This window comes from Homarus americanus, unplaced genomic scaffold (genome assembly GCF_018991925.1).
Source record: "Homarus americanus isolate GMGI-L3 unplaced genomic scaffold, GMGI_Hamer_2.0 scaffold45698, whole genome shotgun sequence".
In the NCBI taxonomy this organism is placed as follows: domain Eukaryota; kingdom Metazoa; phylum Arthropoda; class Malacostraca; order Decapoda; family Nephropidae; genus Homarus; species Homarus americanus.
The window spans coordinates 3,264,801-3,408,979 of NW_024735554.1; the positions used below are offsets into that span (position 1 = coordinate 3,264,801).

The window sequence follows — 144,179 nt, forward strand, 5'->3', positions numbered from 1 at the left end:
TGCGTCCTGGGTCTCACCATACCATGCCAACGATATGTCCCAGGTAAGTCACTGAGGCCCGGCCAAAAGCAGATTTAGCAGGTTTATGGTGAATCAGTCTTGCAGTCGTGCAAACAGTATCTCCAAACGCACCAGATGTTCGTCCCAGCTGTCCGACACCACCACCAGGTCATCCAGGTAGGCGAACGTCCACCTAAGTCTTGAATTAGGAAGTTGATGGCTCTTGAATGTGGCGAGCATTAGAAAAGCCAAACGCCATAACCAAATATTAAAGACCAATGGGTTATAAATGGCGACCGTGACAGGACCATCAGAGATTCAGGTTCGAATCTGCAGGTCGCTGGGCCTCACATTGGTTTGCTATTGGTTTGGATTGGGATCAGGAACTACTTTGCAATTGACACTTTGGGTGTTTACAATCTGGATCGTATGGCCTGGTTTACAGTAGAACAAGTAAGCTTATATCTGGGGGAGGTGGGACCTTTCGACCTCACTCACGCCCCAAGGTTATCATCAGAGGAGCTAACCACGCCCCAAAAGGTTATCATCAGAGGAGGACCTAATAACATGTCGGGAAGTACCACGTTCTCTGCTGCCCAGTGACTCCACCAACAAAGCGTACGCATCAGCCAGCTCAACAGCACGCCCTAAATTAACCTCCTCCACGCTCCTCCACATGCTTCAAGATGTGAAATGGTATCTCTTGCTCTTCCCACTCCTCCAGGACTACCAAATTTAACAAATCACCAAATGTGGAAGTCTCTGTAGCCTCTAACCACTAAAAGCACTGTGGCAAACTCAACAAAAGGTGTGGGAAAATGGTTTAGTTGGTTACAGAAACTCTGCCGGTATCCATCTGGCGTGGCATAAGAGGTGAGGGATAATTCTTTTTTACGTTATCATAGTCATCAGTCTAATTCTAAAACAGTTATAAACTCTCCCAGGCCTTACCATATAATTTAGGAACTAACACTGGCACCCACTGGTCCTTTGGCCTCATTCTTCAGCTATTTTTCTCAAAGTCCTAAATGACCGTCCATATCGAAAGTTCATCAAACCCGGGAACAAAGGGAAAACAGTAACGGGGTTAAAAAGCAGCTGGATTTTCTCTCTTAATGCCACTTCCTTTGATCTAAACTCCGATGTTAAGGTGACTTCTATCTCTCTTACCTGTAGTTCTTCCAGTCTAACCTCCTGCTCCAACCAGCCCCGTTCCATCATTTCCTCATGCTCCAACTTGGCCTGTTCCGCCCTTCCCTCATGCTCCAACTTGTGCTCCAACTTGGCCTGTTCCAACTTGGCCTGTTCCAACTTTTCTTCATGCTGCAACTTGGCCTGTTCCGACCTTTCTTCAGGCTCCAACTTGGCCTGCTGCTCCAACTTGGCCTGTTCCAACTCGAGTTCTTTCATTTTGATTTGGAACTCGAACCTAGCTCGTTCTAGTTCCAAGGCGTCTATTCGTTGTGTTTTTTCTTGAGGGCTAGCCAGACCTGAAGCAACTTCTGAGTGAGGAGGGGTGGTGGATAGTGGTTGAAGTTTCTTGGACATGGGCGTTAATCTGTCAACAGCGGATTCTTTTAAAACTTCATGTTGAACCAGCACTTCAATCACATGATTTTTAACATTTCCTTAGTCAGTTGCTGTGAAAATGGGATATTATAATAGTTGGCTATTTCTTTCCATTCTTTCTTCAGGATATTAACACGTAATTTAGCTACGGAAGGATTTTCAATAAAATCCTGGAATCAAAAACCTAATTGGCCATTGTTAAGAAAAATAGGATAAATTAACTAATGGTCCAAAGATAAAGATAAGTGGATAACCTAGAAATATCACGGCAGTGGATAACCAAAAGTCAGCTAACAGAACCTTCCTAGGAAATTACACTTATGATTATTGTTCTTCTGAGAAGATCCTTAGATAAGGATAAGAGACTTGAAAGAGGTAGGGCGTATTACGGCATAAATATAAAGATCCGGATTAACAAACCTGATATACTTGAAAGAGGTAGGGCGTATTACGGCATAAATATAAAGATCCGGATTAACAACCCTGATATACTTGAAAGAGGTAGGGCGTATTACGGCATTAATATAAAGATCCGGATTAACAACCCTGATAAATGGTATGATTGACCCTGAATGAGATAATGAGAAGAACAATAATTGAGGCTTTATAATTATGGGGTCCTGGTAGGGCGTGGCGTCCCAAGATATCACTTCACCGTAAACTAGTGACTATGGAACAACCTACTCTGGAGTGAGGGTACGGCATTAAACAGATCCGGATTCTTCCCAACACTCGATAAGACTTACTACACAACTGCCACGTGTAATAACAGGTAAGCCTTATGACACTTGGAACCTAATATCCTACGTCTGTCACTCTTACTATACGATAATACCAATATATGCACACACATATGTAGGAAACTTTAAACTACCGTAAAGCAATTGTGAACAGAAGTGACTGGGAGGAATAATTAACACCGAGTAACAAGGGAGGAAGGAATATGGTACTTAAGGTCGTGTCCTGTCACGGTCGCCATTTGTTACGAGTTGGGGATTTAGAATATAGTTATACGTCTACCCAGATCCCAACAGGTAACAACAATAAAAAAAAACAAAGACAATCGGACTATAAAAGGGTAGACAAAGGATGCGAGTTTTCGTTGTATATAATAGAGTACCATAAATCCCTTAACAAAATATTCAGCTTATAAATTACCCTTAACCAAACTTAACCTAAACATTAACAGTATATACATATTAATAAACATAAAACAATCTCGAAGCAAGTGGACGTGGGGGAGTTAATACAAGATAACAGTACTTAAGTGAGGAGCTGAGATGGCTGACGAGTAAGGCTGAGTATTGTAGAAGACGGTAGGTAGTCACTGCACGTAGGTTTAGAGGATAGATGATCCTGTGGTCACTTCCCAGAGCCAAGTGCTCTCTCCTCGAATTGGAGCTGACAAAGAAGACTTTGAGGAGGTGACGCTGGCCAGGATATGGAGAGGAAACCTCGGGTGGTAACTAAGACGAGTCCTCGTGTCTCGTCCTAGATGGCGTTGCTCGGGGTGCTGGGTAGGTAGATCAGGACAATAGATGGCGTGGTTCGTAGTGCTGGGTGGAGGGGTTCGTAACACTATAGACAGAAAGTTATATCGAGTGTAGAATCACATTCGTGTGGGTCGGAGTTGGGTGTAGTAGTGAAGAGATGCCGTGGCCTGGAGCGGGGTTCGAGACACGGGCGTGGGAGCACAAGATGGCGGGCGGCGCGGGGTGAATGGTGGAGGCGTGGCTGGCCGGGCCAAACAAACCAAATAAAAAACACATTCACATTGAATCCTCGCGGAAATCCGTGTGTGTCCAACAGTTTTGATTGTGATAAAGTTCATTAGCAGTTAATCTGTTAGTGGGCGGGACAATGCCTGGGTCGGGGCAGGGAGCTCCCGCAGCCCATGTTCAAAGCCCACCAGCTGCCAGTTCCCCTCCGCCTCCCGACGAGGTGCCACGGGGGGCGCTCGGCACTCACACTACATAATATGCACTTAAGATTCCACAACCACATCTAAGACGCCAACTTGCGCCACAAACAGCGCGGGACGGAGGAGTGTGGGTTATGGAGTCGTTAGCTTGGCAGGGGACGCCGCGTGGGGTCTTTCATGTCATCCTCTACCATTCAAACTTGACGTCGAACAAGTAAACAATTGCGGCCTTACAGCTTCACCGGCCGTATTATATCATTGTGTGTCAGTGCAGCAGAGGACGGCTATTCATCTGCATATTACGGTTGAGGGTTACCAAACATCAACACTACGAGATTAACATCACCTACTCCTAAGGAACGATGTACATGGCTCGTATTAAACACTGCATCCGTCCTTACAACTCGAACAAATAAAACATTAATATTAAATAAAAAACACCATACAGGAACAGAAGGCAGAGGGAGAGAAGTTATGTGAAAATATACTGCACAGTGTAGCATGTTAGTTGAATCACCTGTTGCTAGCTGCATGGGGCCATCGTGTGCGCGTGCGGGCCGACAGGTGTAGCAGCCAGGTATCAGCTCCCACACTGCGGCCTGCTGGCGGGGTCACACTGCCTCACTAACCATATTGTCACCTCTGAAATATGTTACACCTAGTGTTTAATATACAAATATGTTATGTATACCGTTTATAGGAGAGTGAGGCAATTTCTCTCTCTCCTTCATACTTTTACAGTTCATTTCAACTTTACTATTTAAGTATTTCATTCCCAGACGAAAAATGTCACAACAGTATTTCCGATTACGTTAACTCTTGCTACTTCTTTTATAATAGATTCCCATCACCCACATCCAAACAGATAAAAAGAAAAAGGAAATATTTTAAATTATTTACATCCTACTTCATGATCGAATGTTTTCAGACGCGAGAATTATAACACTGCCGCCACAACACATACACTACTGGCCACCTGGCGTGCTGGTGTTATCATGTATAACTACACTTCAACAACTCGAGACTTTAAGCGCATGCATATTGAAGGTCTAAAATCGTATTTAAGGTCTGTACTCGCATGTTTAAGATCTCTACGCGGGTACTTGAGGTCTCTACACGCGTATTTAAGGTCTGTACTCACATATTTAAGGTCTATACGCACATATTTAAGGTCTCTACGCGAGTACTTAAGGTCTTTAAGCGCCTATTTAAGGTCTTGACGTGCGTATTTAAGGTCTTGACGTGCGTATTTAAGGTCTTTAAGTGCGTATTTAAAGTCTCTAAGTGCGTATTTATGGTCTTTAAGTGTATTTAAGGTCTCTACGCGCGTATTTAAGGTCTCTACGCGCATATTTAAAGTATTTAAGCGCGTATTTATAAATCTTTCAAGTTTTAATTCTAAAATGTCTATTTATCTCTGTATCTAAATAAGCGTGAAAACGTCGTAGTCACGAGAGGAAAAATCTGACAGTTTAACAATAACAGAGCCGGGCAGCAGGCGGTAGCAGTTCCCCGTAACGGACTTTTAAATGTTTTAAGAATTGCTGGTGAGCGAGGCCTTTGTAGTCCCCCTGGCGGCCATTGTCCCAACCTTGTATTGTCGACTTCACTAACGACCTGGGAGTTGGTTCTTTTCGCTTATGGCTATTCACTTTTTCTGGATGTGTATATCGTGTTTGTCATTGATTGGGACGTAATCCTGGATATGTTAGGGATAATTGTTGGTTCCCGTCAGCCCCAATCCACTGGTCAAGCCAAGAATTCGATTTATTTACGTCAGACAGAGAAAGAATCCAATTTATTTTACTTCTCTTTTAGATAACATTGTGCTTTATTTGTGAATATACATGCTATATTTAGGGAATATTAATGTAATGCTTAAGGTCTGCTTACCTGGAGAGGAAGTTCCGTGTTCAGAAGTACCTCAGTGTGGCCGACAGATAGTAGGCCCTATATATTATTTTGGGGACGAAACTTAATTTAATCGACGTAGTTAACCATTGCTTGTATACCTGAACTGTTTATGTACTCGTTGAATCAATGTTAACTAGTATTACGATTTCAATCTATCTAATTATATATTTACCTATTACAGTCAGTGGGTGTTGACGTGTTCACAAAAGGTAGCACGTTTATGTACGTCTCACAAAGGAACATTATGAGTGGCTCACAACTCGTGGGAATTATGTGCCTGTTAGCTTTATGCCCTGTGTGTGTGTGTGTGTGTGTGTGTGTGTGTGTGTGTGTGTGTGTAGAGATTCAGCAATGGATCAGATGTGCATCTCAAGCCTTTGGCAGACTCCGTACCCGTGTCTTCAGCTGTAGGGAGCTGATATTGTCTACAAAGTTACACGTATATCGAGTAGTGGGTCCTCCCCACCCTGCTATATGGCAGCGAGACATGGGTCACATACAGGAGGCACATCAAGGCACTTGACAACTTTCACCAACATAGTCTACTGTACGTTCCATCCTCCGAGTTCACTGGGAAGACAAGAGAACAAATGCCAGCATCCATGCTGATGCCAACTGTAGGAGCATCGAGGCTACCATTATCCATGAACAACTACGCTGTACTGGCCATGTTACCCGCATGGACGACAGTAGACTGCCAAAGCAGCTACTTTACAGTTATCTAACGAATAGTAAACGTAACGCCGGCGGGCAACTGAAAAGGTATAAGGATAGTCTTAAGACAAACCTGAAAAAGTGCCAAATCGACCCCCTCACCTGGGAGACGATTACTCCACACCAACGCTTGGAGGAGCACCACACGAGAAGGTCTCAATACTTTCGAGTTAGCCCAACTATATACCGAGGCAGACAAGCGCCAACGCCGGAAAGACGCTGCCGCCGCCCCTCCCGCAGTCGATGTAGCCCTCCACATGTACAACATCTTTGAACAACTCTGCCGGTCCCGTATCGGCCTCTTTAGTCACCTCAAAACTCACCAATGAAGGTGACATCTTTAATAATTCATATTATTTTATCATAGCTGGATGATCGTCATACTCGATTCCGAGTGACAGCAAAGTAGTAGTAGCAATATAGTGTGTGTGTGTGTGTGTGTTTAAACTCTTAGAATCTTGCAAAATGAAACAAAATATATCCGTGTACAATACTGTATAGAATAAATAAATACAATACACTAAAAGATATGTATAATTAATTGAACGATAAGGTGCTACGAATAATAATCAATAATATACTTACTACGCTACCCCGAATGGCCTTCCACAAGACAAACTTTGTGAGCAGTAGAAAACGATGCCCTCACCTCCCTACACACAGCTTAGTCACAGTAAATTACAAACTACGGTACACGTAAATACAATAACTGAATACTGTACCGCCCTAAAGTCCCTAATAGTAAAGTAAGCTACCCATCCAAGATTTGGGTGAAATAGGGATGCCCTGAGTTCGAACCATGGACCCGTAGGACAAAAGGCGAGCACTGTATGAACTAAGCCGCCGCATATAACATACAGTACACAGCGGTAGTCAGTTATAGGTTAATGTGGGAGATCCTGCCTAAATTAACCTTAACATAGTTTTACTAATTCAATTTAACCTAATTCATCCTTTTACCTATCTGCCTAACTTAACCTAACTTTGACTTACTTAATATTAAAACCTAACCTAACTAAACCCAAAATAATTATCCTTCGTCCCCAAAGGGTTTAGGTCTTTATAGGATAAACCATCGTCCTCAAAGGGTCATAGATTGAACCATCGCCCTCAAAGGGTCATAGATTGAACCATCGCCCTCAAAGGGTCATAGATTGAACCATCGCCCTCAAAGGGTCATAGATTGAACCATCGCCCTCAAGGTCATAAATTGAACCATCGCCTCAAATGGGCGACCATCGCCTCAAAGGGTCATAGGTGAACCATCGCCTCAAAGGGTCATGGATTGAACCATCGCCCTCAAAGGTATAGATTCATAGATTGAATCGCCCTCAAAGGTCATAGGTGAACATCGCCTCAAAGGGTCATGGGCTAATAGCATCACCCTCCAAAGGGGTCATAGATTGAACCATCGCCCTCAAAGGGTCATGGAATTGAACCATCGCCTCAAAAGGGTCATAGATTGAACCATCTCGCCCTCAAAAAGAGGGTCATAGATTGAACCATCGCCCTCAAAAGGGTCATGGGTGAACCATCGCCCTCAAAGGGTCACCGTTGAACCATCGTCCTCAAAGGGTCATAGATTGAACCATCGTCCTCAAAGGGTCATAGATTGAACCATCGTCCTCAAAGGGTCATAGATTGAACCATCGTCCTCAAAGGGTCATAGATTGAACCATCGCCCTCAAAGGGTCATAGATTGAACCATCGTCCTCAAAGGGTCATAGATTGAACCATCGCCCTCAAAGGGTCATAGATTGAACCATCGCCCTCAAAGGGTCATAGATTGAACCATCGCCCTCAAAGGGTCATAGATTGAACCATCGCCCTCAAAGGGTCATAGATTGAACCATCGCCCTCAAAGGGTCATATAGATTGAACCATCGCCCCTCAAAGGGTCATAGATTGAACCACGCCCTCAAAGGGTCATGCAGATTGAACCATCGCCTCAAAGGGTCAGTAGATTAAACTCATCGCCCCAGCGTCATAGATTGAAACCATCGCCTCAAAGGGTCATAGATTGAACCATCGCCCTCAAAGGTTCATAGATTGAACCATCGCCCCCAAAGCGGGTCATAGATTGAACCATCGGCCCCAAAGGGTCAGATTTGAACCATCGCCCTCAAAGGGTCATATAGATTGAACCATCGCCCTCAGCGGGTCATAGTAGATTAAACCATCGCCCCAAAGCGGGTCATAGATTGAACTATCACCCTCAAAGGGTCATAGTGATTGAACCATCGCCCTCAAAGGGTCAGTAGATTGAAATCCATCGCCCTCGTGTCATATAGATTGAACCATCGCCCTCAAAGGGTCATAGATTGAACCATCGCCCTCAAAGGGTCATAGATTGAACCATCGCCCCTCAAAGGTCATAGATTGAACCATCGCCCTCAAAGGGTCAGATCGGCCCGGTCATAGATTGAACCATCGCCCTCAAAGGGCCGCAGATTGAACCATCGCCTCAGCGGTCAAGTAGATTGAACCAGGCCCTCAAAGGGTCATAGATTTTCGAACCATCGCGCCCTCAAAGGGTCATAGATTGAACCATCGTCCTCAAAGGGTCATAGATTGAACCATCGCCCTCAAAGGGTCATAGATTGAACCATCGCCCTCAAAGGGTCATAGATTGAACCATCGCCCTCAAAGGGTCATAGATTGAACCATCGCCCTCAAAGGGTCATAGATTGAACCATCGCCCTCAAAGAGTTAGACCGTTAGAAATTTAATCATCGTTCATTAAGGGTTACTTCTTAAACCAGCGTCTAAAAGATATTAATTATCTACTGTACACCATAGTTTCGTTCTACAGACGAAGCTACAACAGTTGCAGTTAATATGTATATGTGTGTTGCAGTAAATTTCCGAACTGTGTACTGACTATAATAATTGTACTTCAGGTAAAGTATTACTGCGTGTCTCGATAGTCAATATATTCCATAATTAATTACATCATCCTTAAACGACTGGATATATCTCCTATTATCAATACTACAGGGTGACTTAAGGAAGGTACACCACATACAGGATTACAGAGAAGTAACATCTATCACCTACAGTATCGTATTTTAACTCTGGATAATAACTCACACAGAAGTTGTATATTTTACGAATCAATTTATAAACACTGATGATAATGTACAAGATTATACTAAATAGATTAATAAATATTTTTCTCGGCAGATGATAATGGTGACGTCTCGCAAGACTGTCATGCCCACCCATCACCGCCCTCACCAAGCAGCATTACCACCTCCACCACCATACCCTCTCACACACTCACCTCACACGCCTCCACGCTCACCACACACACCTCAACGCTCACCTCACACGCCTCAACGCTCACCACCCTCACCGAATCACTACTCGCAGCCTCCACGCCAGCAGTGGTGAGGGCGCCAACGGCAACTATACTGACCACGCCCACCCTCACCAAACTCCCGTCCGGCACGCCCACCAGCCCGCCCATGCTGGACACCTCGAGGAGTCCGTCACCCGGGGGCGAGGACCCACCTGACGATGCTATGGGAGACCTGGTGAGATAAATGCCCACTTTTTATAGTGTGTGGTGTGTGTGTGTGTGTGTGTGTGTCTCCAAGCTTCTTTACACAATATATTTGGATTACCTCACTAGATTTTTTCAAGCTGTTTTCTTTTTCTTTAATAACGTTTCTGTAAGACCAGTAATTTTGTAAAAAAACAAAACAACTCAGTATCGTAACATTACATTAACCTATAGCCTAACCTAACCTAACCTGGTCTAATCTTAATCTAACCTATCATAACCATACCTAACATAACCTTAGTTACTGATGCGTAGTAATACATTATAACATTTAAGACCTTAGTTATTGAAGCGCAGTTAAACATCAACATCCTGGACGCAGGTGTGTGAGGTGGGTGACGGAACCAACAAGAGGGAGGAGGAGAAGAAGAAGCCTCGTCGCCGGAGGACAGCCTTCACCCACGCCCAGCTCGCTTACCTGGAGAGGAAGTTCCGTGTTCAGAAGTACCTCAGTGTGGCCGACAGATCCGACGTGGCCGAAGCTCTCAACCTGTCAGAGACCCAGGTGAAAACTTGGTATCAAAACCGCAGGTAAGAGAAGGTTATAGTTATGCACGGGTTTCTAAGATCCTGTAGTCTAACACTTACTGTTGTCTTATCTGGAGCTGGGGGGGGGGGCGTATTACGGACGGATCACATCCAGACATCGGATTTATTTGCACCTAGATGATTATATTCTAGTGTTTCAGAAAATGACCATAGGTTGTCAGTAGTGTTTGTAAATTAAACATTAAGGCTTAATTTTAAATGTTACGAAGATAAATTTCAGTTAATGACCTTATGAACCTATTAATTGTTTGGTTTATTACAGTCCTTGTTAGTTATGGTGTTACATTACTGTTATTATCATTAGTACCATAGTATAGTAGCAGTAATGTATGTAATATTTGTAATAGTAGTGGGAGAGCTGTGGCCGAGTACATAGTTTTCGCCTCCAGTCCTATAGCTCGCTGCCTGGGCACCCCCAGTCTACCCAGCTGAATATGGGTACCTACTTTATGTTGAGAAAGCGAAGGCGGTTGAGTGCAGCGACAGCCTGACTTCTTCCGTGTGTATCGAAGGGTTTAGTATATGTACTGTAGTGTGTTGTAGTCAGACTGCCCCTTATGGTTCGTCACACATGTGGAACCCGTTTTTCAGTAACAATAGTAATAGTGACATGTGTATTGCAGGACCAAGTGGAAACGCCAGAATCAGATGCGCTTAGAACAGCTGCGTCAGAGTGCAGGTGTCGGGGTGGACAAGGAGTTACTAGGGGGGTCTGGGGGCGATGCCAGCTCCCCCACCGACCATCTGGGTGTGGTGGCCCCTACGTGTTGCCCCCCGTACTTCTTGCCTCCCGTAGATCGTTCCTGTTTCATCACCACTGCTGGACTGTTTACTCGCCTGCCCTACACCCCCTCCTGCCACTTGTGACCCCAGCCTGACCCCTGACCTCTCTCCTACACCCCCTCCTGCCACTTGTGACCCCAGTCTGACTCCTGACCTCTCTCCTCCTCCCCTTCTTCTTCCTTTCATCTCCTTCCTCCTCCCCCACACCCCTCAACCCCCCACACTTTACTCTAAGAACTGAACTTTCCTCACCAAATGGTCAATATAAGCCTGGCTAACATGTCCCAAATACCCTGTATATAACCTGAGTGTTATTTGTACTACTGTGTATATGTATGTGTGCTCGAGCGACTTAATATTTGTGTGTAAAATATAAAATAGTTAAGTATTTAGATATTTCATATACATTCAGAAACATTTACTGTACACTAACCCTTAGTTTATATATACAAGAAAAATAATTTGTGTTGAACTTAGTGGAATGAATTAAATGTAAAATGAATGCTAAATGAATTATATCTTAAGGTTTTCATAGACACAAGTGCAAAGTATTCTGGTATGTCAACAGCTTACACCAGGACGGAAGTGTTCACTTTGTATAATAATTATCGTAATAAAACCAACAATGATAAACTATACTCACTTGTAAATAATAATATATTATTCTCAATTGTAAAATCTTTTAAAGAAAAAAGGCGGTACCAATAATCTACTAAACCTGCCTGGAAAATCTCTCTTTCTGTGCAAAATAATATCTACGTTCAATTTATTCATTCTTGTTTTCCTATTCACTAACAAATCCCATATTTAATTATCTATTCACAAACTCATCAAGTTCCACTAAGTTTATCACAGGTATTAACTTAATAAACTTAATTAACTAATAACACCTAAACAACTTTCTAAATGTTAAAATTACTTGATTATGAACATGTATTCAGCCAAGGAAGGTCATCATGGCATGGGCGAGGTGTTGTGGGGATGGTAGCCGATGTTTCTAATATATTTCTGATTTGTACGATATTTTAAACTGATTTATGTATATAAATGATTTGATGGTAAATTTAATATTGTTAAATGAGTAGTATCAGTAACAAACCTAACCTAACCTGACCTGATTTTTTTTACAAAACCACTTAACCTATAGCGCAACCTAACCAATTTACCGCAAATCTTAAAAATGTAATAATGTTAACAACAAAGGCCACTATAGAAGATATATATATATATATATATATATATATATATATATATATATATATATATATATATATATATATATATATATATATATATATATATATATATATATATGGAATTAAAATAATGAAAACGGAATGTCAACCCAATTTTGCAGACATTCCACGGCGTCCTAATGATTTAATCGACTAAATCTAAAAAGAAAAAATCAGCCCAACCCAAAAAGACATAATCGGTCCAGTTATCCTTAAAACACGTAACGTAAATACTAAGCTTTATTAATACAAAGGTTATGGTGTGCAAATGGACATTATTCCTGTATATCATTTTCTTTTGGTGATTTTTACATTAGGGTGCTTAAAAGTAAATACGATATATGTCGTCTTTAGTGTGTGTGTGTGTGTGTAAAGGTTGTCGTGTAGTTCACAGCCACAAACTCCGTCTGGTCACACACTATGCTGTTGTATAATGGAGCTGTGACCTTCCTGGCTACAGGGTGTGTTGAGATACCAGGTTACCATAGGTGGCCATGACGTCACTGTGAAGGTCAGCTAAGCACCACACTATCAACCAAGGAATATCGAACGAAGAAATATTATAACTCCCAAAGAATTGTGTGATGCTAATTAAGTCAATTCTAGTTACTCGCTCTGGCGTAGGGTGGCGCCACTACCATCAGCTGTCATCTGCTTTATTTACATCTTGGAATCTTTATAATAATAATTTCGCTTTTATTTTTCGAAAGGGGACGTAATTTTGAGAAATAGTAACACAAATCAATTTATAAATGCTTAAAGAGTTTAATGAGAAAATTTTAAGAACAAACCGTGTACTTGAAATTTTAGTATACTGTATTTTTAATCGAAATGATTACACATTATCGCTCAGGAAAGTTCAGGATTAATTTAAGTTTTTTAAATAGGACGTCAAAGTGAATAGCCATGCATTAATTGTGTTACGCTGAATAAAAAAATATGAATAGACGTAACATTCATACTCATCATATTTGTCATCTCTTTACTTAACATGCAGACAAATATTTTCCGTATCCACCGCTTGGGCGAGTCAGTCACGTCTCTGTTACGCACTGTTGGCAAGTACTGGGTATGTTCTGGCTTCAGAAAGTAACTATACCTGCGCCAGTGTTGTTAAAGTCTGTCTTGAATGAGCTCACACTCGGTGCCGTCACAACGCTCTCTTGGCAGATCGTCCTTTAAGTTCATAGCACAAGTTTGTCCTGAGTTCTTTAAGCTTAGATTGTGACCCCTGTTTTTTCCTAATATTTATAAGAAAAATTGTGATTTATGCTCTGAATGTATTGTACTTCATTTTTAGCATCAAGGAATAAAATGTAAACTATTTAATATTTCCATTTAATGTCCATTACTTATAATTGAAAGTTTCATAAAGCACCTATCAATATCTTCTTTAGTAAAGATTTATACAGTTAACTGAATCCAAGTAAATTACTTTCTACTGTACTGTTCCTATGATGTCCATGAGCACGTTTTCCATGAAGTTCAAAATATGTAGCTCAATAAACAGTAATAGTTTGCCCTCATTTTTATAAACGTTTTCTTCGGAAACTTGGTCGCTCTGCCATCCAGTGACGTCACGGTCTGAATGTGACAATTCATTAAATATACCCAGTAATGATTTTAAGGAAGAGGTATACGGTACTTCCTAATTGGATATTTCTTGCTATCACACTTATACATGTTACTGGCTGTTATTCACATGGTGTTAACTTCATCAACACTTTAGTGCTACATTATGGTTTAAAATTATCCATCTGTAATAACGTAATATTCTCATCATCCGATGTAAAAAGTAAGTGTAAAAAATAGTCATATGCTGAAAATACAGGGTGACGCATAAGTCGCTTTACCGAGATTTTATATACCTGGTACTTTTACTTTTATCCTCTTCGCCACTGATCGGCTTGCTTGGGCGGTCGGTCATTGTTGGCAAGTAGGCCTACGGGGCAGCACTGGTTCTTGAATGTACATTAATATATGTACCTGCGCCAGTGTTAGTAAAGTCTGGGTCTTGAAAGAGCTCACACTCGGTGACGTCACAACACTGTCTGACAGATTGTTCCAAGAGTTCACAATTTTCACTCCGAAAATGTTTGTCATTACAGTTTTTTGGACTTGCGGCGTCTTCAACTTTGAGCTGTAACCCCTTGTGAGGCGGGCGTCCCCCACCTCCAGGTCTGGGCACTCCACTAAGTGATGCCCTCTGGTTGACGTTTATCAACACCGCCACCCTGCATATTCCCGGGGTCACATTTATAAATATTAATATTTGTTCAAATGAGGTAAATTTTAGATACGTATTCAGCACTAATATCTTGATTATGGTGTTCCATAAGTCTCAAAATATATTTTTATAATTTTTTTTTGCTCAATTTAGGTAAATTTTATAATTTTGATGGAGTGATACATCAATATTTCACAAAAATTTTCTAATAAAGTGTACGGTTAACACCATTTTAATTAACAATAATATGGTACAGAATATCTAAATTTTTATTATATTTTTGTTAACGTATGATAGTAATAACTCATGATAATTGTTTACAGCCAAAAGCTTGTGAAAAAGACTATACTGTAGTAAAATAATATGGAAACAATGCTTCTGTTTACTAAGGCCTGACAAAATATCATCTGTTGGAAGACTATCATGATCATGGAGGTTGAATACCACCGCCAACATTATTTATATTTCTGACTAAACGAACTAACAAAAATCAAAATCACCCAATATCAACCTAAAAACTAATCAAAATTTTTTAACCAAACCCAAGATAAAGATTATAGGCTGGTTTTAGTAAGGTCAGATTAGTTTGAGTTAGACAACGTTAGGTTTGGTTCATAATATGAGGTATTATCTACTGGAATAAAATAGAGTAGTAGCAGTTTTCCCAAGAGTGTAGTTAATGACGTAATTACCCACCAGTGGTATAGTGTATAGATTGAAAATTACCAACAAGGAGTGGCGTTAGCTAGTTTAGTCAACGAGTTAGTTAGAGGGGATGCTAGTCAGGGGAGTTTAGTAATAAGTGCTGCTAGTGCCGTTGTGGCCTGGTAGTGTTGTGTACCGAATTGTAAACAAATAATAGTTTACCTTCTACATGGCGTTTCATTTTATAATCCTCAATATTTATAAATTTACACAGATGGCATTATTATTACTATATAGACTTACAGTGTCTGGAGGCCACCGTTCTTGATACACTTGAAAACTTCATCCTCTGGAAATGAGACCTGTCTGACTATTGATAAACAATTGATAGGGAAAAAGGCACAGCAGAACTATGACTACAAACATGATAATATAATGTTTGCAGTTAATAAATATTTATTGCTTTCCCGTGCGGCATCTTACATCTCCCTCCAATATTCAATTACAAAGTGTTCTTATCTAACGATAACGGTCACTTAAAAACTCGCGAATGAAGAAAATAAAACTGACACTTTCAAATGAAGTTGTGTATGTAAAGTATTTTGCGGATTCTTTGAAGTATATAAAAGCTATTCTAAATTGTTTTGGGGTAGGCTATATTATAACACTCCTATTTTTACAGTGTAGCTAAAATAACATAAGCCTACCTTTGAACTTGGCAGTTGTACAGGCAACAATGTGATCTAATATTGTCTATCATGTATTCTTTGGACAGGCGTGTTCACACAGGAATAGATGGAGAGGCCGTGAAGAAGCTCAACACGTGGCTCAAATGCAAACAATCATATCAGATGTACAGTATTTATGAATATCAACATCAATAGAAAAATTACACAAGTAATTCATTAAAATTATTAAAAATTTGATACTGAATACTTTTAAAATAAAATTTAATTATTTAACGTAGGATGATAATTACCCTGTAGTTTATATTGTAGTGGAATTCTCCCCTACAAACGCTGTTTGTCGCTGAGTAGTCGACCCCACCAATTCCCCAGTGTATGCCTCGTGGTCTAGGTCAACCAGCGCCGCCATACACCACGGAGCGGGGGTCAACTGCTAAGCCACGCCTACCCCCGCTATTTAAGACCTGACCTCGTGGTGATCTCCCTCTTTCTACCTACAGCCGCAGCCAGCAACACCTCATCCTCCGCCGCTGCCTGGCGGCCCTCGCTCCTCCTCCTCCTGCCTGGCGGTCCTCTCTCCCGCTGGCGAGCATGGCGACCCACAAGCTGTCCTTCTCTGAGCGTCCTCACCAACCAGCTCTCTCTACATCACGCTTGTAACCATGCTGCCTTCCCAGCACCAAGCTGCATTGTACATCCAATACAACATGTATATAGAGAGCACATTGTGAGTTTCCTTTCTCCATCCCATCCTGAGTGTGAACCAAACAACTCATACCCCACAATATAAATATCCTCATTGTCGAGTATAAATCCTGACTTGACCACATACATTGGCACAAGCCAATCAGGTTGAAACAATACATTTCATCTGAGCAAAACAGGCTGTAAAAATTGACATTTCGTGGGAAAAACAACAGAAGCTGGGAAAGTTGACAGAAAAAGTACCAGACAACAGTCAGGGTATGTAAGTTTGGAGACTCGTTCCAGTTTCACTAAATTCAAACAATTATTTTACCCTGACTGTACAGTACGAAGGTTCTATGAATTAAAGGTTCAATATATCTAAGGTTTATTGGTTCAAAGGTTAATTTTTAGCACCTCACTTCTAGCCTCAGCTATCTGGTACTGGTGCAGTAGTGCCAGTGAATTTATTTGATTCATGAATTTACTTATGAATCAAAAGTATTTGTTAATCAGTCCTGATTCATGAGTATTTATGATTAATGAGTACAGTATTAATAATAAGTGAATATTATAATACAGTATTGAGTATTCATGGTACAGTAAGATATATGGATATTGCATTTGTGCTTTAATTTGCTGGCTGTCAACTGATCAATGCAGCCAAAACAGACAGGGGGTGATGGAAATACAACACCAAGCCATGAGTTAGGAGAGAGGGGGGTGGAAGGAATGTGAAGGGATGGGGGGTACAGTTGAACTACTGTACAGTACGGTAAACCCTTGATAACTCAGCATATATGGGGCTCTGGCCTTGCCGAGTTATCCCAAATTCAGACTTATCAAGGCACTTCCCTCCTCATACAAAAATACAATAAAAAATTATCAATGTATATATGTTTACATGTACTTTAATTACTAAATGCAAAAAAGTAACACTTAATAGTACTGCAGGTGAAGAATGAAGCATCATAGTAGGCGACACAGATGCATGGTAGGTGATATAGAGGTACGGTAGGTGACAGAAAGGTATGGTAGGTGATGCAGGTGGCTAGATATGCCTTAATTTTCCCAGATACTGTAATTTTACATATCTCGGCATTCCCGAGTTATATTAATACATTCCGAGACCATATTCATGCCGAGTTATGTGATATTCCGAGTTATTGAGGGTTTACTGGATATCGTATGTCTGGACATGCAGTTGAACAGTGTTACCAGATCAAATAGGGTATACAGGTAGTAACCTTTAAGGTGTAATCGAACAAATGTGGGCGACTGTGCTTCAGTAGCAAATATAAGGTCAAATTTCTCTTAATACTGTCCAATGTTTTTGACTTCCAGCCATCAGTAAGCCACCACCTACTGGATCACCACTGACAGTGAGCCATATATATATTTTTTTTTCAATACTTTTGGCCATAGAAAATTTCCTTATTGAATCAAGACTATAATTTTTCATCTGGGAAGTCTTCAAACACTTATCTAACTATTTTTTTCCAATAAATAAGAATGAAAACAAAATACAGTACAGCATGCCCGGATAATTCACAGATTTTGATTTTGCAGTCCTCTATTATTTGTGGATGACACCCTGGATGTACCCAAGAATGTCTGTGGGTAGTTTTAAAGTTGGCGGCATTTTTGCGGCTGGGACAGGGAGCGCGCGAGTTTTGTGACGTCCCGCAAGGTGTCTCTCATGTCTTGGGAGGCTGGCCCATGCGCCTCAGTTCAGGTTCAACACTTGTCCATCTCGCGTGTGTGTTACTCTGCTCTCTTAACAACTGTGCTTCTTCTGCTTGTGATGGCTCCCAAACACCCTCAACCACCGTCATCCAGCTGCAGGAAGGTGTCCAAACAATTGAAGAGAGAAAAGAAGGTCATGACCTTCATGGAGAAGAAACAACTGCTGGACAAACTTAGGAGTGGCCAAAACTTTGCCGCGTTTGGCTGGGATTGTGGCATCAACAAATCAACTGTCCGTTACATTAAGAAGAAAGAGAAGGAAATACTACAGGACATTTCTACATAGTGACAGTGAAAAAGGTAAGATTGGCTGGGAGTGAATACATACACTGGTTGATTACGAGTTGTTGATAATTTTTATAATGGTTGGGGCTGGGCTGTTCTTATAGCATGTGTCTAAACACACACACACACATATACAATGCAGGTAAAAGAAATAATTGTCCTTAGGGCAAACACATAAAGGGATTAAACATTTCTTTGGACACAAGTAAAAAGATAACCCCCGGTCAGCAAATGTTATTTGCGGATTTTGCTATTTGTGGCCATCTTGAGAATCTAACCCCTGCGAATTTGAAGGGCATGCTGTATCTCTTTATATAATCATGAGTTGAAGATAAAACATACCCAGATAGGTCTGATATGGATAAATAAATGTTAATTTTTATTTTTTACATCATTTATAGAAAGTATTACATTTTTATAAACAAAATACTTAAAAAAAATACAATACAGAATATTTCAGAAAAATAACAGAAAATACAAGATAATGACTGAAACCCTTAAAAAAAAAAAAAAAAAAAAACAGTGTTATGTGGGGGAAATATTTTGTACACCACCAAGCAGAATGCAAAAGATTAATTAAATACACAACATGGTTTTTGTAGCATCTTCTTGACACAATTCTCATAAGAAATGGTTCATGTGGTAGAAGAGTTCCTGACACAAAATGCATAATTAGTAGTCCATGTGCTACCTCAATAAAGGTCATATTTTTACTTTGTATGAATACTATTATATTTAAACAAGTTCCAAAACCCTAAGCTTGGTTGAAGTTTATCTCTCTTTGTTTGAGTTTACATGATACAGTAGTCTTGGGTTACTTCATGATTTATTTACTATTACACAGCTATCCTAAATTACTACCATTTCTCTATGCAGTACACAGGTAGTCTCGGGTTACGAACGTCTGACTTACGAACATCAGAAGATATGAATGAGATTAAACTTTAAATTTACAGTATTCTATTTACCTGATGACTTATTTGTTACTTTAATTTACTGTATTTTGTCATTCTATTTCTTCTTTTCTCTTAAATTAAGTGACTTTAGATGTATATAAGGACTTAGGCTATGATATACAGTAGTGGGATTTTAACATTGTTCTGTAAGTAAGGTATGCACAATAGCATGTGCTTTGACTTAAGTATATTTTTGACTTAAGAACGTGCCCAGGAACAAACTAGTTCATAACCCGGGGACTGCCTGTACTTAAAGGGTCAGGAACCAAGTTGGTTGTATGCCAAATCCGCAATTACGGGTGATTGTTTGCACAACTTGAGTAAATTTTTCTGTACAATATACGATAAAAAATGCTTTCTTACCCCGTGAAAAGCCCCCAAACTGGGTAGGACTAAATTATTTCCATCCTGAACATATGCATTCTTGTTTACATCCAGGATGGCTTTTGTTTCATTCATGGAAAAAATTGTCTCTGTACAAACTGTTAGTAAGTGCCGAGCCAGTGTTGACCAAGTCAGGTAAAAAATGAACTTACACTTGGTCATATCACAAAACTCTCTGGCTGGTTATTACAAGAATTTACAACTCTTACTCTAAAAAAAGTTCACTCAGACAGTTTTCTGTAACTAAAATTTCTTTAACCTGAGGCTGTGACATCCCATGAGGTGGGCATCCACTAGCTTCCGAAATGGACACTCAACTGAGTAATGTTATCTGAGGTGCTTATAAATATCTACTGAATCATATATGTTTTTGTCCTCACATTATTTATTTCTTGAGATTAAATAAAAACATTAAAACTAAAGATGATCATGTTGTGAACTATAGACTCCCCCCCCTTCCCATTAATTTACGAGAATGTGTCGCATAACACTGCTGACACGCATTCACAACCTTGATTCCATCCGACCTCACCTCATTGCCTGCTTCCATTGCTGCATAAAATAAAATCTATTTTAACTAACTTTCTCAGACCTCGGAGTCGGAGCCCATGGTGATATCTGGCGTCAGTACTACATAGTTAGAGGTAGTCGCTTGATACCTCCAGTACTATTTACGGATCACACAAAGTAAAATTTAGTGTACTATTCTTATGCTCAAACTGGAAATAGAGTACTGTACTTTAATTATATTGTCTTTTATTAATTTATTTTGTAATACTGTACTATTGAAATATATTAAATATTACGGTTATGGCGGGCTAAGGTCGTTGTAGTTAGTATAGTCTATTGATATATACATGACTATGGTAAGTACCGATGCGACTCCCAGATGAGCCAGAGGTAGGCAGGCCTACAATTGTACATACTCGTATATGCCCTAATACACTCTTGTAAATACATTTGTGAATGCACAGACAAAATCCACAGGGTGCAATGACATATACTGTACTATATTTCTCGGGCTGGTAAATAAAAAGTAGAAAGGTCAATAACAGAAAATCCAATTTTATAAGGGTAGGGCTGCACTCCAAATCAGTTATTTTTCAGTGCTATAAGAGCCAGTGTCATCAATTCATTTAGGTGTGTAACCATAAGCCAAGATCCTGAGCCAAAGTCACTCAATAAATAAAAGATATGTGTGTGCAAGAAAGGAAAAGACAATATCAACATTAGCCCCCCCAACACCACAGTAAAAAAAAAAAAAAATAATAAAATAAATATATAAATAAATTGGTTACGGCCTTACATGGAGCTCATCTGATATCACAGAATAGCTTAGTTTAAAACATCTCTACAACTTCCTTTCAACAGTTAGAGCCACAGGCATATGGTCTGACAGTCCACCAATGACAGTGCTAAACCAAAAGGCAGTGGGCTTGACCATGTCACCATTTCTCAGTATCAGGTGATCTATTCTCCGTCGACCACCTTCTTTTATGGCTTCCACCATTCCTGATGGACCTGGCTTGGGGTTAACCCACATCAACTCCAAGGTCTGTTCCTGTTGAAGATACAACTTTCATTCATTAGCATGCTCTATATATGAATATCCCACAAGCAAGCAAGCAAGCAAGCACACGCACACACACACCAAAAAAAAAAAAAAAATCCTATACAGTAATTCTAAACATAATACTGTACAGTAATCAATAACAACTTTTGATACTACAAAGCATATTCATAAACACTTGGATCAATTGACCTGTCTCTATAGTCTGGTTCACTTTAATGGTGAATTTAATGTCTGTAAAGATAAATTTGCTTGAAAACATTAAGTTTCAAGTTATGAGTTAAATAAACGTTTTAAATAGAGAATATTTACCGTTGAAGTCACAAACAAATTCACACTTTCAGAGAACACATTCATCACTACCTCTTCTCTTTTCACTAATTATTATGTACATCAAGACAAATGACACCAAACATACAGTTTAAAGCAACAGATAATAATGACCATTTTATAAAGAGTAGAATCAAGTGTGAACACCACATATTCACATAACGTTATGGGGAGGTAGTGCGCTTGGTGGAAGAGCCACTTAGCTGAGCGGTAATTGAAATACAGGTATTGTTATTCAGACTGTTCACTTTATATGTATCAAAGGGTGGGGAGAAACTTTGTTGTCAGAAGTCTCATTGAGAATTTGTTTTATTATGTAAGTGAAACAGATCAAAGTGTGTGTTAACAATATTTTATAGGTCATTCTTTCTCTCAATTTTGTTAAGATGGGAAAATGTAAAACCAGAAAACATTCCTGTGGGAGAAATGTTTATGAAGAGAATTATTATTATTGTACAGTCAGGGTCAGGAATTTGTGATATAGTTGGGCCATAGGGCGAGCGGACCGTTCCATTCTCACTTGACAGCGAGTCACTGTGCCAAATCTCGCTGACGTCACAAACATGAATGGTCAAACAACCAATTCACAGGGATATACAGTTTAGGTTATTTCAACAAGTCAGAACTTTACCATTGCAAGAGGTATACCCAAGTTAATAATATTATTATTAATATAGCAACAAGTCAGAACTTTACCATTGCAAGAGGTATACCCAGGGTAATAATAATATTATTAATATAGTAACCTATCAAACTTCAGTAGACATTACTTTCCATATTTTATGGCATATAAGACACACTTGTTTGCCTGAAAAATGGCTAAAAGTAATCAGCCCGCATCCTATATGTGAAGCCGAGGTCTCCAGTAAGCTAATGAATCCCCCAGTTGCTGTCTCCAGTAGGCTAAATTCTACCTAACCCAACTCCAGAATTAAAAATATGTTATTGCTTACTAAAACACATTATTATTATTTTTTATTAATACAAAAATTATTGTAAATATAAGAGCTCCACTTATAACTACTGTACTGATGATGATATCCAGAATCAATTAACGTCCATACGGTAGACACCCAACTCTTCAGAGGTAACTGAGCAGTAACCATTTCTGAACTCTTACAATGCCATACCTGCAACATTTATTTTTAAATTTACAAATACCTGATACAAATGAAGATTTACATATAACTTTCTCTTTTCATATTTAAATCTGATAACATCGCCGGTGGCATTGTAGCCAGGTTAAACTCGTCACTATAACCACCAGGCTTCTGGTGTTATGGTGGAAAAATTTTATTTTGAGAGGGTCTAAGACTAAAATTACCCTATATCTGACTCTTTGCCCTGTGTGGTGTTTCCCGTTAATCACTGCCACCTGCTCTGTTTACTCCAGTCTGGTCACACAGCTGCATGTTAAGTGTATGTCCATCTGCCCACCTGGATTGCATTGTTAGACTCTCCAGATTGTTATGTGAAGGAGAGAGCACAGAAGGTTAAGACACTAACTGAGAAGATAGTGATTTTAGACTAGGTAAGTGGCACGATGAGTACGGCAGCTTTTGGCTAGTCATGATAGAGTACAGCTCCTCCCGACCTACGACGGGGTTAGGGACCCAAATCCAGGTCGTAAGTCGAAAATGCTTAAATAATACATAAAAAATCGAAAATGGGTGTCTTTTTTTCTTCACAGCACCACAAAACTCTCACTTTTAAGCTTGCCAGCCATTTTAAAGTGAATTACAAACAAAAATTTTGTCTGTGTACCGACGTTGGGACTTGAAAATACGTAATTTGACAAAATTACAACTGAGGCAGGTCGTAAGTGCGGGTGGTCGTAAGTCGGGGAGGAGCTGTATATTAAAAGCTTCTACTCCTGTAAGTGGTAAGGCATTGCAAGTTCTCTGGAAAAATCCTAACCTTGTAAAGAGTTGAAGAGCTTTTATATGTGTAGATCAATGACCAAGTGAACAAGAAAGAGACAGTTGTAGATGCTGCTGCCATAAGACAAGGGATTACATCTTTATGCAAACATTACAGTTACCGGTAGTCAGTAGTCAGGAGTACAGCAGTACAAATGATTTTCAGACAAGTAAAGGTACAACTGTTTCCTGTGACACAATTTTTTCTAATATTATATTTACTTTGCCAAATGCAAATTTGTCCAACCTGCCATTTTTAAGAAACTAAGCCATATGTTAGAAGAGTCTATTGTTAATTAAAAGGCCGATGGAAGGATAGAGTGAAGAATGAAGGGCATCCAGAAGTAGCAGTGTGTGTGTTGACAAGAGAGCCAGGTGATGAATGGTTGATTGGGATGTTGCAGCAGAAAGAAAGGTTGCATATCAGTGAATAAAGAGGGATTTGGTGTTTGTTACTGATCCCAGTTCCCAGACATGCCAAAGGTGTATAGCTAGAAAAGTTATAAGAGCGAGAGAAAAAATGCACGGGTGAAGAATAAGATCTGGGTCATAAGTATGAAAAACATAAACAATAAAGACTTTTTATATCATCATAGTGTTGAGTTTCTAAGATATATCAAGAACTTTAATCTCTAACTTGAATTATCATAAATGACAGACAGTAGTAAAGAATCATATTAACCTTGATGTTGGCATCAAGCATGAATATTCTACGTTGAACGTCATCAAGCAGAATATCTCTGAATATTTCTGGCTTCTCTAGGACTGGGTCATGAAGACGACGCTGGCGGTGTTCTGTGCCAACCGTCCAAGGCTTGTCTGTTCCCGCACACTCCCGGCAAGGGTCCTTGTACTCATCCCACAGAGGTAGGTCTTGAGTCCCAGCATCTCCTGATACAAAAATTTAGGTCAAGTTAGAATTTAAATGAGGCCTGACCAGGTTATATTATGTTAAGATACAGACAATGACTGTTATACAATGGGGTTAGGGACCTAAAAAACCATCGATTGTATATCGATGCTAATAACTTAAAGGGAAAAAGAGGTTCAGTTCCAGAGCCCACGAAGAGCCCAAGCAAGTTTTATATCCTGCTGCTATAATGATTCTATTTAACTGAAATAATTAATAAATACATAAAATCAATAATGTTTTATAAAATAAACACAAAAGCAATAAATTTATACAAATAAAGATTTTTCATTTACCTTACATGATATGTATATGTACAGTAGTAAGTTAGAATCCCCCAGCTGTCACTACAAGTAATTTTGGGTTGACATACACTATTTTCGTTTTTGTTTTTACTTTATTACATGCACACACAATCTTTCATATAGTACAGTACAGTAAACCCTCGTTATTCGTGGGTTTGCGATTCACAGTTTGGAATATTCACGGTAAGCAGATGGTGGCTAGCTTACGAGTCTCTCCCGCAGCACGAGTCACCCATACGACTCTTCCATGGAAAGGAACCTAAAAATCGTCCGAGAAACAACCAGACATTGGTTCCCTACCAGGAAATGGTTAGAGACCTCAAAGCTAAGAAGAAACAACTACCAATCACGATGTTTTTCAAGAAAGAACCAGCCGCTCACAGCTGATTTGTCTCCCTCATCTACTCGGTCAGCTGCTGCCGCCACTCCACCACCCACCTCCCCGCACCTCTCCGCCACGCACCTCTCCGCCACGCACCTCTCCGCCACGCACCTCTCCACCACGCACCTCTCCACCACCCGCCTCTCCACTAACCAACACTACATCACCCTCTTCCAACAGTGATCCTGATGATCTCTCTATGCTTCAGTAACAAGATTTCATCCTACTGTACAGTGCACTTCATCAAGCTCCTAACTTCCATATACGAAGGTAAGTAGTATATTGGCGACTTACAGTAAGATTCTCACACACAGTACAGTGGTCCCTCGATTAACGAACGGTCCAATTAACGAAATTTCGGTTCACGAATTAGCTCCCATAAGGATTTTCAGTTCCATGGACGAACAAAACTTTGATTAAAGACAGCCTCACGAGAAACACGCTTTGTTGTGCGCATCAGCTGATCGGTTAGTCCACCAATACAGTAATTGGTTCTATGTTTACATTCGTTTCCAGTTGAGTAAATATCAAGAAAGTTGTCTTCTTGAATATTTTTGCATTTTTTATTTTAAAATTATTGGTCATTCTGATATATATATGTGTGTGTGTGTGTGTGGGTGGGTGGGTGGGTGGGTGGAGTGGAGTGGGTGGAGTGGGTGGGTGGAGTGGGTGGGGGTGGGTGGGTGGGTGGAGTGTGTGTGTGTGTGTGTGTGTGTGTGTGTGTGTGTGTGTGTGTGTGTGTGTGTGTGTGTGTGTGTGTGTGTGTGGGTGTGTGTGTGTGTGTGTGGGTGTATATATATATATATATTGATAAAATCTGCGGGAAAATGGAAACAACAGTGCCTTAACTTTCTCTTTATTCAAGACATCTTCAAACTTCAGTTACATGGACAGAAACTTGGGTACCCTTCTGTGTTTGTTGATCGTTGCTTTAAAAGGGCTAAAAAATCCTTTCATTCCTCTGTAACCAGACAAGTTCCTACACTTAAGAATATTTTGACTCTGCCCTATCGTGATGAATTTGTCCCTTTAGTTCGGTCCCTCAAGCTTCTAAATATTAATGTTGTTTTCAAGTATGACTCAACCATTACCAATATGTTAATAAGGAATAGCCCAAGTTTGAATGTAAATGGAAGTGTTTATTGTATTCCATGTAGCCAATGTAATTGTAATTATGTAGGTCAGACAGGAAAAACACTGCAGCTCAGAATCAAACAACATAAGTATAATATCAGAACTGCATCTGAAAGCAGTGCCTTGTTCGTTCATGTTAGGAATAATAATCACCCCATTGCTTGGAAAAAAGCTTAGAAGTATTCAAATCATCTTGTGTCACAGAAAGACTTCTGGTTGAAGCTAGTTTGATTAAGGAATTAAAATCAATAAACCTTAGTGATGGTCAGTTCAAAACTGATAATATGTTACATAAATTTATTTGTCAGTGGCCCAAGGTTAAAACTGCTTTGAAAACCTTTGATCTTGATGTATGACAGTTATTTTGTGGGTCCCTTTTTTCTGACCTGACCTGTCTAGTCACGTCACCACCCTTCTCTTAAGCTCCTCTACGGTTGTGTTGGTGTGGGGATTAGTGGATGTCATCATTATGACATGACCTCATGTTTTTAGGTCACCCTGTATATTTAAGCCTCTCTCTGTCCATGTAATCAGTTGCCTCTGAAGATGTCTTGAATAAAGACGAAAGCTAAGGTACTCCGTTGTTTCCATTTTCCCGTGTGATTTTATCAAGATTTATCTTATCCACGTTTTCATTGTGGATTTACATGAAATATGGAACTTACACGTCTCTCTTACGCTGTGTCCTTAATCTGTCAACAACATCCTCATCTTCGCCCCATCTACCGCAACTACAAGAAGAGTTTGCTGAAGGCTCATAGTCTCAAAAACAAGTTGAAGTTTTTGAAAGATTGCAGAGATGATAAAATTGTTCCCAAGTCCTGTCTTCCAAGTAGACTAAGAAATCTGGACAATCAAGCATTCTCTGAGTTGGATAAGGTGTTGCTAGATTCCCTTATCAAGAGTTCAAGTGATAGTGTGAAATTAGCCTTCAAGCACAGTGCTCAGTGTAAAATACTTATGCAAAACAGTGTTTGTGTTGATAAGTGGCACACCGTTCGTGATTTTGTATATCAACTTCTTAGTGAAACTGACAAAGCCCAAAAAAGAAGGTTAAATGCTCTGTTTGACGAGAGTTACTGGACCATATTGAGTGATCCAAATTTGTTCATAAACTTATCATCTTATGATCTACAGACAAATGAGAAACTTGTTCTTGGTTTTGGTAGGAAGTTTTCTATCACTCAACGGTGCGTTAATCCGCTTACTATTGCTAAAGGTTTAATCAACCTGGAAAAGATGAAGTCGTCTGATGTTACAAATGAAGATATTTCCATAGCTAAAGGTTGTATACATAGTGTTTTAAATAAGAAATTTGCTTCAAACATTCCAAAAAGATTTGAAACAGCCTTGATAAACTTGAAAAGAAATAAGAATATCCATATTACCAAGGCTGATAAGTCTAATGCTATTGTTATCTTGGATAAAAGTGACTACAATGATAAGATGAATTCATTACTTAGTGATGAAAGCACGTATTGTGAGCTTACGAAAGATCCCCTGGAAAATATTAATAAGTTATCTAATTCCAAAATGAAGATGTTATTGAAAAAGAACCCCGATCTCACTAAACAGCTCTCTCAAATCAATCCCACTTTACCTTATATGTATGGATTGATCAAAACACACAAGCTTAATAATCCATTACGTCCTATCGTGAGTTCTGTGGGTTCTGTTACTTACAAATTATCCAAGTGGCTGGTAAAGATGATATCCCCTCTTACAGGCCAAATATCTAATTCACATATACGCAATAGCAGTGATTTAATTGATAAACTCAAGAAACACAACGAACCTTGTGAATTAATAAGTTTTGATGTAAATTCACTGTTCACTAGAGTACCTGTGAAAGACTTACTTTCATTTCTTAAAGATAAATTACAACTGCTAGATTTAACTATTGAACATGATACTTTCCTGAAATTGATAGAGTTATGCGTAACTGACAATGTGTTTAGTGCAAATGGGAAGTTCTACAAGCAAGTATTTGGCATGAGCATGGGTAATTGTCTTTCTGCTCCTCTAGCCTGTATTTATATGGAGTTCTTTGAGTCTAGATTACTCCCCAATGTAGTGGACTGTATTCCTCCTTGGTATAGATATGTAGATGATGTTCTTTGTCTTTGGCCTAAAAACAGTGACCCTTTGGAATTTTTAGACAAGCTTAATAATATTGTCCCTAGTATCACATTCAAAATTGAAAGAGAAATAAATGAATCCCTTCCATTTCTTGATATGCTTATCATGAGAAATGGCCAAAACTATAAATTTAAGGTATATAGAAAGCCCACACAGGTAGACAGTTTCATTCACTTTTTATCCAATCACCTTGAGTCTACCAAAATGTCAGTTTTTTCTGCTATGTTCCTAAGATGTCTGCGTATTTGTGACTCTGAATTTATTGACGACGAATTTAAACACATTCGTTCTATTGCACAGAAACTTGGGTACCCTTCTGTGTTTGTTGATCGTTGCTTTAAAAGGGCTAAAAAATCCCTTCATTCCTCTGTAACCAGACAAGTTCCTACACTTAAGAATATTTTGACTCTGCCCTATCGTGATGAATTTGTCCCTTTAGTTCGGTCCCTCAAGCTTCTAAATATTAATGTTGTTTTCAAGTATGACTCAGCCATTACCAATATGTTAATAAGGAATAGCCCAAGTTTGAATGTAAATGGAAGTGTTTATTGTATTCCATGTAGCCAATGTAATTGTAATTATGTAGGTCAGACAGGAAAAACACTGCAGCTCAGAATCAAACAACATAAGTATAATATCAGAACTGCATCTGAAAGCAGTGCCTTGTTCGTTCATGTTAGGAATAATAATCACCCCATTGCTTAGGAAAGAAGCTTAGAAGTATTCAAATCATCTTGTGTCACAGAAAGACTTCTGGTTGAAGCTAGTTTGATTAAGGAATTAAAATCAATAAACCTTAGTGATGGTCAGTTCAAAACTGATAATATGTTACATAAATTTATTTGTCAGTGGCCCAAGGTTAAAAATGCTTTGAAAACCTTTGATCTTGATGTATGACAGTTATTTTGTGGGTCCCTTTTTTCTGACCTGACCTGTCTAGTCACGTCACCACCCTTCTCTTAAGCTCCTCTATGGTTGTGTTGGTGTGGGGATTAGTGGATGTCATCATTATGACCTGACCTCATGTTTTTAGGTCACCCTGTATATTTAAGCCTCTCTCTGTCCATGTAATCTAGTTGCCTCTGAAGATGTCTTGAATAAAGACGAAAGCTAAGGTACTCCGTTGTTTCCATTTACCCGTGTGATTTTATCAAGATATATATATATATATATATATATATATATATATATATATATATATATATATATATATATATATATATATATATATATATATATATATATATATATATATATATATATATATATATATATATATATATATATATATATATATATATATATATATATATATATATATATATATATATATATATATATATATATATATATATATATATATATATATATATATATATATATATATATATATATATATTAGAACTCTTAAATCACTACTGTAATGTGATATAGGTGATGAATTTTTATCTCTTGTGCAAAATATATGACGTTTATATTCCAATTATTCAGTGTCTAGCAGGGATTCCAGAAATGCAAATTATATTCTCCTAACTTTAGTCTGTGATATTATATAAGATAAAAACTTAAAGCCTACTGTATAACCACCAAACCCTGGCCGGGAGGGAGGGAGGGAGGGAGGGGAGGTGACAGTGACATGTTTGACAGTTGGCGCCGAAGGTCTAGTGAAGTATTTATTTGTTTATTTATGTCCTTTAGATTGAGTTTTTGTTTTGTGCTTATAAAATGTCATAGAGGTGACCGGGGAGAATATAATTTACATTGCTGGAATTCTTATAAGATAGTGATTAATTTGAATATAAACACGCTATAGTTTGCACTAGACAAAAATTTTAGTAATCATTTTGTACATTATTTTGATTACATGTACAGTACAGCTTTGCCCTTAGGACAGTGTGTGCATGTAAATGAGTTTCAATAAATGAATAAAGTTACATATATCGAGCCAAAAATATTAGTTGAAAAACTTTATGTAGACAGAGCTTGGATGGCTAAATTTTAGAATGACCAATAATTCTAATATAAAAAATACAACAATATTCAAGAACACAACCTTCTTGATATTTAATCCACTGGAAACGAATGTAAAAACAGAACAGATTACTGTATTGGCGGACTAGCCAATCAGCTGATGCTCACAACAAAACGTGTTTGTCGTAAGGATTTCGTTAATTGAAGTTTTGTTCGTAAACCGATTTGAAGATCCTTATTGGAGCTAATTCGTCAACCAAAATTTCGTTAATTGAACCGTTCGTTAACCGAGGGACCACTGTACTTTAATATCTCTATTGTCCAGCACATGAAGACACACCACTGGCCAAGTATTATATCCAGAGTGAAGTGTATTTTGTTCGAGTCCACTAAAATCATATTAACAAAGATTATAGTACTGAAAAAGTTTGGTGAGTCAAGATACCTAAATAACAAACAACTATATACCAGTAATAGAGACATTTTTCTCTTATGTAGCCTGGTTGATCCTTTTTAATGTCTAGTATAGTTTTACTCTTTAGTCTTGCAAGAATTATCCCACTACATTCCTGGGTGACTGGAACAAAGTACAATACAAACACTTGGCACATATGTCATGTTCTAGTGAGCCACAAGTCAAGTATTTTATAGAGGTGTTACAGCAGCAGGTGTAAATGGATGACATTAAAATAAAAGAAAGTCTATAATACTGACAAAAAATAAATGTTTACATGCTAGGTTCATACAATACATCATGACAACAAACTTTAGTGATGTTCCTCTTAATGATGCTCAAAGAGATTGCCATCAAATAATATTAGATTCATTGTCAGTTCAAAAATATTACAACACTATGATGTGAACTTTATTGAAGATAGGAAAAGAAATTAATATAAAATCTACTTTATCTAGTCACTTACTTACATCTAGTATTGAAATCACCTCACCTGGGGACATGTTGTCACAGTTAAAGTCTCCACCTATAACAGAGAACACCACAACTTCATTCTGGGGATTGTGGGTGTTACTGATGTAACTCTTCACCCGTTGTCGCACCTCCTCCAGCTGATGCTTCAGAACTTGTTCTTTGCCTTGATATGCCTGTACAGTAAAAGAGTTGTGAACATGTACAGTCCCCTTCACTAGTGCATTTACAGGGACTCATCAGGCTTTGTGCAGTGTGGTAGCACTGTGTTTGTTTACACACGACAGAAGGAAACTCACAATAGTAAACATATTATGGAATCAAAGTAAAACAATATTAAAAACAAATATCTCAATGTAATGATTTGTGGAATGTTTATATGATGAGCCCCTGTAAACGCACTAGTGAAGGGGACTGTACATTTATAGTACATACAAGTTTAACCATTTAGAGAGCAAAGTACAATATTCCTTAGGTATTTTATTCTGGCCAATACCAAACGATTTTATTCAACTGCCTACTGAAGTAAGCATTTGACAATTTTGCTATTCCACATTTAAATAATCTGGTGAAAACATTAATATTACTGTAATTCAGTGTAATGAATTATTGCATGAAATGCTAAGGCAAATAGCCCTTCACAGTATGAATGTGTGTTAGGACAAACCACAGACAGTACAGTACAGTACAGTACAGTACAGTACAGTACAGTACAATTTGAATCCTCTCTCTCAGCAATTTTCTAATTTTGAAATACAAATTTCCATAGTAGTAGTAAACTTTACATTCCACAGATTGTAATTAATTCACCAATTTATAATTTATCACCGAGAATTTCCATAAACTGAGGTTCAGTAAACACAGGGGATGCCTGTACTGTATATCCTGTAACAGAAGCTAAAGGGAGAAGCTAATGAAAGATAGAAAGGGAGCTTTGTATTAGTGATGCAAGGGGTACCGCACAGGATGCACCCTGGGAGGTCACTGATCTCGTTGCAGTGTACGGTAATCCTGCCACTTGAAGCATGGTGCTGTACCTCTACGGGGTACAACACATCATCCAAGTAGAGACACGCTGTATAGCCAATGACAATATCCCACAATTCAGCTCCATAGTTTTATTGAAAAAATATATTTACATAGTATAGTACTGCATAATATTTATGCATTCAGTGTTATAATCATATTATTAGAAGAAAAAAATTATTTCTCAAAAAAACTGAGCACAAAATATTATTGTGCTTTGTGGACTTGGAGCGAGCTAAAAGTACCTGTACTGTACCTGCATTGGTAAAATAACCTATTTATTTCATAATTACCCCAATACATTCAGTAGCATATTTTTGCTTATCCTTCTCAAGAAATAATATAATGACTGAAAACACAGTACAGTACTGCACTGTACTGTACTGTACTATTATCTCTGAGTCAACCCAGATTGTATTAGACTAGTACAGGTTGACAATCCTTTATCCGAAATCCTTGGGGCCAGAGGCATTTCGGTTTTCGGAATTTTTCGGTTTTCAGAATGGTTAGATTTTTTTTTTTATGTGTATTAGCCCACCCGGGTATAGATCACTGACCCATATTGGGGCCTGGGGGTCTAAAATATAATAAAAATAATAATAATAATAATAATAATAATTCATAGGTCTAGGTCGTGTTTCTCACTTTTGATCTTTTTTTCATTCTTGTATTTCTTTACTGTATTATTATTTTATTATCAGTATTATTGTTATTATTATTATTATTAATTTTATTATTATATTTTATAATTATTATTATTATTATTATTATTGTAATAATTATTATTTCATTTTGGTGTATTTTTATTAAAATTTTTATTTACTATGAATAATTATTATTAATATAATTATTATTACTATTACATTTTCGCCCCCAGGCCCCGATGTGGGTCAGTGACCTGTGCCTGGCTGGGCTAATAATCCCTGGTAAAAAAAGCCCCACAAAAAACTTTCGGTTTTTAGAGCTTGTCGGTTTTCGGGTAAAGGGTTGTCAACCTGTACTTCACTGAAGCATTACTGTACATTCAAATATACTTATGCAATTGATGCTATTGCACTGTTAATATATAAATATGCCTCCAAATAATGTCAATCTAAATACAGTAGAGTATTATGTATCACTTCATAATAAAGTATTATGTATCACTTCATAATAAAGTATTATGTATCACTTCATAATAAAGTATTATGTATCACTTCATAATAAAGTATTATGCATCACTTCATAATAAAGTATAATGTATCACTTCATAATAAAGTATTATGCATCACTTCATAATAAAGTATTATGCATCACTTCATGATAAAGTATTATGTATCACTTCATAATAAAGTATTATGTATCACTTCATAATAAAGTATTATGTATCACTTCATAATAAAGTATTATGTATCACTTCATAATAAAGTATTATGCATCACTTCAATAATAAGTATTATGTATCACTTCATAATAAAGTATTATGTATCACTTCATAATAAAGTATTATGTATCACTTCATAATAAAGTATTATGTATCACTTCATAATAAAGTATTATGCATCACTTCATAATAAAGTATTATGTATCACTTCATAATAAAGTATTATGTATCACTTCATAATAAATATTATGTATCACTTCTTAACTAAAATATTATATCACTTCATAATAAAAGTATTATGTATCACTTCATAATAAATGTTATCATCACTTCATAATAAAGTATTATGCATCACTTCATAATAAAGTATTATATATCACTTCATAATAAAGTATTATGCATCACTTCATAATAAAGTATTATGTATCACTTCATAATAAAGTATTATGTATCACTTCATAATAAAGTATTATGCATCACTTCATAATAAAGTATTATGTATCACTTCATAATAAAGTATTATGCATCACTTCATAATAAAGTATTATGTATCACTTCATAATAAAGTATTATGCATCACTTCATAATAAAGTATTATGTATCACTTCATAATAAAGTATTATGTATCACTTCATAATAAAGTATTATGTATCACTTCATAATAAAGTATTATGTATCACTTCACAATAAAGTATTATGTATCACTTCACAATAAAGTATTATGCATCACTTCATAATAAAGTATTATGCATCACTTCATAATAAAGTATTATGCATCACTTCATAATAAAGTATTATGCATCACTTCATAATAAAGTATTATGTATCACTTCATAATAACGTATTATGCATCACTTCATAATAAAGTATTATGCATCACTTCATAATAAAGTATTATGCATCACTTCATAATAAAGTATTATGCATCACTTCATAATAACGTATTATGCATCACTTCATAATAAAGTATTATGCATCACTTCATAATAAAGTATTATGCATCACTTCATAATAAGTATTGTAAGCACTTCATAATAAGTATTATGCATCACTTCCTTAATAAGTATTATGTATCACTTCATAATAAAAGTGTATATCACTTCTATAATACTGAAGTATTATGTATCACTTCCTGTAAAGTAGTATGTATCACTTCATAATAAGTATTATGCATCATATAATAAATGTTATGCATCACTTCATAATAAAGTATTAGCGCATCCTCTTCATAATAAAGTATTATGTATCACTTCATAATAAAAGTAATACATACTTCATAATAAAGTATTGTAAAATCACTTCATAATAAAAGTATTATGCATCACTTCATAATAAAGTATTATGTATCACTTCATAATAAAGTATTATGCATCACTTCATAATAAAGTATTATGCATCACTTCATAATAAAGTATTATGCATCACTTCATAATAAAGTACTGTATTATGCATCACTTCATAATAAAGTATTATGCATCACTTCATAATAACGTATTATGCATCACTTCATAATAACGTATTATGCATCACTTCATAATAAAGTATTATGTATCACTTCATAATAAAGTATTATGTATCACTTCATAATAAAGTATTATGCATCACTTCATAATAAAGTATTATGCATCACTTCATAATAAAGTATTATGTATCACTTCATAATAAAGTATTATGTATCACTTCATAATAAAGTATTATGTATCACTTCATAATAAAGTATTATGTATCACTTCATAATAAAGTATTATGTATCACTTCATAATAAAGTATTATGTATCACTTCATAATAAAGTATTATGTATCACTTCATAATAAAGTATTATGTATCACTTCATAATAAAGTATTATGTATCACTTCATAATAAAGTATTATGTATCACTTCATAATAAAGTATTATGTATCACTTCATAATAAAGTATTATATATCACTTCATAATAAAGTATTATGTATCACTATAATAAAGCATTATGCATCACTATAATAAAGTATTAGTGCATCACTCATAATAAAGTACACTCTCATAACAAAGTATTATGCATCACTTCATAATAAAGTTGTACTACTCATAATAAAGCATTATGCATCACTTCATAATAAAGTATTATATCACTTTATAATAAAGTATTATAATACTATAATAAAGTATTTATGTATCACTTCATAATAAAGTATTATGTATCACTTCATAATAAAGTATTATGTATCACTTCATAATAAAGTATTATGTATCACTTCATAATAAAGTATTATGTATCACTTCATAATAAAGTATTATGTATCACTTCATAATAAAGTATTATGTATCACTTCATAATAAAGTATTATGTATCACTTCATAATAAAGTATTATGCATCACTTCAAAATAAAGTATTAGTATTATGTATCACTTCATAATAAAGTATTATGTATCACTTCATAATAAAGTATTATGTATCACTTCATAATAAAGTATTATGCATCACTTCATAATAAAGTATTATGCATCACTTCATAATAAAGTATTATGCATCACTTCATAATAAAGTATTATGTATCACTTCATAATAAAGTATTATGCATCACTTCATAATAAAGTATTATGCATCACTTCATAATAACGTATTATGCATCACTTCATAATAAAGTATTATGCATCACTTCATAATAAAGTATTATGCATCACTTCATAATAAAGTATTATGTATCACTTCATAATAAAGTATTATGCATCACTTCATAATAAAGTATTATGCATCACTTCATAATAAAGTATTATGTATCACTTCATAATAAAGTATTATGTATCACTTCATAATAAAGTATTATGTATCACTTCATAATAAAGTATTATGCATCACTTCATAATAAAGTATTATGTATCACTTCATAATAAAGTATTATGCATCACTTCATAATAAAGTATTATGTATCACTTCATAATAAAGTATTATGCATCACTTCATAATAAAGTATTATGTATCACTTCATAATAAAGTATTATGTATCACTTCATAATAAAGTATTATGTATCACTTCATAATAAAGTATTATGCATCACTTCATAATAAAGTATTATGTATCACTTCATAATAAAGTATTATGTATCACTTCATAATAAAGTATTATGTATCACTTCATAATAAAGTATTATGTATCACTTCATAATAAAGTATTATGCATCACTTCATAATAAAGTATTATGCATCACTTCATAATAAAGTATTATGCATCACTTCATAATAAAGTATTATGCATCACTTCATAATAAAGTATTATGTATCACTTCATAATAAAGTATTATGTATTATGCATCATCATAATAAAGACATTATGCATCACTATAATAAAGTATTATGTATCACTTCATAATAAAGTATTATGTATCACTTCATAATAAAGTATTATGTATCACTTCATAATAAAGTATTATGCATCACTCACACATAATAAAGTATTATGTATCACTTCATAATAAAGTATTATGCATCACTTCATAATAAAGTATTATGTATCACTTCATAATAAAGTATTATGCATCACTTCATAATAAAGTATTATGTATCATCACTTCATAATAAAGTATTATGTATCACTTCATAATAAAGTATTATGTATCACTTCATAATAAAGTATTATGCATCACTTCATAATAAAGTATTATGCATCACTTCATAATAAAGTATTATGTATCACTTCATAATAAAGTATTATGTATCACTTCATAATAAAGTATTATGTATCACTTCATAATAAAGTATTATGCATCACTTCATAATAAAGTATTATGTATCACTTCATAATAAAGTATTATGTATCACTTCATAATAAAGTATTATGTATCACTTCATAATAAAGTATTATGTATCACTTCATAATAAAGTATTATGTATCACTTCATAATAAAGTATTATGTATCACTTCATAATAAAGTATTATGTATCACTTCATAATAAAGTATTATGTATCACTTCATAATAAAGTATTATGTATCACTTCATAATAAAGTATTATGTATCACTTCATAATAAAGTATTATGTATCACTTCATAATAAAGTATTATGTATCACTTCATAATAAAGTATTATGTATCACTTCATAATAAAGTATTATGTATCACTTCATAATAGAATAATGACTAATACTGTACAAGCCAAAACATGTGGAGTATCTACTCTGCATACTACTTTGGACCGCTGACCACAGCTCATCACTCTGTGTTTCCTGTGACAAATTAATCCACATAACAGAAGAAAAAGGTGTGAAATGGCACACTGCACTGAAACACGGGCTACACGATTTACTAATAGACGCAATGTGAATACTTGTAATGTATGTATTTTTCTTGATTATGCACAGTAAGAGCTTACAGATGTGAAATAGTAAACATTTGACCCTTGTCCCAAAATATAGTACAGGTACTGTTTTGTATTTCTATTATAAGTTCAGAATTTTGTTATAGTGTATTTTCAATGCTCTGCAAAAACTGGAAAATTCCAGGATTTTTGGCATTTGTCCTGGGAAATAATATAATGGTTCACCCTCCAGGATCCTGGGATCCTGGTTGAGAAACTCCATCAATACTCCTGACAGTATACAACTACATTAAACAGCCATGGGGACATCACACAACCTTGCCTCACTCTCACTCCTACCTCAAAACTCTTACATTGTCCCTCATTTGCCCTCACACATACTTACTACAGTATTCATATACAGTATAATGTTTTCATAGGCAGAATTTGGTAAACAAAATGCTTCACTGGAAATTATAACTAAATAAGGTAACAATTTCTGAAAATATGATCATGACAGAATAAAAAAATTGAGGTTCTTTTTGACTTTGCATACCATATGAGATTAAAACAAAATACATACAAAGAGTCCATTTTAAATTATACTTTAAATCAAAACTCACCTGCGTGTGTATGTTGGTAACATAACCAACACCACGTACTGCCTCACTATTTTCTGTTAGTATGCCCAAGTCAAGCTGCAAATAACAAACAGGTAGGCTCAGATTTTTAAAACTGTGAGGTAAAAGGTTGAAATTTGTTAATATGAAGCAGGACCTTTACAATTAAGGAAAAAAGTTTATAATGCAGGTACTGTACTGTAATTCTTGATGGACCAAATACTAACAATGATCAACACTATGAATTTTTCTAAATGTTTTTCAGCTAACACAACTGAAAAAGTAAATGCATTTTTTAAAATGACAATTATCTGTTTTTCTTTCACATATTAACTCCAATTAATTTCTAATTATGGATATCCCATTATACTGCATCTCCCTAAATACTTGTTTGTCAGGAAACCACTACACAATGATGTGATTTATTATAGTCTTGTTAGTGATTCATTTGCAAAAAAACAACAGCACAATTCATCTAAGACATCTGACTTGCACATTGATTGCCAAAAGTAATGGCCAGTAGTGAAGCCAAATGCAAAGGTTCTCAAAAACTTATCAAGGACAACAATTGCCATGAGTAAGTCAGTCACCTCCATTTGATGTGATGATGTAGTTTTTATCAAGATAATGTATACGAACATGTCACTGTTCAAAAATAAATGCAGACAGCAAAAATGGTATATAGTAGACCCTCGCCAACTGAGTATCTGCGGATTAGTGTGGCGTCTTTATCCCTCGGAAGTCCAATGAATTTCTCCACAAATGTGGGGAATGAATAAAAATGCTATAAAAACCAAAGAAAAAATAGTGCATTGCCATTTGGCAATTGTTTCACTAAGGATCGTGGGCTAACATTCTGTATTAATGTTTGTGTGCATGTAACAGAATTAAAAAAAATTAATCAAGTGAATTTTTGTATCTTGAATAGAAGAACGTGGAAAATATAGGATTTGGTTCCCAGTGACAAAAATACCTAAATATCAAACCCCCAAAAACACAAAATTGGTTCACAAACAAGAACAACAACTACCTGAGTAGTGATAAACAGTACACAACTACAGTACTCCACTTTACTACTTAACACATGAAGAAAATATAAAATACTGTTTAACTTTGGCACATTATCTTAAGGGAGGGTGTAACACGTGCTACCCACGCACGGGATGTGTGGGAGGTTCTGCCCGTCCTTGGTGATTGTCAGGCTAAGCAATTGAATGTGTCACATCGCCCAAAGGATGGTTTGTGCGTGTTAAAACTTATTCTTTATACATGAAATAATATACTGTATACTGTACAGTAACACCCTAGTTAGCGCTACCCTGTAGAGCGCTGTTTCATTACAGCACCTTTGCTTGCATCTAGGAGCTCTAGGAAATAAAAAAAATTATATTCAAAATTGTCACGAGTCCGAACACACCAAGAGCAGCTCTCTTTTGTTTTTACTCACTCGGTCAATCAGTGCCAAGCGCTCTCTCTTTACCCCGAACACCACCAACAGAGCCCCAACACCACCCACACCCCCCATCACCCACACACCCCAACACCACCCACACCTTCCAACATCACCCACACACACCCCCTCCAGATACCCACAACACAAGAATTAACAGAGCAACACATCCAGAGTGAGGGTGACAACTCTGGTACAGAGAGCCAGAGACAACACTGCTCTTGTGATGTGTTGCTGACTTAGTGCATTTAGGTCTTATTGTATGATATAAAGTTCTGTGTTGTTAAGTGAAGCACAAGTGCATGGTGCCGGGTTAAAGATCAGTTGTTGAGGAGCACTTGGCAACACACCCAATGAATGTTACCACTCCTTTCCACTCCATCTCTCTAATCACCCACACCTTTCTGCTTTCTCACTCCATATTTTAAAGCGTTATGAAACGTAATGTTGAAGAGATATGATGTTGCTCACTTATACTTACACTTAATTTTGTGGGTAGATATCGGCTGTTCAATAGTGTCTGACAGTACTGCAGGTGCAATGTTACCAAAGAAACCAATAGGCACATCACCTCCTCACCACTTACCACCACCCCACCCCCATTACCACCTAAATCATAATTTCAGTGATGCAAAGATGGATTAGCTTCAGCCACTCACCCAGGCACTGTCCCACTGACATGCCACCTCTCACTCTCATTCTACCACAATCGTCACTACGATTCATCAAACGACTGTCATTCTTGATACAATATTGCTTTTTGTTTTTCATTAATTAGTAAAGATATGTTAATGTAATAATCTGTGTTTATTAATATCTGTACCCTTGACAAACAATATACTGTACTGTATATAACTCGTGGGCAAAAAAGAACTTCATCAGGAATGTATCTCTATACATACAATGGTATAACGACCTCTTAGAACGCTGTTTTGGATAGCGCTCACCTAGGAATGTATCCTGAGTGCTAAATGGGATATTACTGTACCAGTAAATGTGAGGAATAAATAAAAATACAGTATAGTAATAATAAATAAAAGAAAAAATGCTGCGTTGCCATTTAGCCATCTTGTCACTAGCACGAGCCGTGATGGAAGCTGCTCCCTCCCTCACTCTTGTGTGATAGCTCCCATACATATCCCTTTGTCTTTGACCTTATGATAATTTTTTGGGGCACATTCTATATAAAGAGTGTGTGCATAAAAAAAACTAAATAAATAAATAAATAAAAATAAATAAATTATGTATATCTACCCCAAAAAACAAGTTGAAAAATAACAGCAGGTCAACTCACAGCTTGAAAGGCTCAGATACCAACATAGGCAACACTGCACCCACCTGCCTTCCCACGAATACGTACTGCGGTTGTAAGAAATTTTTATTCCATTTATGTTTTTGACCTTATGATAATTTTTTTGGGTGGACATTCTGAATGTAGGATTGTGAGTGGATGTAAATGAATGAAAAAAATACAGAAAGTTATGTTTATATGCCTGAAATTATGAGTTAAGAAATAACCATAGCATAACTCCCACCTCAGCCTGGTAGGGAGAGTGGTAGGGGAATGTAGCTACAGAGACAGTCTAACTTGGCGACCTGCCAAGTCCACACACACACACACACATACACACTCATGCTTTTCATTTTTCTTATCTTATAGCAACATGCCAACTCCACAGAGATGTACAGTAAGTCCTCGCTTAACGTTGTTTCAGTACTACGTCCATGAATTTTTTAGACAAAAAATTCGTTGAACGCCCCGGTGATCCGATACTGTACTATGTCGTTTTGCGTCGTCATGGACTACTTTCTACGGCACATCACCCGCTCTTGTCTGGCCGCGCTACGCTCTCTCGGCTCGGCGAGCTGCCCTCACTCGCGGAACGTCACAGTGTCCCCAAGCGACGCCAAGCCAGTCTCTGTTACGATTTCACATTATTCGTGTGTGCTTAAGTGTTTTTGCTCTTAATACTGTACTCTAACCATTCAAAATGGCTTCCAAGCACCCATCAAGTGCTACTGATGTTAATGTAAGACCATTACCCTTGCTACGAAAATGGAAGTATTAACCCGATTTGAAAAAGGGAACGTGCTGTGGACGTAGCCGCTGTGCTTGGTTTAACCCCCACAACGGTGCGTACTATCTGGACCAACGCTGGCAAGATTAAGGTTAGTGCTGGAAGTGGTTCTTCTCTGAGTGCTACTAAGACGACTTGTTCTAGAAGCACTGTGAAAGAGAAGGTGGAAAAGATGCTGGCAATGTGGATGGAGGATCAGAATCAACGCAATGCCCCTGTGAGCTTTATGGTTATCCAGCATAAGGCCAGATCTTTGTTTGACGACTTAAAGGCAAAAGAGGGTGAAGGATCGAAGGAAGAGACCTTTACGGCCAGCCTAGGATGGTTTCAATGATTTAAGCATCTTTATAACTTCCACAACATAAAGATGACTGGTGAAGCTGCCAGTTCAGATACGGTTGCTGCAGAGACATTCCCGCCAGAATTAAAACGGATTATACAGCAAGGAAGCTACTCACCGAAGCAAGTCTTCAATGTGGATGAGACTGGTCTCTCTTGGAAGAGGATGCCTGAGAGGACCTATATCTCCAAGGAGGAGAAAAGAACGCCAGGTTTTAAAGAGGCAAAAGACCGCTTGATGCTGCTGCTTGGTGCAAACTCTGCCAGTGACTTCAAGTTGAATCCTATGCTGATTTCTCGCGCTGCCAACCCACGGGCCCTGAAAGGTTACTCTTAAGGATCACCTTCCTGTCATTTACAAGGCAAACAAAAAGGCATGGATAACCGGCACCATATTGAGCCAGTGGGTAAATGTGTGCGCCGTCCCTGCACTGAAGGAATACTGTGCCAAGGAGAACCTTAACTTCAAAATTCTTCTGATCCTTGACAATGCTCCAGCTCATCCTCCCAATCTCGACGACTTGCATGACAGTGTAAAAATTGTATTCCTGCCTCCCAACACTACAGCACTGATGCTGCCTATGGACCAAGGCGTCATCGCCGCATTCAAGGCGTATTATTTACGCCATACCATGGTACAGTTGCTCAAGGCTACAGACGGAGAAAATAAACCAACGATCCTAGAATATTGGCGCGGCTTCAACATTCTTCATGCAATTCACAACATTGGCAAGGCATGGGAAGAGGTTTAGAAAGTTGCCTGAATGGTGTGTGGCGTACATTGTGGCCCGAGTGCATCAACAGTTTTACGGGATTTACGGACTTAGTCCCAGCAGTGAATAGGGATATCCTCAGCTTGGCTAGACAGGCAGGCTTTGATGAGCTGGAATCAGAGGATATTGAGGACGTCCTGGCATCCCAAACAGAGGAGCTCACCAACGAAGATCTGCAACAATTAACAGAACAGTCCCATTGAAGACGATGACGACGACGACAAAGAACCTCAAAGAACGCTAACTTCAAGGAGGTTGGCAGAATCATTGAACACGTTCCAGCAAGCAATGCAAATGCTTCTAGATGACGACCCAAACAGAGAACGTAGCTCAAAGGTTCAACGCAGCATTGAGGACAGTCTTGGTTGTTACACCGAGATTTATAAGGAGAAGATGAGTAGCATCAAGCAGTCAACACTGGATTCATTTTTTCGTCACGGAACGGCAGAAGCAGCTTCTTCAAAACAGCCGGCAGCCGAGGAGGAGCAAACAGCGACGGAGGAACCCCAGTCACAGCAGGAGGAGGAGGAGGAGGCAGCCGCAGAGTCTCAGTGATTCACCCTCCTCCTCAGCTCCCGCCATCCTCTTCCTTCGCTCCACTACCCACCACACACTCGCTCTACCACCTCCGCCCATCGGTGAGTACCAATACAAACTTAGTACTGTAGTTCTATATACTATTTTCTATAGAAATGGCAATAATTTTCTGGATATGTAACTTTTTTCATAGGGCAAAGGGAGGCTCAGGAACGTAACTCCCATATTTTATCTATTTCTTATGGGGTAAATTGATCCGCTTAACGTTGTTTCGCATAATGTCGCATTTTGAGGAACGTAACCCCGACGTTAAGCGAGGACGCCCTGTACTGTACTGTAAAATTTATGTTATTCAATTTTATTAAGATAGTTTATATGTATTTGACACAAATTTAATTAAATGTACAATGCTGTACAGATATTGTTTAGTGAAGGAACAGGCAACTTATGCTTTGACGAATGTTATCCACGGCCATGGAACCTAACCCCCTATTTTCCATAAGCCTTTAATCTTACCAACTACAGATTTGCCAACCACAGGGTTTTTCAGGAACCTAACCCCTGCAGTTGGCGAGGGACAACTGTATTTTGTTTAATTATGAAAATTGCAAAACTACATAAAACCTTACCTTTGTCAACAAAATTCCATAACACACAAATATACCATAATGGGTTTTATAAGTGAAGGGATGGAAAGTTGCTTCTAAAACTGGGTATCGAGACGCTAGGAAGAGGCCGCTTCCTGAGGACAACATTATATAAAAGTTAATATAACACCAAGTTTATAAGAATAACAGTAATAAAAGTAATATTTTAAGTCTCTCTTTGTACAGTTTCACAATTGCATGCTTAATTTTGACCAAGAATTCACAATTGCACAGGTTGAATGGTTGAATTTCATGCTATGGCTCATGCTAAGTGGTGTATCATGGAGACAAAGTTACTACATATCCATTACAGTACATCATTCTGACCTACTTGTTTTTAATGGATCCATAAATACTGTACTATACTACATACATTCTTTTATTTTTAATCATTTTCTGAGCTGTGCACCTCCTCAAACCACCCCTTACTCACTTCTTAACTGTCAACTCTCATTCTTCACTTAAATTGTCCCTCTGACAGTGAACATTGTACACTGCTATATATACTTTTAATATAAATCAATGACAAATATCTTGGAAAAAAATGATCATTTACTCTGTTCATTAAAAGTAAAATAAGAGATGAAGGGGAACTCACTTTTAACATAAAATTGCTTGTCACTGAATCCTAAGTCTGCAGGGTCACACCTCTATAATAATGATGAAAAATACTTGTCAAAGACCTTGTAATATATCTAAACACTGAACTGGATAAAACCTTTTGTTATTCAAGTTATCATTTCTACAACCTTCTCCACAGGAGCAGTAGGGGATAAAAAAAATAAGAGTGTAACGACTCAAGAATAACTATACATTGTTCTCTAATTGTATTTAAACTACAGTATTATAAAGTACAGTGATCCCTCGGTTAACGAACACCTTGGTTAACGAAATTTCGGTTAACGAATTACCTTCCATAAGAATCTTCAATTCGGTTAACGAAATTCTTACGAAATCATGTCAACATGTTTTCGCTTGCTCACCAGCAGGAATATTAGTCCGCCAATACAGTAATCGGTTCTAGGGCTTAAATTCGTTCCCATTTGAGTAAATATCAAGAAGGTTGTACTATTCAATAATTTTCCAAGTTTTATATTAAATTTTTTAGTCATTTAAACACTTATTTAACATAATTGCAGTACAGGAAACTAGTTTTTGGTGCGCCATTCAGCCACTTGACTCACCCACCAAGGCGTCAGTTTGTATCTCTGGTCAGTGGAGGTAACATCTTCCTTGTGACTTTCTTGAACATGAACTATTTTTACGTTTTTACAGTACAATTATTGGTCACTCTGAAATTTATTTTACATATTGACAATATATAGTGCAGTGCAGTGTTGATTTAAAGAAAATAATCTTGAATTACACCTAGTGAGATTAAAATTTTTTGGGTGAAATGACGGCATGAAGCCTGGGGTGATTTCTCTTCCACCCCCACTTCCTTCTCTTCCCCCTTCTCCTCCACCCCCACTTCTAATTCCCATCATCATCAACCAGGAGCCTTCTACATACACACCTCAAAGTAAGTGTACTTAACTGCATTTATTTTTACTTTGTATGTAATCTTCGATGAGCTGGAACCAATTACCCAAAATCCCATTGAAACAATGGTTTCGGTTAATGAAATTTTCGATTAATGAACGACCTTCTGGAACGAATTGTGTTCATTAACCGAGAGACCACTGTAATGTAATGTAATATACAAGTATCTTAACAGATGCCTAAAACTTATTGTAACTAGTTGTTTTGCTCTTGTAACTGTTTTTGAGTCGGCTGGCTGATGTGGCTGAACTTGGTTCGAGACTTGAGCCAAGACAGCTTCGATGAGTCAGCAGGTATATACTGTACAGTACAGTAAACTGGTGGGTGGCCTTGGAACAGTCACTCACTCTCGCTCCGTGCTAAAGCACACTTCTCCTCGCCACACAAATAAACTGACAAACATAGTCTGAGTGTTCTTCTTGGATTCAGTGCTACATTGGTGACCCCGGAGTGACCGAAAAGACGACGATCTTGTTACCATGTCTCCACCAGTCCCAACCGGTGCTGCTCCAGCTGTCTCCCGTAGTCCATCCTGCTGCTCAGGCCTTCATTGGCTCTGACCCGGAGCTTTGGCTACTGCAGCTCAACAGCTACTTCACGACATGACGAATAGCTGTATGTGCCACGAAGTACCGCCATGCCATGTCGATGCTACCACCTACTGTCACCATGGAAAAACGCAACATCCTCAAGGCGCCCCTGGCAGAGGAGCCTTCTGAGAAATTGTGCTTGGCGTTATGGGCGTGGCTGGGCGCATCGTCTCAACAGCATATGCAGCAGTTGTTGAGGGACGAATCCCTCGGCGCCCGCAAGCCTTCCCAGCTCCTGCAAAGCCTCCGCCACTTACTCTCCACCACCGGCACCACGTCGGAAGACCTCATTCTCCGTCCGCTGTTCCTACAGTGTTTGCCGGCCAATGTTTGGGCAGCGCTCTCCATATTTCCTGAGAACACCTCATTGGACGGCATGGAGGAGCCTGCTGACCACTTCATGAAAGCGTCTAGTTCTATGACTGCCAGCACCTCATCCGTGACACCAGCACCACAAACCTCTCCTGCCTTGGCACCAGACCATTCAGTGCTGTCTCCGCAGCCCAAGGAAAACCGGCAGTCGGTCATAGTGCCAGCCTATCGGCTGGACGCTCTCATCGGTGCCCTTAATTCTGTCCAGATAGCGTCACGGCCTCCCTGTGAATGTCAACACCACCTACACAGCCACAGCGTTACCAGCAGCAAAGCCGATTGCCCTAGCCTGCAGGCAGCAGATCGTCAGGACAGTCCAACAACCTGTGCTTCTACCATCACCGCTTCGGTGACCGGGCCCTCCTTTGCCAGATGCCATGCTTCTGGTCGTGAGCGCGGCAACTGCATGGGAGCCGGAACCTGACCGCCTCTTCCACCTCACGGATCACTGTACAGGTATGCACTTCCTGATTGACAATGGCGCACAGTTCAGCGTCCTGCCGAAGTCCAGCTGCCAAGCAACACCCACATCAACCAACAAGCTATTGGCGGCAAACGGCACCAACACCTACGGCTCCAAGTCGGTCACGCTGGATCTCAACCTTGGCCAACGATACACGTGGAAGTTCTTAGTAGCTGATGTCGGTTTCTCCGTCATAGGCATGGATTTCCTGAACCATTACTGCTTCTCAATCGACATGCAGCACCATGTACCCAATCACCCAGGGCTGAGTCAGCGGGGGGCCAATCACCATTGTATCTCTGTGACTCACAGCCGACTACCCAGAAATATCTCCTTATATCAAGCTCTTGAGGGAGTTTCCATCTCTGACGCATTACAGTGACAGCCCTCTGCCGCTCAAACAAGAAGTGGTCCACCATAATGAGACCAAAGGCCTGCCAGTCTTCTCCCACTTTTGGTTCCGAGGACCCGACAGACTCCACATCGCTAAGAGGGAGTTCCATCAGATGCTCAGCCTGGGCATAATCCACCCATCAAACAGCACCTGGTCGTCGGCGCTGCACATGGTACCCAAAAAAGCAGCTTGGAAGCTGGCGCCCCTGTGTCGATTACCACGCTCTCAATGCGGTGATAGTTCCCGACCGCTATCCATTGCCGTGCATCCACAACTTTGCCGCCAATCTCGCTGGAGCTACCAGGTTCTCGAAGATAGACTTCATGAGGGCGTACAACCAGATACCCGTCAACCCAGCTGACGTTTGTAAAACTGCTGTAACTACTCCTTTCAACCTGTACGAGTTCGTCAGGCTTCCGTTCGGCCGGAAGAACGCCAGCCAGACATTCCAGCGTTTTATCGATAACGTGCTGAGAGAACTGCCATTCTTCTTCTCTTACGTCGATGACTGCCTCGTGGCCAGCCGTTCTGAGGAAGAGCATTTGCAACATCTTCGCCAGATCTTCGACCGCTTCTGCCTGTACAGGATCATCATCAACAAGGAAAAGTGCCAGTTTGGCATCCCCGAGCTCTCGTTCCTGGGATATCACATCTCACAGCACGGAACAAAACCCCTGCACGATAAGGTCGAAGCCATCACTACTTTCCCACTGCCTCAAAAGCAGAAGCTCAGGCGATTCTTGGGACTCATGGCATATTACCACCGTTTTGTTCCTCGCTGAGCTGCCTTACTTCGCCCGCTCTACGCTCTTGTACAGAAGAAAGACAAGACAGTAATGAGAGCCGTGTTCTGGACGACAGAGGAAACACAAGCTTTCGAGGAGGTGAAGAAAGCCTTGGCCAACGCCACACTACTGAGTCACCCTCACCCTGGTGCACTTCTCAGACTAATAGTTGACGCCTCTGATACCGGCGTCGGCGCCGTACTTCACCAGCACATTTACGGCCGCGCCGAACCACTGGCCTTCTACTCAAAAAGCCTGCAACCACAGGAAACGCGCTACTCTACACTTGGCCGTGAGCTGCCTACCTGGCTGTAAAGCACTTCCACTGCCTACTGGAGGGGCACGATTTCTGCCTCTACACCGACCACAAGCCCCTCGTGTTGGCTGCCATTTACTCCTCAGGTCGGCACCTACCAAGGGAGCAATGGCACCTGGATTTCATCCTCAAGTTTACGGCTAACATTCGTCACATCAAGGGTGAAAACAATGTCGTCAACGCCTTCTTGCGCGTTTTCACACTCTCGGCTGATGACTCTAATGCCTCCAAACTGGATTTCACGCTGCTTGATGACGCTCAACAACGCAACATCGACATGCAACAGCTACGGACCGTGGATACGGGGCTCCAGCTTAGAGATGTTCCTCTCCCCAACCTCAAGACGTTGATCAGTGATACGTTGACCAACCAGCTCCGTCTACTAGTTCCTCTGGATATGCACCAACAGTTGTTTCAGTTGCTGCACTCGTTCTCGCATCCTGGCATACGTGCAACGCAGAGACTCGTCACACAGCGCTATGTCTGGCCCTCCAGCAACAGTGATGTGCGACGCTGGACCAAGGCGTGCATGGTCTGCCAAAGCTCTAAAATCCAACGGCACACTAAGTCACCTGTTGGTACGTTTCTACCACCATCAGCTCACTTTGACATTGTTGGATCACTACCGCCCACAGAAGGTTTCCGATCCCTTCTAACAATTGTCGACCACTTTACTCTTTGGCCAGAAGTGGTACCCATCACCGAGATCACCGCACAAGCAGTCGCCAGGGCCTTCATCTCTGGTTGGGTTGCTCGCTTCGGGGTGCCCTCAACCGTCGCGTGACAACCAATAGAGGCTGGCAATTCGAATCTGGGCTTTGGGATCAACTGATGAAACTGCTTGGCTCTTCCCGCATCCGCACCACCGCTTACCACCCAGCAAGCAACGGGTTAGTTGAGAGGTTTCATCGCCAGTTGAAAGCAGCCATCATGGCCCAGTCGATACCAAGCAATTGGACCGGGCATCTGCCGCTCGTTCTCCTAGGGATCCGGTCAGCCCTTAAGACCGATTTGGGCTGATGAGTGGCTGAGCTCGTCTACGGCTCTGCCTTGTGCCTTCCCGGAGAATTTCTAGCCTCCACATCTACTTCATCATCGCAGACTGGTTCGTAAGTGGAGACACTCCGCGACTGTATCTGGTCCCTGCGTCTTACACCACCAAGGCAGAGCTCTCGGAAGCAGGTTTTCATCGACAAGGCACTGGACGAGGCAACACATGTTTTCGTATGCCGAATGACACCTGGAACGCCACTGCAACGTCCCTACGACGGTCCTTTCAGGGTACTCCGCCGGTCGTCTAAGTTTTTTACGATCGACTTCCATGAGGCTCGGCACACAGTCTCCCTCGACCGACTGAAGCCGGCTCACATCGAGGAGGACCCAGCCCCAGCATAAACAGGCAGACCAACGCTGCCCCCGCAAGCAACGCAGAACCTGTGACTATGCCACCACTACGCTCATGTTTGCGTACGAGGTCCGGCCGTGTGGTACGGCCGCCGCTTCGGTTTCGACGCGTCACTTTCCTTACAAGCGATCGTCGGGAGGGGGCTGATGTCGCGGCTGAAGAATAATATAATATAATGTAATTATGTAATGTAATGTAATATAGTTAACAAATGCCTATAACTGTTGTAACTAGCCATTCTGATCATGTAATTGTTGCTGAGTCGACTGGCTGATGTGGCTGAACTTGGTTCGAGACTTGAGCCAAGACAGCTTCGATCAGTCAGCAGGTATATACAGTACAGTAAACTGGTGGGTTGCCTCGGAACAGTCACTCACTCTCGCTCCCTGCTTAAGCACAGTTCTCCTCGCCACACAAATAAACTGACAAACATAGCCTGAGTTTTCTTCTTGGATCCAGTGCTACAAAAGGAAGGTACAAGACTTACCAACAGCACATAGGTTGGTTGTCATGCTGTGGACGCTAACATCATAAATGCAGTACGGGTATTTACTTTCAAAGTATTTTATCAGTTGCTTGGCACGAGATCTCTCAAGCACTTCCTGCAGGATGATCACATCAACCTCTGGAAGCTGAGGGAGAAAGACAAATATCACTGTCTACTATCAATGCCAAATATCACAAAGGTAAAGGACAGCTGTATTATGAGTGTTGTTTCAATGTTGTGTTGACACCAGATTGTGCAGCAGAAATAAGTGCAGAGTCATTCTGAATTTTATTAAGGCATTTTATTATATCAATGTCACTGACAGACTGATAGTTCCAGAAGAGGTACTGTACTGCAAGCCAAAAGGAGGAATTCTTTAATTTTGATATTCTGTACTAATCCTGTATAAACTTCACCTAAAATTAATTGAGCACACCAATGTACAACTTCTGATATAAGAATCCTACCTTACTCTGAACAATATTTTCCCTTTTAGTTGGAGGATGGAGATTCCTGGAGTCATTTAATGATGGATCTTGTTGAAGGAGGCCTCTAGCTATCTTGTGCACCCGCCCTGACCCACATCTTTTGATGGAAAATACAAAGCCAATGAATGATTTAACAAAGTCTTTTTGCAGAAGAAAAAGTAAAAGGTCACAATGTAAAATTTGATGGTCTTAATGTTTAATAAATTCATGGAGATACTGAGGAAACATTTCAAAGACTTTCAAAATATCATATACCAGAGAAATAAGGACAGGTATTTTGATGTGGAGGAAAAATTTGTATATGATTATAAAAGAAACTGAAGAGATACATAATAAAGTAGTGATAAATAAACTGGGAGGACACTCCTGCTTAACACAGTTACTCAAGGTCCTGGATGTTTGGACTCAAATTCTAGAACAAGGCAGAAATATCGACAAAATATAGAGGTCCTCCTGCTTTATACACCTCGGCTGGGATTCCATCAGGCTCTGAGTCTTTGTTATTTTTCATACAGTATGTTTGATGGCAGTAGCTACCTCATCCAAGGATGGAGGATAGCTGAGGTGGGTCAGCTCTTTATGCTGAAGGACCTGCTGGGTAGTCAGGACATCCACATCGGTGTTTCGGTTGAGCAGTGAATCGTAGTGCTCTTTCCAGCGCTGAAGGATGCCTTCTTCATATTTAATTAGGAAGTTACCGTCAGATGAGTGGAGGGGGGCTGCACCATGAGTGAGTGGTTCATAAAATGTTTTGGTGGAACTGAAAAATTTGCAGATCTTGTGTTGATCTGCAAGTTTTTGCATTTCACATTCTTTATTTTTAAACCAGTCATTCTTTAAAAAGCGAAGTTTGAGCTGAGCCGCCGCTTTCTTCTTGCGGAAGGTATCAGCTTTGGTCTGAGACTGAGGGTTGTTCTGCCAGTCAGTTAAACCAGCACGTTTATCATCGACGAGTGCATTGGTTTCTGGGCCATTTTTATCAAACCAGTCCTGGTGTATTCTTTCGATCTGACTGAGGGTCTCTCTGCAGGTTTTTGTCATGAGTGTCAAGAATATCCCTTCGGCACTGGGATTTGGGTTGTTTGTTGCCGGGTTATTTATCAGCCCATATTCGAGCTGCTCTCTGAAAGCATGTGCTACTGCCGGATCCGCCAGACTCTAAGTGTTAAAAACTCTTCTGGAGGCTTGCTCCTTTGCTGTTTTGGCGGCGACGTGAGATGAGAGGTTGGTTCTGATGAGCCGATGACCAGTGTCGCAGTGGTCTGAGCCATGCATGGCTCAGGTGATGAGGACATCTCGGCAATTTCTTTCTCTCACAATGATGTAGTCAATGAGATGCCAGTGTTTGGATCGTGGGTGTTGTCACGAACACCTTGAACTTGTCGGCCTGCCTAAACAAGGTACGTATTGGTGATAAGTTGTATGCAGCACACTTGCCGAGGAGGAGTAGGCCGTTGGGATTACACTTGCCTAGTCCATTTCTCCCTATGATTCCCTGCCAAATGTCAGCATCTCTACCAACTCTGGCATTGAAGTCAGCTGGGAGCACAACCTTATCTTCTCCAGGGATAGAGGTTAGCACACTGTCAAGGTTGGTGTAAATGGCCTCCTTGATGTCATCCTCTGCATCCAGTATTGGGGTATATGTACTGATGAATAAGGCATAACGTGAGTGATTCAGTGGGACTTGGAGCATCATGGGGCGCTCGTTGATCCCAACAGGCATTTCAGTTAGTCTACGCAGGATGCATTGGCGGATGGCATAGCCAGCTCCATAAATGCGGTTTCTCTTCACAGCAGGCCTACCCTTCCAGAAGAGGGTATAGCCAGACTCCCGTTCTGTGAATTGACCCTCATCTGGGAGCCAGGACTCACTAATGGCTGCTACGTTGATGTTATGCCTAGCCAGCTATTTTACCGCAAGAGTGGTTCTTCTTTCAGGATGCTCATTTGTGCCAGTATCCAAAAGGGTCCTGACATTCCCTGCAGTGACCTTAAGAGGTTGTATAGTTTGTTTTTGTTTTAATCTGTGATTATGACTGTTTACGACCACATAAGGATGACCTTACTGGGTGCGGTTGCCTAGTCAGGTTGGTTCTTTAGGCAGGCTATGTTTAGGGTACCTTTTCTAGCCCCCTCTCCATGTGAGGTCAGCAGAGTGGCTCCCCGAGAGGGCTGCTCAGTCGCACAGACAAGACCGGATTGCACTGCTGCATAGATCCCAGTGCATAAACGACCATCTTGTTTATGCTGCCCATGTGCAGAGTTGTGACTAGAGACTCCCGGCAGCCATCTCTGCCTTTCCCCATTGCCACTCGTCAGTCACCATAGGACTTTTGGGGTATAGAAGTTTTGATGATGGTGAGAAGTTTGATGAGGTGGATGATGGCTGCGTGCAATTTGATTTATATGGTGCGGCAGGAGCACAGACTGCAACCACACATCTTGGCTCTCCCTTTTCCTGATCCAGTGGTGCAAATGTTGCAATGACTGGGGAGAGGGAGAGTTGCAATGGACTGTCAATAGCCCAGTTTGTTGGGTTTCACCTAAGTAGTCTGTCCATCATGCATTGCCTTCATCCGCCGGTGTAGTTGCTGGGTTCCCATGGTGGTCACCTCTTTCGCCTACACTGCGCTTGGGGTCTTTTTGGAGCTCTGTAAGCATGTTTGCCTGATGCGGGGCTCCACCGAAGATTTTCCGTTCAGGGTTTACTCCCGTAGCCTTATACAGTACCTACCAACGTTAATCCATAGGCAGCAGGGCAGTCATTGGTAGGTTCCCAGAAACATTCTGAGGAAATTGGCTAGTGTCCGTCTGTGCAAGATATCTAGTTTAGACACTCGGAAACTTTTCCCAGTAATCGGAAAAGATTCCGGAGATAAGGAATTTTTCTGGGCTTGAGAAAGTCGTCTGGTTAGCCGGAAATCTTTCATCCCCGGAAGTGCTCTGCACCAATTGTTCCGGCTAACAGGATATCACTGCATTTATCAAATGTGGTACAAGATGATAATAGTTTATTTGGATCACCTGAAGAATCGTCAACCCAGAGTTTGGCAGGGTGACAATTCTTAAGGTGGGACAACCTGGGGTGACCATTCTTCAGGTGGGGTCAGGCTCTCCATTGTGGTTAATCTTCAGGCCTAACCTAACCTAACATACCCATTGTAATATGCATCATGTATTTTGGAATATTGAGTAAAGTATTTTGTATTAGTAGAGTGTATTTTGCAATATTATCTATATTATGGGGTGGGTTGATGATTCTTCAGATGATCTGTTTATTCTATCTTAATATTTTCTTAATAAGCAAGAGTTTCCTTAAAATCCATTTAAACTAAAAGCCCATCATTCAGATATATCCTTCGAAACCCAGCCACCAATCATCTCTATGTGCCATCACTCTACATATCAGAATATTCATCTGTAACAGTCCCCTACTGAACAGATAGTTAACAAGATAACGAGTGTTAGTGCCACATGGCCATACAGATAATATCACTAAACCGTATAACCTACTTATGGAGGAGAGAATGTCTCAACTTTGTGCCAAGTTTATATAAAATCCAATCTTGCATACAGCTTATCCTTCTAAAACCACACAACCTAAACAATGCAACATCCATACCCCATAATTTCCCTTATGCTTCTGATGTACAGTATTTCCAAAAAGTATCTGCCAGGATGGGTCCGATGACTTCCAAAATGATACATGCAACTAGTGATGTCCCGAGAGGGTTGGTATGCGGGGCTCTGTGGCATACTGATCCTAATACATTTGGTAATTGAACATCATATTAATTACACAGAAATAAATACACATTGCATTAGTGTACTATGTTAAACTACAGTACTGTATATACCAAAGGAAATTCATATCCCAATGTCTATCATGTGTGGTCTTGATGTTTCACGCAGTGTGGACAGATATTTTTTTTTGAGATACTGTACCTGAGTGGTGGAAAAAATTTTCACACTTCTTTATTATTTCAACTAGCTAAGGAAAATATGTCTCAAAGAGTATAATTTCACAACAGCCTCTGAAATATATGTATCGTTCTTACCTGACATTGTTGATGCACTCTACAATCTTTGAGCTCAGGAGGACATTAGCAGAACAGAAGGTAAACTTGGATGCACATTCTGACCCTTCCTTATACACACTGGGTTGCTGGCAACTTGGAGAAACATAGTAGAAAGGCTGAACATCGGCAAACTTGTTGAGAAGCACCCAGAGAACGTAGCCGATGAAAACGAGTGGAGCGAACACGAATGCTAACACAAGACTAATTGGACCCATAACGAGACACCTATGGAACGAAAATAAAATAATATCAATAACACTAATACTGTTACTTTTTTTATTTTATCAGGCACTCCCCTACATCCTTGTGTAAGGTGAAGCGCAGAAGCGTTTACAGTGCCCAACAGGGAAGCATGCTAAGTTCTTGCTTGCCTTTATGTCTCATGAGTTAAGGGCTTCCAATAACTTGATGACATAAACCATTGACTCTTCAGGCTCCTATGCCCTTGAATACTGTTACTATTACAGTGATCCCTCGGTTAACGAACGCCTTGGTTAACAAAATTTCGGTTAACGAATTACCTTCCATAAGAATCTTCAATTTGGTTAACGAACAACAATTCGGTTAACAAAATTTTTACGAAATCATGTCAACATGTTTTCGCTTGCTCACCAGCTGGAATATTAGTCCGCCAATACAGTAATCGGTTCTAGGGCTTAAATTCGTTCCCATTTGAGTAAATATCAAGAAGGTTGTACTAAATAATTTTCCAAGTTTTATATTAAATTTTTTAGTCATTTTAACACTTATTTAACATAATTGCAGTACAGGAAACTAGTTTTTGGTGCGCCATTCAGCCACTTGACTCACCCAGCAAGGCGTCAGTTTGTATCTCTGGTCAGTGGAGGTAACATCTTCCTTGTGACTCTCTTGAACATGAACTATTTTTACATTTTTACAGTACAATTATTGGTCACTCTGAAATTTATTTTACATATTGACAATATATAGTGCAGTGCAGTGTTGATTTAAAGAAAATAATCTTGAATTACACCTAGTGAGATTAAAATTTTTTGGGTGAAATGACGGCATGAAGCCTGGGGTGATTTCTCTTCCACCCCCACTTCCTTCTCCTCCACCCCCACTTCTAATTCCCATCATCATCAACCAGGAGCCTTCTACATACACACCTCAAAGTAAGTGTACTTTACTGCATTTATTTTTACTTTGTATGTAATTTTCGGTGAGCTGGAACCAATTACCCAAAATCCCATTGAAACAATGGTTTTGGTTAACGAACGACCTTCTGGAACGAATTGTGTTCTTTAACCGAGGGACCACTGTAATAAAACTTTTTCTATTGTTACTGTATCTATTAATGTCTTGCATGGAGAGAGAGAGAGTGAGAGGAGAGAGAGTGAGAGGAGAGAGTGTGTGAGAGGAGAGAGAGAGTGTGAGAGGAGAGAGAGTGTGTGTGTGAGGAGAGAGAGAGTGTGTGAGAGGAGAGAGAGTGTGTGAGAGGAGAGAGAGTGTGTGAGAGGAGAGAGAGTGTGTGAGAGGAGAGAGAGAGAGTGTGTGTGTGAGTGTGTGTGTGTGTGTGTGTGTGTGTGTGGTGTGTGTGTGTGTGTGTGTGTGTGTGTGTGTGTGTGTGTGTGGTGTGTGTGTGTGTGTGTGTGTGTGTGTGTGTGTGTGTGTGTGTGTGTGTGTGTGTGTGTGTGTGTGTGTGTGTGTGTGTGTGTGTGTGTGTGTGTGTGTGTGTGTGTGTGTGTGTGTGTGTGTGTGTGTGTGAGTGTGTGTGTGTGTGTGTGTGTGTGTGTGTGTGTGTGTGTGTGTGTGTGTGTGTGTGTGTGTGTGTGTGTGTGTGTGTGTGTGTGTGTGTGTGTGTGTGTGTGTGTGTGTGTGTGTGTGTGTGTGTGTGTGTGTGTGTGTGTGTGTGTGTGTGTGTGTGTGTGTGTGTGTGTGTGTGTGTGTGTGTGTGTGTGTGTGTGTGTGTGTGTGTGTGTGTGTGTGTGTGTGTGTGTGTGTGTGTGTGTGTGTGTGTGTGTGTGTGTGTGTGTGTGTGTGTGTGTGTGTGTGTGTGTGTGTGTGTGTGTGTGTGTGTGTGTGTGTGTGTGTGTGTGTGTGTGTGTGTGTGTGTGTGTGTGTGTGTGTGTGTGTGTGTGTGTGTGTGTGTGTGTGTGTGTGTGTGTGTGTGTGTGTGTGTGTGTGTGTGTGTGTGTGTTTTACACCATGAAGTAAAAAATGCACAGTACTGAACTTCTGTATAGTACAGATACATTTTGGAGCTAGTACTACCCAGTACATGCCAACAGTGCATAACACAGGTGTAACCAACTGCCCAACCAGCTAACGAGCTGATCAATGGCAAAGAGGATAAAGAAAAAGAATAAGTTAATATCTTTCACTTAATATTACACATGTTCAGACATCAATGCCATACCTGAGAATGTGATATGGTAATGAAGCATTGTCAGCTGTGATGAGCACGCAGTGTGAGGCCCCAAGGGAAGTAATTTGAAGGAACGGATACATCAAGATGCAGGTGACGGCATCAATGACCTCCAACACCCACGAGTCATAACGAGACGGGCGAGGAGGAGGCATCGTCAAGCACAGAACCTTGAAAGATAAACTACAAGTCAGAAAAAATTATTTTTAATCCAAAATAATGCTCATAGAGACTAATGATAGTGCACACTAAGAAAGAACTATCTATTAAACTATCTACTGTACTGATGATTTTATCTACAGTAAGCTCTGCACTCACAAGGGTTACATTCCTGGAAAACCTTCCAAACCATCTCAAGACTACCATACTACCTCTATACAAAACTTCACTAATATTCTCAATACCCAGCTGTCCTCTTAGCTCTCAACAGGGTTTCCTATCCTTTAGTTTCACACTATACATCCACCTCACCATTCTCATTTCAGTTCACTTACAGTAAGCCTCTTTAAGTGCCCATGTTCCATTGCCATATAACATCACATTTCTCACCCCAGTTGTATTCATCTTTTCTTTCATGTGAAGGGAAGGTCAATCTGCCATCAATAAAAACAGAAATTCCCTAACTTCTTCCAGCCACTTCTGACTCTTACAATTGAGCTGGCTTTTGCACCACCTCCAGCAATGATCATGTTACCCAAGTAGCAGAACTCATCGGCATGATGTTTCAGAGGAAATTGACGACTTTTATTCTTTAAAGCTGTTGTGGAAACTATGTCAAATATTGCTGAGGGCGGAGAATAATGGAACTTGAAGCAATTTTTAAGTAAAATCACTGCTCCTTGCACTTCATTAAATAAAACCTTCAGGGCATGTCATTGGCATATGCACAGATAAGTTAGAGATAAACATGTTATCTGTGTTATCAAACAGCTTAGTTGTGACAAGTGATCGTGGGCCCTTCGTGCCAGATGGCGAGTCCGGTGGTACAGTTTACCGAGGCGTGAATGTTCGAACGCTCGTGCTTGGCTAGCGCACAACCGCCGTCCGGCTGACAGCGACATCGTTTTCCAGCGTAAATAAAATTGTTAATTAATGCGTTGCTAAAGAAACCATCGACATGGGATCGGGTTTGTTCCACTCTACGAATTTTTTGCAATTTTTCCACCAAGTTTGATGATAAACGATTGTGCCTTTTCGGCTGCCCAGAGCGCGCGCGCGCACACACACACACACACACACACACACAAGCCTAGTCCTATAGTATATTAGATAATGATCCAGTTGGTGACAATATCTTATATAAACAGAAGGACAATAAATAGATCTAACAAGCTTGCACTTTCTCCCAAAGAATATTTATTGCACCATCACAATTCCCTTTGTTGAACATTTGCTCTCTGATCTCAAAACACATTTCTCGCCAGCTCAACAACATGTACTTCTGGGGCTCTTTCTCATTCCATACTGTATTTATTGATGAATAAACTTAGAAAGGAGTAAAAAGGTTCTGAAGTACAAAGAGTCAATGGTCATTGATCTTCCATCACCAGTGTCTTAAGAACATAACATAAGAAAATAAGTTGTCTGCAATAGGCCGGTTGGCCTGTGCATGGCAGCTCCTGTCGAGAGTTACTACCACTCTCTATCATCCATGAATCTATCTAGCCTCCTTTTAAAACTTTCCAGCGTTCCAGCACTTACTACAAAGTTGCTAAGCTTGTTCTACTCGTCCACCACCCTATTTGTGAACCAGTTCCTTCCTATCTCCCTCCTAAACCTAAACTTATCCAACTTAAATCCGTTGCTACGAGACCTATCCTGCTCGGATATTATAAGAACTTTATCTATATCGCCTTTATTGATTCCTTTCACCCACTTAAATACTTCTATCATATCTCCCTGCACTCTTCGTCTTTCTAGGGAATGCAAGTTTAGTTTCTTTAACCTATCTTGATATGGAAGGTTTCTAAGTCCCGGAATCATTTTCATCATTGAAACAACTGAAGTGCTGGCAACAGAAATGGAATGCTTGCAAGTCTGATCTGCCCAACTCCCTGACAGCTACATTCAAGCAAACCTCCCCTTTATTTTATCCAAACCTTACCTTACCAGTTGCCTTGTGCGAATGTGAGCGTTCCTTCAGGAATCTCAAAAGTTACCTGCGCTCTACAATGAAACAACCTTGTAAAAGATTGACAACACGGTTTTATGCCGGGGCGCTCTTGCTTGACACAATTGCTCAAGGTATTGGATATTTGGACCCATATTCTAGAACGGGGTGGTAATATCGACAATATTTACCTAGATTTTGCCAAGGCTTTCGACAGTGTACCCCACGAAAGGCTGAAAATCAAACTGGAAGGGTACGGAATTCGGGGAAATGTCCTAGCGTGGATAGAAGACTTTCTACATGACCGCAAGCAATGTGTGGTGATTAATGGCACGAAATCGTCATCTGTACCTGTAACAAGTGGGGTACCGCAGGGTAGTGTATTGGGCCCGCTGTTGTTTGTTTGTTTCATAAATGATATGCCTGACGTTGTACACTCCTCCATACAAATGTTTGCCGATGACGCCAAGTTATTTCGGGAAATTAAGAACCAAGCGGACTGTGAAGAGCTGCAGAAGGACCTCTGTGGGCTCCAGGAATGGTCGAAGGAATGGCTGCTGAGATTCAATGTCACGAAGTGTAAGAGGATGCACCTGGGGCGTACCAACGGTAAGGAGGCGTACCATATGTCCCAACGGGATGAAGAAAATGTACTAGTTGAGACTGTGTGTGAGAAGGACCTAGGTGTGTATGTTGACAATGAGCTGAAGTTCTCGGGCCATTGTGAGAAGAAGGTAAATCAGGCAAATAAATTATTGGGTCTTATAAGAAGGTCGTTCAGATATCTAGACGGTCCGTCCCTCGTGACGATCTTCAGGAGTGAAGTGCTTCCCCATCTGGAGTACTGTCACCCCATCTGGTCCCCGAGATATGCTAGGGACTGTCAGTTGGTTGAAAATGTTCAAAGGAGGGCCACCAAGCTGGTGCCTGCACTTCGGCATCTCAGCTACCCTGCGAGATTGGAGCGCCTGAACTTGCCTAGCTTATACTACAGACGGGCAAGGGGGGACCTAGTTGAGGTTTATAAGCATCTCAGGGGGCACTACTCAGTTGAGTGTCCTTACTTGGAGCTGGCGGACGCTCGCCCCACAAGGGGTCACAGCTCAAGATTGAAGAAGCCGCAAGTCCGGAAAACCGTGAGGGCAAACTTTTTCGGAGTGAGGGTTGTAAACTCTTGGAACAATCTACCAGAAAGTGTTGTGACGGCACCGAGTGTGAGCTCTTTCAAGAGAAGACTTGACCAACACTGGAGCGGGTTCAGGTACATTCAGGAGCCGGTGCATGCCCAGTATTTGCCAACAGTGCGTGACAGAGACGTGACCGATCGCCCGGGCGGCTAGCGAGCCGACCTTTTGGTGAAGAATATAAAGGAAAAGAGTCGTGACCGATCGCCCAAGCGGCTAACAAGCCGATCAGTGGCGAAGAGGATAAAAGTAAGACAGATTAAATGGCCTCACCTTGTTAAATGTTTATATAAACATAAACATTATTTAAAGTGATCACTAATTTTGCTCGAGCTTAACAAAGGCAGATGGAATCCATAGATACTGTATTTTGGATGTTATACAGTATTTATGAATATATATGATGCACATGTTGCCATGAGATGTGACCGCCTGCCTCAGTGTAAACAAGTATATGTGTGTCGGTCAGTTTACACGAGTCAGTCGTGGAGTGCACATCTATGGTCTATCACGCGAGCTTTTTCCACTTGTCTTTCCATCAATGCCCAGTGTTTGAGCCATTGTGTCTGATAACCCTAAATCTGATACATTACTTTACTTAGAAACGTTTAAATTTTGCTTGGGGAAGATAACGGAAAAATACCACTGTTTTGTTTGTTTTTCCCGAGGGAGATGTCCCTTATAATTCTTATTGACCACATAACCTCAGACAAAGTCAAGACGATTTTCATCTATAACACGTTTGGCTCATTTTACCCATAAACGAGATATCGTGAGTTGAAAATCAAAGAACTACGAGAAAAATTCCAAACATTTGTTGCCACCAACCAAATCTTGTAATTTTTCTTTGCAAACAATAGTGTAGACAATTCTAAGACCCTTTTCTACTATGACAATTCCCTTGGAAATGACCTAGAACCAAGATATTTATATGTGGGGGGGGGTGTTATGAAGTTAGGTTGGTTTGGCTGGTGCTATCAATAATGTATTACTAATAAGTTATCATAACCAACTAAACCAACCTAACTTCATAACCCCCCCCCCCCACATATAAATATCTTGGTTCTAGGTCATTTCCAAGGGAATCGTCATAGTAGAAAAGGGTCTTAGAATTTTCCGGTTAGGTTAGGATGAATTAGGATAAGTTAGGTTAGGTGAGGAAAGGTTAAGATTATGTTAGGATAGGTCATGATAGGATTAGGTTAGGTTAGGACCACAAAAATTATTTACAAATAAATACGAATTTATCAATTATCAAGAACATTAACCTATCCTAGCATAACTGGGGAAGGTTCACACTGCATATACAGATAAGATGTTAAGGTCTTATGTGCATGAAGAGGAGGACACCAGCCCTTATTAATATTATTATTATTATTATTATTATTATTATTGAGTCATTCTAAACATGTAACTGCATTATATAATCACATTTTGGAAATCGTTATGCAGTGCTAGTCACTCACCATATGTGCTAAAACAAATATTTGTCAAACAATTTCCTGGTTTATATGATGTACCTTTGGACGACGATTATTTAATTGGTGTAGTATCAATCACACAAGTTCTTAAGACACAACACGTGCTGATCATCACACTTGAACACTGACTGCCGGCTCTGTTCGATGTTATCTCGTCACATCAATGATCAAAGTCTATTTCCAGTACAGTACTGTAGTCACCCGCTCAGCTGATCTCTGTAGTATGTTGGCCTCACCGAGTCCGAGTCTTCTATCTATAATTTTCGCCACTTATCAGTTCATTAGCCGTTCGGCCTAGTAATTGTCAACAAAAAGTTAATACTGTTTAAATTTTATTAAAATCTTATCTTACTTCTATGAGAGAATTATTTTATTATTCTACGGTAGGCCCGGAGTACCGAGTACTGACAGGACTTCAGCCAAATGTTGACACAAACAGTACAGAGTACAGTAACTGTTAATAATAATTTAAATTTTTGATAAATTACGTCACACCCGTCAATCATAACATACCACACTGCGAATTCAGTCGTTGATAGCTATTTAGAGTTATGGTCAAGGAAGGTAGAGTACTTCTCTGGTTGTCCTGGAGTGAATAACATAGTAGCGTTATTCACTGCACCGCTCAGTGTTGCATCACCAGTAGTACTGTATAAGTCATTGATCTGATCAATTTAATAAATTAATCAATGTGGTACCAGTATCAGTGGTAGTTTCTTTTTATAATATAGCGTTGCCTCATCAAGAAAAAAAATATATATATACGCTAAATTATCTGAAAAACAATAGCATTGTCAAGTGCTATCTTCTTATTATTATAAGAACAGCACTAACATTTTCCATTCTCTTGTGAATGAAAACATTTTACATCATTTAAGATTTGAAAACCGTCTCCATATAAAAGATATAACAAAATATAAACAATATTTCTTATCAGTAAATTTTTACAATTTATAAATTGTGTTCCCAATGTTTAGTTCACTAGTGGAGGTCCCACACAACACTATTGGCGCCACAGACCCGGGAGCCGCTCCCTGCCCTCCCTCCTCTACTGGGTCTTATATTGGATTAATAAACGTATTGAATATTACATTCAAATATGTTACACGACCTTATATCAGCAGTTAAAGGGATTGGAGGGGATATGTTTGTAGGTAAAGAAGACTTTCGCTTTGAGGTAAGCTTTGACAGCTGAGTGTTAGTTGTGAGTGATGACATTCAGGTTGACTTAACACTTATGGGCAATACTTTACAAAGCTTCTTAGGTCAATTTAGGATAGTAGCCACGTTTTGGTTAGGTTAGGTTAGGGCGGTTAGCACCAGAAACAAAGGTCAGATTTATTCAAATCTACAAGAGCCATAGAAAAAAAAAATATGGAAAACATCGAAACCTGGCCAATATCATAAATTGACTGGCACTTAATTTCGACAATTATTGTGTTACAGACAGCTTATTCCATCCCTCGAGGAAATTGTAAATACCTGTACGTAATATTGAAGAATAACTTTTCAACGTTACTATGCTTTTTATGTGACACCAACAAGGTGCGGATTAACCAGTTATCATATGAAAAACATGTAAAGAAGAAAAAAAATCGTACTATAAGAATAAAGCAAAACAAGTGGAGGAAATGCACTTCAGGTATATTTTTCGTAGTTGCTACGAGTACGGCAGTCGTACACCAAATATCACAATGGCTATATAAGTACAGCAGCCGTATAATAGGACTGTGTTGTTAATGGTTAGGTTAGGCTAAGTTACATTAGTCAGAGAGAAGGCCATCTTAGTAACTATCATTGTATAGTCTGCCCACCACGCATGCTGTATGTGTGTCCTGTACCTATTTTTTCCCATTATCCCCACAGTTAATATTGCTCTGTGCCTGTGATGGAATTAACCTACCTAACTACTTATCCTTGGATGGAAGTACAATATATTAATTTAGGTTAGGTTTGGTAAGTTAATTTACATTAATTTAAGCAGGTTTAGTTAGGTGAGGTAAGGAAATGTTGCTGATGATGTTGGGATGGAGAGAAGAGAGCCATTTGCTCAGGAAGGTGAAAGACGATGTAGGAGGAAGGTAAAGTTAGGAAGTGGGAAATCAAGAGGGAAATTTGATAGCAGGTGGGCTATCCACCTTGCTGGGGTCATGTTGCTGGGAACATTCAGTTGTTCAGTGTTTAATTGCTCAGCATTTAGCTGGTTGTCAACAGAAGTGCAAATATGGCATCCTCTTATGCACGTACCATATTTGTTCATAACAAAAGCAAAGGAAAACTAAAATAACTAAATTGCAAATCCTCCATTTATCCCTAAAAGGTAAGAAGTTTGCTATAGAAATTAGGTCAAAGATCAAGGTAACAATGACCTAATACTGTGTGTGCAAATATTTTAAATCCTCATAATAGTGTGGCTGAGTGAGGTATTCCATATCCCATGAGGTGTTAAAGTCAGGATTTTTCTATAATTTATCAACTCAAGTTATTTTTTGGGTGATTTGAAACATTTAATTAGGCTTATGTATAAAAGTTGATGCTTAATACTGGAAGTTTTATGAAGTTAATAAATTACAAACCCTTTTTTTACAGGTGTCAAACGATCTGGGTTTCCTTCATCCAAGTGAGTTTGCCATTGTTCACCAAATATTGAACATTGGTACCCACTACAAGAAGATTACAAACTTCTGTAACACTTATGACATCGTACGAGTCAATACAGGCAAGTTTGAAATTTTTATCTGTTGAAATAATTTTCTTGACAGAATAAATATCAGTAATTAAGGCTAGAATGTGTAGCTAATGTACTGAAGATGTGTAATTAGAAGTTTCTTAACCCCTTGTGGATGGGGATTGCAACTTGTATTTTGACCACAACTGTTTCAGGATTTGTCTGTTATGGGTAAAAGAAATGACAGATTTATATGATAGGTGGTAAAGGTTGGGTGGCTGAAGTGGGGAATTTCATGGGTAGATCCCAAAACTTATATGTTAAGTGCTATAGTAGGAAGGGTATTTGGGATGTCACTCTCCCACACAAAAGAGATTTTTGAAACTTTGGTTGAAATTTTTAATTGTGAACAAGGTTTTTTAATCTCCCTTCTGTGCCCATGGATAGTGTCAGTTTGCTTCTATGTATTGCACACTCCTGAGGCAGTAGCAGGCACTTGCTGATTATTTATTTTATTCCTTCAACCATAAAATTGGATTTTGTGTCTCATTTTTTTCCAGATAAAAAACATCGTTGTGGATTATATCTGTCCTCCCTTGCTGCAGCTCTTCTCAAAACAGCACAGACTTTTCACACAACAGTAGTAGAGCTGGAATACAGACTGCTGAGTGATCCACACCTGCCTCTCAGTGAACTGTTACTCACTCTTCAGCCCACAGCTCCATTATTAGCTTCCCTCTCATCTTTGGTGACCCAGGTATGTTCTAGCATTGACTTCTCTCAAGTTGTGTTGTGACAACTCTTTTTTTTGTTTTGCATTCTTGCATTTGTTTGCAGACTCAACACATTGCAGTATTCATTTACACTCATATGATTCGTAGCACTGTAATGGTCATATGGAATTTTATGACCTGTAGCACTTCAGTGACTAAGCTGTGAGATCCTAGTGCTTAACTCCTCCTGGTAGAGCCCACCAGTGCCATGAGGCATAATACTGTAGTTCAATTGCAGAACATTATTCAAGAGAGTAATACAGTTGCTGCCAATGTAAATCCAGTTATTCTGACCAGTATTTTCATTTCTCAGATTGAAGAGAAAAATGCTCATGGATGCATGATACTGGAAGTTCTTCACAAGCACACAGCAAATTCTGTAGCACATGTGAAGCAGGTACTTATGCGGTGAGTTATACAGTACAGTAGTGTACTGTACTTTATTTAATGCATTACAGTATTAGACAAAAGAAATTGGAGTTAAGATGGCCTAATGTCCTTGGGGCATTAGTGAAATCGTCTCTTATTCTAAAATTGACTCTTGACCAGTGTGCATTAAGTCTTGTTTAATGTCTTACAAGTTTAAACAGGCCAAAGATTAAAGTGTTGAGGTTATTTTTTATTTACACTCTATCAAGTCAGATTTTAGTTAGTTTTGAGATAAGTGCAAAGTGGTATAAATATGTAGATACAGTACAATACTACAGCCAGTAGAAATTGAATATTGAGTGAAAACTTAAGTAAACTTTAGAGCTTTATTGTATTGTACGTCTCAGTTTAGACTACTTAATCAACACAGGATATAATATGTTTATAACATTTTTATCCCCAAACTCTTAGCTCTTAGGGTTTTACCTTTTTTCTGTGATATTTAACTTCTCTATGACTTAATGTTTATTTTCATTTAAAGTATGTTTTATAAAATCAAGAATGAACTGAGCAACTGCCATGCCTCTGGGGCCTGACTAAGATGTAAAAAAATATATTTGTTTTATCCTTTACTTTTATGCTGGAGCCCTGAAGGATAGGCACTTGATAAGAAGATGTCCTGAAAAGGCAAAAGGCTGATTTTGTTATTGACCACAAATGCAGAGGCTTCAATCTGTACTTTTGCTTGTTGATATTGGCAGTATAAGTGCTGTATCATTCCTGACACCGCCCACCCCTCCTTGCCTCTCAACCTTCTTATGTTCACTTTCTTGGCTAAGTTTAATATCTTTCAGATATTTTATTGATTATTCTTTTTATCTTTAAGTAAGTAAAATATTATAGTGTATTACAGAACATGTGTGCTTTTCTGAAATAGTGATCAGTGTAAAGTATTGTGCAAATGACATAGTGTATGAAACAGCTTCAAGCAGACTGTGTGATGCATGGTGTGGAATGGTATCTTGGCATATTTCATCACTGGGAATTTGTTTGTATAGTTTTTCTTCTGTAATTTGTACATTATGTGACTGGAAAATTACATCAAAAGGGTTTTTGTAAAAAGAGGCTAACTACAGTATAGTCTGCATTTACGCGGTCAATTGAACCCGTGGAGGCCCGCATAAAACGAGAAACGCGTAAATGAAATAACAGAATATATGGGATTAATTGAAATAGAGACTGAGCCGACCCCCAAACTCCACTTTTTCCTACACAATACGTACGTTGTAGTAAAAATAACATCTTAATTTTATGATGGTATGCACACACAATTAATAATTAAGAGAAATATCAATAATATTAGGTTTTTTAACACTTACATTAGTAGAAAAGCTGGGTCGGCACACGTGGATGGCGGCTGGTTCCGAGGCAGAGGGCAGATTAGTTGTCCTCCGGTGAATCACTTTCACTTTCACTACTCGCAGAGGTTTGCAGGGCCTCCCAGACAAACCTCTAAAAGCCCATATCCTCACTGTCAATATCACTATCACTGACTTGGGCTGGCTGTGGTTGTGGTGGGTTGTGGGCGAGGAAGTCCTCAATACTACTTTGACGACTAGCATTGATGTCGTCGAGATAGATCTGGATATACGGCTCCATAACTTTCGTCAGATGGTTATTAGACGCTTCATACCGATGCTTGTCTGGGTCGTTGTCAAGGATGAGCTTAAGTTTCTCCCCCAACTCGATGATTTCCTTCACATTATCATGGCTTGGTCCAGGTAATTCAATGCTTTTCTCTGGTGGTGGGGTTCCTGCGGAAGCCATTGTGAGTTGTGACGGGAATAGCGGGCACAAGAGGGAACTGTATACGCGGACTGAGAACAATGAGACAGGCCCTGCTAGGTCAGCGACTTCTACCCTCTGGTGGCAGGGCACATCATGTTACATTAGACCAATCACAGCTAGCGGCAGAGGGAATGCGTGGGTGGTAAGGATGCGTGGCCCAATCACAGTCCGATACGTCATATGACGTCAGCGATAACGTAAGAGCGGCCCAATGCACACCACTCACCGTGCCGCTTCCCACATATGGTCAAGAATGGACCGCGTGGGTAAAAATGGCGCGGCGGTCTTGACCTCTCCAGCCGCTCACCGCGTAAATGACTCAATTTACCGCGTAATTAAAGCATTTTCATTCTGGTAAGGCACTGCGTAAATGACCAAACGCGTAAACAAAAACCCCGTAAATGCAGACTATACTGTATTATAATTAGATTAAAGAAATTACTAGTATAAAAATTTATTCTTATCAGAAATGATAAGTGATGGCTGATACCAGCCTTTGTAGTACTGTTTATAACAATAAATATTTATTTAATTAATTTTAATAATTTTATGACATTTCAGGGTAGAGCAGGAAGTTCACTCAGTGCTCTTTGATCAGTTGACTCACTGGCTCTTGCATGGACTTTTGCTGGACCCACATCATGAACTTTTCATACACTTTTCCAGTAATGAGGCTCCCAGTGAGATACAACAAATGGATGCTCTTGTAAGTCATTTGCAGTATTACTATGTGTTCCATTCTTGATATACAGTCCTGTACAGTCTCTCCTCGACTTACGACGGGGTTCCGTCCCGACGACCAGGTCGTAAGTCGAAAAGGCAAAAATAATACATAGAAATTCTAAAATGGGTGTCTCTTTTTCTTCTCAGCACCACGAGAACTCTCACTTTTACTCTTGCCAGCCATTTTAAAGGGAATTAACAAAAAAAAATTGTCAGTTCACAGTGCGATCACTAACGTCGGGACTCGAAAATGCATACAATAATTTGAAAAATATTTAATAAGACCACGGCGGTCGTATGTCCGAGTTGTTTTAAGTCGAGCATGTTGTAAGTCGAGGGGTACCTGTATTTGTAAACAGTATTAATTTATGGCTGTTAACAACAGCTTCCTGATTCTTTTTCACCCTTATGTTTCTTAAATTTCTCCACTACCCCTTCATTACTATCTGCACACACATACAATAACTCCTGGGGCAGATTAGTCTTAAAATCTTGTGGTAGTGCCTCTAGTACCATAATAAACAGAGGATGGTTCAAGGTGGACCCTTGATGGACTTCTCAAATTCCACACTTTCCTTTCTATTTGCTTTCACACCAGTTCTTGAGCCCCCATGAACAGTAATGCCATAATTACTCATTCAAAACACTCCTCAGCCCCTAGCTTTATTACTGCCCACTACACTTCCTCTCATGGTAACCTGTCAAATGCCTTCCCTGAGTCTCCATATAAAAAATACAACTTTCTCTCCTTCCTTAGCTATTCTGTTGTAGATGCCTAGCATAATTGATTGCCTCTGTATTCCCCCCTGCCTGGCATGAACTCAAATTGCCTTTTATTAATATCCACAAATTTCTTGATCTTTTCCTCTTGTCATTGTCACATTGCCTAATGCTTTCAACCTTTCTGTACTATTCCAAAGCTAACAGCAGCCCTTTCATTCTTCATTTTGTCAATTACTTTCTTCGCCCAGTTTCTCTCAATCTTTGGACATGGTCCCTGTACCGGCTCTTCTGCTTCGAGGCTGTCAATCATAGTTGAACTCCTTGTTCAGCAGGCAACTGAAGTGATTTCTTCAAGCATCCTTACTTTCCTAATATTCAGTATCATTTCTCATGTATTGCTTACCAGCTACATCCTTGTTTCTACTGGCTATTTTCCTTATTATTTTGTATGCCGTAATTCACCTCTATTATCCGCACTATTCATCTTACCCTCAAATGCATCCTGTCCGTGCTCTTTAGCCTTATAAATTTCTCTTCTGGCCCTGCAATTGGCCTCCAAGTACTCTTCCAGTCCTCATATAATCTTCTTCTTTATCATTCTCTCGTCTTCATCATTCCATCACCGTGTTACTGCATGCCTGATTGTGTCCTTCATCCAGCCACAGACCTTATCAGCTGCACTTAACAGACCATCCTTTTACTGTATATGATCCAGCAATTCACTACACTTGCTGTCTCCCCACTCCTTAGCTCAACATACAGTATTATGCTTCCTTTACATTCTATTCTTTCAATTTCCACACTCCATTTCAAAATATACACCTGCTTCCTATTCCTGCTATTTTATGGCAACATTTCATACACAAGTAATGTGTGCTGCAAAGCATATTCTTCCCCTGTTATCACTTTTATGTCTCAATAAAGCATCCTGTCTGATTTCCTGACATGTACAGTATGTAGTACAGTAGTCAGTTTGGGTTTCTGTGTCACATGACTCATATGTAACCTGTCTATTTGCCCTCTTAAACAATGTGTTGTATTCAACCATATTCAGTGCATCTCCAAAATCATGTACAGGGTATACAGTATTCTTTTGCCTTCACTGTTCCTTGTTCCAAAGCCTTTTTCACCAAGCACACCTTTAGAACCTGATGTGATTTTACCAGCAGAGCCGTGTATGGTGCAAAAACAGTATTATATTGTGTAAACTCATGCTAGCTAGGAATACTAATGTATTTTGTAACACTTAATATAAGTATTGTTGTAGAGTATTGAGTGTTGATCATATTATTGAAGTTCTGAGATAAATAATTTAATAAGTGATACCTGTATTACATGCATGATAATGGTAACTGGAAAGGGATGGCTTAGGGTCAAGGATTCTATCTTATGAACTGACATCACTTAACCTTAGAAATAAAACAAATATCTTACTTTTTGGAAATCAACAGAGTCTTGAAGGAATGGAAAACCTCTCACTGAGCCCAGAGTGTATGTTAAGACTGGAGATGCTTCCTAGTCACATACCACTCTCTGTTGCTGAGAAGATTCTATTTATTGGTGAGGCCATCCTTGTGTTTGAGAGAGAAGCAAAAAAAGAGAATGGTAAGACAAGTTCTCAACAATACTTTTAATGTAAATGGTTTATAGTCTGTCATTCTCTTATTATTCTGGAGTAACACATTTACTTCATCTTAAAGACAGAGGGTCTCTGTAGAGTACATGTACTTTTTTTGCATTTTGACATTTTTATAGCTGCACAATGCACACCTTTAGGCATCCTTTCTTCTTTCAGGAAAGTAATCCACAACAGAATCCTTACAGCTCACATAGTACTTAGATTGATGGAGGCAAGAGGCAGCTGCTGCTCACATACAGAGCTGCTGAGAGCAGGCTATGGCCCCAGGAGAAAGATAAATTTATGGGTCCCCTTTTGGCCTTTGAACAGTTTTGAACCATTATCCCTCTTTTCCCAGGGCCCATAGAGTCCTGGGCCCCAGGGATTTATCTCATCTTCCCTGCCCTCTAGGCGGCCCTGCTCACATAATCACTTATTTAAGTTTCAAATTAATGACCCCCCCTCCCCCCACAAAAAAAAGTATATACCTATATGTACAGACAAATTGTATGCTGAAAGCTATTTTGAAATGTACATGATAATGATTTGAGCATTCTTTATATGAAATTTGAAAATACTGTATAGAATAAATTTATTTTCTTTAATTTTCCACATTGGAGTAATGAGGAAAAATTGGACAATCAGACAACTGGCTTAATGACCCCGTGTGTGGTGGTGTGAGTGACGAGTCTAATTTTCCTCATGTGAGTTTGAGGAGTAAGTTATATGGTGATTGTAGGAGAATGACAACACACTGAAAGCTTATTTGTAAAGTTAACAATAGTGTTAGAGAATAATGAAGTAAGTTTGGCAGTAGTTCTCTATAGTTTACATTTTACAAAACCCCATTTATTCCAAGGAGTGCTTTTTATATTTACCCTCTATTATACATGCATTTTAGTATTTTATTAAATTATTAACCATTAATTGAAAATTTTAAGGACATTAGAAATTGCAATGATTTTACTGAGATCGGGTTTTATCGCTAAATCTTAACAAATAAAACCAAATGATATAATGATTTAGTCATTAGTGAGAAGCCTGTGGTTGCATTTCATTGGCAGATTGTCAGTTCTTGAGGTAATGTCCTCTAGTAGTAAATGAGTACAGTAACACTTATACAGTAGTATGTAGTACAGGTATATGTATAAACAGCTAATTTCTTAATTTCAAATATAATTTTTATCAATTTTTTTATAGATTAAAAGCTATTAATTGGCACAAAAGACAGTGAAGCAATGGCTGTTTTTGGAATTCTTAACACGGTAATTATTTTTTTAACTGCATCCCACACCGATGACCTTCACAGTCCACTGGTTAAGAAACACTGTACAGATAGTGTACAGTTATTTGATGAAACTAATGAAATATAACCAAACTGACAAAAGGCCTTTGGTTTATTACATGCTTACCCTGGACACATGTTCATGATAATACCCACTTTACAGAAACCTCTAAGTCCCAAACAGATACTCTGCTGTACTTAAAAAAAAGTTAGTTTTATCTGTACATACAGTAAAAAAAGTAGCGAAACAATATGACACCACGGACGAGGGATAGTGGAATATGTGTGTTGGTCCTGTATTGTGGTGGTAGTCCTGTTGTCCTTGCCTGAGGCTGTCCTCACATATCTGTTGCTAATGACATATCCTGCTGTATATAGTTGATGGTATAACAATATGAACACATCAGGTGATACATGGATCATTACGGAAGTCAGCAAACCCCCCCCCCCCTTTTTTTTTACTGTGTTTACCGTATACAACAACTACACAGGGACACAGCACATAGTCATAAAGACATAAAGGCTTGGAGCTGTTCCAGGTTTACTTCATCACCCAGCATTCTCCGCCTCATACCTGCTGTTTATTTATAAATTTCACGTCACATTGAGAATTTTACTTGTGTTTTATGCTTAATTTGTAGACCAATTTTCTGGTCGAGTTATATGAAGGTCATTGACAAGTCCCTGATTTTTAGATCAAAATAAACCCAGCAACTTATAGTTAAATTGACCTTTGTTTGGTTAAGAGTCTTTATGGTTTGTTTTCCTTCCCTGCACATCATCCCTTAGTTTGAGTTACTATTTTGTCTGTGATCTATAAATTGCACACCTATTTACTTAACTAACATAGGTTTTCTTTGAGTATGTGAGTGTGTTGAGATACTGTACTAATATTCATGAATCAAAAATTCATCATTAAATCATATAGGTATTTAATACTTACAGTATATAGCATACTCACTGTACAATTAATGTGAACTTTATTTATGGTATTTTGTGAATGGTATATATACAGATATATCAAAATCACATCTAGGATTATTGATATGTCTGATTTGTTTTAGGTGTTGTGGACACTGCTGCTGTATCATCCCTTAGTGGCCAAGTATTGAAGAGCAGAGAAGAAGAGTTCAAAGCCCTCATTAATACACTGGGACAGGAACCAACATTTTCCATCATTCAATTCAGTCAAGTCATTGAGACAATCAGGCATTGTATCTCTCAGGTGGGTAAATAAGCTTATATACATTAAAAACTTACCATTTATAGCATCAAATTGGTCCAAGGAGCCTCGTGTATAGTTCTATAAATAAGTCTTGGGTCATGAGAGAGGTCTGTGTTAGGCAAAAGACATTTCTCAAGGGTGGGGAACTATATAATGTACAGTTTGAGTTTTGGTGCTATGGCAGATAATGCATCATAGCCCTGCCTTATCTGTCTCCTGACATCTTGGTTTTCTAAAAATAAGACAGTCTAGCCATCTCCTTGCTTGAAGCAGGTCATTCCCTGGATAACTCTGCTTCATAGAGCTGTGTTCCACCCCACCACAATAACAAATCATGGACTATGTTATAAGATTATGGTACCTAATTTAACAGCTACTGTACAGTACTTGTACTGTATTAAAATAAAGAATGTTGATTTACTAACTAAACTAGAAATTGTGAAAATGCCAGGAAGTATTTGATTTCCTCAATGTTCCTTTGTTTCACTTTATCATTTTATTTGCATTTAATGTTCCTATTTGACCCAGCGTTATTTGAGTCATTTCAATATTCATTTTCAGGAACTTTGGAAATTAGTAATGGGGGCAGGTTTAGTAGCAGAAGTGGGTGATTTGAAGGCTGTTTTCCTGCTTGGCCGTGGAGAGCTCTACCAGACACTCATCCCATCTGTCACACCATACCTCCTTAACAGTGCACCCAATGCCAGTGAGTGATCTTGCCATGGGTTTTACTCTAATAATGATATACAATGGATACTGTATATATCAATCCTGGAGTATATTTTGACTTTAAGTTGATAATTTGAGATATTCCACTTTTTTATTCTTCTTCAGATTTTGACGGGTTATTCCAGTTAGCAGGGCGACAGGTGTTATTGGAGGAGGGGATGCTTGAGAAGTTCACTCTCTCCCTCAAGACTCAGCTTACTCAGTCTTCCCAAACCAAAGAACAACCAGGTTAGAGGATGAAAATATTTTATAAGCTCTTTGTTCTTGAATGTTTTAATTTAAAATTTTTTCTGGTTATTAAAATTGGTGTGGGATTAATATTTCTTCACCCATGGAGAGTAAGAGAATAATTTGACTAAAAATGAAGGACTGAAGATTGAAATCCCAATTGATGACCTAATGTCTGGACCTAACATTTAGTGTACAGGTAACCCCTGATTTATGATAGGATTGCATTCCTAAAAACCATAAATTAAACCAAAATATCGTAAGTCAGGCCCCTTTTAACATGGGTTTCAATGGAATACGTTTCTCTCCTGTCCGACACAGACATGTAACGCAGAAAAAAGTTATCCTACTTTAATTAAATAAATAAAAAAAATTAAACAGCACTCACATGCATTAAATAAAATATAAAGATGAACAACACTCCCCCAAAATGGCAAACTATCACACTGATCATGTGGCTATGTAAGATATTTTGCACTAATCACTTTACAGTCACCAAAACAGAGAAAAATCTGGATGTTAATGTTCTCCTTTTACCAATAACTGCATAGTAACACAGCAATTACAAGGCTGCTCAGTGATAAATAATGATAAAGGTGGTCACATGATCCAGGGCAGGAACGATCACGTTGATATAAAGCGCAGGATTGTAGTATGCAGGGTGCCGGTGAAGCGGCAAACGGGTAGGTGACACTGAATTTGACAAGTGAAGAGAAAGATGCACTTCCCTGATGTTTACATTCTGTGACAGCAAGTTTGGCTTCACCGTAACTATCATTAACGTGGATTTTGCATAACGTAAATTGATCAAGGATGTTTAAACCTAATTATAGTTGTTAACGCGGAATATTGTAAAACAGATTATCTTAAGTCGGGGATACCTTTATTTACCCAGCAACCCAAGTCATGCTTGACATTAGTGACTGGGATTATTTCACTGATCAGTTATATAGACAGAGAAATTGAAATTTGTTCAGTAAAACTGTTATGCCTCCCTGTTGCAACTCATTAGGAGGATAATGAGTTGTGACATCACATTAGCAGTTCTCTGTGTCTGCCACTTCAGGCTCATCCATTACCTTTCAGTCAAGTCTACAATTCTCAGATATTGCCACTGCTTCAAGGTCACCAGGTGTCTAATAACTTGGCAACATTTATCAGTCGCTGAGTGAAACTTCCCTCAGTTTCTTGTCACTTGAATTTTGACACCTAACCTTTTCTTTGGGACACTGGGATGAGGAGTTGCTTGCAGCACATTGTCCATACATACTGTACAGTATAATGTATCCTGCTGTTAAACTTGTCCTACTCCTTTGGTAAGGACAAGCTCTACTTGGGGTTGTTATTAATAGTAAATCTTATACGTCACTCATCGAGAACCTGTTTGTCATAAAAACTTTAATTATTAGTGTCACTATGATGATGGTTATTCATTGTATATGTAAATAGCTAGAGTGCTCACTAGTGGGGATGGTCACATTGCATTTTTTTTTTTTTACATTACAGTATATTGTAAACTTTTGAATGGTCATTGGTTAGCTCCTGTTCTGTAGCTCTGGTGTGAAGGATCAAATTCAAAGTTTATCCATTTTTCTAGGAAAGATTCCTACTCACAGACAATATAAAGGATTTAATTCATCAGTTTTGAACTCTATCTAAGTGCGGAAATGTGATATTCTGCATTTCCCCAAAAGTAACAGAAAGCTAATGTATATATCTTTATAATTGGATTTAGACATTACAATAGAGGGATGTTAAGATAGGCTTCATGATGTGTACAGTATACGTACTGGAAGATGCTGTGTAGGCTAGCCTGCTGGATGGTAGAAATACTGTACCTGTGGTGTATTAGATAAATCTTTCAGATAAAAGTTGGCGAAGTCTAAGGTTGGACTACCATGCGAAGTGGCCGCTACACAAGCTGTTCACCTCAGCAGTTCAGGACAAGTACAATGCCATCTTCACATTTCTCTTGGATGTTCGTAGAGCTCAGTTTCGCCTGCAGCAGTTATGGATCACACAGATGCGAACTAAATTCCAGAGGTAAGATTTTTTCCAAAATGAAGTTTGCTCAGTACAGTATCTGTCTTAGAATTTTATGAAATAAGTTTTCTTCTGCAGGCAGTCCTGGGTTATGAATGGGATCCCTTCCTCAAGATGTTCATAAGTTTGAATTGTATGTACTGTAAGTCATAACACAACATATACATACATACACACACACACAATAATAGTAAATACAATATAGGAACACAATACAGTATCTAACATTAGTACTGTACACATATGTTACAGCATACAGGTACAGGGATACCTCGCTATTTGCAATCCCACTTATTTGTGATTGATATTTTAACACCCCTATTCAAGATTAAAATTTCATATACCCACTGTAGTTAGTATGCAATTGTGGGGGGGGAGGGGAGGGGGTGTGGTGTTGGGGATCTCAGCCTCTCCCTACCATGCCAAGTTGTGAGCTGCGTTATTATTGTTTTTCAACTCGTTGTTTTGGGTAGATACTGCAGTACTTGTAATTTTCTTCAATTTTGTTTTCTTTTTACTCCGTTACGTCTCGCACAATTTTTCATACAGAATGTGAAAAAAAAGAGACTATCATGAGGTCAAAAACATAAAGGGAATAAAAATTTCTTACATTGTTGGTAGTTAGTGCTCAGTGATGAGGCCCTCAGCCATTCCGGTCTCTCTGTCCAGCTTGTAGTGCAACTATTTCCAAAGGGCATTGTGGTATTTTTTCTTTTCTTATATTTATTAGTATAATATGTAGTGAAAGTTGCCAGCTGGGAACTCATATCCCTATATTTACATCAATTCTTATGGGGAAAATTGCCCCGATAGTCGCAAATTTGTTATTCACTATAACTTTTAGGAACACATCCTTTACCATAGCTGGGGCATTCCTGTATAAGAATCCGCAAAAACAGGAACACAATACAGTACTGTATGTAATTTCTAACACTTAGTTTTAATCCTGATGGAGGCTTGCATGTAGGAACAGGCATTTCTAGGAGAAGAAAGATAGGCTTAATCAGATGATAGTGAAGAAAATGATGATGGAGACATTGTTGGTTCTGGGGTTGCTGCTGAGTTAGAAGGGACTGGTTCTGTCTGCCTTCAACCTTCTTATAAAATTTGTCAAGGGAAGATTGAACTGAATTTTTTCTTTTTTTGATAAATTTCTTTGTTGCATCGTGGACAGTCACTGACAACTCTGTGGACCTTGGTGTATCTTGAGTTTGAGTCTTGCTCTTCAAACTTTGCCGTTCTTTTTTCAACTAGCAGGATAGCTTCTACCAGTTCTTTGATGATGAATCTCTTGGGCTCTGGAGTAACAACTTCTTCCTCTACGATCACCTGCTTTTCCAGTTCCATCAGGTCATTATTTGTTAACTGTAGTATGGGGATCAAGCAACTCCGTTACATCATCTGCATCGATTTCAAGCTCGAGTTGATTTCCAAGGGTCACCACTTTTTTCGTCACTGCCCCAACAGTCTCATCAAAACCATGGAAATCGTTAACAAACTGAGGGCAACTCTTCTTCCACACTCCATTTATAAAGTTTTGCTTTATCTTGTCCCATGCATCTGCTATATTCTTCACTGCATCATCAGTGATGTACAACCTTCAAAATTCCTTTACTTACCGTAATAGCTTGGGGAAATGTCCTACGGTGGTACTGTAGTGTTCTATAAAGGAAGCAATGATGCCCTGTTTCATAGGCTGGAGAACTGAGGTTGTTAGTTGGCAGATACACAACCTTAATATTTGAATGAAAATCAATAAAAAATGCAAAATGCCCAGGGGCATTACGGTATCAAGAGCCAATAAAATCTTGAATGGCAGATTCTTGAGGCACAGTATCTCTCCACCTCAGGCACAAAATTATTTGATAACCAGTCCTCAAAAAGGACATCACCCAAGCCTCTTTATTGGACTTGTAGATGAATGGGAGTGATGCCTTCCAGAGTCCCTTAAAAGCCAGAACGTACATAACACCTGTCTATGAAGCATACAATGCATCCAGCCAGCATGTGAGGTCTTCTTTCTTACCTGTGCCTCAAGTCCTGCATTTCCTTCCAACATTGACTAAGCTCTGTCAATGAACAGCTCAATCCATTTTTTATCCAATTTTTTGTCATTTTCACACATAGACACTACACATCTAATGATGAAATTCTACTATTGATTGACCTGCAAAACAACTTAACTCGTTAATTTCATTTTGTGTAACATAATTTACATAAATAATGAAATGGGCATCTTTACAACATTGGTTTTCTTACCTACTTACAACCCAAAGTGTGCAGTTTATAATACATTACATTGTTATTGTCTTTAACAGGATTCGTTTCCTAATTTTACTATACATTGTTTTAGTTTCCATTTTTTTTATCTTAATTCATGAAAATCCTTGCAAATTATTATATATGAACTGTGTTTAATTTACCCCCCCCCCACCCCTCCAGAAAGAGTGAGGCAGACCGTCTACAGTGGACACTTAGGCATCACATGAGTCTCTTGATTGATAACATCCAGTATTACTTACAGGTTAGTTCATTAAACATTTCCTTATAAACTCTTTGATGTATTAAGAAAAAATAGAAGTGTAACACCAGTATCTTCCTCCATATATGTAGTAAACAGCATGACAGGAAACTATGTAGAAGGTAGGTGTGGTTAGATTAGATTATATGCTTTTTACCTTTTATATACCATAGAGTTGAAGGTCATATGTGTCTGGAGTACATCTGTTAACTTTGTTCTCAGCTTAATTCCTCCCCTATTAAGGTAACTTACCTTAACCTCAGGATGCGGCACGTCACTCCAACAGTTTTGAACACTCCTCATGCTCGTGCTGCAGTAACTCTGTTTAAAAATTGTCTAAAAGGTGATACAGCAAATCCTTGGTGGTCTGAACTAGCCAGGTGGCCCATAACTGTGTGGTGACAATTGTTGTTTATCTGCCATTTTCTTATAACCCATATAAAATGTTTAAAATGGTTCTTCTTCTTCCTCTTTCTCCTTTTTTTTTTTACACTTCCTCTTACTGTTCTTCTTACTATTTTATTTTACCTTTTAAGATTGAATAAAGGGTTTGTTTTATCTCCCCCCACCACAAAAAAAAGTTTGAAAAAGTATAGCACAATATTACTTTTTCTTTATTCTTTGATAGGTATTGTTTGGTAATAAAGTTCATGAACTGGTATATAGCTCAAATGTTTTTTCTTTTATAATTAGTTTGTACCGAGTTTGCCCCCCCCCTCTCTCTCTCTCATTCTCAGTGCTGTATTGTATCACTTTTGTCAATATTAAATATTTTACATAAGAAATTTCATCCCACAACATATAGGATCGAACAGGACTTATATGCATGTAACTTGCCTTCTACCATTGTGGGGGGCAGGTATAGAATGAAATGTTGCTATTATCCACATGTACTATTTTTTTCCTCTTTTCAATAATTAGCTTGTAGAAACAATTGAGTTAATAGTTCATAGTTTTTTCAAAGGTTGATTTTTTTGTCTAGGTGTTTCAAGAGCAACTTTACCTAGATGACCTAATCAGAGGTAATTTAACAAATAAGTATTTATTTTAACCTTTAACCTGTGGCCCAGGAAATATTGGCTACTCTTTTTACGCAAAATAAAACTGGAATACTAAATCTTACAAAAATAGTAAATTTTCTTTAATTTTTTGTTGACAATCTTGCCAAATTACGGAATAAGAAAAAGTTTTAGTTACCTTACAATTTATCTTGTTGATGTTTTTCTCCATGTGCAATTGCAATTCCATTATAATAACACACAATAATAGCCAGGGACCCATGTGTTGTTGAGTGAAGTTCGGATGTTGGTGTTCAGTGTTTGGGCATTGGCCGGCATACCATGAAGTAGTCAGTGGGTTTTTACTTATTAACTGACTGCACTTATTTTACCCTTACATATATTTGTTCCTGTAATTATTTCCTTGCTTAGAAACTGCTACAAAGGCTTCAGTAGGGAAACAGGGTGTTTACCAGTGATGGTTGGCCTTAAACAAAGCACAGGAACACCATATACTGTACATTTAAATGTTTTGGCGGGAAATAGCAGTGTCTATTGACGGTCACGGTCGCCTATGTAAACATCGATAGACTTTGGCCGTAGTTTAAGGGTTAATGTGAAAAATTGCTTATATATGTATTAAAACCTCAGGTTGATGTTTTGGAGTCGCAGCACTGGCAGCTAATTGCAGAAATCGGGAAGACTCACGATTATCAACATTTGGTTCGAGCCCACCACAACTTCCTTGTCTCAGTCTCTGCCCAGTGTTTCCTTAATAACACCTTGGTTAGCAATTGTTTACAACACTTACTTAAGCTCATCCATAAATTTTGTTCCATTCTTGAATCTTTATTTAATAATGATTCTAAGGGTAAAAATGCTCTGCTTCTCCCAGTCTTGCCCCTTGGCACACAACCAGTTCTCCTAAATAGCACAGAGCAAATCAAGGAACTTAATGAAGCATTTGAGCGTGCAGCTGCTCGGCTCTTCTTTGTGCTGTCCAACTTAAGACTTCACCAGGGATCACAGTATACATCTCAACTCATTATGAGAATCGACTATAATAAATATTACAGTAAAAATACAGCTGTTAGACGGTTCAAACCTGCTCTGAATGACATCTAATTCTCATTTCTGGTGCTGTTATAATATATAGCTACATGCCATATAAAATGTTTCCTTCAGCTATAACATAACCAATTCCATTTAAAGTAAGAGGTTCCTTCAAGTAATGTAGTTGACACTAACTCCTTGCTGCTACAGTACCACAATTTATGAGGCGGTAACCCCCAGAAAGAAAGTTTGGCTTAAACTAAACATCACACTACCATCGCTGAGCACAGGCCTGAACTTGCACCTAATGAACTTTAAGTCCAGAGTGGTATCATCTGACCCATGGAGCTTCTGTTTAAAAAATTTAATTGTTAACACTTGAAGCATATTAATCTGTATACCTACAAAAAACATATTTTACCCTCATGTGATTAAAGAGCAGTGCACTTGAGCTTTTTTATGTTTTGCATCTTTCAACACATGGTTCTTATTCAAACTTAATATGGGTGTTCTTAATGATGATGTAATAAAGTGTTTGTTTGGAGGCTCTCTTAATGCTGTATGGTTTCTTGACATAAGTGGGCACACCTCATTCTTGGGGAGGGGGAGCTAAAAACTTGTTGAAGTACTTTATATTCATCATTATCTCTCTTGGCTTCATAGCAGTCTTGTGTCATAATGTCTTCTTGACTTTCTATGATCCAATTAGTCTCGGAAAGTGAGAGTATACACACCTTAGAATGTGCAGTGTATATTGGAAGATAAATCCTGTACTGTATGGAGCAGTTACATTGGGATATGTATTGTTGTTTTTATTGTATCAGTTAATAAACTTTCTTCTGCTTCCTTGTGGAGTATTGGTACCAAGTCTTTTAAACTTAATTAATTCATCTATAATACATCATGCTGAGATGTATTATCATCCTAGCAGATGGGAACATTTAATATATATTTTGTCGATATAAAGATACAGTAGTCCCCACCAACCACGGACTTCAGGGATCCATGATTTTTACCCTGTATTCCATTTCACCAACAACAACATTGAATTTCGAGTATCCACGGTTTAGTGCGCCGTGTAGATGTATTTTACTACTCCGTACACTGGATATTTATTATGTATTTTCTGCAGTAATAACATTGATTTTGCCTTTAGTGATAAAGGTGAGAAGAAAGTAAAGAGGTCAAGGAATGTATTGACTCTAGAAAAGAAAGTTGAAGTGATCGATAGCATGTGGCGAGACATAGCATCAGTGGGACACATCATGGGGGTAAACGAAGCCTTGTTTCTTACAATTAAGAAAAGTGAGGCTACAATAAGAGCTAGTGTTGCTTGTGGCACATTGAAAAGTGCAAAGGTACTAATATGCCACGTGACCATAATCTAGAAAAAATGGAAAAGGCACAGAAAATTTGCCTAAGTTCGGAGGTGATACGTGTGAAGGCCAGGCAGATATAGTCACCTTATTGAGGGTATGGCTGAGGAAAATTTTGCAGACATAATGTTTCAAGCCAGCAAAGGCTGGTTTGAAAACTTTAAGAAAAGTTATAGCCTGCACAATGTGAAACTGCATCAGCTGATCACCAGGCCGCTGCACTGTAACCTGGAGAATTTATGAAATTGATTCAGGAAAAGGTTGCCTGCCAAAAAGAACATTCATTTCGAAGGTTGAGAGGTCTGCTCCTGGGTTTAGAGCAGTGAAGGCCAGCTGATCCTTCTCCTTTGTAGTAATGCCTCAAGGGATGGTTTCATAAAGCCCAAGCTCTTCTACTGGTCTCTTGAACCCCCATGCCCTGAAGGCCAAGAATAAGAATCACCTCCCCGTCTTTTGGCAGTATAACCATAAGACCTGGGTTACTGCTGCGGTCTTCATGGACTGATTTAACAACTGTTTTGTGCATGGGGTTGACCAGTACCTTGCCAACAAAATCTGGGGTTCAAGGCAATGCACCCGGTTACAGGGATTAAAAAAAAATATAAAATTCAGCAGCCATTCATCCTGAGATTATTTAGCAAGACTAACCAAAACTGCTATAGCTGCCTCAAGCAGCCATCCACAACCCTCCACCAGCGGCCACACTCCAGTCTCCACCAGCAGCCACAGTCCAGTCTTCACCAGCAGCCACACTCCAGTCTTCACCAGCGGCCACACTCCAGTCTTCACCAGCGGCCACACTCCAGTCTCCACCAGCGGCCAATCTCCACCAGCAGCCACCCACCACATCATATATTGATGAACCTGAAGAGGTGCAGGAAGAAAATTGGCCTGTGTCCCCATCATCCTTATAATAACTACCTCTCCCTCCACATCATCCTCAATGAAGGTAAATACCTTTTCTTTTATTTTTTTTACGGGGAATAGCCAACCCGGGCACAGGTCACAGGTCATTGACCCACAGTGGGGCCTGGGGGGGAGGGGTGAAAAAATAAGAGTACTGCAATAAGAAATTAAAAATAGAAAGGAAAAAGATTATATTAATCTACACCACAAAGATGCCAGAAAACCAGCTTTTTAAAGTGAGACAGATTGTATGAGTATGGAAACACAAGAGAAGGCAGAGCATTCCACAGTTTGGCTGTGTGAGGAAAGAAGGAGGTACTATAATGGGTTATTCTAGTGTGACCAACAACGACAGAGAAACGGTGGGCACCGCGGGCAAGACGTGTGTTACGAGCCCACCGCCTTGCCGGCGGTACACAGGATGTCAAATCCACCGAACATTGCCCGTTAAAATACCTGTAAAAGCGAGAGAGTGAAGGAACATTGCGGCGAAGAGAAAGGGAAGCAAGATTATCAACTAAAGGAGGAGAGTTAATAAGACGAAATGCCTTTGATTCCACCCTATCTAACAGTTGGACAGAAGAAGAGCCACCCCAGATATGAGGGCAGTACTCCAAGTTAGGACGAATGAATCCCTTATAAATTTGAAGCAACTGCTCAGGAGTGAAGTAGCTACGGCATCTGTACAACATTTCCAGCTTTCGGAAGGCAGCTTTAGCAATGTTATGGATCTGTGGCTTCCATGACATATTAGGAGGAAATGGTGAGACCTAGTATATCTGTTTTAGAACTTGGCAGAATGATTGCGTCCTGAAATGTGATAGTACTGTGTACGGTTAAATTTAAATTACTATTTAATTTATATTATGCTACTTTATATGTACAGTGGTCCCTCGGTTAACGAACACAATTCGTTCCAGAAGGTCGTTCGTTAACCGAAACCATTGTTTCAATGGGATTTTCGGTAATTGGTTCCAGCTCACCGAAAATTACATAAAAACTAAAAATAAATGCAGTAAAGTACACTTACTTTGAGGTATGCATGTAGAAGGCTCTTAGTTGATGATGATGGGAATTAGAATGGGGGTGGAGGAGAAGGGAGAAGAGAAGGCATTGGGGTGGAAGAGAAGTCACCCCATGCTGCCATTTCACCCATAAAATGTTAGTTCACTTGGTGTAATTCAAGATTATTTTCTTTAAATCAACACTGCACTGCATTATATATTGTCAATATGTAAAATAAACTTCAGAATGAATGTACTGTAAAAACTTAAAAATAGTTTATGTTCAAGAGAGTCTCAAGCAAGAAGCTTCCTCCACTGAGCAGGGACACACACTGATGCCATTTTGGGTGTGTTGAGTGGCTGTTTGGCGTGCTAAAAGCTAGTTCCCTGTACTTCAATTATGTTAAATAATTGTTAAAATGACTAAAAACTTTAATATAAAACTTGGAAAATTATTGAATAGTACAACCTTCTTGATATTTACTCAAATGGTAACGAATTTAAGCCCTAAAACCGATTACTGTATTGGCGGACTAATACTACAGCTGGTGAGCAGGTGAAAACATGTTGGGAAAAATTTGTTAGGAATTCGTTAACCTAAATTTTTTCGTTAACCGAAGTGAAGAATCTTATGGAAGGTAATTCGTTAACCGAGGGATCACTGTACTGTATTTTACTTAAATTTAATGAAATGTACAGTACAATACTGTACATGTATTGTTTTATGAAGGAACAGGCAACTTAGGCTTTGATGAGTGCTATAGGTGGCCGTTGAACCTAACTCCCTATTTCCCATAAGCCTTTAGTCTTACCAACCGCAGGGTTTTCCATGAACCTAATGCCCGCAATTGTCGAGGGACTGCTGTATTTATTCTACTTAAAAGCATTTACCGCCATCTCAAGAAGCACCAAAGTACAGGTGTACCCCAATTTACAAATGTTTCCTTCCTGAAAAACCTTTCAGAAATCAATAATTCGTAAATCAAAGCACATTTTCCCATAGACTTCCATTAAAAAAACAACAACTTAGTTTCCCATGTTAATCCTTACACACACACACACACACATGCAGGAATAATCATACACCTGCTTAAATATATGAACTAATAATAAATTTATAACTAAGAAATAAAAATTTTGAAAATGAACTTCAATATGTACAGTACAATACATATTATAATCCTAATTTTAGTACAGTGCAGTCTCTTAAAAATGGCCTCCCTGACAAGTGAATCTGAGGACCATTGTGTCTCCTGTGTTGCAGGAACTTGCTTTTTAATTAATTATTTACTTTCAAACACTGGTTTGTCTCATTTACCTGCAGTAATGGTAGACTTAGGGACAATAAACACAGTTGAAAATTGGCAATAAAAATGTTTATCCACATACTGTATATACAATTACTGTATACCAAAACTATCAGGTCCTTCTGTCTGGGATAACTCAAAAGGAAGCTATCTGGGTCACAGGGTATTGTAGTTTATATATATATATATACGTACTGTATAGGTATATAAAATCACTGATTAGCAGTTTTGTGCTACAAATAGCCCTGATAAAGTTATAAAAACATTTTGAACATTTTGGTTTAACTTAAAGCTAGATAAACTAAAATACACACACACTTCAATAAATCAAATTAACTATATTATCTTACCTGGAAATAACCTTCCTCTTCAAATTTTGCAATACAGTGTACTAAAAATGAAAACCAGTAAAAAGATATTTTTAATATATTGTACTATACAGTTTAATCAGTGATTTTTCTCATACCCAATTATTTTCTTATTGTTAAGACTTCTCTGCTATAAGTGGTACAATATTACCATGATTTGTGAAATATGTAAGGAAAGAAGGCTCATATTTTGGGGAGCTCATATTTTGGGGACAATAATAATAATAAAACAATAAAATTAATAGTAGTAAGAATAACAATGACAGTAATAATAATAATAATAACACAGTACTTGTAATATCAACAATAGGAATAAAAAGAAAGAAAAAAGTACGAGTTATTTTGGAAACCCCATTTTATAACCTAGCATAGATGTGGGACTCACATGATGTCAACAATCTATAGGTATGACAACCCAGAGTTCCCCGGACCCCTACCTTGTGTGACAGAGACTAAATTCCAGAAACCTAAAAGGATTCTCTCTTTTTTTACTTCACCATAGGTCCTAATTGGAAGATTTTTCTTAAAATACTGTTTAATAAGAAGTTAAGATTATGCAACTCGGCATAGTCAGCAAACAGGATACAGGGCCCTTACCTGTGACTGGGATCTAAAAACTGAATAAGTCCAGTTGATGAGAAGGTACAGTACTGGACTCTAAAGAGAGAACACCGAAAAGTTTGTTGTAAGTAGAACAAGAGATTCTACAATCTGTTCACTCTTTAATACAGTACTGGTTATGAAACACTCAAACCTGTTCAACCACCCAAGATCCAGTTCACCTCGGCATCCCAAAGAGAGAGAGAGGAATAACATGTTACTCCATTGTGCCTTTTATAATTTTAAAAAGGGTTTCTAGAATCAATCTCCCTTTTATTACCTACAACAGGATCGTGCAACAATGTAAAACAAAACCAATTAAAAAGCGGCACAAAGGTACCCAAAGGTTAAAACTGCTATGCTTATGTCCTACTAAACTAATATAGTCTCTGATTAATAATAAGAGATAAAGGAACAAATTTTGAGTTCCCCTTGGCTACACAATCCTGAGTTTCTTCACCTCAGGATTGTAACTAATGTCCAGGCTCGGGGATGACTTGCCAAACTGTTTATATGAACTCTCTTGCTGACGTATTAAACCACATATCTCTAGTGCAACCAAGTAAAACAAATTATAATCACTGCATTATAACCTTAGCACCTTCAAGTCATAAAACCACTATTCACTAACCCATCACTATACTTCGTTCTTCTTAAAATATCTGTGTATGTAACTTATTGACTTGAGGACTGGGATATCAAATGTCATTCACTCCCCTTCTTTGACTAAGAATTTGGTCAGAAGTGGAACAGGATTTGGACAGAGTTGAGCCAGTTGAAGGAACATGTAGTACAGTACCTTATTGGGCTTGAAAGAAGGCACCAAACCAGTGACCTCTCTTGAACAGTCTTGGCTTTAAAATCACCTGGAAAATGCATTCGCCCACCCACTGAGCCCCCTTCTGGAAACATGAAATAAATACCAGAAATTGGTGTTCATCCAACATTGCAAAGAGTTCCACTATTGGACAAATGCCAAAAGGCATTGTTCTATTACTAGACAAAGCACCAGCATTTATATTCAGTGTCCAAGAAATATGTTTAGGCACAACTGTATGGTACAAGAATGTCTTGAAACTTGGATGAACAATTTCCTTCATATTTACCAATAAAGGGAGATGCCACAGCCAATGCATTATCAATAAAACAATAATTCTTGCCTGAAGCTTATGTCCCATATACATTATGTATTAGACAAGAATGGAGCAATATAAAACTTTTTATGAAGCAAAATATCAATGTCCCGTGATTTACGCCTGCAGAAGAATGAAAACTCTTACTCGACTTAAAGGCATCTGTTAAAACCAAATCAGAGTCCAAAGGGAGCACAGGGAGACAAATACATATATGACTTCCACCACTGGAATGCATTTTTATATTCTCCAGTAAAATGAACCATATCTCAAAATTTGTGTTTTAAAGACTGATTCACTCTGAGGAAAATGGTCTCAACCTTCCTACCTCAATTACTGTAATGTTTTCAGCCAAAAATTATGGTCGATTGTTGTTGGTATATATATACAGTGAGTTCTGCTATAACGCGTGTTTGCTGTAACGCGATTTTTGCTTGCTATTTCTCCAATTTTGTGGTATTAACTGTGAATATGGTAAAGAAGAATATCTCCAAGAAGCGTTCTGGTGATCGCATTCCCAGTGATGATCGTAAAAGAAAGGCTATAACCCTTGAAGAGAAGCTCGATGTTATCAGCCTCAAAATCACCCTTCTCCCCCATCAAGTTATATTCATATTTTTTCAAGGTAAAGTGTTACATTTACTGTATGATTTCATTATTAGATATAAATGTAACATTTATTTAGACTGTGCTAACCTTTGTGTTAGGCTAACTACTAAATTTTTTTTAGATTTCGAGTAGTAATCTGCACCTAACCCTATTTTCTCCATAAGCCCTGTTATTTCTATTACGTGAATTTCTATAACACGATGTTTTACAAGAACACAACTATCGCGTTATAGCAGAACTGACTGTATACAGTATATATATATATATATATATATATATACAGGGTGTCCCATAAATTTCCATACATAGGAAAAATAAATTTTATATGAAAATCCATTTTTATTTATATAATATGCTCTACATGACTACCATTCTGTTGAAAACACTCTTCAATGTGTGTCCTCCACTGCTAAAGAACACGTTCAAGCACAGCTGGAATCATGCTTGTAATGGCGTTGGTGATACGTTGTATGGAAACTTATGGGACACCCTATATATATATATATATATATATATATATATATATATATATATATATATATATATATATATATATATATATATATATATATATATATATATATATATATATATATATATATATATATATATCCTTTAAATAACAATAAAACATATAATGAAATTTAAATTATTCAAAACACACACACATAATGAAGCTGATAGCATTATTGTAGCTATCATCCGTCTGAATTCCATGGTTCATTTTCTCCCGCTAATTGTTCACAATTTCCTTATTTGAGAGGACACTGTATTTGACACCACATCTACATTCTGGCATGGTTGAGGATTGACCAAGAGTGGAGAGCTGTGGCTGCGGCTGCATGGGTAGTGCAGAAGCCCTCAGAGTCTCAGGGGGAATAAAATAGAAAGTGGGAAGTTTAAATGAATGGCACATAAATAAAAAATGCAAGCTGTACCCTGTAATATTCAATGGGTACTATTAAAACATGGACCCCATGGTACTCGAAGCCAAAGAGTTAGAAAGATAAAAAAAAAAAAAAAAGGCACTGAACAGCTGCTGCTCCTCCTAAATAATCCTATCATCCAGACAACAAAACCATCGCAATACCATTACTGAAATCTAGGGTTGGGTGGTAATGAAGTAAAAGTTGCCTTGATATTGCACTCATATATTTTGTTAACAAATAAGTTACGTGAGAGTAACTTTTCCTCTTGGTACGTTTATTTTTCCTTGAGTACAGTAACATTTCAGACAGTGATACAGTACTTTTAATTTACTAGTTATTTAGGGAGGCCAATGGTTATCTCACTACAGTACTTTAGTCTGTACGTCTCATCAGTGTGTAATATTAAAAAGTAGTTGTGGAACATCTATTAAAATGAAGTGCCTTTTGTATCTACCCAACGTTTAGTTGAATAAGTTTTTCTCAAAGTAACAATACTTTTACAAATAAGTAACTTTTTCCAGTTCAGTACGGCACTGTATTTTGTCCACCACAGCTCAAAACGAGCGAGCGTTACTCTCTCTCAGTTTGCACTTGTAGGTACAGTATCTTACTGAAGACTTCCCTCCCAGCAACTCTTAATGCAAGATCTCTAAGCCACTATCACAACACGCAGCAATCAACATTGATTTTAGCAAGTTAAATTCAGGTCTTTCGTGTATCATAGTTTATCATAGAATATTAAATTTTCATTTTAAAATGGGTTTATTTTCATTTGTAGCTGTATTGTATTATGTGTTTTGGCCTAAACAATGTCTATAAAAATGCATCTCCATTTATATAGTAATGGCTTTTGCTAGGAATTTTTTTTTTGGCATTACATGTTAGATATGTCTATATGTTTGATAAAGTTCATGCCTATCAAAAAATAGAATAAGCCTCAGTGCATCCCATTAGCAGGAATATACTATGGTTGGTCCTGTTACCGTGTGTAACCATGGCAACAGGTTGTGGAGTACGTGTTAGCATGGAAGAATGGTTAGTTATGTTTCCAAGTACTGTACAGTGCTCAGTTTTAGGTGCTATGGTTAAGTCAGGAGAGATACTACTTTCTGGATTTCATGAATTTAGTCCCAGTGTGGCAGTTGACTGGAGTGGATATAGTACAGTACTTGGCTCCTGCCCTATTGGTTGGTGGTTCATTCCTCAGGCACTCCTAGCACACCCAGATATAAATGGATACTTAACTTTACAAGTTGGGGAAGTGAAGGCAGTTGAGTCCAGTGCTGGACATGCTGCTTCCTTGCATGACTTATAAATAAAATAGCAGTCAGAGTCTGGATTAAATATGCCCAGATTAAGTTTCATATAAAATTTAAAAAAAAAAAAAAAAAAATCCAAAGGCAGTAAATGATCCATTTACAAAAATCTTAAAAACTAATTGCATCTAAAATTTCAACAACAATGCCATTCATATATAAACTTCTCTATGTCCTAGAGTTTCTTCATCACATACAGAAACTACAAATACTTTGGCCTGGACATTACTGGTCACTGATCTGGAGTGAAAGCAACAAGCTCAATGTACACTCGCTAAAAGATTATTCTGCACCTTTACGGAGTTATACAATATGACACACCAGACCAACAAATATGATAACACTCATCACGGCTTCTGCTGCAAATGGTTTCAGAGTCAAGGGTGCAGAATATTTTTTTAGTGAGTGTACACTTTCATTTACTACCTTAAATATAATATAATTTGAAATTCTATTATCTTTCTTCTCATCGATTTCTCTGTTGAAGCATTTTTTCATGAAGTTCTTCAGCTTTGCCCCTTAATCTCTTTAGTTCGTCTTGGATTCTGTCTGTGATTATTTTACGTGCTGTGGCGGGGTCCTCCTGTTTTTCCTTCATCTCTGAGACTAATTGCTTGAAATCCATGGGTTCCCCTACCACAACAGTTACTGTTTTTCCCACTCTGGGGATATAAGGACTTCGATTGGGTAAAATAGTGTCCATTCCAATATGGTAGAATGGTAAAACAATGGGGCATATTGATGATTCATACACTAGTCTTCCAACACCCCACTTGAGGCGCATGTGTTCCATACTCATGTTCACTTTCCCCTCAGGAAATATATGCACCCATTGACCTGCCTGGAGTCTCTCAATCAAGAAATCCATTGCTTCCTGGGGAAGAAAAATAAGTATTATCAATAACCATCTAGAGTAATTGACATTCCTCTCTTCTTTTTAAATAAGAGTAAGGAAATTTTATTTTATATTTATTAAATGTTTGAAAACTAACCTGTTATAAAAAAGAATGTCTTAAATCACAAGCACTCCAATTCCCTCATTAAAGTCGTTTCGTTATAACGTCGTTAAAAAAATGTATGAAAATGATAAATGTACAACAAATTAAAAAAATCAGTATGGAGGTGCTCAGTGCCTGGCTGTGTAAGCAACCAATGATGGTACCATATTTGTTTGTTATTGTTCGGTGGTTGGTTGATGCCCTTCCAACATTCACTTAAAATCCAATTATAAATTTATTTGGGCCCTAGAACAATGAGTGCTATACATACATTATGCACCACTGCTGAATGTGCTCACAGAAAAAGAGGAAAAGTGTTATATTAGAAGTTAAATTAGATGTGGCAAAGAGAATTTGAAAAGGGACAGTGAGCTGTGGATAATAGCAAGAGCTGTCAGTTTGCAGCCTACAACTGTAGTTTTTTTTAGTTTAACAAATGTATTGACAAACCTTGGAGTACAGTTTGCCTATTCTGAATAATTCAGTCTGGTCTTGACACTGAGGGTGGTATCACTTCTCACTGCCATGCAGGACAGAGGTTCATACACAAAGAAATACATCATATTCCTTAACAGTATATATACGTCAGATTCATGTGGGTGATGTCACTGTTCACTGCCATGCAGGAGAGGTTCGTACACAAAGAAATACATCATATTCATGAGCAGTATATACAGGTGAGAGTCATGTGGGTGATGTCACTGTTCACTGCCATGCAAGACAGTGGTTCATAGACACTGGACGTCATATTCTAATTGAAGATTAATCAGTGTGGGCTAGCAAATTTGGGATAAACAGCAAGAATGTCCTCAAGCACCCCCGATTCAATGTAGTAATTACAAAGTTCATTATACAATAAGCCAGGTGGCCTGAAGTCTTTGACAGTGTCACATTCAATAATATAGTGTTCAAGTGTATGCTTTAAAGGTTTATCACAAAGTTTACATGCTGAGTGTTCCGGTATGGGTACAGCGTTACTAACTTGCCAGATGTGTCTGTATCCTAGCCTAATTCTGGCCACGACTACATCACATTGTCTGGTTCTGTCCTTATGCTGGCCATACCGGTACCTCTTGTTACAAAATTTGTTATATTTACTGATGCTACAACTGCCAGGTCTCTCTGCATTTCTCACTTCTTCTAGATCAGAGTTCATGATTCTGACTTGAATATTTTTAAGTACAGCATTGGACAGGCCAAGGTCACGGTCAACATTTTCTTTCTTACATGCCTCATTGGCCAGTCTATCAGCACGGTCATGATACCTAATTCCAACATGGGACAGAATCCACACAAATTCGATATGAGAGTTGTTCTCATTGGCAGTCTTACACTTCTTTTAATATCACATACAACTTTAGACATAGAGCCTGATGGGCTGTTCATTGATTTCAAAGCACTTTGAGTCACAGAATATCACCCCACCTCCATTTTCTTTAAGGTGGTCTGTAGCTAAGTAGATTCCAGTTAGTTCAGTTTGTGTTGTGCTGGCCTAGTTATTCAGCCTTTGCTTGTTTGACACTATCATCTCTTTTTCTTTATATATTACAATTGCACAGCCTGTTCTACCTGTGTTTGTCTGCACAGAACCATCAGTAAAAGCATAACATTCACTTGATATAATACTCTCTATGTGTCTGTTAATAGTTTCTTGTGTGACACATCTCATCACATCGATGTTTAACATTTGCTTACTACCAACAGAAGTGTAATTGATAGGAACTGATATATCCAGCCAAGGAGGAATGGCATTACTGGGTTCGTCTAGGGTGATTGGGACATTCAGTTTCAAGAGATCTGCAGCACTTGTATGAAGCCGCTGTAGGTAAGAACAATTTGTGGAAATGCAGAAAATATCAAATCAGGTGCTAAAAATGTTAGCCCATTATCTGCTACAAAATTAACTCGTAACAGACGTGGCATTATGGAAAATATGGAAAGAATGCTGAACATGTGGATCAAAGATCAACATCAACAAAACTTTCCATGTTCATAACTCTCCATACAGGCAAAATCTCAAAGTTTATTTGAAACTTTAAAACAAGAAGGTGATGGTGTTGAAAGTTAGACATTTGTGGCAAGTTGTGAGAAATTTTTTACCATAAATGTACCCCTATTTATATCATTGTGTCTTTGGTAAAATTATTTTCACTTAACGTCGTTTCACTTAAGTCGTGGTTTTCAGGAACCTAACATGGAAGTTAATGGGGAAATTGGTGTACTGGACTTTTATGTTTACACTGAAGATGCAATGACTGATAAGTTACAGCCTTGTGGATATAAAGAAATACTAACTTAAAAGATAATGAAATTACAGGATGATGAAAAAAGAAGGATGCTGAATAAAATTATCAACCAATGCTAATAGAATAACTGAACTATGTACTGTATAGCAAAGGTAAAACAATTAGAAAAGTTGCACAGGGAAAGATAAAAAACAAAAAACATAGTGAATAAAACAAGAGCCATGTCATCAGCACAAGAAAACGGACTGAAGTACAAAATCTTGTTTTATGACTGAAGAAGAATCAAGTAGCCTGTGAGATTACCCCCTCCATAACACCCCTGAGAAGGGCCCTACCTTGCACAATAAGTTATTTATATTCTGAGGTAGGGACTCTGTCCTGTTAGTGTCAACTGTTTCATAAACAGCTATTTGCCCGGTCAAAACCTGAGTTTATGGAGTAAACTCAGTAGATGCTTGGTATCCAGTGAGCCAGTACACTGAGATGAACCCTGGAGATGAATTTACATGACTCAAATCCCTTGTCATAAACTGGGTCAAAAATTTTAATGCTTATAAGTGATATTTCCGTTAGCCAGAACAATTGGTGCAGAGCACTTCCAGGAATGAGAGATTTCCGGGTAACGAGACGACTCTCAAACCCGGAAAAAATCCCCCGTCCCCAGAATTCTTCCCGGTACCGGGAAAAGTTTCTCGTAATTTTCCGGAAATTGCATAATTATTTCATCCTTGGAATTTGCTCCCAGACCTGGAAAAAATTTGGAGGTTCCGGAATCTTCTTGGAATTTCCCAGATTGACATTATTTGATTCTCAGAATTTGCTCCCAGACCCGGAAAAAAAATTGGAGAGAGAGTTTCTAGAATTATTCTCAGGATTTTTAGAATGCGTCTAATTTTCATCCACGGAAAACTGCTCCAAAATGCTAAATTTTCCCGAATAATTCCAAAAAAATTTCAATTCCGGCTAAGAGGGACTCGCGCTAATTACTTATCTTCCTAAAGATAAGGATACCCACCAACTGAATATGAAGGGATTCTAGGCCACCTAGCTCTTCTACTTAACCATACAATCGGATTTCATAATGTAATCCTTTGTTTTAAGGCCTATGAGTCTTGACATGTGAAAAGCATGATTCCAAACCAGCTAAGAAAGGGATGGAAGAAGACATGTCAAAATAACAACTTAAGTATCCCAACAAGGGAATGCACACCTCCAGATAAATAAAATACCCTAGTGGACTCACCATAGGAACTCCACAGTGCCACTAAGTCTGGTCAATATTCATTATTCAGACGAGTCTTTAAAATCAAGTGTTTGAATAAATCATTTAAAATGAATGGTTCAAATATTACATAAAAAAAAAACTTATTTGTATAAAGATCTATGAGCAAGGGAGCATCCTGTTCTGGATTTACCCAACAGCTGCCATCAGATAACCTCGACGAACCCTCGCAAGCATGGAAAATTGCCATAAAACATTGATTATGATTCCACCAACAGGGGTGCAGAAAACTCATTAATGGTGAGTATACAAGTAACATTATATCCAGTCCACTACGGTACTGTGATCTGTGAGCCTTCAGCTCAGGTGAATTAATAAAAAGCTACAAACAATGAAAAAAACAATTATATCACTGCAAAAATGATATAAATCTCCTAATTTTTTTTCATTACTTTTAAGGTAGAAAAGAAAAATAATTGTAAAGGAGTGACAAAACTTATTAGAAGAAACATGATTTTACTAGCACACATCATTGGTTAATTAATACCAACCTGATACACTCCCAGTCCCCTGATAATAGGAACACATTTTCCAGAGCTGAAAAACCAATTGTAGAGACGACGAGTGAAAGCAATATCATGAGCAGCAGGGGACCAACGCATTGCTTGAGCACTCCAAAGTTCTCGCCATCTTAACAAACCTGCAAATTGCTAAATGGATTAGATCCAAAGATTTCTTACCGTAATTTTATGTTTACACACATAAACAGTACTTCCCAAGTTTTATTTTTTCCTTCACTGGTAAAGTGAGGGGTTGATCCTGAAATCCCATTTTATAAATGTGATGGTGCATAAACAAGCCAGAGTGATCTAAAATCCAATTAAATTTTATAATATTAGCCATTACTTTCACACTGGGATCCCAAAGGATATCTACTTCAGGAGATACCATAAAACAGGAAAAGTATTCAGAGTTTTGTCGTGAACAGTTGAACATAGCAAAAGACGCTTTAATCCATTCCTTCGTTTGTTGACTACAGTTACAAAGCATTGAAACCTTATCAATCACCCCAGATCCAGCTCACCTCAGCACCCCAGAGGAAGAGGGAGAGATAATTATTTACTTGCTCTTAACTTGTTATAAATGCGATTTTCTGGACCAATCCTCCATTGATTGAACAACTCTGTATACTGTAGTCACTAGAAAGGGAGGAGGTGATACTCAAAGGTTCACATGGACCCTCAAGGGGAACAAAACATTCCTGCCAAACTGACTCAAGAGCACTAAATAATTAAATAAATAAATAAACTTGAATGCCCCTGGCCACAAAATCCGGTAATGTGAACCTAGTAGTCCATGTTAAGAGTGTGGAAGTTGATTATTACATGTAAAGAGAGACTAATTTCTTACCCCAAAGTGTAGGATCATCAATGCAGGAGTAATGATTTGATACAGTCACAAGAGGCACACCTGCCGGCCTATTGCCAACCAATTCCTGTAGTTGCTCTATATTGTGACCGTTTATACTGTTACACCATTCTGAAAAAAATGAATGAACTTAGTTTGTTCTTTTAATTATTTTGAATAATTCTTATGCCTCCTCCATTATTCTACCAAAATCGAGTTATACATACGGTAATATTCAAACAGTTCACGTGTGCACTGTACTCAGTTGTTCCTATATAAGACAAAACAAAACCAGTGGTTATAATCCTAAATGCTTCACAAATAACCCCTTGTACAGTATATGGTCGTGACTGCAAGCCAAATAAAATTGTCTGGCGTTAGCCAAATCAAATATTAAAAATGGAGTCCCCTTAGTGAAGGGGTTAATAAGATCAAAGGCAAATGAGTATACACTATAGTATAATCTGAAGATTGTGGACAGCTCCTGTCCTAAGAACAACATTCAAAACTAACCAGATAAGCATACAATTACAGTACTGTACCTTTATAATGAATGAATTCTTCAAGCACGATAATGACTGAATTCACCATGTATCCCAATAAGTACAGCACTGTACTACTGAATTCATTGGTGTGACCTCTGTACTTTGACAATGACTTGATACAGCTGCTCCTTAATATCAAATGGATTCCGTAATTACTGTACCTTGATCATTCAATCTATTAAGGTGGTATCCCCATGTCCAAGAGTTGGTAACCACCCCAAATATTTTCAGGCAATCTGTGCACATCTCAAGGAAATTGTAAAATGTACAAGAAATATTATTTCTCTCTCATAGATTAAGGTCAAACAATGTACCGATCTCTTCAATAAAAAGTATCCCACATGCCAGTGCTTATGCAGCTCTGGCAAATAAAAACAAACCATCATTTATCTGATTTCAGCAGGAACTGACCGATGACTGCTGTTATAATTAGTACTACTGTTCACATTTAGGTTCAAATGAAAATACTTAATGGTTGAACCTTACTAAGAATCAAAGTTCAGTGATGGTATATCTCAGTTCAGCATAGCCACTTAGCACCACGGGTAGTGGCAGATGGGAAGGAAATTATTTCATACTCTTTCATAAATACAGTACTGCACTGTACTGTACTATTTCTTGTCCTAAACCTTTTAGTGAAAAACACTTAAATTTTTTCTTGGGTAATACTTTACATGACTGCCTCATGAGAAAACGTATTTCTAGCATCTTGTATATACAGGGTGTTCCATAAATACCTTTCATAAATCAGGGAGTGTATTCCTGAGATTTAAATAAAGATAAATGACTAAATGATCAAACTGTCATTTCTCAATAGTTTCGGAGTTACAGCACATGACAGGTTTGGTAGTAATGTGATGAAACCTACAGTTACCTGACATAAATCCCCTTGATTTCTACCTGTGGGGTCACATAGAAAGCAAGGTGTATGTTACAGAGGTTCACAAACCATGAGGAAGTGTGGCGCCGTGTACAGGACAGTGTGACAAGCATTCTCAACACCCCTGGGGTCTTTGAACACTTGCTGTAAATGTTAATACCAGCACAAATCAAATGGCATTATTATTGTTAATTGTCACTAGCAGCAGTGGATGGTTCATTTACACCCTATAGATTTCATCAAATTTCTACCAAACCAGTCATATATATATATATATATATATATATATATATATATATATATATATATATATATATATATATATATATATATATATATATATATATATATATATATATATATATATATATATATATATATATATATATATATAGTATGCTATAACAAAATTGAGTAATTTCAACTTTCTTACTTTTGTTTTTCCCAGACCCCCCCTTTTTTTTTGTTAAGAGTAAATACAGACCATGCACACAAGGCCACCATTACTATGCTTCTGTTGACAAATGGTTTCCAGTGACCGACTAAAAGTTGAGTGATCAAATGATTCCGAGTGACTTTTCCATATCTTACCTAACCAAACCTATGTAATGTGATATACCGAACCTAAAATAATACACTCTCATCCTAGGAAGTACTGTATCAGAGTACTACAATAATATTATAATTCATAAAACAAACCAAACTAACCTTATGTAAAGTAACTAACCTTACCTGAAATATATACTACAGTTATCCACTATATCCTAAAAAATATAAATCTCTTTTATGAAAGGAATCATCATGGAAATGGCCATGTGGATCAAAGAAACATGGAGGATGGACCAGTGCTGCCATAGTGTGCAGTCTACAAGATATTTAGTTTAAGTTAGGTTAGGTTAGGTAAGGCTAGGTTAGGTTAGGTTAGTCTGAAGATATCTTTGTAGACAGCATGTTATAGTAGCACTGATGGACCTTGCCACTGCATCCATAGATGTAAAGATGAAAAAAAATAAGATGATCATATGCAAAACATATTCATTGTCCACTTTTTTGTCTTTCTTATGAGGTAAGAAAGCTTTCATCTTCTTTGGAGAGATATCCTCAAGTTGGTGGTTCAAGCTTGCAACTGTTGTCATGTTTTACCAAGCTTTCTAGGACACAATTTTTTTCCTAAAGTTGCTCCTTCTCTTGAGCCTGTTTTCCAGACTATTACCCACTTTAAAAATTATCTTTGTTTTCAAGTGCTTAACTAGACCTTGAAAGCTCTCTCAAGTAGTATCTCATTTTCTTATTTTATTTTTACATTATATAAGACTGTACTCCTAGTACAGGTAAACAATAACATTAGTACCAAGCAATGAAATTTAACTCACCCTAAAGTTTGGTTAAGTTTCATTAGGTTGAAATATGAGTCTGTTTACTGTTTATTTCCGTAAGGGGTTCATGGCTCGGCGGTTGTGGTCGTCATACAGAACCGTGACCCTACTCTCACTTTAAGTATACAGTACTGGGCATCAAGGACAAAGTCAAAATTGGGTGAGCTAAAATATACCCAAGCTACTTACTTAAGAGAATCTTGCTGAAAGTTCCAACCAAAGGAATTATAATGCTACTCTTTACTTTAAATGAGAGAGGGGGATCCTTCATGTCCGGGAAGGGCCATCCATACTTGAGTTTTAAGTTCACTGTTAAAGGCATCCCGGTGCCGGGAGCTTCTTCCGGCGGTGCCATGGGCCCTCACTAGTCAGCTGACCATTGATGGTGCAGCTTCACGTAAACAAACACAACCATTCTAAATGGAACTACAAAGTTTATGTCCTCCATATTCCTGGAAAAAATGCACACGTCGCACTGATAGTGCAGCTAGTATTTTTAAAAATCAACAAATAATTTATCCATTAATATATATACAATAATCTGCAAAGGAACGGATCTCGTTAAGAAAATCGAGTGTTCGAATGAAGAAAGAGCGGCCAATTTGAAATTCATAATTGTTACTACCTATCAGGTTTGGTAGCCGTTCGAGCAGTTGGTCCATTCTTTTGTTACTTTGTTATAAACTTTTCTGTCCAATGTTAGTGCAGGAGGAAGCCGTGTTTTTATTCCAGAATTTCCTTCATCCTGCCCACTGCGGGTAGTTAATGATGGAAGATAGAGAAAACGAAAAAATCACCAGCATTTTCATCGGATATATATATATATATATATATATATATATATATATATATATATATATATATATATATATATATATATATATATATATATATATATATAATTTTAATTTTAATTTTATTTTTCGATATCGGGTTTGGTTCTTTAGATTCCTTTTGTGTTGCTGGGTAAGGTTAGGTACATACGGGATCCGTAGGGGTGGAGGAGGTTAGGTCAGAACTTCTATTTTTTGCTAGGCTAAGTTAGACATGTACTCTGATATTTGAGAGTCGTTAGGATAGGTTCTTCATGAACTTTTTGTATGGCAAAAATTTAGGTAATCCTGAAAGAGATGGCTAACACCAGAAGGCATTGTTCAATTTCGTTCATTTTTTCCACATTATCAATATAATAAGTATTTTCTAAGAGGCAACAGGGGCGGATCCAGGAATATCAAAGGGGATCCAAGAAGTCGTGGGTCGGGGAACATGGCGAGCTCAGCGAGCCCACCCAGCTTCTTTGGGGGGGTATTCCCCCCATTTTTTTTAAAATCTCTGACCAATATCATGGACATTTTGAGGCCATTTTGAAGCCATGTGCGCTTGATATTAGGAAGTATTCTGAGGTCAATAGTAATTACTTTTAACTATACAAAAACGCCTGAGTACAATACTGCTTTAAAGAAAGAGTATTGGAGTTTTCTGATGAAAGGGGGGGGGGGGGTCCGGAGCCCCAGGACCCCCCCTAGATCCGCCCCTGCCTCTAAAGCCTTTTCATTCAAAATTCTCAAACCAAATATAGTTCATTTCCCTTTCTAAATCCAATTTCTCTTCAGATAACTCACTTTCTTCTAAACTTTACTTAAAATTATACTCAATAAAACCTTGCAGGCATGACTTACAAGCTTATCGTTCTAAACTGGGTGCACCCTAAGAACACACATTGTCTGTTGGTAAACATTCTGTTTTCCGTCAGAGAAACGTCTTACACATCATGTTCTGCCATCAACTCTTTGCAGGAATTAGCCTTAGGTTTAAACAGAAGCTGATTGATTTTAGGATCAAAAGGTCAAATTCCGTAGACACTATAGGTGTATTAGTTACCATTTATTATTTTGAAAATGTTTAAAGGTTTTTCAATCAATTCAGAAGAACTTACCCTTTATTTTTTTTCACCAAATAGACGGCACAGACTTTATAAGAAATAAGGGAAGTAATTTACAAGGTTCCTAAATTCGGAGACTAACGTATGATGTAATTTTCTATATGAAATATTAAAAAAGTACAGTTTGTCACCTTCTATCACACGATACCATCAATAATGTCAAATATAGATTCAAAGTAATTACATGGTGTGGGGAGTGGAGGCGGTCGGGAATGGGTGCCAAGGAGAGTCGGTGAGTGGCCCCTGGGGTGGGCCTCAGTGGCACCCTCACGTTCAGTGGCACCCTGACCTGTGTCGCGCGCGGTGCCGCCCATACCTCACGCAGGTAAACAAAAGTGGGCACCCGCCACGTGAGGCGCCACCCTCCCTGCTCTCTCAACTCTGGTTGATAGTTTTCTCCACCAATTGTAAAGCTCACCTGTGTATTTACAAGGTTAATAACTGCAGTAATTAATAAATGTACTACAGTGTGTTTGGCAGACTGTGCTGCTTATTAAAACATTTGTAAATTCGGAAAATACAATAGTGTTCGCAGGTGACTTTAAGTCATTTGCTTCTACAGTGTTGTTGTGATTAGTGTACACACTTGTCTAACATACAGAAAAGTGACCACAAATTTTTGTGATGATCTTCTTAAGTAATCGGAAAATTGATTTAGTATACAGTGTTTACAAATTTATAATAGACCTTATCAGGTCCGGTAAGATGGACAATGAATGTTGTGGTGTTTTTTGCACAAAAATGTTGGTGTCTTATAAGTGGGCAAATTAATAAATCCAACATTCACACCACGTGTGTTGAAACGTTTAGTGGTCGAATTACACCAGTAACACTTTAGAATTTTCTTTTGCTGATTTAATGAAAGTTATAGGCGCTAAATGACACCATGAAAGCGTTAACTTCATCATAAAATACAAGTCAGCACGACGTAGGGGAGGTGAGATCCCCGAGCTGAGGTGAGGGATGATAGCGACTGTGAAAACATCTGCCGGTTATTGCTGTAGAGGTGGGGAGAGGAGACGGCCCTTCCTCGTAGTGTGGGAGGACTACGAGGGAGGGTGGAAAGTGACTAGGCGCGAAGTGTTGAGGTGGAGAAGTGTTGACGTGGATAGGTGAAGCGTTGAGGTGAAGTGTTGACGTGGATGGGTGAAGTGTTGACGTGGAGAGGTGGAAGTGTTGAGGTGGTGGTGCTGAGGTTAGGGTGAGAGAATTCTGAGAAGAATGTGTCGGGCGCCAGTAGGCAAGTGTTTGATTAAAGTACATTTTAAGAGGAGTAAATAAACACGACTGTACTAACACGATAACTGATACTAAAGAGAGAGAAAATTTTATTCGAAATTATACGTAGACAGACTGAAAGAAACGCGCCTGAGTAGTTTGAGACAATAATTATGTATCAATGGATAAAATAAAACATCTATTATGAGACCTTGATCTAAATTTTAAGTATTGTACGGATTAATTCACCAACTAGATGGGAAATAAAGTTAAAAATACCTAGAATATAAAGAGTGAGATTTATATATAGCAGTGGGAGTAGAAAGGCGTGCGGGACTGCGGGTGTTCCTTAGGTCGTGATCACAACAGCAGATAAGGGCAGTGTCTGTTAATTGCTTATTTGATTTAATTTAGTCCCTATTCTAGTCAATGAGGCGTGGTTGCGTATAAATAGTCTCGACCCTTGAACAAGCTATATACCATTCAGTGTCTTAAGTTTACTTGAACAGTATTAAGTATACATGGTAAGAACACTGGCTGTTATTCTTTTGTTTAGAAGTTCATAAATCATTCTAAGCAATTATTTACCCCCCCCCCCTAAAAGTGTTTAAAAACGTAACTAAGACTAGATAGATAATAATTCTGGGAACGTAGAGAGGAGAAATTGATGATCTGTGAATTCTCGTAAATGCAACAGTAGATTTTCACCAAAAATTTACTATTGCTACAAATTGGAGATTCACAGCTGCTACAAAAGAAAACAAAATTGTGGAATTTTATGACAGGTATTGAAGAAACACAACTCTTAAACTAATATTAGCCTTGTAACATATACTTAGGTTACCCCCCGTTCCCGCCAGAAAAAAAAAACATACTTACCTGACCAATCTTCTGAAAAGTTCAACAGACTGTTTCGGAAATAGTGTCGTGGGTGTTTGAAGAGACTGACATAAATAGTGAAAACACGTGAGTATTGTGTGTGGTGGACGATTCAGTGAAACAACAGGACAAGATAATGGCGTCTTCGCTTACGGTGAAGAGGGAGGCAGAGGAGGCCAGGAGAGAGAGGCAGGCGCTGGAGTTCTGTGCCTCGCCACGCACACAGAAGAAGATCATGGTAAGTGGTTGAGGCCTTAATTAAGATTTCTCTACCCTTACCTTGGTTTTGTGGTCCCTTGTAAATAAGTTGAGGTACAGTACATGTTGGAGTAAGCATGGATCATGCAGTGTTGCCATTAAAATTAAATACTGTATGTCTGTACTGTATGTATGTTCATATTATACAGTATTACGAAATAAAGTTAAATTAATGAACAAATATCAGTGATTTATGAAAATATTATAAATTAATGATAATATAAATTCCCACAAATTAAAACAAAATACACGAGGTATAGTACTTCATAATTGCTAAAAAATCGAAAATGTTCAAACTAGCTCATTGCCCATTACCAAAGACCATAATAAGAAAGACAGGAAAGAGTTCACCTCTACCGATAAAACAAACGTGAGCCGCCGAGCTCCTATCAGCGCCATCTGTTGGCTAACTAAAGCCCGGGCGCCTGAGGGTAGCGGTCCACGTCTCCATGGTAACCAGAGGCCGCGAGTGAGCTCGCGTTTAATGTTTTCTCGTTATATATCATATAGAATTTACAATGTGATATTGTAGGTGTATGTGTCAGTGTGTGTGTGTGTGTACACATTAAGAACGTCAAGGCAAAGACGTCAAAGTAATACTATTACGTGAGTATAGTGATCAAGGCAAAGACGTCAAGGTAATATTATCATCTTGACGTCTTTGCCTTAACGTTCTTAATGTGTACATATGCACACATACATACACATTGACACACATACAATATCACACAGTAAATTCTATATGATCAATGATTTATAACAACGTGAAAACGTTAAACACAAGCTCAGGGTGATCTGTGAGCAGACTCAGTAGTGTGGCACCCGGGTGATAGCGACGCCTCGCACCCTGACGCCATCTGTTGGTCCCGCGGCCAACTATATGTCTACGCGGCGCTGATCAAACGAAAGTAAAACAACTTTTTCTAAAATTAATGTCCCATTTTTACGAAACCTCTATGAGAGGTCGAATAATAGTACATCACGAGAACAATCCAATCAAACCACATCGATAGCAAGTAACCAACGGCACTGATTAGCTGATCAGGAAAGGTGACCACTGCCGCTGCGCACTTGTTTGCGCATGTCACTCGTCCCATTGGCGGCAATCGTCACACAGACGTCAATGGTGAGAGTTACAGGTGTACAAACTAACATTTTTCTCGAAATATTGAATATCATCTGTGAAAAAAGAGAAACAACAGGTGTGTTTGTGTGGGCGCGCGCGCATACAGACGAGAAAACAATGTGTTTAAAGGTCTGGTTCTTAAGACAGAAGACAGTGATGGATTGTTCAATTGACTCTATAAGAAGGATCAAACAACTGGATATCAAACGTACCAGGTTTAAAATTGTCACTGTTTGGATGGAGAACCAACTGTCAACAGGTAGGCAAACGTATTTTATATATTTGGTTACCAATTTGCCCATCTTGTAGCCATTCAACGATTGCCGTTGGTAAAGGTGGAGCAGACTAAGGACTAAACACTAGTCTTTTACCCTTGGAGCAGACGGCTAACACCACAAGGAATTCTTCGATTTCGTTCATCTTTGGTGCCAGGCTTGGCTATAAAAGGAGGGGAAGACGTACACCCCCCCCCCTACTAGCGCTCACTGACGTTAGTTTTGAATCGAATTCCATTTGGTTTATATTGTTTGTATCTTCATATTATATTTTTTTTCACAAGAAAATATTTATTACGCCAAATTCATGTTTTTATCAAAATAACCGAATAGAGATACTCCTATCAAATATTAGCCAATGGTGTGGAAGATAATTTTTGCCATATAATATGTAATTATTTTCTTCTTTTAGTAGCCTACACTTACATTAATTTATTAACAAATAAAGTTACAGTTTGAATATTACCCTGGAGGAGACAATCAGGTTGCAGAATTGGCCTAATGAAAGGAGTATTTCGTACGTCTGGCGGATCCACGATGCTCGTGGCGCCAAGTTTCAAATATATTGAGATTTTGAAGTTATGAATTAACAGCTAATATCAATTCTTTCGTTTTAGTCTTTTAAAATATTTGAAGAAATTATGTAGAATAGGTTGGTATACGAGTTTTTTATGAATAAAAATAATAATAATAATAATAATAATAATAATAATAATAATAATAATAATAAACGGTTTATTAATAGAGTTGCAGCCGGTGGCTGAAAATATAGACTTACATTTGATTTAGACATAATGATATAATATGCATTGAATACATTTAGAGGGCTGTACAGTACATAAATCAGGAGTTGTTTATTATTTTAACAATAGTTGGGATGGTGCTGTTCTTATATCTATCGGTGCGGGCTCTTATGGGCTGTATTTTGTTGTAGTGGCGAACTGCACGAGTTGGGTGGGAGGATATTGGAGAAGTGCCGCAATGAAAGGGCTATATGTAAATCCAGCGGGGGAGGGAATAACTGTAATAGTGTAGTGGTGTTATATTTGTGTGGGTTATGTGGTTAGCTTTTGACCATTTATAAAGGAGTTCAAGAAAAGTTTAACTTTCAATCACCAGAAGACTAGTATCGTTATTTTACTCTATTAACCTCAGCACCTAAAGTTATCATTCACCTATTGTGCATCAATGCTCCAGACAATCGTGTACAGATCTTTAGCTTCCGTTTCTCCAAAGACTTAAATTGAAAGCTTTTCCAGATTTTGAAATATTCGGAGATGAAATTTCATCCATTTTTTCTCAATACATTGTTAGTCATTTAGTGTGCAAAGTGACACACCAGGAATGGGGGGGAGAGCGATGTAGAACAATTAGTTTTCTCCTGCATGTATGTGTTTCGAGAACTTAAAAACGACAGCTTCACTGATTTGATATTTTAGTAGACTATCTCCACTAACCCCTTCATTAGGGCGACCTCAGGCACAAGGTGTTAATAACATATTTCAGAAACGTAATTGACTTTGGTCTTGTGATTATAGTGATAGAAGGATTGATGATTTACTCTAGGTCCGAGGATAACAAGATAGATACTGTGAATCCCGTAGTTTTACCGTTCACTTCATGTACACTTAACCGAATTGGTGTTGGCTTTTCTTCCGTCCTTAAGATTCCTGTAGCTATTCTGGGTCACCGTTGCTCCTTCCCACACCTCTTAGTCACCCTATTAACTGCCTTTTTCTTTTTCTTAACAATGTGTCATAAAATTTTTGTACACACACGCGTCACCTTCACAACACGCCTCGGGCACTGGGGACCTATACTGACACACACACACACACACACACACACACACACACACACACACACACACACTCTCACACTCCATATAATATAAAACTTAAAAAGATTATTAACTACAAGTGCCCGATGAAAATAAATAAATAAATAAATAATAAAAAATACTGTTTTGAAAATGTTTGTAGATATTCACTGAAAAATGATAGACCCAAAAACAACACAAAATTCACAAACCCAAAATAAAAAAATACAAATATAGTAAAAAGTAAAACGTTTTCAAAGAGTGAGTTCCCGGAGTTGTGGATTCACTCAGCAGGTCGAGGTCGTTCACTGGCGATATTGTGTTTAGACGTGTGGGGGCCTCTCGTTAAGGTATCAGCCGTGTTTACCTTGGCTGCCCCAACCTCGCCGCCGACACCTCATCTCCGTAAGATCTCACCCAGTTTCCCTCCAGGTCCAGTATTTTGAAGGAGAGAAGAAGTAGGTGGTGGGGGGGGTAAGTTGACGCGAGAGGAAAAATAAGAGATAGTGGAAGGGAATGGAGAGGCACAGGTGAGCATGGCAAGTGGAATGGCGAACATAACCATTGTAGCGGTGAGGGGAGGGAGGGAGGGAGGATATTGAAAGAGGACTCCTGTAAACCCCACAAATCTTCCTGTTTACTGAACTCCACAACTCCCTGGGGGGCGTTTTTTGTACTGTTATTTAGCGTAAATGATTTTCTAACTGATGTTTGTAATTTCGATGTTTGTGTTATGGAATGAGGTGTTATTGTGTGGTGCTATACGTGCAGTCAATGATAATTTGAACTTTTCTATGCAAGTATTATTTACATTAGGAGCCGCATGTATTTATATCCTATTTATATGTATGATAATTATTGCATTTTCTACGTGTAATTGCTAAGACTCGTCGTAAGTGTTACATATTCACTAAAACTTATCCTTAATATTGTAGAAAATATTTCCTTAACTAATTTGTCTACTACATACCTTAGCTAAGAATCAAAACGCGTCCTAAGTCCCTACAGCCATTCTCTTCAGTTTTTTCCCTACGTGCTTCTCACATGGTATAACTATTCGTCTTCAAGGAAAGCATCATATTCTAGGAACCAAGTGACAATGTCAGTACCTTATGTAGTTAGTTAATACATTTTAGTTTGTAAGTCAGCCGGTGCCTTGTTCGGGGAAACCAGATGATAACTCTTTTAATTCTCCCGACGTTCCTGATGTGTTTGTACTTAGTGGGTCCAGTGTTTACTACAGAAGGGAACCGAAGAGATGAGAAACTTCCCTCAGGTTCTGTCGGGTCGGTCTGGACACTTCCCGTCGACACTGACCCCAGGGACGAGAAGCAAACTCATTACTGTTAAGTTTGTCACTGCCTGTATGCATGTCTCTGAGGCACGTGTACAGCAGACCTCTACCCTCGGGGGGTTTCTTATGAAGAACCAGTGTTCCTGTTATAGAGCGTCTTCTTTTTATACTGTCCTGTTCCTCAACCGACAAAATCCCCTGGAGCAGTTGTTCCTACATTGCGCCGCGTCAGCACTTACCTCTTTTTTTCTAACAGCGACCTTTTTTACCCCGAGTTTCTGTGTGTTGACTTGTATATCGTTGGTTTTATTCTACATCTTCCGTTTTATTGATAGTTTACTTTTTAATGTCCGCTGTTAGTACCTTGGTCCGGGGGCCGCTGGTGAGGAGGGCTGAGGGATCCCCTGACCGCGCCCCAACACAACACCTCTCCAACTTGCCAACTGACTGCCCTCGGTAACACTGTGGGAGGGGCGGCTGTCTGCTCCACCTTCCCAGAGCAGTTTGGCCCCGGGGCTCTCGTGTAGTAAACCCACTATCTTCTGACTGTCGTTAAAGTCTCCCCGCGTTGCTAGGTTAGATGATTCACTAAGCTGCTTGTGGATTTGTGGAATGTTATCGTTTAGAAAGTAGGTCGTTTTAAATATTAATCGGTGTATATCCTATCACAATACTTTCCTTCCTCGTGGTACTCTGACCTCTACTGGACTGTGTGATCTTACCACTGGATGCTCATGGTGTAAAGATCCATTCTTATGCTTTACTCTGTTGTCCCCTGTGTAGTGATAAGGTCCAAGGTTTTAATATCCTCAGTTCTCTCATCCTGTGATCAGCCGTACCGTGAAAATGTATATGAATTGCTGTGAAGATCTGCCGACAAGATGTATGGGGTCTGTCTGTACCGGGTCTGTTATGGGATCTGTCTGTACCGGGTCTGTTGTGTGATCTGTCTGTACCGGGTCTGTTATGTGATCTGTCTGTACCGGGTCTGTTGTGTGATCTATCTGTACCGGGTCTGTTATGGGATCTGTCTGTACCGGGTCTGTTATGGGATCTGTCTGTACCGGGTCTGTTGTGTGATCTATCTGTACCGGGTCTGTTATGGGATCTGTCTGTACCGGGTCTGTTGTGTGATCTGTCTGTACCGGGTCTGTTATGGGATCTGTCTGTACCGGGTCTGTTATGGGATCTGTCTGTACCGGGTCTGTTGTGTGTGATCTGTCTGTACCGGGTCTGTTATAGGATCTGTCTGTACCGGGTCTGTTATGGGATCTGTCTGTACCGGGTCTGTTGTGTCCTCATCATTACTGTTCCAGACGTCGCCCACACTCGTGATGGTTGTAACTCCTTGGTTGTAACTCCTTGGTTGTAACTCCTTGGTTGTAACTCCTTGGTTGTAGTTCCGTAGTTGTAGTTCTCATCTCACACTCAGACCCAGCTGGTACTCGGGCTATGGTCTGTTTTCCACTAAAGAATATAGTTTGTGGTAATTATATTCTGTACTATTTTTTTTTAATCTTATTATGATGAACATTGTTATTACTTATAAGTAGCGTGTCATTATTTTAAGTTATAAGGCGTGATAACTAGCCAAGAAAACGAATCTTTATTATCGTTTATTGCCCGGGGTAATTATTATGTGCTTGAGGTGCGTGACGTAATCTATAATCTGTGTCATCTCTTGGCGGGTAATTTTTTTTCACTCTTGAAGCGGTAAAAACTTGTGTTACTGGCCGGCTAGAGGGCAGCAGAGATAACCCAGCCCGCGACACAGGAGGGAGACAGTGTAGGAATCTTACCTTGTTCAGTGTTGGACATTTGCTGGTATACTGTCGGATCTCTGGGAATTTATTTTTCTTCTTATTCTTCAATGTTTTTAGACTTGTGTATGTGGGTTAGGTCTGAGAATAAATAATTCGTACGTCAGGAAAGTTAATTAAAGAAAACAGATAGATAGATTGATAGATAAGAATAGACTTGACAAAAATACCAATAATAAAAACATTAATAGGTTCAAGAACATGTCTATAAAACTAGCAAGTCATTGTTTACGTTTTTCTGGTAGAGCATGACGAACCTAAAACAAAATTCCTCAACTCTTTTTAGCTTTTGTTATTGTGTGTTGTATATGCATTTTTCTTCCGGGGATGCAATTCGATTTCGTCAGTAATAATATGTAATTTTAATAGAAATATGGCCGCTCCACTTCACAAGGTTTGATTTATAATGATAGTAAATTGGTTCTACAGCGAGCAATAATTGTAGGCCGGCGGGGTGGTGCTAGTTACTCACTCTTGACAAATGATGACGTCTGCCCGCTCCGCTCTCACACTACACACACACACACACGGTTCTCATACACGGTCACGGTCACCCACACACGCACACACTACCATACAGTTCACGCACACATAACCGGATCACACTTCACAAACTCACGCCTCATGGTACTACTCTACACTCATTCACAACTCACACCCCAACACTTCACGCCAAAACTTCACACCTTTCAATTTTAGCACAAAACTCACACACAATCTCTTCACCCTGTCACACACTATCACACCTCACACACAATCTCTTCACCGTCACACACTATCACACCTCACACACAATCTCTTCACCGTCACACACTATCACACCTCACACACAATCTCTTCACCGTCACACACTATCACACCTCACACACAATCTCTTCACCCTGTCACACACTGTCACACCTCACACACAATCTCTTCACCCTGTCACACACTGTCACACCTCATATACAATCTCTTCACCCTGTCACACACTGTCACATCTCACACACAATCTCTTCACCCTGTCACACACTATCACACCTCACATACAATCTCTTCACCCTGTCACACACTGTTACATCTCATACACAATCTCTTCACCCTGTCACACACTATCACACCTCACATACAATCTCTTCACCCTGTCACACACTGTCACATCTCACACACAATCTCTTCACCCTGTCACACACTGTCACACCTCACACACAATCTCTTCACCCTGTCACACACTGTCACATCTCATACACAATCTCTTCACCCTGTCACACACTATCACACCTCACATACAATCTCTTCACCCTGTCACACACTGTCACACCTCACACACAATCTCTTCATCCTGTCACACACTGTCACACCTCACGCACACATGCTCGGTTGCTTCAATATTTTACCTCGATCATTAACCAAACTAACTAGATGAAGGTTAGGTTAGGTTAGGTTAGGTTAGGTTAGGTTAGGTGTGAAATATCTTGTGTTTACTCTTCGGAAGTTAATTACACTATCCTCCCAGGTGGTGCGTCAGAGAAGATGTCGGTCTTCTTTGTTCTAGTTGTAATTTAAACTCGCCTTCGTTGCCTAATACATATGTAGTGAGCTACGGGAGCCAGTTTAGTTTTAATTAAGTCTTTGGCTAGAGAAACGGTGATGTACAGTCCCCTTCACTAGTGCGTTTACAGGGACTCGTCAAGCTTTGTGCAGTGTGGCAGCTCTGTGTTTGTTTACATTCGACAGAAGGAAACTCACAATGGGAAACATATTATGGAATCAAATTAAAACAATATTAAAACAAATATCTCAATATAATGATTTGTGGAATGTTTATATGGCGAGTCCCTGTAAACGCACTAGTGAAGGGGACTGTACCTAGGCTATATGACCAGCCCCTGTAAACGCACTAGTGAAGGGGACTGTACCTAGGCTACATGACCAGCCCCTGTAAACGCACTAGTGAAGGGGACTGTACCTAGGCTATATGACGAGCCCCTGTAAAGGCGCTAGCGAAGGGGACTGTACAGTACATTGTTATGTTCTGTAACTACCTGTACTATAACGAACTGTTTAGCGAATTTCCCTAATTTGTTGATATTCATTCATTGGGTTAATTACACATTTGCTAATTTATTTTTCACTGTACATACTAATGCAACTTGAAATGTGATGACCATATTAACAATTTATCAACCAAGTGCAACCGAACTTTACTCAACAACCTCACGTAAAACTGATTCATTGTTGTTATACTTATGAAAGTGTCGTTATACTGTCCTTGTTCGTAGCATTATTTGATCTATCTCCAATTAGAACCGTAGATAGAGTTCGGTCAATTCTGTGAAATGCGGGCGCCATGTTGTTACTCAGCTGATGAAGAAGTTTGTGCTCGTACTGTAGATGATGATGATGATGATGATGATGATGATGATGATGATGATGATGATTATTATTCAGTAAAATTGTAATACATGTTTTAAATAAGCTAAAAATATTTATAAACTATGTGGGAGACAGCTTGAGAAGACTTCCCACCATCCGCTGAGTAACAACATGGCGCCTAGTTGGCCAAACTCCATTAATGGCTCTGACACCAATATAATCCACGCTAGAACTTTTATAAATTATTCCTTATTTTTCGCAAAGTTCATAGATACACGTAATTATAGAGCACTGATAAAACAGCGTAGAAAAGAAGAATTGGTGAAAGATTAACCCTACATCAACGTAAATTTTCACCTTGCATCAACCAAAGATACTTACTAACTAACTAACTAACTAACATGCCCTCTCATTCACCCTTACTGTATGTTAAGGTATAATTAACCTCATCATTATTTCATTATCAAGACCAATTTCTACAGATTTAGGAACGTCTCTGTAGTGTTTAAAACCACCACAAGTGTACTCCTGTTTGTGTCGTATGGCGTAAGCTTGCTACAGTAGGCTTCAGAATACAAAGTTTGTTATTCAAGGACAACTCAACATTTCGTATTTGGGTTTTTTTTACATATTTTTTCTTCTTCTGTGTATCGTTTAGTTGGTATATAATGCAATTGGTATTTTCTCTCGGTAGCCTCTTGGAGATGCGGGAGTGCTAAATACAGTATAGGCTATTGAGAGGGGATGTAGTAGGCTATTGAGAGGGAATGCAGTACAGGCTATTGAGAGAGGATGCAGTAGGCTATTGAGAGGGAATGCAGTGCAGGCTATTGAGAGAGGATGCAGTATGCTATTGAGAGAGGTTACAGTAGGCTATTGAGAGGGAATGCAGTGCAGGCTATTGGGAGAGGATGCAGTAGGCTATTGAGAGAGGTTACAGTAGGCTATTGAGAGGGAATGCAGTGCAGGCTATTGAGAGAGGATGCAGTAGGTTATTGAGAGAGGTTACAGTAGGCTATTGAGAGGGAATGCAGTACAGGCTATTGAGAGAGGATGCAGTAGGCTATTGAGAGAGGCTACAGTAGGCTATTGAGAGGGAATGCAGTACAGGCTATTGATGGGGCTGGCAGACAGTAAAAGCCAGCATTAAATCATTATAACTTAAGCGAATAATTCAACGTAATACAGATTGTCTTAGATGAGCCACAAGTGACCAGATTGATTCACTTGACGAAAAACACCGGTAATGTAAAAAAAACTATATCTTGTCTCTTATAATAATGAAGAAACAAATGCTCGTAATCACTCGCATTGGACCTTAAAAAAATAATCTGGTTTATTTGGGGGAATTTTTAGGGGTATAAACTAATCTTTTTTCCCCCGTATCAAGTTGGGTGGTAGGGAAATCATGCAGGAAGTTTTGATCAAGTTGTGATGGATAGAGTCTTGACGAGCTTCTTCTGACAGAGATGGATGCTCAGAGGTGTAAATTGTGGAGTGAGATGAGCCTCCACCGCTATCTTACACTGGATGACATTTCTGGCGGGGTGGGTGGATCTGGCTGGGTAGGAAGGGGAGCTCAGGGGAGGATCAGGGGGGGATCGGGGGTAAATCATCCACTCAACCGATCGGGGGTAAATCATCCACTCAACCGATCGGGGGTAAATCATCCACTCAACCGATCGGGGTAAAGAATATATGAGTAAATTAAGTTTGGTTGCTGAGTGGGAGCAGTGGGCCTTGTCTGTCTGTCTGTCTGTCTGTCTGTCTTTTTCCCTCTGTATTCGTTTTTTTTAACTGGTTGATGTCACAGTTTATTCTCTGATATGGTGACAAGTATGGATAAAATTTAGTTTAATTTTTTCTTCATTGTTTTGGTTATATTCCGGATAAATGTTTTTTTTTTAGTAACTTGATGTAGGGAAATAATGAAGTTGATTTGGGAATATTCTTGAGGTTAATGTCATAGGTCAATGTCATAAGTCAATATCATGAGTCAACGTCATAGGTCAACGTCATCACTCGGTCAAAAGCTGAATCTAAAACTGTACACTAACCATTGCTATAACCAGTCACAGGTAAATGCATCAAGGAAACAGGTTTTTAGTCAATATGTAAACGTTTGTGGCCGGTAGCTTGTCACCGGAGTAGAGAACGAGCCATCTATCTTGTCTGTTCACCCGCCTGTGCTAAGTTTGTTTAACTGTGTCTGCTCTAAACTTTTCTACCAGCTGACCTTCCACCTCGACATGGTGTGACAGGTCTTGACAATATAATGGTCAGGTTCTTCAAGGATGAGATCATTAGCCACAGTTTAGGAGTACAAGGTGTTTGAATGTCTTGGTCAATTTTCGGATTAGGTTTGGTTAGGTTAGGTTAGCTGTGTGTGTGTGTGTGTGTGTGTGTGTGTGTGTTAGGCTAATGGTTTAAGAGCCTGTTGACATTGTTATTATTGATCTCTCTTACGTAATTTACCTATTTTAATTACTAATATTACTTTCGCAATTAAATATTTTTGTCATTTTCATTTCCTCAATCCAGGAGAGGGAATGTAGCAATCATGGTATGTATATGTGTGTGTGTCTGTCTGTTATGATAAGTTGTCTGTAAACACAACCATACATCAGTAGTGTGTGTAATAATCAAACCGATCCAACAATTGTCATCGAAATCCACATAATGATACAAGTAGTGGATAATGTGGATATGCCAAGACGGTTCTAGTACGAGGATTTTAGGTAGAATTGTAGTCCTTTGTTGTGTAATGAGAGCACCAGAGGGATGTACTACAGTAGCCCGTCTTCAGGTAACTCTTGTTAATGTCTCCTGAAGATGTTATGTAAGTATCATATAAATCATAACATTGGAGTCCTGCTGTAGAAGATAACACCGAAAACTACTGAAGAAGGACCATAGGTTACCATCGAAATAAAGACGTGTTTTATATTCTCCTACGTTGGGACTTCGATGTCTTGAAACTCGTTATGTTTAATGTGTAGGTTATATACACGGTATCTATATGTTACCGTTCATTTTAGTGCTGCTCGCTGTGTTTGATCCTAATTACCCTCCTTGGTACAGTCCTCTGCTAGATTATATACGAGAACTTGATGTAAGAACAATGGTTAAGAAGGTACTGTTACTTACCACAGTGTAGTAATAGAAATAGTTAGAAAAGTCATTATAGTAACTTGATGTTATGTGCATTTGTGTTACACCTGCATTACTTAACACCCGAGTGGCAGAACACCCGAGTGGCAGAACACCCGAGTGGCAGAACACCCGAGTGACAGAAGAACAAGAGCGACAGAGAAGACTCGGGAGGGTGACGGGAGGAGGGGTGGATGTGTGGTGGGGAGGAGGGAGATAGTGTCAGGTGTGGTAAGTGATGATGCCCGGCTCACTGGCGCGTAAGAACACTTCCAATACCCACCTGGACCCCGAGTCGTGCATCCCCTGCCTGCAACACAACCAAGACTCTGATCGTCGTGGTCCGTAACGAAGGATATCACTGAGAATGATGTAGGGATGAAGAAATATGTTTTGCTGGATAGCGTCTGAAAAGAAACGAAAGGGGAGTTGATAAATTAGAAACGTGATGCAGTGTGGATCTAGTGGGGAGTATCGGCATCCAGCAAGTGGGCAGCGAGGCAGGTTGAGCAGGAGCAGCGGCAGCAGCAGCAGCAGCATGGAGGCGGTGGGCTTCCCACGGGCCTCCAGAGCCAGTGTTGCCTGGACCGTGTGAGGGCGAGGAGTGGCGATCGTTGCCGCGTGCCAGTCCTCCCCACCGCCAGAGGCCGCCCCGGCCACCCGACCAACACGCTGCCCTTGTGCCGCCCTGCCACGCTGGCTAATACTCCACTACCGCGGCTATAGTGGCTTACTACAGTGCCCAGGCTTGATTAATTATCCCGTATTACCGCACAACCTCGGCTTATTCTACCACCTTAGGGTACTGACTCGTGCTGCTACCTTATCGTTATGTGATGTGTCTTGTGTAGTGAGTGTTTATGGTCAGAGCTGTTGTTGAGTTTTGACGCCTATAATTACCTGTTTTAGAAGTTGTTAGCGATTGAAAATAAGTAGGTAGTGAGTTACACCAAGATGCCAGGTGATTGATAATGATCTTGTTGGATTTACCGCTTGTTGGTGAATACTCCCGGGAGGAACCATCCCGTAGATGACAACATATTGTATTGACATGAACCATCGTTAGGCCGCCAGGACCCTGTCGGCCCCTAACCATGACCAGCATCATGTTGAAGGTACAGTAACGCCTCTTGTCACTCCGTCAGGTGTAAACACTAACCATTTTAACATAAATTATCTTTTGATCCTCATAAATAGTGAAGATTTAAAGGTATAGCCCAGGTGACAAACTGTTTTCACGGTCGTTAACTTGCAATTACCTAAATTCGTCGTCATGCTCTCATTCGCAAACATGTAAATTGTACAAGAAATATTATCCGCACTTCAGAATTTTAACAATAACTTGGAACCCAGAAGAATTAATGTTAGATATTTAATGACCTCTTTAGCCACAATATTGGAGGAAAATGTTTGGTCTTGTGTGGTGAAGGCCGGGAGGTGGACGGTACAGGGTGTAGTGGAGGATGAAGCTTGCAGTCACACCTAAGGCCGGGTACCTGTTGCTCTCACAAGCACCTCATCACCATCTGCCTCCCGCTACCATGCTCCTCCCGCTACCATGCTCCTCCCGCTACCATGCTGATGCTGCTACCATGCTCCTCCCGCTACCATGCTGATGCTGCTACCATGCTCCTCCCGCTACCATGCTGCTGTTATCACTACCACCCTGCCGCCGCCACCACCATCACCACCACTAATAGCATCAATACCATAACCACTACCGCACCACTAAAGCCACTCCTGCGACCACCATCACCACCACTACTACCACTCAAACCACCACTGCAATCACAATCACTACCATTACTACAACCACCATCACCACCACTACTACACGAGAATCACCAACTGAATCATTGAAACACACACACACACACACACACACACACACACACACACACACACACACACACACACACACACACACACATATCTTAACAATAAAATGGGAAAAAAATAAACATCAGCGCTAGAGTGAATTTTTTTCTAGAGGTGTGGCTAATTAACACCATCTTGTGCAGGTAAATAGGCAGGTGTGATGAAATGTGTCCAGGTGTTTTGTGATGAGTTTAAAGTGATTTGCCTGGAAGGATTTTGTGGCAGTGTGTGAGCTGAGACTATAGTTGTGTGCTTCAGGAGTCCAGGCGAGAGATGTTTGAAGTCTATCCCTCACTTGTTGTTTCCTTCCATCCTGTCTTCCTCCAGCCTGCCTTCCTCCATCCTGCCTCCCATCCTGCCTTCCTCCATCCTGCCTTCCTCCATCCTGCCTCCCACCCTGCCTTCCTCCATCCTGCCTCCCATCCTGCCTTCCTCCATCCTGCCTCCTTCCATCCTGCCTTCCTCCACCCTGCCTTCCTCCATCCTGCCACCAGTGTCAAACAAGACGACACTTGAGGTCATTATGGTCAGCTCTTCATTAGGGCCACGACGCCAGCCTCAGGCAATCACCGTCGACCACCAGTGTTCATTACGTGTTGGCGGGTTAATAAGACGCCTCGTACTAAAATGGGGTTCGTTCGACGTGGGGCTCAGAGATACGAAGCTCTCAACCCCGCGTACAGCTGAGCGTATCACACACATCATCAATAACTCCTACAAAGGTCTGATGATCTCTGAATAATAAGCAGGGAGGTATTGTTGACTATCTCAGAAGGAGCCTAACAGCATACGATTGACTTATTCCAATGGTACAATGGACACTGCTTTAATCAGCGTCGTCGGGGTTTCATAAGGCAGGATTAGCGGTGTTCTATAACCTGGTGAAGAGTCCATGAGGTGTAGGATTTAGAAAACGTTTGTGTCTTGGTGTAGGAGTCCCCCAAGGTCCTGTTCTTCGTCCTAATGAATAAATGGATCTTTGGTGGATCATTAAACGATGCTTATGCTTAAAAATTTTACATAATCTCAGCGTCGCTATTCAACTTGGATATATGGATTTTGATTCAAATAGATTGTTATCGATCTTCCGATAGGTGATGGTCGAGAATGAAGACCACAAGGGGAAATTGTGCAGTAACATGGTGACGAGGAGACGATTCATCAGAGGAATATTATCAATAATATGAGGGAGGCCAGTTCCTTGTGTCCATCTGTGGTGTTCTTGTATATCATTTTCGTGTGTAATCCCACATGAAAGCAGAAAGTGTGAAATTCTTCTGTAAAACGGGGAAATTGATACTGACAAAATTAGCTGTGACGTCCGAATATACCCTTGTGTAAGTTATTGTCTTATAAATTGTGAGCAGGATGTGGACACGGTCAGCCCAGCTCTCTACACTGCTGGCTGAAGAGTTTCTTTGTGAGAAAAGTGATGTGCCATGTAATTTGTAATGAATAAAAGGCATTTGTTTTGACTTTTCATATATATATATATATATATATATATATATATATATATATATATATATATATATATATATATATATATATATATATAGAGAGAGAGAGAGAGAGAGAGAGAGAGAGAGAGAGAGAGAGAGAGAGAGAGAGAGAGAGATCATCAATGTAAACATCATTTATAAAGCGTGGTTTAATAACCCTTAGTAACAACAAAGCTGGGACAATGATGAACTTCTGGAATTATTCTTTATTAACTAAAGTTTCGACTGTCGCAGTAACCACCATTAAATCAATATACTAAAAATAAACCACATCAGACAAACGAAAGTTATATGCAGTTATGATAATAATAATAATAATCTATTATAAGAATACACATTACACGCTGAAGCTAAATTAAGTGTAGGGGCACCAGGGGCCTCATCACGGGAGTGAACTGGACGGTGCCTGGTGGCGGCAGTTACACCAGCCCGGTTGAACCATGGTTAAATGTCAGGAGTTGGCTTGGTCGTCTTCAGTATAATGTATATTTGTGTTTTGTCTGGTATTCCATTAAGAGAACATTGTGTTCCGTAATTAGTTATACAATTAAATGTTACTTTTATATAAGGAACAAGGCACAATAATGTCTGCCACACAATGGACGTATCTCCTTGGCGACGACTTTAAATTTCACGGTTTTTAATTGATGAATTACGATTTACCATTCGCAGGGTCATTATATTACTCCTCAAGAGTACAGTGTGTTGTTAGGGAGCCGGGGACGTGAAGCAGCTCTTTTCTTATTCACCAGTTACTTAATATCCATGAAAATATATTTAAACACAGGAATTATCTTTTTCTTTCCAACAAATATATTTAATGCTTGTTACTCACTTGAATATGTTCATGATATAACAATTAAATATAATTTCGATAGATTTTTTTTTTTTCATTTTAGTTGAGTAACGTAAAAAAATATATTCTATTTGTTCTAAGTTCACGAAATTGTAGAGAATAACTCATGTATGTATTATAGTTTTCACAATTTATTTTAACTAACTATATAACACTACACTGGTGATAATATTAGCCACAGTGGTGTTAGTTACTGTTGTGTGAGGTACTTATGGCCTACACCAGTCTTAGCACCTCATCCAGGCGGTGACACATGAAACATTCTTACCCTGTGGTATGTGTCGCGGCTTACTGTATAATGTATTTTGAAACTGATTTTGCTTTCCCTTTGAGAGTTGATTTACCAGTCTGTCAGCTCTGGGGTTTGATGTATTAATAATGTCTAGTTCAATTTTAGTGTAATATCGTCCCTGGGTTATGTTTAGAGTGCGTTAAGGGGGTTTTGTTTGTGGAGTGCGTGTGGTCTGCCTCAAGGGCGTGGGACCGATGGTGAGAGTTAATTTCGTCTTGTGTCGGAATCCTGGGTGTTGAATTTTGTAGTATTTTTGACTTGTTGAAACTGGCAAATGTGTGTGTGTGTGTGTGTGTGTGTGTGTGTGTGTGTGTGTGTCTGTGTGTGTGTGTGTGTGTGTCTGTGTCTGGTTTTATTGTCTTTATACTGTCAAGGTGTTCTCCATCTATTAAATCTTGGTACACCTGTTGAAAGACCTAACCTAACCTAACCCTAACCACCCGGTGTCATTTAAGTGTCGGAACTTCACACCCATGTTAGTTGCCTGATTAGATTGTTAATATTTTTGTATAGTTATTATTATTTATTTAGAGCAATATATTAGACACGTTACTCTTTAAATGTTATTGTTATTAAAAGTCGGTACCCGGTGTTTTCTGGCTGTCATGTGTGTGTGTGTCGTGTGTGTGTGTGTGTCGTGTCATGCTGTAAAGACTAAAGTAATGGTTTCGAAATTGGAAATAAACCCTAAAATAAGAATTATGGCAGGAAACAGGATTTAATGAAGTAGAAAATGTTGTGTATTTGGGAAGTAACATCAGCTGTGATGGTAAATGTATGGAAGAAATGAAAACAAGAATAAGGCAGCAAAAACAGCATTTAATAATCTAAAAGACATAATGAAAAGAGACATTAATAATAATCTAAAAGACATAATGAAAAGAGACATTAATAATAATCTAAAAGACATAATGAAAAGAGACATTAATAATAATCTAAAAGACATAATGAAAAGAGACATTAATAATAATCTAAAAGACATAATGAAAAGAGACATTAATAATAATCTAAAAGACATAATGAAAAGAGACATTAATAATAATCTAAAAGACATAATGAAAAGAGACATTAATAATAATCTAAAAGACATCATGAAAAGAGACATTAATAATAATCTAAAAGACATAATGAAAAGAGACATTAATAATAATCTAAAAGACATAATCAAAAGAGACATTAATATCAGTTTGAGAAAAGGGCTGCTGAAACGTTTGTTATGGCAAGGACTGGTGTATGGGTCAGAAGCGTGGACACTCAGCAGACACCAGAAAGAGGTTGAAGGCCTTTGGAATGTGGTGTTACAGACGAATGTTAACAATAAGCTACACTGACAGGAAAACAAATGAAGAAGAATTAATATTAGGAAAAACTTCAAGAGAAATACTTGAAATGTGCAGAAAAAACGTTGATACTTGGTCATATAATTACGGATGAGGCGGATAATAACGGGTATATTAATAGACAGAGTTGAGGGTAGGAGGGCCAGGGGTAGACAGAGACTTGGACGGATGATTGAGAACGTTTAGAATGGAGGACTGTGGTCACCAACCCTCAGATATGAAGCCTGTACTCTGATTGATATGTGGTCATATTTTCTGAGACTATTCACCCAAATTGTGTTTTGAAGGATTAGTTTCTTTCTCTAAATCACTAATGAGACTGTATACTTTAGAAGCCAGGTTGAGATAGTTTACCTTCCTACCTAGACGTGAGGGCAAACTGTCGTACCACTCCCAGTTAAGTTAATAGAGTTGCTCCGTCCCATGAGAGCTGTGTGGTGTTGCCTCGGTCGTATCTGATGAGTGAGTCAAAGTGAATCCAATGTTCCTATGATCCGTCGAAACATTTTTTTTTCATGAGTTCGTACGTGTTCTAAAATCCCTCAACAGGAGTTAATATGTGTTCTAAAATCCCTCAACAGGAGTTAATACGTGTTCTAAAATCCCTCAACAGGAGTTCATACGTGTTCTAAAATCCCTCAACAGGAGTTCATACGTGTTCTAAAATCCCTCAACAGGAGTTCATACGTGTTCTAAAATCCCTCAACAGGAGTTCATACGTGTTCTAAAATCCCTCAACAGGAGTTCATACGTGTTCTAAAATCCCTCAACAGAGTTCATATGTTCTAAAATCCCTTCAACAGGAGTTCATACGTGTTCTAAACCTCAATGCTAATATGTGTTCTAAAATCCCCTAACAGGAGTTCACATGTTCTAAAAATCCTCAACAGGAGTTCATACGTGTTCTAAAAAATCCCTCAACAGGAGTTAATATGTGTTCTAAAATCCCTCACAGGAGTCTACATGTGTTCTAAAATCCTTACCAGGAGTTCATACTTGTTCTAAAAATCCTCAACAGGAGTTAATATGTGTTCTAAAATCCCTCAACAGGAGTTCATACGTGTTCTAAAATCCCTCAACAGGAGTTCATATGTGTTCTAAAATCCCTCAACAGGAGTTCATACGTGTTCTAAAATCCCTCAACAGGAGTTCATACGTGTTCTAAAATCCCTCAACAGGAGTTCATACGTGTTCTAAAATCCCTCAACAGGAGTTCATACGTGTTCTAAAATCCCTCAACAGGAGTTCATACGTGTTCTAAAATCCCTCAACAAGAGTTAATATGTGTTCTAAAATCCCTCAACAGGAGTTCATACGTGTTCTAAAATCCCTCAACAGGAGTTCATACGTGTTCTAAAATCCCTGAACAGTGTCCTGCCTATACGCGTGTGACAGTGACGGTGATCCAAACCGGTGTAGAATATGTTGACGAAAATAAAATTATTCTAGATTGGATTATTATCACAACACACAACTAGTTCATGGTAGTTCTTTAGATAGATTCATTTGTTCATGTCAGTTTTTTGTTCATGTCAGTGTTTTGTTCATGTCAGTTTTTTGTTCATGTCAGTGTTTGTGTTCATGTCAGTGTTTTGTTCATGTCAGTGTTTTGTTCATGTCAGTTTTTTGGTCATGTCAGTTTTTTGGTCATGTCAGTTTTAAATCATGTCAGTGTTTTTGTTCATGTCAGTGTTTTGGCTGCGCTGCTTGGTCGTGTCAGTTTTAAATCTGCCAGTTTTTGTTCATGTCAGTGTTTTGTTCATGTCAGTTTTTGTCTGCGTCAGTTTTTGTTCATGTCAGTGTTTTGTTCTCGTCAGTGCTTTGTTCATGTCAGTGTTTTGTTCATGTCATTGTTTTGTTCATGTCAGTGTTTTGTCTATGTCAGTGTTTTGTTCATGTTAGTTTTTGTTCATGTCAGTTTTTGTCTGCGTTAGTTTTTGTTCATGTCAGTGTTTTGTTCTTTGTCAGTAAGCTTTTTGTTCATGTCAGTGTTTGTTCATGTCATTGTTTTGTTCATGTCAGTGTTTTGTTCATGTCAGTGTTTTGTTCAAGTCAGTGTTTTGTTCATGCTGCTTTTTTGTTCATGTCAGTAAGCTTTATTCATGCCGCTTTTTTGTTCATGCTGCTTTTTTGTTCATGCCGCTTTTTGTTCATGTCAGTGTTTTTGTTCATGTCAGTGTTTTTGTTCATGTCAGTGTTTTGTTCATGTCAGCATTTTGTTCATGTCAGTGTTTTGTTCATGTCAGTTTTTTGTTCATGTCAGTGTTTTTGTTCATGTCAGTGTTTTGTTCATGTCAGCATTTTGTTCATGTCAGTGTTTTGTTCATGTCAGTTTTTTGTTCATGTCAGTTTTTTTTTGTTCATGTCAGTTTTGTTTAGACAGAATCATCACTATATACAACTAGTTCCATGCCCCCCCCCCCTCTCTGCTTAATTACCCCTCCCACAGGTGTATATATTATCATTATACAGGTGTTCCTCCTCTCGTTAGTATATGGGTTTCACTTTCAGTTTGTTTTATCGGGTGTGATGTCGGCGAGGAGATAGTTGCCCCTTCTCGCCTTCCCTGCCCTGCTACTCTACCCTGCCCTGGCCTCCTACCCTGCCCCGCTCCCTGCCCCGCCCCGCCCCCTGCCCCGCCCCGTTCCCCTGCCTTCTCCTCTCCCTCACTGAACTTGTTTTTGCTCTACTAGTCCCGGCACGACGACCTGAGGCCAGCACCCTCTCCTCCCTCTCATGTTCCTTCATTTTTCTCTCAACTTCATTCTCCCGCTGCTTGTGTTTTCTTTCTTTTTTCTTTCTACTTATGCTTTATTTTTCTTCTTTCATTTTATTTATTTGACCGAAGGGTTCCTGCCTCTCGTTATCTGATGAACTTCCCGTCACATTTCTTTGACGTCTTGCGATTGAAATTGAGTCCGTCAACATTTTTATAGAGTGGAAATTCATCGCACTTAGTAAGGATAGGTATGTGTGTGTGTGTTCGCGCGTGTGTGTGTGTGTGTTCGCGCGTGTGTGTGTGCGTGCGTGTGTGTGTTCGTTCAGGTTACAGGGAGCAAAAAGCCGGTCCGCGGAACATATTAAATAATTTTTACTTGTGAATTTAACCGTGATATGTATGGGTCCTCGTTTGGATATATATATATACAGTATATATATATATATATATATATATATATATATATATATATATATATATATATATATATATATATATATATATATATATATATATATATATATGTATATATTTTTTATTACTTTTAATATTATTTAGAATCTTAACTCAAGGAGAGACTGTATTGCACACACACACACACACACACACACACACACACACACACACACACACACACACACACACACTTTATGATTATTACTCGAAACATACAACCTCACAGGCCTTGATGACGTCGCTCAGGCTGATCAAGAAGTGACTGCTCCCTTCACCCACTCCTTCACCCACTCCTTCACCCATCTCTCCCGCCAGGCGTCATAAATAAAACTTTCACTCATAACTCTCTCTCGCTCGAACACTAATTTGTTAAAAGTCTCAACAGTGGTGTGTATGTGTATGTGTATGTGTGTGTGTGTGTGTGTGTGTGTGTGTGTGTGTGTGCGCGTGTGTGTGTGTTATAAGGCACTAATATACTTGCATGTGTTCGGTGCTTAATAAACCCCTGACACTTGAAGCAGCCAACTCAAGAGACGAAAACAACAGTTGACCTCTCAGCCTTCCTATACGCTGACCTCACACGGGTATACATAACAGGTCATCGGTACAAAATAATGTGGGACTAAGATGTTATATACAAAAATTAAAACATATAAAATATTAAACAATTACAAAATTTTCACTACAAAATAAAGTGCAGAATAAAAATTGTCTAAAATCTCCAATTGAAAAAAAATATTGTACAATGTTAAAGTGATCTTGTACTGCTCTACCGCCCATTAACGTTGTTTACTGTAGTTTAGTCTAAATGAGTAAATTCCTGTGTAGTACTAGTAGTTTGTGTGCGTGCGTGCGTGCGTGTGTGTGTGTGTGTGTGTGTGTGTGTGTGTGTGTGTGTGTGTGTGTGTGTTTGTTGGAAAGAAAAAAAAAAAAACAATCTTGGGTAATATTATATTTTAAATATACATGTTTCTCTCCATCTAATACAAAATAGATTAGAATTCTTGGCCATCACAAATGTTCTCTTGTCCACTAATTCTCTCTCCCTCATTGATTAGTTCTCGGAATGACCTAATTTACCCGGAGTTGTTCGCTCTGTGATTGGCCAATAAAAGGATCTAATTGACCTCAATGATTAGCTCTTTGCGTAGGTAATAATACAGGTAAATTCTACAGGTAATTTTGCTTGTTGTTTTCCTGAGCCTTGGATTACCCGAAGATTAAACACCCCCAGCTTATGATTAAACTCCCCAGCTTATGATTAGACTCCTCAGCTTATGATTAGACTCCCCCAGCTTATTTCACCTGATGATTAGACACCCTCACGCTACCTGGGATGATAAGGTTAGTATAGTTGGTACAGTTTCCATACGTGTTATTGTGACATAATTTATGTTATTATTGCCACCTTCATCATCATAGGTAGAATTTGGTGAGGCAACATTTCTCCTCCCCAAGTTAGAAGGGGAGCATCAGTAACCCCCTCACCCCCCCTCACCCCTCCTCACCCCTCCTCACCCCTCCAGAACAAGTGAATAAATGTTCCTCTGTGACATTATGTTAGTTTTTGTGAGTGAGGCATTAGCGGCCAGCCTGTGTTCGCCCTCCAGACACTCCATAACTCCAGTGTTGTGACCTGACTCCTGGCCAGCTGCCAAACTATGCTCGTTGTGACCATTTTTCCTCGTAAAGTCCCCCCAAGATTATTTTATCGGGTATGTTAGGCGTTTATTAATTACTGTATTAATACCGCGTTAAGAACTTGAGGCCTCGCTTGTGGCTTCGTTCTCGACAGACCCACAAAACTTGGTCTCGTTTATATGGGTTTTTTTATCGTAATTATCCTGAAGACTATTATATCGAGTATGTTAAAAGGTTTGTTAATTAATGATTGTAGAAGGTTGAGTTTATGAAGGGAATTATATGTCGTTTTGTGGGTTTTAATTCATAGTAAACGACAAAACTCTCTCGTTTAGCTATAGTGGGGAGAGCATTTGGTGTGTGTGTGTGTGTGTGTGTGTCTCAGGTGGGCAGTTATTATACAGTTGTTGGTGATCCTGGAGGAGTTGTCTCGACCAGTGTTCCTCAACCATTTCAACACTGGGTCACAGTTGCCAGCACCTCAAAGATTATTTGGTCACAACTATTATGGGTATACAAGTATATGACAGTCACACGACGCTCACAGCCAGCATAGCGAATGAAGCACATCAACTGAACCCTGTTTGTAAGATACAGGTATTCGTCAAATTGCAATCCATAGCTGGGACTTTTCTCAACCTTTTCTGTTGTACAGGCAATCATCAGTGTCCGTCGTTCAATCGTTGTATCTGAAAAGGGGACCTCATTCAGCTCTGTAGTGGCACTTTCACCAAACACTTCTTCCGAAAGGCTGTTCATTGCTGGTACGATGATTTCTTCACCTCCCGTGAAAGGTAACTTTTTGGCAACGAGCAGGTATGCTGCTTTCAAAGATGCAGTGACGAGATTGGTATCTGATGTGACCTCGTAGTGTTCTTCAAACCTTCACGAAGACTGACTCTTCTTGTGGAGCAAGTTTTCAATATACAGTAAGTCTGCAGCTTACTCTGAAGATTGGAATTTCTCTCCAGGTGACGACGAAGCTTGCTTGGCACCAGGCATTGTTTTGACATCATTTGGGGGCATAGCAGACTCGATGCTGTTGGATGCTCCTCCTTTTCCTCGTCAGTCAGATGAAATCCACACTTGACGTAAGCTGCACTCCATCTCCTCTTCGCTGCTGTAAATTTCACCTTTTTCTTCGGCGAGTCTGCAGTGCTGCCAATCACATGTAACGTGTTAAGTGGGTCACAGTGCGTGGTCGCAGTAGTTCACAAGTCACACTAGTAAGTGGTTTGGGTCACATAGTTGGGGAACACTGATCTAGACCCTGAAGAAGCCAGTTGGTGTGTGTGTGTGTATGTCCGTCGGTCGAACTGTTAATGATAATATTATTCTTGGTATTGTACTGTAATGACATTTATAACGATGATAAATCCAGTTGTAATTATTTGGGAATATTACATTAGGGAGTAGACGTGTGTGTATGTCTGTCAATCACTATAAATATCTTCATTATGGTTGTATATATAATCTGTATATACTCCCTATAATATATATATAATAATACCTTGGATGAATATTTTTCGCTAACCACAAATACTTTAATCTTACTTCGGCCATTTAGTAATTTTTAAAACGAAGGAGAGCAAATTTATAACCAATATTGTTTAGTAATGACCCGTTTTCTGTCGAGGGTGGATTTTTTTTAACCGTATACTCTAGTAAATGTTTTAAAAAGAGTAAATGTGTTTTGTGTTGTTATTTTGTCCCGGTGTAGAAAATATTGTAGCGGGATAAAGTTAATTTTGACGCTGATGCTCTGGATTATTTTCACCGTTGGGAGGGAAGATCTTCAAGCCCTCGAGATCAATGATGAACGGCTTAACGGAGAAGAGGAGCAGAACTTGTTGATGAGTTGTACGGAATGGTTCGAATTTCTTTCTTTCTTTCTTTCTTTTTTCTTTCTTTCTTTTTTCTATCTTTCTTTCTTTCTTTCGTTTTTCTATCTTTCTTTATTTTTTCTATCTTTCTTTTTTCCTATCTTTCTTTCTTCCTTTCTTTCTTTTTCTTACTTTCTTTCTTTTTTCCTATCTTTCTTTCTTCCTTTCTTTCGTTTTTCTTTCTTTCTTTCTTTCTTTCGTTTTTCTATCTTTCTTTCTTTCTTTCTTTCTCTTGATCTTGCTAATAGGTGAAAATGTTTCTTAAATTTTATATTAAACCAGTATGGCACCAGTCACCCAGTATGGCACCAGTCACCCAGTATGGCAACAGTCGCCTCTTTTTCTCTCCCTAAGTGAAACACCTCTCCATATCCTTTGTATTTCTCGTCCAGTATTTTATTTTAGTTATTTTGTTTGTTTTTGTTGTCATGTCTTAATTCTTCACCTACAGTAGCTCATTTGTTCAGGGTTATTTACAGTGTGTTGTGAGGGCGTCCTGTGGCTTTGGGCGGCAGTGGCGACAAAGGGTGGTGGTGCGTGATGGACGAACCGAAAATATTTATAATACCCGTTTAGTCTTATCATCTTTCTATTTAAAGCTCATATATAAATCCAACATCTACTTAACTTCCCTTGAAAGGAGATATTCCCGGGTGAGGAAGGGGTGTGAGTGTCAGATTAATGACCATTATCACCCGCGCCACCGTCGCTCTCAGAACCAAAAAGTCATGTTATACGCCGCATCCATTAGTGTCACGGGTTGGTTGCCGCCATGACTCCACTCCTCTGCTTAACATGTTCCTCCTCTCTCTTGATAATGTCGGAATTTTAAGTAGGTGTTTGTGGAGATGTTTGTGAGTGAACCTGATCTCTTCCTCCTCCTCCTCCTCAGCGCTCGTCCTCCTGAATGCCGAAAAGAGGTGAAACTCCATTCAAACTAACCTGTTTTCTTGATGAATTGGTTGTGTAATATTATTTAAACGCCACAGTTGAGTTTACATCATTTTAATTATTTATTTTTTACGGATATTATGACCAGTATGTATTTATGTTAAGTATGGGTTATATACAGAAGCTTTAGAAATTCCCTTTGACGAAGTTGTAATAATTATCGGATATACTTTTTTTTAGTAGTTCATTCAATTAAACATAAAAATAAAAATATATAAAAACGAAAAAAAGAAAAAGAAAAAAGAAAAAGAAAAAAAAAAGAAAAAGAAAAAAGAAAAACGAAAAAAAATGTAAAAAAATATAATAATAATAAAAAGGAAAACAGAATAAAAACGAAATACAGAAAAAAACAAGAACCAGAAGCCCATTGAGGGTGACTTGTCTAGGGAGGTGAGATGTATTTAGTCTTTAGGTCAAATCATCGTCAAGGTGGTGGTAGTGGTTGTGAATTGTGATGGTACAGTCACCCCAAAACAGTCCTGTCGCGAACCACGATTCAGACTCGTGAACCCGAAGCAGTAGACACTGATACATTATTCAGTCCATAAATGCTTCGGATTCAAGAGTTTGAATCTCGGGGTTCATGGTTCGCTACAGGACTTTTTTGGGTGACTGTACTGTTGTTGGTGGTGGTGATATTGGTGAGAGTGGTTGTGGTGGTGGTGGTTGTTGTTACCAAAACCAACTGGACGTCTGACCCGACTTTCGCTTTTAATCCTTGTCATATAAGCGGTGGATTCCTTGAAGGTTCGTGACCCCAGCTTATTTAACCTGAAGATTAACCTAACCTCACTCAACCCAACCGTAACCCATTCTTAACCTAACCTCACTCAACCCAACCCAGGTAAGACAGAGGTTGAAGGGTTGTAACTGTGTGTGTGTGTGTGTGTGTGAGGAGGTAACATACAGTACTTACAAGCTTATCCATGTATCACTGCTCACTAAACTCTCCTTGAGGCCATTGACAGCATCACACCTACGTCTCTTCCTATGGCCAAGGCGTTTTATATGTTGACTGTAAAGATTACCTCTATCTAATGAATCAGATAGTAGCTATACCGAGGTGTTGTAAACATCGGCATTTTAAACTCAGGCTCCCTTATATGGACACAATGGCGGCCCGGTAGACTTACGCCCGATAACACATTCTGATATCATGTTTTATTGAGTTCTTTACTGCCGATTATTACAGATAGCAGGTCTTAGGTGTAAAGGCTTCCCTGCCTCGGCTCTCGGTGGCCTCACGTAACTAACTTGGGAGATTATCACTATCTGACATAGCTGACATCGCTTCTCTTAAGGCTTAGACTCTTCCCCACAGAAGTACACGACGCCGGGTGGTCACTCTTCTCTCTCTCTCTCTCTCTCTCTCTCTCTCTCTCTCCGTTGAACCTGTGACCTTATCTCTGTTGATATGTTGCTCGCATGAACGTAACAGCTTTAGTGGTGATGTTGGTGAATGTATACAGGTATATTTCCTGTGTGGACGTTGTACTGTAAGCTTCTGTTCTCGAGGTACGCAGTGTTGTGAGTTTAACCTTTGACCTCTTGTTCGTAGAAAATATCTAACCTAACCTCATCCTCCAAATAGTGTTAGGGTGGTTTATCTTCAGAGGAATGAAGCTATAGTGACCCTTATTATGTATACTGTATATAAATGCTAAGTACATACATACATACATACATACATACATACATACATACATACATACCAAAAAGTATTTCAACGAAAAAGTCCGATGAATTTCCAAATGAACACTGTGACTCCTGTTGTCTCGGTAGGGTTGTCAAAATCCTTCGTCCGTTGTGTCATATTGTCTCACACAAAATAGTCAAGATACATTTCTCTAACGTGTAATACTTCCCTCGATAGATAAAAGACGACACTTAACCTTAAAGTAGTGATAATAATTTGACGTTAATTACCTTCCCAGTGACGTGGATCGGTCATTAGCCAAACTACCATTGATAAGAGACTCCCGAAGACCTTTCGTAACCTAACCTAACTTAACCTAACCTAACTTAACTTAACCTAACCTAACCACCCCGGGGCAGATGATAGGTTAAGACAGTGCCGTGTTGGAGTGAGTGGCGGGCGTCTCGTCTGGTGGCTGCTGGGGGACTGAACACCTTCACGTCTCTGTCCTCTTGATACTGATGGTGCTGTCTCCTGCTATCTCTTGATCCCTGTGTGACCTCTTGATGTGCTGCGACCTCTTATGCCTTGTTAACTCTTTTTTTTATGTCCTGTGATCTCCTTATCTCTGTGACTTCTTGATCCCTGTGATCTCCCCCGCGATCTCTTGACCCTCTGTGACCTCTCTAACCTTTTGACCCCCAGTGATCTCTTGACCCTCTGTGACCTCCGTATCCTTTTGACCCCCCCGTGATCTCTTGACCCTCTGTGACCTCTCTAACCTTTTGACCCCGTGACCTCCCCCGTGATCTCTTGACCCTCATGCCCTCCCAGTGACCTATTGATCCATGTGACCTCCCCGTAACCTCTTGACCCCCATGACCACCCAGTGACCTCTTGACCCTCCCTGACTCTTGCTCCTTACCTCCGCATGCTTCCCAGTTGGGCACTGTAAACGCTTCTGCGCTTCACCTTGCACAGGATGTAAGGGGGTGCCCAATAAACTAGCCCCCTCCGGGGCAATCTGTAAAAATCTGTAGCCTCTCACCCCACGTCTTCAGGACCTTTGTTTCCTGTGTGAGCTTGGTGAGCCCTTGACCCCACCACTCACCTCTTACCGGGTCTACTGAGTCATGACCTTGGCGCTCGGTATCTTGGGGAATGAGGCAGCAGATGGCCTTGCCAAGACTGTCTGTAACAAGGCCACACCTGACTACGTTGTTCCTCGAATACTTTTACAGCTGAGGACCCAAATTAGACGCCAACAGAGAGAAGCTCGGGAAGCAGCCATCCCCCTGGACTCCCCGCCCACCTGGTACGATGTCCTCTGTAAACTTCCTGACCTCTCTTATGTCTATGGGAAAGGGTCGCGGAAAAGGGACGTGATTGCTGCCCGTATCATCATTCGGTATGACTTTGCTTGGGAGATTGGTATCCCCGCATCCGCTGAGCAACGCTCTTGTGCATTATGCAGAAGACCCGACAGCAGCACCCTTATCCACTACCTCCTAAGATGTCCCCACACACAACGCTTCCGTGACACCTACTGGACCACCACTCCACGACCCTATGACGGAGACACGATGATCCTCCCCATACTGGCCAGATATTATGTAAATAACATTGATTATGTGTTAAAGGAATATCCTTCCTTCCTTAGGCTTTAGTAAGCCCCTTTATAATATTTATATTTACTTGTCACACTTGCCAGATGCTTCTGGTGTCATTGTACAGGGGTACCTAGTGACAGCACTAGGATCCCGCTTCCTCTATCAAGGAATAAACAATTGAAATTGAAAAAAATATAATTGACCTTGGCGCATCACCTGTGTTGCTAATGAACGTAACACCTGTAAGAATTCCATTTTATTTCACCTGAGGATTAACCACCCTGACGCTAATGTAACCTAATCTAACCAATCTTAACCTAACCTAACCAAACCTAACTTAACCTAACCTAATCCAACTTAACCAATCTTAACCTGACCTAAACCAACTTAACTTAATCTAACCTAACCTATGTTATCCTATCTCCTAATGTTGTTGTTTTATTGTTATTGTTGTTATTGTTGATGTTATTTATTTTTATTGTAGACAGTATTAGTTTTTGTGTCGGGGGTCTTTAGCTGTCCATTATAGCTGCGTAAATAGCTTGATAAGTAGATAGGATTTATAGACAGGTAGATAATAAGAATATAGTTGGGTACATTGACAGGTGTTTGTATAGATAAGTAGATCATTGCAAACATAGATAGATAGATAGATAGATAGATAGATAGATATACAGATAGATAGATAAATAGATAGATGGATACATAGGTAGAGTTATACATAGATAAATAATCAGTTATATAGACAGACAGACAGACAGACAGACAGGAGAGTACAGTGGACAGCCGTATGATGAAATGACAGTGAGTGTATGAGTGCATGTAGGTACAGGTACACAGTGTCTCAGCGCCGTGTACAGAGTGTCTCAGCGCCGTGTACAGAGTGTCTCAGTGCCGTGTACAGAGTGTCTCAGCGCCGTGTACAGAGTGTCTCAGCGCCGTGTACAGAGTGTCTCAGCGCCGTGTAAACAGTGTCTCAGTGCCGTGTACAGAGTGTCTCAGCGCCGTGTATACAGTGTCTCAGCGCCGTGTACAAGTGTCTCAGTGCCGTCCCAGCGCCGTGTACAGAGTGTCAGCGCCGTGTACAGCAGCGCCGTGTACGAGTGTCACAGCGCCGTGTGCAGTGTCTCAGCGCCGTGTATATACATTGTCTCAGCGCCGTGCTGTCTCAGCGCCGTGTACAAGTGTCTCAGCAGAGGTGTCTCAGCGCGTAAGAGTGTCTCAGTGTGTACAGAGTGTCTCGGCACGTGTACAAGAGTGTCTCAGCGCCGTGTACAGAGTGTCACACAGCGCCGTGTACAGTGTCTCAGCGCCGTGTATACAGTGTCTCAGCGCCGTGTATACAGTGTCTCAGCGCCGTGTACAGAGTGTCTCAGCGCCGTGTACAGAGTGTCTCAGCGCCGTGTATACAGTGTCTCAGCGCCGTGTACAGAGTGTCTCAGCGCCGTGTACAGAGTATCTCAGCGCCGTGTATACAGTGTCTCAGCGCCGTGTATACAGTATCTCAGCACCGTGTACACAGTCTCAGCGCCGTGTACGCAGTCAAGTCATGCTTTGGTATCATTTCACACACGTATTGAAATTTGAACCTCACGAATAGCATACTGAATCTGGCTCACCTGAAGAAGATGATATACCTGTGTTTATGTAAATGAATCAGTCTGGAGGCGGTGCAGCGGGGAGATTAGCCCGTTGATTAGTCTCATTGTTTATCTTCGTTGATTAGTCTTCGTTGATTAGTCTCTTTGATTAGTCTCCTTGATTAGTCTTCTTGATTAGCTTCGTTGGTTAGTCTCTTTGATTAGGCTCCTTGATTAGCTTCGTTGATTAGTCTTCGTTGATTAGCTTCGTTGATTAGTCTCCTTGATTAGTCTTCTTGATTAGCTTCGTTGGTTAGCCTCTTTGATTAGGCTCCTTGATTAGCTTCGTTGATTAGTCTTCGTTGATTAGCCTCTTTGATTAGTTTCCTTGATTAGTCTTCTTGATTAGCTTCGTTGGTTAGTCTCTTTGGTTAGGCTCCTTGATTAGCTTCGTTGATTAGTCTTCGTTGATTAGCTTCGTTGATTAGTCTCCTTGATTAGTCTTCTTGATTAGCTTCGTTGGTTAGCCTCTTTGATTAGGCTCCTTGATTAGCTTCGTTGATTAGTCTTCTTGATTAGGCTCCTTGATTAGTCTCCTTCATTAGTCTCGTTGATTAGACTCCTTGATTAGGCTCCTTGATTAGTCTTTGATTATTCTCCCTGATTAGTTTTCTTCATTAGTCTCGTTATTATACTTTTGTGTAATCGAAGGTGATGTATGTATGTATGTATGTATGTATGTATGTATGTATGTATGTATGTATGTGTGTGTGTATGTGTGTATGTATGTATGTGAGGGAAGACAATGAATTTAAAGGATATTTTAACAGGTGATTGGGAGGTAGAGCTGTTACGTGGTGATTCGTATTTAGTAACGAGTGGTTGAACAGGTGAGTCTATGATGGTAACGGTGTGTAACAGGTGCACGGAGAGAGACAGATCGTGTAATAACAGACTCTGGCAGGTGTGTAGAAGGAGTACCTGTTATACCTGTTACGATATTTAGCAGGTGATTAAGGGAAGTACTCAGGTGTATAGTAGGTTAGGTGAAATAGGTTTATTTGGCACAGGAAAACATACACACACACACACACACACACACACACACACACACACACACACACACACACACACACACACACATACACACACACACACACACACACACACGTAAAAGAGATAAGCAACTAATCAAGAATAAGACTGAGTAGTTGTGTGGGAAGTAGACGGTATTAAGTACAGTAGGTCAGGGACAGGAACATAACGTTGTGAGTAACTGTTTTACCAGATGACTAAAGGAGGGAAGTTATCCTTAATAACATAACGGGTAAGACTATATAGTGTGTAATGTGTCAAGTGATGGTTGGAGGGAGTCACAGCCAGGTAGGGGCGGCACGGCGCTCCGATAACTGAGAAAGGGATTGAATTTATATCCTTACGGGAGAACACAGTGTATCCCCCTAAGAGGCTCACCCCACCCCACCCTGGCGGGGAAGTCGTGGAGCTAAGTGGCGGCGTTTTAGTGGTGCGATAAGGGCCACTCACGGGACGGGAGGAGCGCCTTTAGTGGAACGGGAGGACCGCCTCTAGTGGGACGGAAGGAGTGCCATTAGTGGGGCTGGAGGAGTGCCACAAGCGTGGAGTGAGCGGGCCGAAAGGAGTGCCACTAACGGGTCGGAAGGAGTGCCACTGGCCGGGACGGGGGCGGCGCACAGCTTTAAGAGGAACACAAACTGTAGGAGGCAGTTACCCCGTATGGTTATGGCGCCGTAAACACCCGGCCTCTACCTGTTATACTTCGCCCGCTAATACGGAGCTGATCAACTCAATCGCTGCAGGAGGTGCGTCAGGCGTCAGGGCAGACAAGGGGACACTTTAATATACAGTTGTTCAGGGTTGTAGTGAGAGCATTAGTGTATATATCACTAAGTGTTCCTCTTAATGTAACCTGTGACAACTGTTATAAGACGAGGACATATTGGATACCCTCTCTTTATTTGTTACGTGACAGTAGCTGTGTGATGATGAATGATAAAGTCACATTACTTGAAGGAATCACTTGTCATCAGAGTCTTGCCATGCATTATTCTGTCAAGTTAACATAGTCGGTGTGTGTTTGTGTGTGTGCGCCTCAGTTTGATCTGCTTGTGTTTGTTTTCCTGATGCAGTGATTGGGGGAGGTGATTATCCGATGATCAGGAGTGTTGGAGGCAGTTAACCGAGGCTATTGTGTTAGAGCGGATCGATGTCTCAACGCGTCTTGGCTGAATGGTGAGAGAGAAAAAAGGCCCTTCCTCTCTCTCTCTCTCTCTCTCTCTCTCTCTCTCTCTCTCTCTCTCCAGCCAGCCGCCAGCCCCTACCCGCTCCTCACTGTCGTAGTAGGAACACGCACACACACACACACACACACACACACACACACACACACAGTTCTGTACTCTGTCCCCATCATTACAGTTAGACACGATGATAGTACACAGTGTATATCTCAATGAATCATGGTTAGGTTAGGTTAGGTTAGGTTTTGAATGTGATGAAGTGATTTGAATTGGCTAATATTATGGTGATTTATGTCTTGTACCCAATGTGAGCTTGACGCGTGTGATCATGTATGTTAATTAGACCCAGACACAAGATGCATGTTAACTATAGGTGTGTGTGTGTTGTGTGTGTGTGTGTCAATGTCCAATGTGTAGTAATGTGTCCAGTAGTAGTAGTAGTAGTATTAGTAGTATTAGTAGTAGTATTGAGAAGTAGTAGTAGTAGTAGTAGTCAGTATTGTGTGTCCAGTGAGTATTGGAGTTTTTTGTCCTCTCAATTTTAAAGTGCACATGGGACGCCCACCAGCTAAATAAAACTTCCTAAGATAACCTCGTACTAGTGGATGTGTTCGGTCAGTGTATAGGTAAGCTGTGGATTGATGGAGTGGGCGTAGGGGGTGGGCTGGGGTGAGTGGGCCGGGGAGGGTGGGCTGGGGTGAGGTGGGCTGGGGAGGGGGGTGGGCTGGGGTGGTGGGGTGGGTGGGTGGGCAGGTGTGGCCGTTGAGGTATAATCCAGTGGACGTTGGGCGGCTTAGCGCGTATACTAAACGCCAGAGTTACATCCAACAAACTGGTTCTGCTTTCAGGTGATGCTCCAGGCATCATCCGTAGTCAAGTCTCGTTCCCATTGTCCAGAGTAACAATGCTTTGGAAACTGTTGGCTTTCTAATACCCAGATTCTTCCTTGGTCCGGAGGTAGAAACAACGTGTCTGTCATCCCGTTTTCTTTCTGTAGGTCAACTAGTGTAAAAGTCACGTTTCTATAAAAAAAATTATATTAATCGAAAGTCAATCCATGAAATTTTCTGCCTTTGTCTATCCATATTTATATTCTTGTAATGGCTACACACACACACACACACACACACACACACACACACACACACACACACACTCTAATAATACATTGCAAGGATGAAGGCTACAGTCAGAACTGGTTTTAGTCTCACAGATACACTAAAATGACCTGAACAGAAATATACCTGTGTAATGTTTACATACCTGGAGCCAGTTAATGGTCGTTGGTGGGACAGGTAAAGAGTCACCACCAGTACATACCTGTACCACCTTCCCTCGCCCCACTCTTGTACCACTCGCCCCACTCTTGTACCCTCGCCCCACTCTGTACCACTCCCCCACTCTGTACCACTCACTCTTGTACCACTCTTGTACCACTCGCCCCACTCTGTACCACTCGCCCCACACCCTCGCCCCCACTCTGCCACTCCCCCCACTACCACTCGCCCCACTCTTGTACCACTCCCCACTCTTGTACCACTCGCCCCTCTGTACCACTCCCCCACTCTTACCCTCACTCTTGTACCCTCCCCCCACTCTGCCCCACTCTGTACCACTCGCCCCTCTTGTACCCTCGCCCCACTCTTGTACCACTCCCCCACTCTTGTACCACTCCCCCACTCTTGTACCACTCCCCCCCCTCTTGTACCCTCCCCCCACTCTTGTACCACTCCCCCACTCTTGTACCACTCGTACCACTCTTGTACCCTCGCCCCTCTGTACCCTCCCCCCACTCTTGTACCAACCACTCCCCACACCCTCACTCACCACTCACACCACCACTCGCCCCACTGTACACCTCGTGTACCCTCCCCCACTCTTGTACCACTCCCCCCACTCTTGTACCACTCCCCCACTGTACCACTCGCCCCACTCTGTACCACTCACCCAACTCTGTACCCCTGCCCCACTCTTGTACTCACTCTTGTACCACTCACTGCCCCACTCACCTCGCCCCACTCTGTACCACTCGCCCCACTGTACCCACTCCCCCAGTCTTGCACCACTCGCCCCACTCTTGTACCACTCCCCCACTCTTGTACTACTCGCCCCACTCTGTACCACTCCCCCCAGTCGCATATAATCATAAACATATAACTCATATACCCGGGATTATTTTTTTCAAGTACAGCCCGTCGAAGATAATCACAGTGAAATTACCTGGATTTAAGAGTTAATTATTCAGTTAATGATGTTCAATTATTGTAACTAAACCACAGTTAATTTAATATAATTTTATGTGATTTTATTTTATTATTTATTTATTTATTTATTTATTTATTTTTTGTTATTATTTTTTTTAAGAACTTGAACACTGGAAGCCATAATGTGTGTGTGTGGTGATATATTGATTATTAAAAGTTAGGTCAGGGTAGGTTGGGTTAGGTTAGGATAGGCTAGGTTAGGTTAGGTGAGGTTAGGATTGGTTAGGCTAGGTTTCGTTAGGCGAGGTTAGGATAGGTTAGGTTAGGGTAGGTGAGGTGAGGTTAGGTTAAGTTATTGAAGCCATGCCACAGACCCTTCTTTAAATTTACATAAGATAAAGTAGACAAAATAATGATATAACTTGTGACTATACTGACCCAAATTAATGCTCGTGTGGGAGTCCTGTGGTCTCTCATATCCTGAAGGACCTAATTATTTTCTGAATGTAACTGATTTTTTTGTCCTGTGGCGCTGAATCTTCCCCAGCACCATCCTCCCCCTCCCCCAGCACCACCTTCCCCTCCCCCAGCACAACCTCCACCACCACCACCCTCCTCCCCAGCACCACCACCACCCCCTCCCCCTCCCCCAGCACCACCCTCCCCAGCACCACCCCTCCCCAGCACCACCCTCCCCACCACCACCCCTCCCCCACCACCACCCTCCCCACCACCCTCCCCCCAGCACCACCCTCCCCAGCACCAGCACCACCCTCCCCCAGCACCACCCTCCCCCAGCACCACCCTCCCCAGCACCACCCTCCCCCAGCACCACCCCACCTCCCCCAGCACCACCTCCCCACCACCACCTCCCCAGCACCACCCTCCCCAGCACCACCCTCCCCCAGCACCACCCTCCCCCTCCCACCACCACCACCCCCTCCCTCCCCCAGCACCACCCCTCCCCCCCCCCCACCCTCCCCACCACCCCCCCACCCACCTCCCCACCTCCTCCCCAGCACCACCCCTCCCCCAGCACACCCCTCCCCAGCACCAGCACCACCCTCCCCCCACCACCTCCCCAGCACCTCCACCCTCCCCCCACCCCCCCAGCACCACCCTCCCCCAGCACCACCCTCCCCCAGCACCACCCTCCCCAGCAGCACCACCCCCCCAGCACCACCCTCCCCCAGCACCACCTCCCCAGCACCACCTCCCCAGCACCACCCTCCCCAGCACCACCCTCCCCCAGCACCACCCTCCCCCAGCCTCCCCCAGCACCACCCTCCCCCACCACTCCCCCAGCACCACCCTCCCCAGCACCACCCTCCCCCCCACCCTCCCCCACCACCACTCCCCCTCCACCACCCTCCCCCAGCACCACCCTCCCCAGCACCACCCTCCCCCAGCACCACCACCCCCAGCACCACCTCCCCAGCACCACCCTCCCCCAGCACCACCCTCCCCCACCACCACCTCCCCCCCACCACCTCCCCCCACCACCACCCTCCCCCCAGCACCACCCTCCCCCCAGCACCACCCTCCCCCACCACCACCACCCTCCCCCCAGCACCACCCTCCCCCACCACCCTCCCCCAGCACCACCCTCCCCCACACCACCCCCCCCCCACCACCACCTCCCCAGCACCACCCTCCCCAGCACCACCCTCCCCAGCACCACCTCCCCCAGCACCACCCTCCCCAGCACCACCCTCCCCACCACCACCCCCCACCCCACCCCCCACCACCACCCTCCCCACACCCCCCCCAGCACCACCCTCCCCCCAGCACCACCCTCCCCAGCACCACCTCCCCCCAGCACCACCCTCCCCCACCACCTCCCCACCCCACCACCACCCCTCCCCCCAGCACCACCCTCCCCCAGCCCCCAGCACCACCACACCCCACCCTCCCCCCACCACCACCCTCCCCCACCACCACTCCCCTGCACACCACCCTCCCCACCACCACCCCCCAGCACCTCCCTCCCCACCACCACCCTCCCCCAGCACCACCCTCCCCCACCACCCCCCCACCACCCACCTCCACCACCTCCCCTCCCCCACCACTCCCCCACCACCACCCTCTTCCCCCAAACATCATCAGAACAGGTATCATGGCTGACCGTTTATGACAAGATGGCAACACGATATAGACCTGTTAGTGTGGGGGCTGTTAATGGTTGTTAGACTATCTCTCCCATTAGGCTGTTGAGGCGAGTGAAGGTGATTATGAATGAGGTTGTGATGTGTTTAGTGGACGGGAGGAGGGATGATCTAGACAGACGTGAAAGTTTGATAGACGTTAGAGTTTGACAGACGTGAGAATTAGACGGATATAGACGCTATGTTGGGTTGAAGTTGAGTTAGACAGGTGGAGGTGACCAGCCGCACCACCTACCACAGGAGCTGAGGCTGAGAGCATCTCGTCTCATCGTGGGGTAGAAAAAGTGAGCATCAGTTATGTGATCACAGCGCCGCGGGCAATGAGCGAGGCAAACTTTCAACCTGCACAGTCACCACCCATTGTAGAGCCCGGGGCGGAATAGTGCTACCCTCCTCCCTCTTGCTAAGGTTCATTCACAGTGATGCAGGTACGGGGTTCCCAAACTTCCAAGAAATGCCCCTTTCACCGCCCTCTGTGTATAGCATTGTCTTGGGTGATAATTTTTTTTTTTTTTTTGGTCTCGGTGAGTGTCCAGCCTCCGAGGGTTTGTTGTCCTCCGCCTCTGTCCACGGCGAGAAAAAATACCTAAAGACACATTTTTGTACATACCTCCAGTGATGAGGTTTATTAGCTGGACTCATTGGCATCCACCTGTTGCTATTATGGGTGTAGTGGCCAGCCGCCCGCCTTGTTGTACTGCAGCTCACTAACTCTGGAACATTTGGTAGAAAGAGTAGAGTAAGTACCATGATGCTTGAGAGAGAGAGAGAGAGAGAGAGGTGTGTGCGTTAGGTCACTATAGAACACCAGGCTTAAGGTGGTGGTCTGAGGTCATACTAGCATTGTTACCTCGGGCAGGACACATCGCACGTATGGGGTTGTAGGCGATGGTGGTCATTATCTAGGAAGAAAATGATACACAACTCGGAATTATATTTATGATTTCCGAATTATACCAAAAGATAATCTATATCCCATCGTGTCTGTCGAGATCCAAGTTTTACAGAATTCCGAGATATTGAAGTCCGAACTGTCGAGGTTATACTGTGGTTCTGCTCGGACACATAACTTTTTTCTTCCGAGTTTAGAGTCACATTAGTTTAAGTAAGCCATTGTTGGGAACGACTGTATAGAGGACAGTTAATAATGAAAAAATACTTAGGTAATATGTATGTATGTATGTATGTATGTATGTATGTATGTATGTATAAGTGTTTGATCTCAAGTTGATGTATATGTGTGAAAAATTATAAAGAAATGTGTACTTGGGTTCACACAAAGGAGTGTTAGTTACAGGACTAGCGAGGTCATCCTAAAACTATATCTTGCGCTTGTGAGACCACGCCTGGATTATGCAGTTCAGTTCTGGTCACCGTATTACAGAATGGATATAGAATCCTTGGAAAGAATTCAGAGAAGAATGACAAGACTAATCCCGGGCATTAGGAACCTTGAGTACAGAGACAGGTTAAAGCATCTTAATTTGCACTCCCTCGAGAGACGTAGAGTGAAGGGCGATATGATATAACAAAGGTACTCAAACTATCCAACCAGGAGCGAACTCGTAACAATGGTTTTAAATTAGACAAATTTAGATTTAGGCGCGAAATAGGTAAACATTGGTTTGGAAATAGAGTAGTGGATGAGTGGAACAAGTTACCAAATATCATCATTAACTCCAATACGCTGGATAGCTTCATACATACTGTAGGTTGGATGGATATATGAGCGATAGGGGTTGGGTGTAAACGGGACTGCCCAGTATGGCCCGTTGCAGCTTCCTCCATTCTTATGTTCTCATGTTCTTAACTTTGTACACTAGAGCGTCTAGTGAAGATATACAGTTTAACGTTATACTTCAGGATACAGGATTTAAAGAACCATATTTAAGTCTTACTCGAGTGGGTACAGAAGCTTAAGGCAATAATTAATGGGGGTTTGATAGTGACTTGGTTGTATAATGTGCCGGCAAACAACTCACTCACCGTCTGTGTTGTGGCCCCAGACAAATCCCATTGTATTCAGTACTTCAAATTTGCATGTAATCATCGCCTCTTGTTAACTCTCTCTGCTGAACGCTGGCTGGGTGCAGGTGGATTATTCCTTAAGACGTGAATCTCATTGCGGATCGCTTAGTAGTGGATAAGACAGGACAGCATCACTTAAGAGGTGAAGCCGCTGTTTGGCCATGATACTGTGTTATGTTCTAAAGATTCTTGAGGTTGACGCACTGGGTTATTGGTGTACCAGAAGACAGGTCTATTTGGTGTGTTTTATCTGGACTAACTCACTACAGGATCCGTTATTGCCGAATACATATTTGGTGCAGAGGTAAAATTGTATATTTTATGGAGTTTATTTTCTTTGTTTGTTACAGGTGTATGTGTAGGTATGAGGTGTGTGTGTGTGTGTGTGTGTGTGTGTGTGTGTGTATTTACATGCATATACATGTGAATAAATTTATTTAGACGTATACTGTATGCACTGTATATACGATGGGCTTATGTATATGCAAATATATATGTGCTGGAGCAGGTGTATTGAAACAGGTTTGTTAGTGCAAGTGTGTTAGTACAGGTGTGTTAGTGCAAGTGTGTTGGAACAGGTTAGTTAACATGATAGCATTCCTAAACACGTGATGGTACAATAAAGGGTTGGCAAATATAACACCAGTAACATTGGGAACCTGGATGCTAATCGATTTGTAGATCATGTTCCTGGGTAATGGTTAGCCAGTGCAGTTGGCGAGTTGTCCGGTCTTCTGGGACTATTCCTTGACACTGGATCATGCAACTCGTTAACTCAGGGTGTGGTTGTTGTGTTGGCGACAGCTTCTACACCTTAAACAACTTCACACCTGGGTGGTTTAAGTGCCGGCCATACTCTAACTAGAGTGGCGACCATTATTACTAACAATATGTCAACCTTCCCACGAGTCACCACTAACAATGTGTTATACCGGTAACTAACAATATGGTGGCTCTAACAATGTGTGACTAGACAGTAACAATGTGACGGGACTAACCAACAACCATTCAGGCAAATATAAATGAGAGACAGAAGATTCCGTCTCATTGACTGTCTGTCTGTCAACGACCCAAGAGTTTTTTCGAGACTAAACTCAAGTATAAAAATGTTAATATCGGTACCAATTTGCAAAGGAAAAATAACAATGTAAAAGACTTGAGAGAGATTGAGAGAAAGGGGATAGAAAAAGAGAGAGAGAGAAAGAGAGAGAGTTGAATGAACGAGTGGTAGTGAGAGAGAGAGAGAGAGAGAGAGAGAGAGAGAGAGAGAGAGAGAGCGTCATTGATTCAAAGTTGGTGGACCAGTCGTGTGTGTGTGTGTGTGTGGCGGAAGAGGAGGAGGAGGAAGAAGAG

General features: G+C 39.8%; 4 protein-coding genes across 6 annotated transcripts; 2 read left to right on the forward strand and 2 right to left on the reverse strand.

Annotated features, from left to right (window-relative positions):
• The first annotated feature begins 9,585 nt into the window (after nt 1-9,585).
• LOC121871312 (barH-like 2 homeobox protein) lies at nt 9,586-11,189 on the forward strand. Its single transcript, XM_042373530.1, has 3 exons — nt 9,586-9,654; nt 10,006-10,214; nt 10,856-11,189. Exons 1-3 carry the CDS (start codon nt 9,586-9,588, stop codon nt 11,097-11,099), a joined length of 522 nt encoding a protein of 173 aa, XP_042229464.1. The 3' UTR covers nt 11,100-11,189.
• Nucleotides 11,190-18,911: 7,722 nt separating this feature from the next.
• LOC121871394 (sphingomyelin phosphodiesterase 5-like) lies at nt 18,912-63,298 on the reverse strand. Of its 3 annotated transcripts, none has more exons than XM_042373626.1 (11): nt 63,158-63,295; nt 62,684-62,898; nt 57,861-58,039; nt 55,460-55,705; nt 51,378-51,495; nt 50,911-51,055; nt 44,539-44,651; nt 38,736-38,810; nt 31,471-31,624; nt 24,365-24,573; nt 18,912-21,424 (listed from the first exon to the last, which is right to left on the reverse strand). In XM_042373626.1, exons 3-11 carry the CDS (start codon nt 58,022-58,024, stop codon nt 21,215-21,217), a joined length of 1,434 nt encoding a protein of 477 aa, XP_042229560.1. In that variant the 5' UTR covers nt 58,025-58,039; nt 62,684-62,898; nt 63,158-63,295; the 3' UTR covers nt 18,912-21,214. The 3 variants fall into 3 exon arrangements, with proteins under 3 accessions (XP_042229560.1, XP_042229561.1, XP_042229562.1); XM_042373627.1 differs by lacking the exon at nt 63,158-63,295 and adding an exon at nt 59,974-60,035 and having other exon boundaries at nt 62,684-63,127; XM_042373628.1 differs by lacking the exon at nt 62,684-62,898 and having other exon boundaries at nt 63,158-63,298.
• A 315-nt stretch (nt 63,299-63,613) lies between these two features.
• Nucleotides 63,614-82,294, forward strand: LOC121871393 (gamma-tubulin complex component 4-like). Its single transcript, XM_042373625.1, has 12 exons — nt 63,614-63,821; nt 65,234-65,363; nt 65,873-66,069; nt 66,399-66,493; nt 68,864-69,008; nt 71,200-71,353; nt 73,716-73,876; nt 74,438-74,582; nt 74,711-74,833; nt 76,699-76,876; nt 79,319-79,400; nt 81,047-82,294. Exons 1-12 carry the CDS (start codon nt 63,744-63,746, stop codon nt 81,518-81,520), a joined length of 1,962 nt encoding a protein of 653 aa, XP_042229559.1. The 5' UTR covers nt 63,614-63,743; the 3' UTR covers nt 81,521-82,294.
• A 7,463-nt stretch (nt 82,295-89,757) lies between these two features.
• On the reverse strand, nt 89,758-100,065 carry LOC121871396 (tafazzin-like). Its single transcript, XM_042373629.1, has 4 exons — nt 99,860-100,065; nt 96,873-97,001; nt 96,014-96,162; nt 89,758-91,870 (listed from the first exon to the last, which is right to left on the reverse strand). Exons 1-4 carry the CDS (start codon nt 100,023-100,025, stop codon nt 91,463-91,465), a joined length of 852 nt encoding a protein of 283 aa, XP_042229563.1. The 5' UTR covers nt 100,026-100,065; the 3' UTR covers nt 89,758-91,462.
• Nucleotides 100,066-144,179: the final 44,114 nt, after the last annotated feature.

Coding starts and splice junctions, on each gene's coding strand:
- LOC121871312 (XM_042373530.1), top strand. CDS start 9,586: ATGCTGGACACCTCGAGGAGTCCGTCACCCGGGGGCGAGGACCCACCT. Junction 9,655..10,005: donor ACGATGCTATGGGAGACCTG/GTGAGATAAATG, acceptor TCCTGGACGCAG/GTGTGTGAGGTGGGTGACGG. Junction 10,215..10,855: donor ACTTGGTATCAAAACCGCAG/GTAAGAGAAGGT, acceptor TGTGTATTGCAG/GACCAAGTGGAAACGCCAGA.
- LOC121871394 (XM_042373628.1), bottom strand. CDS start 58,024: ATGCCTCCTCCTCGCCCGTCTCGTTATGACTCGTGGGTGTTGGAGGTC. Junction 55,706..57,860: donor TTACCATATCACATTCTCAG/GTATGGCATTGA, acceptor TTCGTTCCATAG/GTGTCTCGTTATGGGTCCAA. Junction 24,574..31,470: donor CTGTGACAACATGTCCCCAG/GTGAGGTGATTT, acceptor TTTTTGTATCAG/GAGATGCTGGGACTCAAGAC.
- LOC121871393 (XM_042373625.1), top strand. CDS start 63,744: ATGTTACACGACCTTATATCAGCAGTTAAAGGGATTGGAGGGGATATG. Junction 65,364..65,872: donor CATCGTACGAGTCAATACAG/GCAAGTTTGAAA, acceptor ATTTTTTTCCAG/ATAAAAAACATCGTTGTGGA. Junction 74,583..74,710: donor TAACAGTGCACCCAATGCCA/GTGAGTGATCTT, acceptor ATTCTTCTTCAG/ATTTTGACGGGTTATTCCAG.
- LOC121871396 (XM_042373629.1), bottom strand. CDS start 100,025: ATGGCACCGCCGGAAGAAGCTCCCGGCACCGGGATGCCTTTAACAGTG. Junction 97,002..99,859: donor TTTCAGCAAGATTCTCTTAA/GTAAGTAGCTTG, acceptor CATTTTTTTCAG/AATGGTGTAACAGTATAAAC. Junction 96,163..96,872: donor TGATGATCCTACACTTTGGG/GTAAGAAATTAG, acceptor AGCAATTTGCAG/GTTTGTTAAGATGGCGAGAA.